This window comes from Myotis yumanensis, unplaced genomic scaffold (assembly GCF_028538775.1).
Source record: "Myotis yumanensis isolate MYYU_CA2020_CCGP unplaced genomic scaffold, mMyoYum1.0.hap1 SCAF_15, whole genome shotgun sequence".
Classification (NCBI taxonomy): domain Eukaryota; kingdom Metazoa; phylum Chordata; class Mammalia; order Chiroptera; family Vespertilionidae; genus Myotis; species Myotis yumanensis.
Window position 1 is genome coordinate 16,538,359 of NW_027223766.1, and position 121,896 is coordinate 16,660,254.

At 39.5% G+C, this 121,896-nt stretch overlaps 2 protein-coding genes and 3 pseudogenes across 4 annotated transcripts; 3 read left to right on the top strand and 2 right to left on the bottom strand.

Moving 5' to 3' along the window:
- Nucleotides 1-11,372: 11,372 nt before the first annotated feature.
- Nucleotides 11,373-12,003, bottom strand: LOC138993275 (SIN3-HDAC complex-associated factor pseudogene; annotated as a pseudogene).
- Nucleotides 12,004-21,813: 9,810 nt separating this feature from the next.
- XKR9 (XK related 9) lies at nucleotides 21,814-83,133 on the bottom strand. Of its 3 annotated transcripts, none has more exons than XM_070392057.1 (3): nucleotides 82,799-83,133; nucleotides 75,200-75,420; nucleotides 21,814-22,141 (listed from the first exon to the last, which is right to left on the bottom strand). In XM_070392057.1, exons 1-3 carry the CDS (start codon nucleotides 83,068-83,070, stop codon nucleotides 22,131-22,133), a joined length of 504 nt encoding a protein of 167 aa, XP_070248158.1. In that variant the 5' UTR covers nucleotides 83,071-83,133; the 3' UTR covers nucleotides 21,814-22,130. The 3 variants fall into 3 exon arrangements, with proteins under 3 accessions (XP_070248158.1, XP_070248156.1, XP_070248157.1); XM_070392055.1 differs by lacking the exon at nucleotides 21,814-22,141 and adding an exon at nucleotides 71,418-72,106; XM_070392056.1 differs by lacking the exons at nucleotides 21,814-22,141; nucleotides 82,799-83,133 and adding exons at nucleotides 71,418-72,106; nucleotides 80,541-80,570.
- Nucleotides 52,655-53,783, top strand: LOC138993094 (RNA-binding motif, single-stranded-interacting protein 2 pseudogene; annotated as a pseudogene).
- LOC138993566 (small nucleolar RNA SNORA48) lies at nucleotides 57,777-57,921 on the top strand (annotated as a pseudogene).
- A 5,170-nt stretch (nucleotides 83,134-88,303) lies between the features above and the next one.
- On the top strand, nucleotides 88,304-118,338 carry LACTB2 (lactamase beta 2). Its single transcript, XM_070391871.1, has 7 exons — nucleotides 88,304-88,488; nucleotides 97,088-97,251; nucleotides 104,106-104,232; nucleotides 109,543-109,721; nucleotides 112,445-112,593; nucleotides 116,665-116,746; nucleotides 117,404-118,338. The coding sequence occupies exons 1-7, from the start codon at nucleotides 88,367-88,369 to the stop codon at nucleotides 117,445-117,447; spliced, it is 867 nt and encodes a 288-aa protein (XP_070247972.1). The 5' UTR covers nucleotides 88,304-88,366; the 3' UTR covers nucleotides 117,448-118,338.
- The last annotated feature ends 3,558 nt before the right edge of the window (nucleotides 118,339-121,896 follow it).

Sequence of the window (121,896 nt, forward strand, 5' to 3'; positions counted from 1 at the left end):
AGCAAATGATGAAACTCTTCTATATTCCCAGTACCTAGCATTGTATCTGATGCAGTAGAGGTGCTCAGTAAAAATTTTCTCTATGAATGCACAAATTAATTAATTATTCTTCATTGAAACAATCTACATCCAAGGCACTGGGGATATAGTCTATATTCATTTCACCACAGAAAACTTTTGAAAAATGGACCTTAGCCACTTATACAAATTTATAAGTTTAACTTGACTAAGACCTCCAAAGATTTACTTAGTAATGTTCCAAAGAATTAATAGAAAATTATGCATAAGATTACAAAACAATCATTATTAAAGTCAATTTTCAGTTACTCAATTTTATGAAACAATAATGTCCTTTTAACTCTGGCACAAATTATTTTTATAACTATTCTTACTATTCAAACTAATTCAAATAGTCAAATCAGATCAGGTTATATCAGAATATTACTGTTTTTGGCCAATAGCCTTTGCACAACTTACAAAGCAAAGAATAAATATGATGTGATATTTTGAATAAGTGATAAAGATCAAAACATAATAAAGTTAGAGTATGAGTATAAGGAAAAATAACAACCTTTCAAAAATTATTATTGTGGTGTCTAAAGTAGGTCTAGGTATCAGTCATAGACAGTTAACCATTTCTATACTGTATAAGAATTTATAATAGTTTAATTATGTCCCCTTCCAACTCTGCTATGCTCATCAATATTTTCTACCTTTCCTCAGTGTACATATGCTGTTTTGGAGATAGGACGAGGGCGGGGGGAGGTGAGAGGGAGTGAGGAATTCTAAATATATGGTACATCAAGCTATAGAAAGTCCTTAGTTGTGGCAATGAGTATGGTTTCAGTCCGTACTGTCATAAAGGCATATCTGAATTTTGAAAAAGCAATCTACAATAGAAAGTCTATTATATTCTATCACTATTAACTGTTTTTAACTGCACAATCTTTTATACAAAACAGCATAATAACAATGTTTTTGAGCAAAGACCTAAGATTACTGACTCCTTGAGAAAATATTTATCAGTCCACAGGGATTGGTAGAGATGAAACCGCCCATGGAATTTCCAACAGAATCCTTCTAGGTCTCTAGCATGCAGAGCATAGTTATAAAACATGATTTTCATGGGAAATGGTGACTAAAATACATTAGCATTTTTCACATTTCCATTTTTAAATGTCGTATATGATTCTGGAAAAGGTAAAGCTATAAGACAGATCACAGATCCTTGGTTGCTGGGGTTGGAGATGGGAAAGGGTTCACTACCAAGGAACAGTCCAAGGAAAATCTGGTGGGTGATAGAACCATATTTTAATGGTGGTAGTAGTTTTGCATTTGTCAAAACTAATGTAACTGTGCACCAAAAAGAGTGTATTACCTTTATACTGTGTTATAATTATTTCTGTGTTAAATATTTTGGGTGTTTGTGTGTCTGATATGTTCTACTTCAGTCTTCCTGGGTTTTCCTTCCCCTACATTTATGGTTTACTGATATACTAAGAATCTAGCTCAGTTTCTACCACTCCCAGTAAGAGTTTTTAAGTTAAAATTAAATAATGGGTTTTTATCTTGACTATCTCATATTATGACAAGGGCTAGTTTAAAGAGTTTCAGTCAGACTCTAGAATGCAGAAACTCAAATAGAAATAAATTACAGAAGAGCAGTCAGCAATATAATTAAATTTCACTGAACTCCATATATATCCTTCAATGGAGTATACTGATCTTGCAGCCACTGTGGAAAGTTATATTTTTAACTAATTGTTATGATGTATAGATTTCCTTATGAGTCATCCTGTTGGCAGATGTTAACTATTTTTGAAGACTCAGAAATCCACTAGATTAAGAATAACTATCCAGCGGATATAAAGTTTAATTGTCAAATTAAAAATGATCTCTAATATAATTCATACGACTGCATGATGCTTTTTCTTTGAGGAGACATACAGTATTAAAAATTCTTTATATAAAAGGATACACAATACATATCCTGCTCTATAGAAGTTGATTTTATACCAATACCAAGGGATTTTGATGACATAAGAATACATCACACTAAAGCAGGCCATATGGTCAACTAGCACAGAGCAATTTTTTCTGCTATAAATGGAAACATTTCCCACTTAAGAATTTCACAGTCCTGAAAATCCCTGGTTGTAAGCATGGTCTCATAAACAGACTAATGAGCAAACCCAAATGTGTGAGATAGGGGGCAATCTGTGTACTGGGGTGAGAGAGAGGCAGCCAAATGGGAAAACTTCTGCTGTGATATAAGGCAGAGGACAAATAGAAACTCTCTAGACCAGGGGTGGGCAAACTTTTTGACTCGAGGGCCACAATGGGTTCTTAAACTGGACCGGAGGGCCGGAACAAAAGCATGGATGGAGTGTTTGTGTGAACTAATATAAATTCAAAGTAAACATCTACACTAATAAAAGAGAAACATGGTAATTAGCGTACGACCGCTACCCTTCCCATTGGCTAATCAGTGAGTATATGCAAATTAACTGTCAGCCAAGATGGCGGCCGGCAGCCAGGCAGCTGGAAGCAAACATGAGGCTCGCTTGCTTCAGTGACTACGGACTCCAACGTTCCCCGCCTCACTTTCCGGCCTCTCAGTTGCAACTCTAAGCAACTATATACTATGTTGCAAATAAGAAGCTAAACAAAAGCCCAGAAACCGGCTTTCAGTCAGCCGGGCTTTAGCAACATTGTATCGATGTTTTCAGCAGAGAGGCCTCAGAGCTAAAGCTGGCCCAGAATAAAAAAAAAAAAGAAAACAAGGAGCGGTTGGAAGCTTCAGTCACTCGCTTCCGGAAAACAGCCCTCAGCCCCTCAGCCAGCCTGGCCAGGCACCCCAGTGGGGACCCCCACCCTGATCCAGGACACCCTTCAGGGCAAACCAGCCGGCCCCCACACGTGCACCAGGCCTCTATCCTATATAGTAAAAGGGTAATATGCCTCCCAGCACGGGGATCAGCGGAGCAGCGAGGCTCCCAGCACCGGGATCAGCGTGACAGGGGGCAGCGCCCAAACCCCCTGATCGCCCTGCGGCTCTGTGTGTGACAGGGGGCGGGGCCACAACCTCCCTATCGGCCCTGCTCTGTTCATGACAGGGGAAGGCGCCCCAACCCCCTGACCAGCCCTGCTCTGTGCCTGATAGGGGGGAGCTCCCCAATCCCCTGATCACCCTGCAGCTCTGTGTTTGACAGGGGGGAGCACACCAACCCCCTGATCGGCCCTGCCCTGAATGTGACAGTGGCGGCGGCCCAAACCACCCCCCCCCCAGGCCCTGCTCTGTGGGTGATAGAGGGTGGCGCCCCAACCCCCCTCCACGGGCCTTGCTCTGTGTGTGACAGGGTAGAGCCATAACCTCCCCATTGGCCCTGCCCTGAGTGTGACGGTGCAGCGCCCCAACCCCCTGATCCGCCCTGCTCTGTGTGTGAGAGGGGGCGGTGCCCCAACTCCCCTATCAGCCCTACTCTGTGAATGACAGCGGGGAGCTCCTCAACCCCCTGATCAGCCCTGCTCTGTGCGTGACAGGGTACGGAGCCCCAACACCCCTGATGGGCCCTGCTCTGTGCATGACAGGGGACAGCACCCCAACCCCCTGATGGGCCCTGCTCTGTGCGTGACAGGGGGTGGCGCCGCAACCTCCCCATCGACCCTGCCTTGAGTGTGACATGGGGCAGTGCCCCAACCCCCCAATCGGCCCTACCCTGAGCGTGACTGAGGGTGGCATTGCAACCTCCCCATCGACCCTGCCTTGAGTGTGACATGGGGCAGTGCCCCAACCCCCCAATCGGCCCTACCCTGAGCGTGACTGAGGGTGGCATTGCAACCTCCCGATCCGCCCTGCTCTGTGCATGATGGGGCGGTGCCACAACTCCCCAATCGGCCCTGCTCTGAGCCTGACCAGGGGCTGCACTTAGGGATTGGGCCTGCCCTCTGCCACCCGGGAGCAGGCCTAAGCCAGCAGGTCGTTATCTCCCGAGGGGTCCCAGACTGTGAGAGGGCACAGGCCGGGCTTGGGGACCCCACCCCCCCGGCCCTGAGTGCACAAATTTTTGTGCACCGGGCCTCTAGTCATTACATAAAAGGCTACGGTCTTTTTTTTTTTTTTTTTTTTTTTTTTAGTTTTATTCATTTCAAACAGGCCGGATCTGGCCCGCGGGCCGTAGTTTGCCCACGGCTGCTCTAGACACTAAATATTACTAAAAGTAGCATAATAGACATTGATACTCATGTCCTCTCTAATAACAGAAGTCTGATTTTTGTCATTCTCAGTTTATTTGGTTTGGATGAGACTGACATTAACCCAGCTTGAAGGATAGAGAGGCATGTGACTCAGGACAGACCAACCAGACTCCATAAAACTCAATTCTTATATTTTCGTTGGAACTATTGGGGGGAAAAAAAAAAAGCATGCTCTTCCACCTGAATTGTTGGCAAAAGAAGACATAAACCTAGAACTACGGACAACCATTCTATCATTGTGAGGAAAGAGCCTGCTCAAAAATTGAGCCAATACAGATAAAACAAAGCCAAAAAAGAAACCTCTTACCTGCTGACATCATTTGAGTTCCTGGATCACACTTATGTCTGAAGCCATAGGCTTTTCAGATATGGAATCAAGCCTGGCTGGCATAGTTCAGTGGTTGAGAGTTGACCTATGAACCAGGAAGTCACAGTTGGATTCCCAATCAGGGCACACGCCTGGGTCGTGGGCTCAATCCCCAGTGTGGGGCGTGCAAGGGGCAGCCAATCGATTATTCCCTTTCATCATTGATGTTTCTATCTCTCTCTCTCCCTCTCCTTTCCTCTCTGAAATAAATAAAAATATATTTTGAAAAAAAGATATGGATTCAATACATCTTTGTTTTCCTTCAGCCAGTTATCAACTAAAAGAAAGTCCCTCCTAGGAAGAGATATCCTAAAGAATTAGACTAAGATGCACTCATGGTTCACACTTTTAAGTTTGTGAGAAGAGCCAGTTACTACAGTCACATAGCTCATGTTTCAATCTTAAAAGATCCCCTTCTGTTTGCAATATGGAGAGTCTCTAGCAAACATCATGATTCTGTGTTAGGATGTTATTGTTTATTTCTTAATTTGGGTATATTTTTATTTATTGTAAATACATTAGAGTATTCAAGATTTTCCCCATTCATAGGAATCTCTGGTAGAGAGTACATTTCTTTACTAATAAAGAGAAATATTCATATGAACAGAAATATCAGACTAGAATATTATAAACTTTCATAGGTTATTTACTGATGTATAGGTCATAAATATTAATAAGAAAGAAATTAAATTAAAAAGTCATGAATCCAGTTATCTTTTTATCCTCATCACCCAGCTCGGTATCTGGAACTTTATATATTTGTTGAATAAATAAGTGTATGAATTAATAAAGAAAGAAAGAGATGAATGAAAAAATTATGACCTAACATCTAACTCTTGGATTTTTCATATATAACATTATTACTTTGTTGATTCCACTTCTCTGCTAAAGTGTAAGGCAAAAATTGCAACTTGGAATCATTGTATGTTATCAGTATAAATCTGAAGAATACACTAACACTTTTACAAATAATCCACTCTTGCTTTCAGGAGATTTTGCAAATGACACATTTCTCATTGCCAGTAGAGAAACAAAAATGTCCCCCTTATTTTTTTTTCTTTTGTTAGTAAGGCTTTTAGCAAAGGAAAGTGAGTGATAAAATCACATGGCCTAGATTCCATTTGGAATATTTTAGTAAATATGAGTTTCTAATTTATTTTGATCTTTTTGCAGACTTGGAAAATATGCAATATCCACATAGTTGCCATAGAAAGGAAACTTACTCAGATTATTCTACTCATTCGTTATGAATCTCCACAATAAACTGGTGATGTAAACACTACCATCAACTTTTCAAAAATGAATCAATTGAGAATTGAGATGGATTATTGACCCTTATATAGCAAATTACTGGGCGTAGAGCACAAAGCACCTGGCTTCCATATTTACGAGACCACAAAATCATGGCTCTATTCCAAACTGCAAAGACAAGAAATAACACAAAAGCCCCACCAATATAACAGGCTCTTAGAGGACTCTTTTCCCTCTGGCAATGTCTGGGTTGATGTCCGTCTGACTCTTCCCTGACTCTTCTAGTGCTACAATATATGCAACCAGATTCTCTCAAACACGGACATGTGATCACTTTTAAACTCAGTCATTAATACTACTCCCATGAAATTGTATTCAGATTATGAACCTACTGGGAAGGTTCTGTTTTCTCTATAGTACCTGACACATTTGTAGCATTGGTCAGTGCAAAGTATTAATGAAAGTATCACAACTATCAGAAAGGAAAGAAAATATGCTCTTATCTTTTTCTGTAGGAACTCTGTATCTTGGAAAATATACTAGTTAATTCTTACAATAACTTTGCAAAAGATATTGACAGACTTGTCTTATTGAAAGAATAAAGAAACAAAAGTTACTATGCCTCCTGAGTCACAGAACTTAGAATTGAAAGAAATCCTAAAAATTAGCAATCTGAGGCTTATATCATGTATCATTTTTATTTCTACTATGTACCAAGCACTGCACTAGGAGTTGGGGATAAAACAAAGAGAAACATGAAAATTGGGGACTATGAGGTTACATGACTTGTCTAAGACTGCTCAGCTACATTGAGGCAGTCATGGTCCATCTCTCAGGCCAGTGCCTCTATTTCCAGATCACATTAGCCTAAGGTTCCAGAATAAGGTTGTGGATTTCTCATATCAAAGACCTACTCTATCCCACCTAACATGTTGTGTCTTTACTAATACCTCTCATCTGATATGCAAAACTGGTTACTCTTTTTTTTTTTTGGATTCAAATATTTGATCCATTTGAAATTTATTTTTATTTTTTTAATTAAATCTTTATTGTTCAGTTTATTACATTTGTTCCTCTTTTTCCCCCCATAACTCCCCTCCTCTCAGTTCCCGCCCCACCCTCCGTCCTCACTCCCCACCCACTGTCCTCATCCATAGGTGCACGATTTTTGTCCAGTCTCTTCCTGCATCTCCCACTCCCCTTTCCCCCCAAGAATAGTCAGTCCATTCCCTTTCTATGTCCCTGGTTCTATTATAATGACCAGTTCATTCTGTACATCATATTATTTATTCACTTGATTCTTAGATTCACTTCTTGGTAGATGCATGTTTGTTGTTCATAATTTGTATCTTTACCTTTTTCTTCTTCTTCCTCTTCTTAAAGGACACCTTTCAGCATTTCGTATAATACTGGTTTGGTGGTGATGAACTCCTTTAGCTTTTCCTTATCTGTGAAGCTCTTTATCTGACCTTCAATTCTGAATGATAGCTTTGCTGGATAAAGTAATCTTGGTTGTAGGTTCTTGCTATTCATCACTTTGAATATTTCTTGCCACTCCCTTCTAGCCTGCAAAGTTTCTGTTGAGAAATCAGTTGACAGTCGTATGGGTGTTCCCTTGTAGGTAATTGAGTCTCTTTCTCTTGCTGCTTTTAAGATTCTCTCTTTGTCTTTTGCTCTTGGCATTTTAATGATGATGTGTCTTGGTGTGGTCCTCTTTGGATTCCTTTTGTTTGGGGTTCTCTGAGCTTCCTGGACTTGGAAGTCTATTTCTTTCACCAGGTGGGGGAAGTTTTCTGTCATTATTTCTTCAAATAGGTTTTCAATATCTTGCTGTCTCTCATCTTCTGGCACCCCTATAATTCTGATATTGGTGTGCTTGAAGCTGTCCCAGAGGCTCCTTACACTATCTTCGTATTTTCGGATTCTTTTTTCATTTTGCTTTTCCGGTTGGGTGTTTTTTGCTTCTTAGAATTTCAAATCTTTGACTTGATTCTTGCGCTCCTCTGGTCTGCTGTTGGGTGTCTGTATAATATTCTTTATTTCAGTCAGTGTATGCTTAATTTCTAGTTGGTTCTTTATCACAACATCAAGGGCCTCATTAGTTTTCTTGAGGCTCTCATCAAGTTTATCGGCAGTTTCTAGCAAATTATTGAAAGCCCTTAAAAGTGCGTTTTTTAGCTCTATATCCTCCATTTCTGTCATGTTTTTTTGTCTCCACATTTTTTATGCTTTCTTGGTGCACCCCCTTGTGGTCTTTGTGCGCAGTCTTGTTGTAGTTAAGCCTTGATTGTTTTCGGCAATAGGGGGGTGAATTGACCTCCAGGCTAACTGGCTATGAGATTCAGCTGTGTCTGCAGTGGGAGCGCTACTGTGCTGGATCTCGAGGGCAGTGCTAATCTAGCCTTTGCCTGAGGCTCTCCGGCAAATGCCTCTGTGCAGGGCTTGGGTGGGGAGGGTCCCAGGGGATCTACAGGGCAGGCGGAGCGAGCAGTTATGGCTGCTCTCAGTTCTGTCTCCAGCGGCTCTGCAACCGCTGCAGACCTCGGAGAGAAAGCTGCCTTCCCGCTTCTCCCGTTTGAGTCTGGGTCCCTAGAGAGTCGCCCAGATCTGGAGCTTAGAGTCTGAAATTCCCTCCCTCTTGTAGGCAACAACCGCGCCCTCCGCCGACGACCCGCTCCACATGCACTCCGAACCTTAGTATTTCACTTCAGCACTGCACCTCCTCTGAGTCTCATATGGTTTCCTCTTTCCTCCTAGTTGTAGAACTCCCACTCAGCCAGCCTTCCTGTGGTTCTGGATGATGTCCGTTCCGTCTTTTAGTTGTATTTTTGAAGTGGTTGTTCGAGGCAGCAAGCTCCGGCGTTAACCTATGCCACCATCTTGGTTCTCCCTGTTTCTAGTTCAGAATCCATTTTCAAAACTGGTTACTCTTAAAATATAGTTTTTAAGGTTTTTATTAACTGATCATATATTAACCTGAAATAGGTAGGAAAGGGTTTCAAATATCTTTTTTGGAGACAGCAAGATATAGTGGAAAGAATGAAGACTTGGGATCAAGATAGACCTATTTATTAGCCTAGGGAAACTCATTTAACCTCTGTGACACTTGGTTTCTTTGTTTTTTTAAGTATACAACAGAAATGATAATGCCTACATTACAAGGGTGTTGTGAGGTTAAAAATAATGCTAGAAAATAAAAACATTTATTGGACTTACCCTAACTCATACTTAGGATAAGTCCAATAAATAGTAACTATTATTTTTTATTTCTTTAAATATCACACTCCAGTATTAGAAGAGATAGTTCTATTTTTGGTATGCAAGTTTTCTTTCCATTATTCCATTGGTCTGAGACAAGGAAATTCTGCAACAAGTCTTTAATCATTCTAATAAATTATGCTCCCAAGCTCAGTAGTCCATCCTCTAATTGCCTGCCCACAACTCCACACATCATAATATATGTAACTCTCTGGTCAAAATGCCACTGTACCCACATTCACTTCCTTTCCCCACTCCCATATTTTGGCTTTTCCCGTTAACCTCTCTGGTTTATTTTCAAGTAGATACAGCAGGAAGTGACTAAGCATTTTGTAGGCAATGCACATAACAGAAAGAGTATAGACTTCAGAGACAAATCAGGTTCCAATCTTAGCTCCTCCACTTTGGAATTTCAATCCAGATGGGTGAACTTAGACAAATGCCTTGGTCTCTTGAGTCTCAGTTTTCCTTCTCTGTAAAATGGAGATGATATACTTCATAACATTGTGTAGGTTAATGAGACCATATACATGCAAAGCATCTAGCACAAAGAAACTCTCAAGAAATAGAAACAATTATTATTTTGAAGAGTATTGTATCTGTTCCTTCTCAAGTGAAATTGTCAGATATTTTACTTTGACTATGTCACTCTCTCTTATAGAGTAGAATAGGACCTTTTTTTTTTTTTATCACAGGCAACCTGAATATTTGCCTGAAATCTGCATGCAAAGAAGCACCCTAACTAGCATCACTGACCTCAAAGGACTTTGACTGCAGCTAACATTTTATCATGCTTGATAATTCAAATGCCTAAATTCAGACTCTCATTTTTAGAAACAAACAAATGTGTATTATGTAAAGGTTCATAGACACCTTACTTTCAGAAGAACAGGCCAGATTTCAATATGAAGAAGGCAGTAACTTTTTCTTCTGTTATCTCTTTCATGAAGTACTTTAACCATAACATATGACATTGCTTTATCAGCAATCCCTGCTCTGCTCCACCAGTTTCAACTATTGAAATTGGATAAAGACTTTTCAGAAAAACTGCAGTGAATCACCTGGGCTCAACTTCTCATACCATTACAAGTGGTAACTTACTTTATTTTTCAATTTGTTTAGTGTTTTGTGTGAGGCTTTTTTGAGGGTTTTTTTGAGCTTTTATTAAAAAGTGCCATTAGGTATGTTTATGGAAAAGATTTTATAAAAAGATTACAAAGGGAGCTGTTAAAAAAAATCTTTGTCAATCTAAGTAGTATCTGATGAAATGCACAATTAAAGGCCACAAAATATTAAGTATCAGTTTATTTAAATTTCTAAAAGATGTAAAAATAGACAACTTTTCTTTGTAATAGAAAGAGCATTAAGATGTAGAGTCACACGACCTAGTCCAGTGTGAAATTTGGAAACTCCTGTAATCCCTCTGGACCTCCAGTTCCTCATGTGTAAAAGAGCCAGAATATTACTTGTTCTTCCTAACCTTCAGAAAGTATGATTGAGAAGCAAATGGTCTTGATTTAAAATATAAATTCTTTAAGTGTGGTCAACATTAAAATAGTAAATTCATTATGGTAACTAGAACACCATAGTTCAGGATAATAATTAGAAAGGAAGTGACAACATGCAGTAATTTGCCAAATATTAATATAAAGAAAAAAACAGAAGTAGGATTTCTTTAGTTGGAAAGGAGAAATAGGACTTCTATTCTTAACTAAAATGATGTCTCTATACTAGCTTTTGAATATTGTTAAAAATATCACCAGAGACCAAAATGCAAGATAAATTTCTATATTTCAGAAAACGTACTTGAATACACTTTGAAAAAAGAGTACAACAAAATAGAATATACTTCAAATGTTGAATATACAAACTATTATAGTTCAAATTTGAACAATGGTACTTTCCTCTTAAACTTCAACTAAAAAAATAAAAGGAAATAAAGAAAACTCCAGATATTAAGAATTACCTGACAAAAATTTATGCTGAGCCTTAACTTCCACTTAAATATTATGTACACATCTTTTTTTCCTTTTAGTAAGCTAGACACTGGCTTCAGAGTTGGTGGGACTTGTGGAAGAGGAAGGAGAAATAACCCATTCAGAACTACTCTAGAAATTATCTTTTGGCAGAATAGCAGGTATCCAAGTGAAAAACAGGAAGGTCATTTTGTTGCTGTGTTTTGGGTGTTTTTTTTCTAAAATTTCAATCATTTCCTATTCCCCTTCTACATACACCTCAGTCACCACTCCTGGGTGGAGATGGGCAGAGGCTCTGGGCCGGGCTCCTCCAGCTTCTCGGCAGCCAGCCGCCTTCTCGTTGCTGCAGCAAGGCTTTGAAGAGGTGCGTGTCAATGGGGACTTCCCCAAAGCGGCCTTTATAGATAATCCCACAACATATTTTCTGTCTTTTCCAGTACGTGAAATCTAAAAAGGCTGGAGCCCGAAGCCACCTCTGTATCTGAGCCATCATCTGACTGGTTACTGTAACAAGGAGACTGAGCTGGGGAGGCACTTGAGGTGGTACTGTGAGCATCAGAATTATGACGTTTAAATTCCTTCTGTAGTTTGCTGATCTGGTTGCTTTTTATCCTGTTTCCAGATAGAGTTTTCACTTTCTTTGGTTTCAGTGTAGTCTTCAGGCTGGGTCCTGCCCTTGCATTTACCACGTGATTCCAGTGTTGTTGTTTTTTATCCTGCTGGCAATTTCTTATTACAGATGTCTCCTGAACGTGTCTCATGCAACCCAAAACAGCTCTGGAAATCCTTCTCATAGCGTTTACTATCCGTGAATCGAGAACTGGAGGACTTAGCTCTGCAAATACAGCAGCCTTCTATACTTCGGTATATCTTTGGGTTGTGAAAACCAAACATCTTTTTTTCTAGGCAATAGCCTTCCCAAAACAGCCGTTCAAAGCGCAATAACGTCCCGAGGCTGCGCGGAGAGCACGCCAGTCCAGCCCCCATCCCCCGACCCCCACCCCCGACCCCGCCACTCGCTCCCTCCTCTTCAACTGCCTTGTCTAGCAATTTGTTTAGTTTTGAGACAGTGAAATTCATAGCTTTGCACTGGCACTTTAAGCTCTGACTTTATGATACTAATAAATTATTATTATTAACATAAACAATAGATTTTCGATTTTTTAAAAGCAGTCAATACAAATGAAAGATTCTTTCTGTTGCCAATCCAAAAAACAAATTCTTCCTTGGGGAAAATTCTTCACTCCTTTAAGCAAACTCTTTCTACCAGCAGAAAAAGTAACAAGCATTCCTCCTCCTGCCAAATTATCAATTTCAAAACCTGAACAAATATGAGAAGAGTGGCCCTTTGATACATAACAACTGTCTTGTGAAAAAGGAAACAGAAAATGTTAGGATGTCCCACTGTCTAATGAGAATTATTCACAGGAGATATTATGTTTTCTTGCCTGGACGATGGCCACTTCAAACCAAAAGGGTTGAAGTAAGCCTGGTTGGGTAATTTTCGATGAATTTCTTTTGAATGTTTTTTGATACAACATGGTGTCAGGGTAAAAACTTTAAGATATGGAAAGGTTACTCTGGAGATCATCCACCCTGGGTAATATAGTATCTAGAGACCTGATAAGGTTAATCCAAATTATCCGGAGATTACCCCTGAGACAGCAAATGGTTCCATAAACATCACCACTACTCTCCCAAGCAGAGAAATTATATGCTTCACTTTTGTTAGCATTTTCAAGGAGACTAAACCTGAAAATGTCAGTGAAATGAAGACCTGGGTTTATAGGCAGAGCTGTCACTGGACCACTGAATTATGAGGCTAGCCTTTCAGTAGCCGCCAAGTTATAAGTCAAGTGCTTCTAGGTCAACTTTCCCCTCTCACAAAACCCATGATGAAATTTCAAAGGTTTTTATGTGAAGTTTTCTTAACTTAGGTTGGCTTGAAAAAGGCAGGGCAAAATGTGAAATTTCATTATCTTTGTCCATTGTTTTCTGCCTTTTTTGCTGCAATGCTTGTACAATCTTAGATGGATAATCAATTATTTTGGGGACACAGGGGGGAAGCAGGGTGAAAAGGCTAACAGGATAAAACATTTAGGGCATTTGCCACACAGTATTCAAGAACTAAATAACTTAACTTCTTTTTCCTCTTACATTGTAATACTTTTAACTTATAAGCTATTTAAAACTAAGTTGAAATAGTTTACATTTTTTCAGAATTATCATACATGTTATATACGATTATATGCGGTATATGGAAAAAAGTACAAATTTACAGATCATTAACTAAAATCCTTTATTATCTGGCACACAGTAAATGCTTCAATAAATGTTCATTGGAAAATTCTGTTCAATTTCTGTGTAAAAACAAAGCCAAAGTATAAGTATTACCATGTGCAAATTGTATTATTTCCATACCTAAGTGACTACTTATACATAGCTGTTTGGAAAATGAAAAGATTAAATATGTCCAGATATGTGAACATGAAAAGACATTATTATTTTTAAAAATCACTATATTGGTATAATTTAGTGATTTTGTTTACCTTCCTGTCAAATTACCTAATTCTAGCACCAATATGGGGACATTATTCTATATAAAGGCCAAAATTATTATAGTTCTCTATTTCATCCTAAACAAACAAAGACTAAACAATCCATTTGTTTCTTTCCAGTTCCACTGCCATCACCCTGTACATCCTTCTAGCATTTTCTGTCAAGACTATTGCAATAGTTTCCTAACTGATCTTTCCAAATTCTCACTAGCCCATCTAACCTCTGAACAAATTACTTTGAGTGGCTTTATTCAATATGCATGTCTGACTACATCATTTTGCCTTACTCTTGACATTTCAGTAGTTCCTTATTCAGAGCCTATCACATTCATGAAAGGCCACAAATTTAAAGTTTTGCATACACTATTCCCCTGTCTGAAATTGTCTCCTTCCTTCACTCTCCAACACCTCTGCAGTGTTATCTCCTGGTCATTCTTCAGATGTCAGCTCAAGTGCCAGGAGGTCTTCCTTGGCCTCTCTTAAATAGATTTCTCCTAAGATACATTCTTTCCACACCATGATCTTACCCCAGTTATAATTATTTTTTTATTTATAGAATTTTTAGATTAATATATCTCCCCACCAGATGAAGTAATAAGAGAAGAAATATATTTTCATCTGTGGTGTGGAACGACTATGTGTGTGTGCGCGCATACTTTCTCTTCACCCAGCACAGTTGGCTGGCATGTATTGGAAGCTTAATAGATATCTGTTTAATGAATGAATGTTCTTTATACCATACCATGCTGCCTCTAAGAAAAATATGAACAGATGTTAATTATAATCTATGTTTTAAAGAACAATTATATCCAAATCCTAATCTGTATTGGCCCAAATTATCTAAAACTAACAAAATACTTTTGAAGAAATAGGTATTATGCCAAAATATTGTGACACCCATTTTTAAAAATCTGTTTTGCTAGTTTCTCCAAGTTTAAAACACAACACTCTAACCTCAGGTGCACTAATCAGCTAGGGGATAAAGCATCAGTGATTTAAGAGAGTATGTGAGATTTTATGCTACAAACAAAATGAACTGAGCCAAAATGTTTGATTGACTTAGTTTTCCATGGCTCTTTAAACATATGAGTCACATGGAGGAAAGGTGAGGCATCCATCACTGCTTCCCAGCCATCTAGACATCCTCCAGTGAATCACATTGGTAACGTGCTTTGGTTCAACCCGTCTCACTTGGTCATGTGGATAGCGGCTAAAGAGGAAAGGTCTCTCCCACACCACAATCAATCTTATCATATTGGAATGAATAAGCAAAAAAAAATTAGACAAATAATATAATTGTATTATCACAAATATTCAACTTCCTACATATAACGATAAAGAATATCTATATAAGAGGAAATAAAAACAATTTTTTTGTGGTCACAGAAAAACCTCTATGCTCAAGGAAAGGCCATTACTGACCAGTAGTTGAATAGCTAACATGTATACAGTACTTACTAAAGTACCACTCTGAGTACTTTAACATATTTTAACTTAAATAATCCTCACAACTGCCTTATGAAATAAGTATTTTATTATTATCCCCACTTTGCCAATGAGGAAACTGATGTACTGGGAGGTTAAGTAACTTGTCTAAAGTTCCACAACTAGTAAGTGGAAGAACTAGGATTCAAAGCCAAGCAGTCCAGCTCCAGATTCCATGCTCTTAAAAATATTATACAGACTCCCAGTAGTTGTTTTTCTTGGATTCCATAATCCTAAACTAATTATACCACTTTAAAACATCCAAAATTTTAATACACTCTAACATGTATGAAACAGCATGTATCTACTTTTCTCAGCATTACAGCAAATACTTAAGAAGCGGAAGAAAGACATCCAAGAGAGAAAAGAAAATTAAAGTAGAGAAGGCCCCCCAATTTGGTATCATAATGATAACATAAAAATAGCTAACTTTTTTTGAGCACCATGCTAAGTGCTTTATCAAATTATTCTCATTTAAACTATATAATAGCCCTATGAGATAACAGTACCTACTTCCATTTTATAGTTTAAGAAACCTGGGGCTCAGGTTAGTTGAGCAACTTTCTCACAAGGTCACACAGCAAAGTCCAGAGCCTGAAACAAATTGTTTGGGTTCAGAAATTCTACATTCTGAAAAGCCCCCAGAACTTGAGTAAGTCATTTAAGAACAACAGAATAAAAAGGGTGAAAACAGAGCAGAGTTATAGGGGAATGGGGAATAGCTTAAGTAACTAACTGCTAACAGAATGTCTGTACAGGAGACGGAGAAGGAGAACAATTTAATCACCAATTCATATAGAAAAAGAAATGTTGTAAATGAAGTTTAGAGCAGGTTTGTTAGGGCAACTTTTAAAGAAGTTAGAGATGTAACAGTAAAAACTTACATAAATGACAAATATTTATCAAAAAAAGAGACATACTGTTCTCCACAGTGGCTGCACCAGTCTGCATTCCCACCAGCAGTGTACGAGGGTTCCTTTTTCTCTGCAACCTCGCCAGCACTTGTCATTCGTTGATTTGTTGATGATAGCCATTCTGACAGGTGTGAGATGGTACCCCATTGTTGTTTTGATTTGCATCTCTCTGATAATTAGTGACTTTGAGCATGTTTTTATATGTCTCTTGGCCTTCCTTCTGTCTTCTTTCAAAAAGTATCTATTTAGGTCCATTGCCCATTTTTTTTTAAATAATTAAATCTTTATTGTTCAGATTATTACAGTTGTTTCCCCCCCCCCCCCCCCCATAGCTCCCCTCCACCCGGTCCCCCCCCCCAAACCTCTGCCCTCACCCTCCCCCACTGTCCTCATCCATAGGTGCACGATTTTTGTCCAGTCTCTTCCCACAACCCCCCCACCTTTCCCCCCCCCCCAAGAATAGTTAGTCCACTCCCTTACTATGCCCCTGATTCTATTATAATCACCAGTTTATTCTGTTCATCAGATTATTTATTCACTTGATTTTTAGATTCACTTGTTGATAGATGTGTATTTGTTGTTCATAATTTGTATCTTTACCTTTTTCTTCTTCTTCCTCTTCTTAAAGGATACCTTTCAGCATTTCATATAATACTGGTTTGGCGGTGATGAACTCCTTTAGCTTTTCCTTATCTGTGAAGCTCTTTATCTGACCTTCAATTCTGAATGATAGCTTTGCTGGATAAAGTAATCTTGGTTGTAGGTTCTTGGTATTCATCACTTTGAATATTTCTTGCCACTCCCTTCTGGCCTGCAAAGTTTCTGTTGAGAAATCAGCTGACAGTCGTATGGGTACTCCCTTGTAGGTAACTGACTGTCTTTCTCTTGCTGCTTTTAGGATGCTCTCTTTGTCTTTTGCTCTTGGCATTTTAATTATGATGTGTCTTGGTGTGGTCCTCTTTGGATTCCTTTTGTTTGGGGTTCTCTGAGCTTCCTGGACTTGGAAGTCTATTTCTTTCACCAGGTGGGGGAAGTTTTCTGTCATTATTTCTTCAAATAGGTTTTCAATATCTTGCTCTCTCTCTTCTTCGGGCACCCCTATAATTCGGATGTTGGTACGCTTGAAGCTGTCCCAGAGGCTCCTTACACTATCTTCATATTTTTGGATTCTTTTTTCGTTTTGCTTTTCCGGTTGGGTGTTTTTTGCTTCTTCATATTTCAAATCTTTGACTTGATTCTTGTGATCCTCTAGTCTGCTGTTGGAACTCTGCATAATGTCCTTTATTTCAGTCAGTGTATGCTTAATTTTTAGTTGGTCCTTTTTCATACCCTCGATAGTCTCACTAGATTTCTTGAGGATCTCACTACATTTATCGGCGGTCTCACCAGTCTTTTTGAGGGTCTTACTAAATTTTTCGGTGGTTTCTAGAAAGTTCTTGAAAAACCTTAAAAGTGTGGTTTTGAACTCTGTATCCAGTCGTTTGCTTTCCTCCATTTCTGTCATTTGTGACCTGTTTCTTGGTCTCCGCATTTTTTATGCTTCCCTGTGTTGATAGAGTGGCTTTCTGTGCTAGATGTCCTATAGGGCCCAGTGGCTCAGCCTCCCCAATTACCTGAGGTGGACACTCTTGGTGCACCCCCTTGTGGGCTTTGTGCACAGTCTTGTTGTAGTTAAGCCTTGATTGTTGTAGGTATCACTGGGAGGAATTGACCTCCAGGCCAATTGGCTGTGAGAATCAGCTGTCTGACTGTCTTTCTCTTGCTGCTCTTAGGATTCTCTCTTTGTCTTTTGCTCTTGGCATTTTAATTATGATGTGTCTTGGTGTGGTCCTCTTTGGATTCCTTTTGTTTGGGGTTCTCTGAGCTTCCTGGACTTGGAAGTCTATTTCTTTCACCAGGTGGGGGAAGTTTTCTGTCATTATTTCTTCAAATAGGTTTTCAATATCTTGCTCTCTCTCTTCTTCGGGCACCCCTATAATTCGGATGTTGGTGCGCTTGAAGCTGTCCCAGAGGCTCCTTACACTATCTTCATATTTTTGGATTCTTTTTTCGTTTTGCTTTTCCGGTTGGGTGTTTATCTGTGAAGCTCTTTATCTGACCTTCAATTCTGAATGATAGCTTTGCTGGATAAAGTAATCTTGGTTGTAGGTTCTTGCTATTCATCACTTTGAATATTTCTTGCCACTCCCTTCTGGCCTGCAAAGTTTCTGTTGAGAAATCAGCTGACAGTCGTATGGGTACTCCCTTGTAGGTAACTGACTGTCTTTCTTCTGGCTTGCAAAGTTTCTGTTGAGAAATCAGCTGACAGTCGTATGGGTACTCCCTTGTAGGTAACTGACTGTCTTTCTTGTTTTGATTTGCATCTCTCTGATAATTAGTGACTTTGAGCATGTTTTTATATGTCTCTTGGCCTTCCTTCTGTCTTCTTTCAAAAAGTATCTATTTAGGTCCATTGCCCATTTTTTTTTAAATAATTAAATCTTTATTGTTCAGATTGTTACAGTTGTTTTTCTCCCCCCCCCCCCCCCATAGCTCCCCTCCACCCGGTCCCCCCCCCCCCCAAACCTCTGCCCTCACCCTCCCCCACTGTCCTCATCCATAGGTGCACGATTTTTGTCCAGTCTCTTCCCACATCCCCCCCACCTTCCCCCCCCTCCAAGAATAGTTAGTCCACTCCCTTACTATGCCCCTGATTCTATTATAATCACCAGTTTATTCTGTTCATCAGATTATTTATTCACTTGATTTTTAGATTCACTTGTTGATAGATGTGAGAACTTCTGTGCTGAAGACACCCTTCTGAGGCAAGATTTGCTTCAGTGGGGCTTTGGTGCTCACTGAGTCTGCCCCCTGAGTGTGTCCCTTATGGATCTGAGGAGTTGTAATCTGGATGGTCCCACTCTGACCACTGGGTACACTGACTCTTGGATCTAAGGAGATGCTAATTTAGCCTCTGCCTGAGGCTACCCAGCAGGAGCTACGAAGAGATCTGCAGATTCCCCTTCCTTGTTTGGGGTTTGGAGGTGCCCAGATGAGGCCCAACTGTAAAGCAATGCAAGCTGCTGTGGGGCCTTGGGCCTTCTCTTGGAAGTTCTGGGTCTGTCTGGCCCAGCTGCAGTTTGTTAGGTAATTTTCAGGTTGCAAAGGGCCAGGGCATTCGTATACAAAAGCCTCTGCCGCAGCTTGGGTGGGGCAGGGTCTCAGGGAATCAACAGGGTGGAGCAAGCAGCTATGGCTGATCCTCAGCCCTGCCCTAAGGGGCCCCGCGTCTCAGTGTCCCGGTAATCACTGCAAGCACCTTTGAGAGAAAGCCGCCTCGAGTTCCGAGTTCTGCCCGCTGCCAGACAGTCCAGTTTCTCCCTGTATGAATCTGGGTCCCAAGAGACTCACCCAGAACTGGAGTTCAGAGCAGTCGGGGGCTTGTGACTCCCTCCTGATTCAAAAAGACAGCCGTGTCCTCAGTTGCCAGCCCTTGCCGAGTGCGCCTCCATACCTCTGCACTTCCGCACCTCCTCTGAGTCTCAGTGTGCTTTTCTCTTTCCTTCTAGTTGTAGAATTTCCACTCGGCCAGCCTTCCTGTGGTTCTAGATGATGTCCGTTTTGTCTTTTGGTTGTATTTTTGAAGTGGTTGTGCGAGGCAGCAATTTCTGGTGTTTACCTATGCCTCCATCTTAGTTTCTCCCCCATTGCCCATTTTTTGATTGGGTTGTTTATCTTCTTTTGTTAAGTTGTATGAGTTCCCTGTAAATGTTGAAGATTAAACCCTTATCAGTGATAACATTGGCAAATATATACTCCCATGCAATGGGCTTTCTTGTTGTTTTATTGATGGTTTCTTTTGCTGTGCAAAAGCTTTTTATTTTGATGTAGTTCCATTTGTTATTTTCTCTTTAGTTTCCATTGCCCTAGGAGTGGTATCAGTGAAGAAACTGCTTCGGCATATGTCTGAGATTTTGCTGCCTGTGGATTTCTCTAGTATTTTTAAGGTTTCCCGTCTTATGTTTAAGTCCTTTATCCATTTTGAGTTTATTTTTGTGTATGGTGTAAATTGGTGGTCTATTCTCATTTTTTTGCATGTATCTGTCCAATTTTCCCAACACCATTTATTGAAGAGACTGTCTTGACTCCATTGTATGTTCATGCCTTCTTTGTCCAATATTAATTGAGCATAGTGGTTTGGATCGATTTCTGGGTTCTCTATTCTATTCCATTGATCTATATATCTGTTCTTGTGCCAGTACGAAGCTATTTTGAGAACAGTGGCTTTGTAATACAGCTTGATATTTGGTGTTGAGATCCCACCTACTTTGTTCTTCTTTCTCAGGATTGCTGCAGCTATTCGGGGTCTTTTTTATTCCAGATGAATTTTTGGAAAGTTCGTTATAGGTCTGTGAAATATGCCGCTGGTATTTTAATGGGGAGTGCATTGAACCTATAGATTGCTTTGGGTAGTATGGACATTTTAATGATGTTGATTCTACCAATCCATGAGCATGGTATGTCCTTCCATCTGTTTATGTCTTCCTCTATCTCTTTTTTCAGTGTCCTGTAGTTTTCCACATATAGGTCTTTTACCTCCTTAGTTAAGTTTATTCCTAGGCATCTTAATTTTTTTGGTGCAATGGTAAATGGGATTGCTTTTTTAGTCTCTCTTTCTGTAAGTTCACTATTGGTGTATAGAAATGCCATAGATTTCTTGGCATTGTGGAGAACAGTATGGAGTTTCCTCAAAAAACTAAAAATGGAACCCAGTAATCCTACTTCTAGGAATATATCCCAAGAAACTAGAAACACCAATCAAAAAGGATTTATGCACCCGTATGTTCATAGCAGCACAATTCACCATAGCTAAGATTTGGAAACAGCCTAAGTGCCCATCAGCAGCTGAGTGGATTAAAAAACTGTGGTACATCTACACAATGGAATACTACACTGTGGTAAAAAAGAAGGAATTCTTACCATTTGCAACAGCATGGATGGAACTGGAGAGCATTATGCTAAGTGAAATAAGCCAGTCAGAGAAAGATAAATATCACAATATCTTACTCATTTATGGAATACAATGAACAACATAAACTGATGAACAAAAACAGATCCAGAGACAGAGAAGCATCAATCAGACCATCAAACATCAGAGGGGAGGTAGGGGAGGGAGGGGCTAAGGGGGAGAGATCAACCAAAGGACTTGTATGCATACATATAAGCCTAACCAATGGACACAGACAACAGGGGGGTAAGGGCATGCATGGAGGGGTGGGGGGAGGGGTAATGGGGGGATAAGGACACATATGTAATACCTTAATCAATAAAGAAACTTAAAAAAATATATAAAAAAAGAAAAAGAGATATGACAATAAAATAATAATAGCAATAATAAAGATACTGTTTACTAAGGATTGGTCATTATTCTAAGGACTTTGGGGAAACTTAGACACATAGAATTTAAATACCATAACATACAAGAAGCAATTCAGGCAATTTATTTATGCTATACTTACCTTTAAGATATTCATAGTGGAAGTCTGCATTTATCTGTTGTATTTAGGTGTACATATACTTGTATGTGTGACTTCATATGACAAATGCAGATTACCTGCAACCATTTTCATTATGCTTTTTAAATAATACTTTAAGTCTATATAATTCTATTTTAAATAAGGGATTGTGCTAATTTTCTGTTAAAGTAGATTTTAATACGAAACTTAAAAGAAACTAGTGAACAATAAATAGCAAACCATTCACATGAATCCTAACTTTAATGATATTTCAAATCCCTGCTATTTATTTTAATCCATAATTTTTCAAGTCTTCATTCTTCTTTCTTCCTTGCTTTTTTCTCTCCTTCTTCAATCCAAAAGTCATTGGGCAGACCCCATCCATAATGGTGGTTTTTCAGGAGGATGACATTGGAACTGGGCAGAAAAGGCAGCCTGGGCAACTCAGTAATGGAGCCCCATAAAGACAGTGTTGAAACCAGGTAGCAGGGGCAGCCTGGCTACAGCTGGTAGTAAGAGTCCAGTTGAAGATGATGTTGGAGTACAAAAGCAGGAACAGCATAACAAGGTCAGAAGCTGGCTACATACAAAGGATTAAACAATTATGTAAATACATTGATGATAATGGGAGCCAGGTTTCTCAATAATGAGAAGAAACTTGTGGCATTGAATTGAAATTGGAGTTATCAGTAAGGTATGAAACAAGAAATCAATCACAAGAAAAAAATGCAAAACACAAAGCTATGGAGGCTAAATAACATGTTATTAAACAATGAATGGGTTCACAATGAGATCAAGGAAAAAATCAAAAGATACCCAGAAACAAATGAAAACACAACAATCCAAAATCTATTGGGGACACCTAAAGCATTCCCAAAAGGAAACATCATAGCACTACAGGCCTATCTCAAAAAATAAGAAAAATCTCAAGTAAATGGTCTAAGTTTACACTTAAGAAACAAGAAATGAAACAATAAACAAAGCCCAAAGTGAGTAAAGAAAATAATAAAGATCAAAGCAGAAATAAACAAAAGAGGGTTAAAAAAAAAAACAATACAAAAGATCAATGAAACCAAGAGCTGGTTCTTTGAAGAGATACACAAGATTGACAAACCTTAAACAAGACTCATCAAGAAAAAAAAACAGAGGATCCAACTGGTAAAATCAGAAATGAAAGAGAAGTAACAACTGATACCAAAGAAACACAAAGGATTGTAAGAAAATATTACAAACAACTATATGTCAACAAATTGCACAATCTGAATGAAAGGATAAATTCATAGAAACATACAGTCTTCCAAACTGAATCAGGAAGAATCAGAAAATCTGAATAGACCCATTACAACTAATGAAATTGAAGCAGTAATTAAAAAAAAAACTCACAACAAACAAAAGCCCTGGGCTGGATGACTTCACAAGTGAATTTTACCAAACATTCCAAAAAATTCAAGAGGAGGCAAAATTTCCAATGCTCATTTTATGAGGCTAGTATTATCCTAATGCCAAAATCAGAAAAGACACTACAAAGAAAGAAGATTATAGGCCAAGATTCCTGATAAATGCTAAAATCCTCAACAAAATATTAGCAAACCAGATCCAGAAATATATTAAAAAGATCATACACCATGATCAAATGGGATTTATTCCAAGGAAGCAAGATTGGTATAATATCCACAAATCAATAAATTTGATACATCTATAAACAAAATTATAAAATCCAGCACACATTCATGATAAAATCTCTCAGCAAAGGGGAATAGAGGGAACATACCTCAACATAATAAAGGCCATATATGACAAACCCACAGCCATAGTTAACAAGCAAAAACTAAAAGTGTTTCCCTTAAGATCAGGAACAAGATGGATGTCTGCTTTCACCATTCTTATTCAACATAGTGAAAGTCCTAGCGACAATAATCAGACAAGAAGAAATAAAAGGCATCCAAATTGGAAAGAAAGAAGTAAACTGTAATTATTTGCAGATGACATGATACTGTATAGATAGAAACCTAAAGATTCTACCAAAAAACTACTAAAACTGATAAATGAATTCAGTAAAGTAGCAGATACAAAATAAATATCCATAAATCTGGTGCATTTTTATAATCTACTAGAGGCCCAGCACATGAAATTCGTGCACGGGTACGGTCCCTAGGTCCAGCCTGCAATCAGGCCCATCTTCCCCAGCTGCCCACAGCCGCCCCCCATCCCCTGCCACCCACCCCAGGTTCCCCATCCCGCATTGGGTGATCAGAGCCTGACGGCCAGGGGAAGGGACCAAGAGGTCGACCCTTCCCATCCGTTCGCCAGCCCTACCCCTGCCGCAGGTTGCCCTCTGTGTGGGGGGCAACTGGCAGGGTGGGGGCCTTGGCCTGGTGCCACCCGCATCCCCCACCACCCACCCCTGGTCCCCCATTCACCACTGGGTAATCGGAGCCTGCTGGCCAGGAAAGGAACCAAGAGGTGGTCAGTGTGCCTCATAGTGACTAGTCGAGCGGTCATTCTGGTCGTTCTGTCATTAGGATCAATTTGCATATTACCCTTTTATTATATAGGATATAATAAAAGCCTAAGTGACCCTTACGGCGGAACAACCAGAATGACCGGTTGCTATGATACGCACTGACCACCAGGGGGCAGATGCTCAACGCAGGAGCTGCCCCTGGTGGGCAGTGTGCTCCCACAGGGGAGTGTCACTCAGCCAGAACTCAGGCTCATGGCCAGCGAGCGCAGTGACAGTGGTGGGAGCCTCTCCCACCTCCGCAGCAGCACTAAGGAGCAGTGAGCCGAGTGTTAAGGAGCAGCGAGCATGCAGGCAGTAAGGAGCAAGGGGTCCTGGACTGCAAGAGGAATGTCCGACTGCTGGCTTACGAGGAGAGGGCCTAAGCCAGCAGGTGGACATCCCCCAAGGGGTCCCAGACTGCGAGAGGGCACAGGCCAGGCTGAGGGACACCCCCACCCCCAAGTACATGAATTTTGTGCACTGGGTCTCTAGTAAACTATAAGAAAGGGAAAATAAGAAAACAATCCTATCTATAATTGCATAAAAAAGTAATACCTATGAATAAATTTAACCAAGGATGTAAAAAATCTATACTTGGAAAATTACAAGACACTGAAGAAAGAAAAGAAAATAAGTGGCAGCATTTAGCATGTTCATGGATAGGAAGAATTAACACCATTAAAATGTCCATACTACCCAAAGCAATATATTGATTCAATGCAATCCTTATCAAGATCCCAATGGTGTGTTTCACAAAATTGTCACAAATTTCCAAAAATGTAAATGGAACCACAAAATACCCCAAATGCCTCAGCAATTGAGAAAGAATAGCAAAGTTGGAGGTATCATGCTACCTGATATCAAACTACAGTACAAGGCTATAGTTATCAAAACAGCATGTTACTGGCATTAACACAGACATATAGATCAATGGAACAGAATAGAGAGCCCAGAAATCAACCCACACCTTTATGGTTAATTAATATTGACAAAGGAGGCAAGAACATACAATCCAATTAAAAAATGATCAAAGGGCCTGAGTAGACACTTTTCCAGGAAGGACATACACATGGCCAATAGACATATGAAAAGATGCTCAACATCACTAATCATCAGAGAAATGCAAACTAAAACCAGGATGAGATATCACCTCACACCTGCCAGAATGACTACCATCAATAAATCAACAAACAAGTGCTGGAGAGAATGTGGTGAAAAAGAAACCCTAGTGCACTGTTGATGGGAATGCAGATTGGTGCAACCACTGTGGAAAACAGTATGGAGTTTCCTCAAAAAATTAAAAATGGAACTGCCTTATGACCCAGCAATTCCATTTCTGGGAATATATTTTTAAAAACCTGAAACACTTATTCGAAAGAATATATGCACCCCTATGTTCACTGCAGTGTTATTTACAATAGCCAAGATTTGGAAGCAGCCCAGGTGTCCATCAGTAGATGAGTGGATAAAAAAGCTGTGATACATTTACATAATGGAATACTACTTGGCCGTAAAACACAAGGTAGTCTTACCTTTTGCAAGAGCATGGATAAACCTGAAGAGTATTATGCTAAGTGAAATAAGTTAATCAGAGAAAGACAAATACCATATGACTTAACTTGTATGTAGAATCAAATGAACAAAATAAACAAACAGCCCAGCTGATGTGGCTCCGTGGTTGAGTGTCAACCTATGAACCAGGAGGTCATGGTTCAATTCCTGGTCAGGGCACATGCCCATGTTGCTTGATCCCCAGTGTGGGGTGTGCAGGAGGCAGATGATCAATGATTCGTTCTCATCATTGATGTTTCTATCTCTCTCTCTCCCTCTCCCTTCCTCTCTGAAATCAATAAAATGAATATATTTTAAAATAAACAAACAAGCCGAAACCGGTTTGGCTCAGTGGATAGAGCATTGGCCTGTGGACTGAAAGGTCCCAGGTTCGATTCCGGTCAAGGGCATGTACTTGGGTTGCGGGCACATCCCCAGTAGGAGATGTGCAGGAGGCAGCTGGTCGATGTTTCTCTCTCATCGATGTTTCTAACTCTCTATCTCCCTCCCTTCCTCTCTGTAAAAAATCAATAAAAAATATTAAAAAATAAATAAATAAAAAATAAACAAACAAAATAGAAACAGACTCAGAGATACAGAGAACAGACTAACAGATGTCAGAGGGGAAGGGAGTTGAGGAGCTGGGTGAAAAAGGGTGAAGGAATTAAGCAAAAAAAACAACAACTCATAGACAGAGACAACAAAATGGTGATTACCAGAGGGAAGGGGGGTGGGGAGAGGTAGAAGAGGTTAAAGGAGAGATAAATGGTGGCAGAAGGAGACTTTATTTCAGATGGTGAATACACAATACAATATACAGATGATGTCTTATAGAATTGTACACTTGAAACCTATATAATTTTATTAACCAATGTCACCCCAATATATTCAATAAAATTTTTTTAAAGGATATAAAAAAAGAAATAATTAATTCAAGTATGGTATATCAATGAATGCTGAAACTAGTGGGTGAAAGTGTGGTGAGGAACAGGTATTTAGTTCCAAAGTATTTCCACACAAAACACTTACATAATTACAAAGAAAAAAAGCAATTTTACAGTGGAGACTCCTGGAAGCCATTATGTTAATCAAGTGATCAAAATTACACCACCAGCAACGGGCCAAATCAATATCATCTGCCATCCAATTGGAATGCAATGGTAACATATCATCACTTCTGTAATATTTTTGCCCCAAACTGCATAACTTGATCATGAGGAAGCATTTGAAAAACTGAAATTGATGGACATTCTACAAAGTGACTGACCTGTGACCTTAAAATATCTCAAGGATATGAAACTCAAAGGAAGACTAAGGAAGTGCTCCAGATTGGAAAACTCTGGGAAGACATGACAATTGGCTACAGGGCGTGATTCCGGGTGCTCCTGCTAAAAGGATATCAATGAGGCAATTGGGGAAACATGAATAGGGTCGCTAGGTGAAAAATTTCTATAAGTTTGACATTTTTGCCAAATAAATTATTTCTAAAAATATCAAATAGATGATTAAATAAGTTTGAATTTGACACAGCATAAAACCAAATTTTGACATGTACATTAGACAGAAAGTTCATGAAAAGCTGATGAACCATTTCTTTACCAAGTAAATACCTAAATAGGCAGAAATATTTACTTTTAATTATATCCTTATTAAAATCTGAGAAATCACCCAGGCCTTCCTTTACACAGGTAGAAACTGAGGCCCAGAAAATAAAAAAAGATAGTGCTATGATTTCATCAGACTTACAGAATATTATTCATAATAAAAAAATTTTCTTTAGAAAATTTCAAGTTATTCTCTTATGTCTTAAAATTATTAAAATAAATGCCTGCTTTTCACGGTACAAATAATGCCTGAAGTAATTTTTGTAAAGGGTAATCAAAATGATACACATTTTTTAGTTACTGACCTGCCCCAAACCCTGTGACTTTATACCAAAAATTTTTTTACTCACGTAAAAGGAATTTCGCTGTTACTCTTATATTAGAAATGACTATTATTTTAGCATTTTTTTTCCCTTAAATATCCCAGAGACTAAAAGCATGTACAGATCAACATAAAAACAGAATTGAGGTACAGCCCTGGCTGGGAAGATTAATTGGTTTCAGCATCGAACTGATACACCAAGGTTGAAGTTTGATCCCAGGTCAGGGCACATAACCAATGAATTCATAAATACACGGAGCAACAAATCGATGTCTTTCTCTTCATCCCATCCTCCCTCCCTCCCTCCCTTTCTCTCTCTAAAATCAATAAATAAAAAGTTTAAAAAAAACAGATTTGAGGAACAAATGAATTTTACAGATACTGTAGTAAACACTGTGAATTTCTCCTTAATCTTAATTCCAGCCCAACTAAGTACACCTAGTCAAGCATTCTAACCCTTATCCCCTTGCCAATAGTTGGTTCAAGGATGCACAGGCCTCTCAGGGGGTTGTGGGTACAGAAGTGAGTCTTTTCTCCTAGATGATGCTGATCAAAAAAAGGAGACTAAGGATAGCGCCAAAGCTATGAATGACAAAGTGGACACACAGAACAATCTCAGTGACCAGTAACATTGTTTAACCACTGAATTCACCAACCCTCAAGATTGCTTTATCTCAGGATTGACTATTATAGCAAGTAACAAATATTCTTATTATTTAAACCAGAGATGGGTTTTCTGTTGTAGCCAAAATTATCTTGATATACTAGTATGTACTTCAATGAAAAAAGTGTAAGTTCAAAGAAACTTTCCTATAAGAGAATAAATCTTAAAATATGCATAAAAATAAAATAGATATAGGCCTCAAGAGTTTCCATAACTCAACCAGTTTCTAGAAGGTTAGTACTTTGCAGGTGGATTTTATAAGCAAAGAATCATAGAAGCTACCACCAGGCCTAGTCCACAGAGGACAAATGAGGGTACAAAGACAACTAAACCAACCAACCAAATTTAAAACTACAGGGGTGTTTTTGTCCTGGGGAAAGTTCCATGTTTCTTATTTAAATAAAACATCAGCAATATATTCTGCCTCGAGAAGCATCGATCAGACCGTCAAACCTCAGAGGGAAGGTAGGGAAGGGTGGGGGTAAGGGGGAGAGATCAAACAAAGGACTTGTATACATGTATATAAGCCTAACCAATGGACACAGACACCAGGGGTGTGAGGGCATGAGTGGCGGGGGAGGGGAGGATGGGGGGATAAGGACACATATGTAATAACTTAGTCAATAAAGAAAAAAATAAAATGAAAACAAAACAAAAACAAAACAAACAAGAAACATATATATTCTGCCTCAAGGTTTTCTCACAAGTTACTATAATTCAAGGTTTAGCATCCCAAAACATGGGCTAGCCAAGCACAGGAGATGACAGGTGAGTACAGCAAATAGCCCTATCAAGGACACAGAGGAGAGCAGTCAACATAAGTTGCTTGTTAAAAATGTCTGCTCCTAATACCAAACCCAGGGATCATGTCAAAGCACCTACCCTAGTAGCCATCCTTGACCTTTAGGATGGTTAGACAAAACGCTGAATTGGAGAATTGTCAGATGGAATGAAGAGATGAGATAATAGCTGAGAGATAATGTTAAATGGGTTCCTACCCAGCCAAAGCTATCAGGTTTCCCTGAACTGGCATGTGACTGCATTGAGGTATCAATTTACTTAGGTACTTGCCATTTGTCTGAAAGTAGGTTCCATGTAGGGAGATTTCCATCTGCTGGTGGTTCTCTTCTTAGGGACAGATACCCTTGAAATTTGGGGGCTATGTCTTACCCCAGAGCACACACATTCAGCAAATGGTAGTTTCTTTTTCATTGTTAAAATTAGATTGTCTTTTCTGTTGACTAAACAGATATAAAATTCTCTGCAAGCTGAGCAAGGTATCTCAAAAAAACAAATAAAAGAGAAAAAAAATGATGACAAAGCCATTTGCAAGAATAGCAGTTTTGTTTTGTTTTTTGTCCAAGTGGTACATTAAAATCATACAGATAAAATTGTCTTCATGTTTAAGCAACTATTAACAATTTTTATAAAATGAATAGTGACTCCTACACTTGGGGAAAATAGACAGAAATGTAATGCATTTGAGCACATATTTAAAGAATAAGTCTTAAAATCTCCTGAGTTCTAATCTCTTGGGGAATATGTTTTCCACATGGTATATAGAAAGAAATCCTAGCTTCCAAGCACAAAGCTGCGATTAAGTCTTCAAAACAGAGGTTAAAATTCCCTTTCTTAGTGAAATTCCTTGGAAACATACTTTTGTAGATACAGTTGTGCAGGCAAAGTTCAGTAATTAAGGACACAGAATACGGGTTTTAGACTATGAAATTTCCCTCACAATCGCCCAAGAACATCTTCAAGTCACATGAGTGAATGAACATGAAATGAGGTCATATTATTTCAGTCTCCAGAGCAAGCAACACTCTCCTCTTTGTGAACACTACAGGACCTCTATGTCAGGAAACAGATCCTCAAAACAGACTCGCTTGTGCTATTTTCTTTAATGTACAGTAACAGGCGGTACAAAAAATAAAAGGATATGAATCCTTAAAAAGGAAGGAAACCCTGCCACATGCTACAACATGGATACCAGTAAACCTTGAGGACATTATGCTAAGTGACATACGCCAGTCACAAAAAACAAATACTGTGTGATTCCACTTATATGAAGGGTTTAAAGTAGTCAAATTCATAGAAACAAAGTAAAAAGGTAGTTGCCAAGAGCTGGGAAGAGGAGGAATTAGTGTTTAATGTGTATAGAATTTCAGATTTGCAAAATGAAAAAGTTATGGAGATCTGTTTCACAATAATATCAGTATACTTAAACCTACTGAACTGTATACTTACAATGGTTATGATGATAAATTTAATGTTATATTTTGTCACAATAAAAAAGGATAAGCAAAAATATTAGAGGCTGAAACCATGATCTATAAGCGAAGGTTAAAGGATTTACTAGCACAGTATTTAGTCTAGCAACAAGGAGTATTCAAGGGTGCTTAATCACATGGATTTGAAAATGTCTCATAAAGTGCAAACACTTGACCTGTTTTCTCTACCTTTCCAGTGGACATAAGATGGAAATGAACTAAAACCACACAGCGGAGGCAGAATGTAATAAAAAGAACAACCAAAGTTGGAGTCAGAAGTCACCCTACTTCTAATGCTGAGACCTTGGACAGATTAAGGATGAGAGAGGATTTTGTATCTTTGAGGTAATACAGATTTCAGGTAAAGATGTAACTGCTTTTGACTCCCAGTACTGTGGTTTTGGTTTTGTTTTGTTTTTTGCTCACTGAATGTATAAATTTGGACCAATTGCTTAATGTCCCTGACCTGTTTTCTCATTTGGGATGTAGGCATAATGGTACCTATCTGACAGGCTTATGATGAAGCTATCTAATTGAACTAACAATGACAAAAATGCACTTAACAGAATGCCTGACACATAGTAGGTTTCAGGAAGTTCTCATTGTTTGAGTCTTTTGCAGTCTGTTTCCTTGTCTGCAGAAAAATGGAAGGTAGTAATACCTAGCTAATAAAATCCATATAAATAAAAGCCCAGCAACCAGAATGGCAGAACGACCAGAACAACTGGTGGCTATGACACGCACTGCAGCAGCCAACCAGCCTAATCCAGACCCGATGGGGTCGGGGCTGGCCAGTCAACCGCCCGCAGCCCCTCCCCACTGCTGGCCCAGTCCAATTGGAGCGGGCCGGCTGGACCCCACCCGTGCATGAATTCATGCACCAGGCCTCTAGTCTATACATATAAAGGCCTAAGCAACTGTTACGACCAACAATCGAAATGACCAGAACAATCAGTCGACCTGTTGCTATCGTATGCACTGACCACCAGGGGACAGACGCTTAATTCAGGAGCTGCCCCCTGGTGGTCAGTACGCTCCAACAGCCAACTTCCCACAGCCCCTCCCCTTGGCTGGCTAACCTCCTGCGGCCCCTCCCCACCCTCCTCCAGCCAGTGGCCAACCTCCCGCAGCTTACCCTCCCCAGCCAGCCAGCCCCCTGATAGGCTTTGATTGCCAGCCAGGCTGAGGAACCCCACCCATGCACGAATTCGTGCACTGGGCCTCTAATAATATCATAAAATACCCGACACATGCTCTTTCTTTGCCTTCTCGAGCCTCAACTTCACCATCTGTAAAATGGGCGCAATAATACATAGGGAAATTTCTAGGGTGATGGTATGGTAAATAACTGAGAGAAGTTTAAGTTAAACAGGTGCAATCATTTGCCAAAATTTAGCAAATGTTCACATAAGATTTCTGCATTCTCATATGAAAATTTTACCTAAAAAAAAAATTATATTGAGCTCTACTTATATATTATACATGCTGGAGTGGTTAAAAGGAAGCATACTGATGTCTACAATTCACTTTGACATGAACCAAAAGAAGATGGATAGAGAGATGGGTAGATATGTGATAGGACAAATATACCAAAATGTTAACGATAGAATCTATGTAGTGGATATGTGGATATTCACTGTAAAATTCTTTCAACTTTTCTGTATCTTTAAAAATCTCCACACAAAAAATTTCTTTAAATGAACTGGAATAGAATAGAATGAAACAAAATGAACCAAAATATTAGAGTTGAAAAGAATCTTTGAGGTTATCTAGTCTAAAGTTCCATCTAACATAGGAATCTTCTCTACAACTTCCCAAAACAAGTGGGTTGTACCAGCCTCAGTTTACATATGTGGTTAAAGCTCACAACCCCAGATAGAATACTGCATCTTTGAGCATAGCTACAAACAGTTACCTTACATTTAGACTATATTTAAGCAGGGAATATAGAAGAGACGGGATGATTTTGTAAAAGAACTGTAGTCCAAGGAACTAGAAACCTGAGATTTGGTGTGCTTATCTTTTGCCTTCCCAAATTCTTAGCCTCTTGGCTGGCTACCTGTTGTCAACTTAACTTACCTGACATGCAGGTTTTTATAGTCATTAATTTATTAATTCACTAAATAATTATTGAGCTTGTAGTATTTATTTTAAAACCTTAAAACCTAAATGCCTGAAGGCAAACAGGTAAACAGAATGATCCTGAGATCTCTGTACACTCTAATGTCTATGATTCTAGGTGAAGAATTAAAGAATTAGTTAGTCTGTTCCAAATATATAATCATTTTTTTTAAAGAAAGAAACCTTTTTTTTTTTTAGTGGAGGGGGTTTTATTGAAATTATATATAATTGTTTATTTCTTTTCCCTTTGAAAATAAAGACTAGCTTTCACATTTAAAATTTTTATATAAATGTCATTTTTTAAAAAAGATCATTTTCCTAGTTATGGCCTCGCTTCTAAAAGATTATCTTTGAACTGCTACTCCCAATCAGAAGCAAGCCTCTTCCTTATTATACCATAGCTCCTCCTCGTGGTTGACAGATGTTAAGACCCTTAAATTTTAATCACAAAAAGTTACCAAAAAATTGATGTGATCATATTAAAGTTAATTCTAATATGAAAAACACCAGCATGATTTTGTCTTTATTCCAATTCAGCTCAGTCATAGTACTTTTAAGAGAATCCAAATACAATTTTCAATCTCAAGATCTTTCTTGGATCTGTGGGGTTTTAAGGTAGTATATATTTTAGCTATTCAAATCTAGCTCTAAACAAAAAATTCACTGTTTTCACTTTGATCCATGGTAAATCCAAACTATAGCATGCTAAATTATAGACTCTGCCCTACCTTACCTCAACATAGTTCTTATCGATGGCTAAAATGAACATATAAAAGGATCTCTTACCAAATTTATGAATAACAATAAGATGAAAGGATAAAGTACCAGGTGACCAAATTACAACCCAAAAATACTTTGACAAGCTGAAAAATTAGATGAAGTTAACAAGATGGGATTTTAAGTGAAAAATCTACCTCAAAAATTTAAACATAAAATGTAATTGAAACAAAATAGAAGGTTTTGCATTAAAATTTTCAGAAAATGAACGTCAACCGGATAAGAAAATCATAATTAGCAGCAGCACATGTGAAAATTAATTAACAGTGAGAGGGAAAGGCTCTGTGAAGACATTCAAGCCAATGTCATAGTAAAAAACAGTTTTTCTTTCTTGGTGTGTGTTTTTTAAATCCATTGCATTTTTAAAAACATAGATGCAAAGATCCAGTCCCAGGTATTCTGATGCAAATGGTCTGAGGTAGATCGTGGACATCAGTATTTTTTTAAACTCCCCCAATGTTTCTAATGCACATTCAGAGTTGAGAACACTGGGGCTATACCTTCCACAGACACTTCACATTTCTTACAATTTTTTTACTCTCTAACAAGTCTCAAATCTCAGAGAGTAACATCTACATATATTTCACCTTTCATTTATACTACTTAAATGGAAATAGTGTACCCTGCATAATATTAAATTCAAAAGTTAATGTGGTCTGACATAAATCTCAAAACTAGTCGACTGTAAGTTCCATGGGGGCAAGGACTATATCGGTCTCATTCATTCCTTACTATGACCCTTTGTTACTTGTTCATACACCTGAATTCCACAAAAGTTATAAAGGACAACTCCCATAACTTATAATTCTGAGAACTACAATTGACTCAAATTGGTTAAATTCTAGATGTTCTCTCCATTTCCAGATGGAGATAAGCTCATTACTCTGGAGGAAGGGGGCAGGGAATCCTCTATTGATTAGCTAACCCTCTACCCTGATTCTATAAAAGCTTCAGCGAAGTTGTACATAGGTACTTGAAGGAAGACATGACTAACCAATGAGAAATTTTTGACACATTAATGCAAAAGGATTAATAGTATGGCCCTGGGATTAGAATGGATTTTATTCACTCACTGCTTCCTTTGATAAAGTTCTGTGACCTTGGGCAGGTTATTAAGCTCTCTAAATCTCATTTATAAAACAGATAAAAGTATACCTTACTCTTACAGTCATTTCAAGGACCAAATGAGTTAACTGTCTAGCACACCTTAACAACAGAGGTTAGTTAGTAATATTTGTCTATTGAGCAAACTCTAAGTGCCAGGCCCTTAGTCAAGTACTGGGAACATAGCAGTGAAAAGACAGACCCCTCCTGGTGCTTACATCCTGGTGAAGGGGATGGACAGTAAACAAGTAAATAATTACAGAGCATAAAAGTGCTGTTGAGGGCTTGTGCAGTAGTTCCACTATTTACCAGTTCTGTGACTTTGGGCAGGTTATTAAGCTCTCTGAATCTCATTTATAAAACAGATAAAAGTGTACCTTACTCTTACAATTGTTTTGAGGACCAAATGAGGTAACTGTCTAGCACACCTTAACAATATGGGATGGGAACCAAGAAGTGCATTTACAATAGGGGTTAGCTAGTAATATTAATACAAATAAATACTCTAGTGATTACACAACATTCCAAATATATATAGATAGAGATAGAGATATATACATATAGATGTAGATATATTACATTAAACATATATATGTTACATTAAAAACTCTGCTACTTCTAAATCTCCCTTCAGTTCATTCTCTCCTCAGCAAAATTCTTTTTAATATCAATCCTGTAAGTACTTTCCCCCTTGATCATCTTTTCTCTTGTTGTAGGAATTCAGCTCCCTTCATTTTATTCTACAAATCTCTGTTTTCATTCCAAGAGCTATTTGTATCTATCTTTGCCGAGTAATCTGTTTCTCTTTTCTTTTACTTTTCTCCAAAAGAAGGGGGAAAGTCAATGTCCAGGTCCCGTGAATACCCTAGACCCAGTTGTTTGTGGAAATCTGAAGACCTAGAGAGTTTGAGAACTGTAGGTCAGTATGCCCTCAGCTAGTTGGGAACAATAATGTAAATGTGATACTCTATAAGAATGAAGTCACAGGAGAGTGGGGCAATGTATTCATTTATAGAAAGGAAATTACACTCAGGATACGTGCTTTCTAGATCAGTGAATAGATGACTATCAAGCTAAAGTAAACCTCTTAAAAGTTAATTTTTATGTGTAAGTCAAGCTGTGCAGAATGACCCTGAGACGGAATTAGGTTTATGGGATGGGAACCAAGAAATGCATTTACAGCTGCTCAGACGCATAAGAAAAACTGCTTCTAGGATCATAACAGGTGAAAAGAATTTCAGTCATCCCTGCCAGGGAGGCAGCAGGGGGCAGCAGGAAAATACCAGGGTTTCTATCATGGCACCAATGTTCACCATCCATGAGGTCTTGGGCAAGTTAGGTACCTGTCTAATTTTGTTCATTACCAGTAAAATGGGAAGATAACAATAATCTCTACCTCATATACTATTTTGTAATTAAAGGAGATAATGATTATGTAAAGGATCCTGAGTTAAAATGTTTATGAGAACCAACATGGGTTTTATCTTTGGAAACAAAGGGAAAGAAATGTGACTGATTTGGAAAAAATCAGCATAAATTGCTATAGGAGTAAAAATGCAAAGCCTTACCAAAAAATGGTTAAAACAAAAGAGAGAACATTTATAACATGGAAATAAAATACATTAATGAACAGACTTTACTAATGGGATAATATGTCATTTCTGCTAAATGGAAAATAAAAAAGGAATTAAATGATACTTTAATTGAGGTCAAGAATCAAAAGTAAATATTTTTAATATAAATATTAGCTCAACAAATTTTTCTTTTTATCTTCTCTAGAAAGACATCTGGGAAGAGCAAGAACTTGAAAATTTAAAACTCAAAGAAGTTAGTTCTTAAAACATTACCTGGTACAGATGTAGTTTTTGAAAAACATTAAGACAAGTGAGAAAAGCATGAATTTGGAATTGGAGGGTCTGAGACAAGTCCAAACTCTGCCATTAGTTGTATGACCATAAGAAAGCCACATCCTTTCTGAGAGTTGGATATGTAATCCTATATAATAAAAGACTAATATGCAAATCGACCAAACAGCGGAATGACAAGGGGCAGACACTCAACGCAGTAGCTGCCCCCTGGTGGTCAGTGCCTCTCCTGCCTCTGCTGCGAGCAGTAAGGAGTGAGGGGTCCCTGACTGCGAAAGCCCCAGACCACAAGAGGGATGTCTGACTGCCAGCTTAGGCCTAATCCCAACTGGGAAGGGGGGGGGGGGGGGGGGGGGGCGTGGACCAGGTCTAAGCCAGCAGGAGCAGGCGGACATCCCCCAAGGGATCCCAGACTGCAAGAGGGCACAGACTGGGCTGAGGGATAAGAGACCCACCCCCCCGAATGTCATGCACCAGGCCTCTAGTAATAATACCCATCTTATTCTATTTCATAAGATAGTTGTGAGGAGTGAAATAAAATTGCAGAATGCATGTTAGAAGTGTTTTATAAACTGTAATGTACTATATTAACAGACATTGGGTACCTAACTGGTTCATATAAATATAAATTCACATTTAGTTGCTAAATATTGAACATAAGTTTTAATGTACTAAGAGCAAGTGACTTCTTAAGCTCACACAAATGAATGACTCCAAATCCTTGAAACTGATGAGTAAATAATTCTCTTTACTGCACTAGTCAGGACCTATTTCACAGAACTAGGACAAATATTCCAAAAATTTATATGAAACCACAAAAGACCCCAAATAGCCACAGCAATCTTGAGAAAGAGGAACAAAGTTGGAGGCATCATGCTACCAAATATTAAACTATAGTACAAGGCCATAGTAATCAAAACAGCATGGTACTGGCATAAAAACAGACATATAGAACAATAGAACAGAATAGAGAGCCCAGAAATAAACCTACATATTTATGGTCAATTAATATTTGACAACAGAGGCAAGAATATACAATGGGGTAAAGACCATCTATTTAATAAATGTTGTTGGGAAAATTGGACAGATACATGCAAGACCACCTTCTTACACCATACACAAGAAAAAAAAACTACTCGAAATGGATTAAAGACTTAAATGTTAGACTTGGCACCATAAAAATACTAGAAAAAAACAAGGCAGTAGTTTAATTGGTGATAAGTGAAAATCATTGGGGGAGTAACAAGTAGAGATGGGAAAATTAATACATGTATATATCTTAGAATAGGAACTTGGAATTTATTCTCAAGACTCTTAATGACCCAAAGATACTATAAGTAGGGATAACTTAATCTTTGTGCTCATCTATATACTCTACTAGAGGCCCAATGCATGAAATTCATGAAAGAGTAGGCCTTCCTTCCCTTGGCTGCCGCACCGGCTTCCCTCTGGCACCCAGGACCTGGGCTTCCCTCTCAGAAGGATGTCCGGTCTAATTAACATATTATGCTTTTATTATTATAGATTCTCCTAAGCACTATTTTCCCCCTTACCAGTCATTCTTATATATTAAACCCAATGGTTAGGTATTCAACCCATAGCCCCAAAACTTGGAAGCCCTTATATCACTCTCCATATAAGACCCCCCACTACTGGCTTCCTCCTTATATGTTCGTAAACTAGAGAAGGGAGACAAATCACATATTATTACTGTGAACTAAAGGATGTATGAATTGTTGATTTTAGTTAAATCATGTATCTAAATCCAAATTTACTTGGAATTTACATTATAATCATTGAAAACGTTTTATTAACCTTCATCTTCTCTGAAGTTGGAAGACTCCCCCATAAAACAAACAGTGTGCTGTTTGAATCCTTAAAAGGGTACCAATCTTGGTTAATTCTTTCAAAAATTGCCATTGGAACTAAGAAAAATGCCAAGCAGCCAAGTTGAAACAAAACCCTAAGTTTGTTCAGCCAATTGCTCTCATCTCATATAGTATAAAGTATCTTACATGATGTCTGCACTCATGTTTTATGACATTGTGAATAATGAAATTCTTGTGCAAAAAGCATTATAAAAGATAAAGTAATTTTATTTATAAATAAGATGTTCACTGGATTTATTAACAAAAATACATTAAAGTGGCATCACAGAATTTGACATTTAAACAGATACCTACTGTGATAAAAATGGAAAGTTCAGTTAAATTCGATTAACTATGAATTAAGCATGTTTTATTTTATTTGCTTAAAATCTTTCCTTTTTTGGCATATTTTCATACATGTTAACAATTTGAAAATGACCTTTTTTCAATAAATACATTAATAAGGAGTGCTGACATTTCTCTGGACTTTGCTTAAACTGCTAGAGATTTTTGGCACTTTGCAAAATGTCTAATTGCAGTGTATGTGGATGCCAAGGAATGAACTTCTTAGCTTTAAAAGAAGTATCTGTGACTGCTAAAGTGACATGTAAAAATATGCTATAGCCTAGCTAGGAGGCCTGAGAAATATTTCCAAGGTCTCACAATGTAGCCAACAGATTTTCTTCAGTATCATGAGCTTTCCAAATTCCCCCTTACTCTTCTAATTATATGAAGTACCACATGTAAAATGCCTACACACAATAGTCTTTCATATATTAGTTCCCTTCTCCCTGCATATGTCTGGAGGCAGGCAGAAGGGCAGAGTGGAAGTCAAAAATAGTGTTGGATAACCATGGGTCTTAATTTTTAGTAACCACATTCACATCCAAACTTGATTGACATTTGTTTGTATCATACTATTTTTCTTTCCTGCCTATCAGTTTTCCCAGAACAAATTTTATAACTATTCATGAAAATAAACAACACAAATCACACACACACACACACTTATGTATATATAGTTTTTAATCATGGAATAAATATTCCATCAAAGAGACTTTTATGTTCCACAGCGACAGTTCTCGAATGACTTTCATGGTATCATGTTAAAAACCAGAACACAGTCCATTTTTACAGTAGATTTATTCAATCACAGTTACTAATCAGATTAGCACCGCTTTTATGTCCAACAAATTTTAAAAGTTGGGGGATCATTAGAGAAGCTACATATTATGAGCCTGTAACCTGCATTGTATTTTACTTCTTATCCTTTTTTTTAATGGCCTTCAAAAAATAGTTTAAAGGAATTCTTTTTCCTTTTAAACTACACTTAGACTAGGATGCAAATATATGACTACAAATTTATCCATTTTAATGTTATGATATGAGCATTTTTATTTCAAAAGAAGTTAATCCTTTACCATATCAACAGCTAAGCTCCACTTCTACATACACAATATTTGAGACTAGTACAGCAATATTACCTAAAGAGTATCTCAGGTTAGCTCTAACAGAAAAAGATCTTCTATATATGGACAGTAGAAAGCCTGCAAAATCAACTAGCTAGAGCTATTACAATTCGTAAAGGAAGCAACATAAATCAATATAAAAGACTTTATGTGGGTAGAAGAAAGCAAGCTTTCATGCCTCAAATTTTCTCATAATCCTATATAAGAGCCTAATGTGCTAAGTGTCCAACTGTTCAACCATTGGACCAGTCGCTATGACACGCACTGACCACCAGGGAGTAGATGCTCCAACTGGTAGGTAAGCTTGCTGCTGGGGTCTGGCCGATCGGGACTGGGCAAGATGGGCCAGACACGCCCTGGAGCTGTCCCAAGGTCCCTCCCCAGCCCAGATCGTGCACCAGTGAGGTCCCTCAGCCTGGCCTGTGTCCTCTTGCAATCCAGAGCCCCTCAGGTGATGTTGGAGAGCTAGTTTTGGCCCAATCCCCAGCCAGGCCGAGGGACCCCACCGGTGCATGAATCCGTGCACCAGGCCTCTAGTTTAAATATAAGACCTGTTTAGTCCATTTTGTCTCACTTAAATTGGACTAAACTGATGACTTCTATTTTAAAAAGGCAAAATTTACATTATCTAATTATGTAATTGGGTGAAGGACATTCAACAACAACAAAAAGTAGAAAAAACCAAAGAAGTTAGTATTTGATTTTGCTAGTAATAGAAGACAGTCTAATAGACTTTTTACAAAGTTTCTGACACATTACAAAACTGACTAGTTCAAATTTCATCTAATTTCTGCAGTTCATACTTTGGAAGATATACTGAGACCTACTCAAAAGTTGGGAAGTCAGAGTAAAAATTTAACATTTGAGAATTTACTATACAAATGCCTTGGCCCAACACACAGCTAATATAGTTGTTCCTTAGAAAACAGATTCAAAATAAGCTGTAATAGCACTTCACTTTTATCGGTATACATTTATCTACTATTCTGAGATCTCTGACTCTAATTTTTCCTGATGAATTATTTATCCTGCTACATCCCTTAATTATATAATTTTGTTAAAAAGAACAAATTGTACCTCCTGAAGGAAATATAATTCATTTTTAAATCTCCTTGCAGCAAATTCTACTTTCCAGCATGGTCATTGCAGGGGTAGAGGAAAGAGGAAGGAAGTTGGATACTTAATAGACCGTGTCCATAGGTCCCACAAATGAATGATCAATTTTCAAAGGATCCTTAAGTTTCCAGGTGTCTAGTAGATTTCCCCATGGTTTATCTATTAAAATTCTAGATGACAACAATGACATCCACAGACATGGTTGTGCAATTTGGGAGACATAGAAGTGACTGGATCCTTGTCAAAAGCAGCTCTTTCAGGGTGGTCCCAGGAAAGAAATACAGGAACTTGGAGCTACTTAAGTAAATATTCAAGAAAATATCCTTTTTGCTGAAACATGAAGATAATTTTTTTTCAAGATAAGATATCTTAGGATTCTGTAAGAGAACTAAGTTTAAAACATTCTATTATATCCAGAAAAACTTTGAGGGAAGGCATAAAAGAAAAAACTAGACCTCTCAGGCAATGGGATTCAGAAAAGAATTCAGGCTAACAAATTTCCAAGATATCTATGCAGACCACTCAATGAAGTAAGTGAAAATCCAACTGAGAACTCCAGTGGGAAAAAGAACTAGCCTGAGGATCTGGTCCATATGAGAGAGGGGCAGGGTTGGGGTGAGGAGAACTACAGATTACAAGTTATCGTTCATCAAATAACTTAAACAGAGAAAAGGACTTCTAGAAAAACTTCAAAGATCAGACCTCCATGTTCCAAGAGTCCACACAAAGAAGAAACCAGAGAATCATGATGAATGGGGAACTTGACTCTGCTCAAAATAAAATACTCTTGCCACTAAACTATATTGAACATTCTTTTTTGTTGTTAATCCTCACCTGAGGATATTTTTCATTGGTTTTTAGAGAGAGTGGAAGGGAAGGGGAAAGACAAAGAGAGAGAGAAACATTGATGTGAGAGAGACACATCAATGAGTTGTTTCCCGCACACCCCAGGGTGCAGGATCGAGCCCGCAACCAAGGTATGTGCCTTTGACCAGAATCAAACCCAGGACCCTTCAATCTGAGGGCTAATGATCTATCTACTGAGCCAAACTGGCTACGGCTATGCAGAACATTGTAAAAATCTTACTTTGAGAATTGAGGAAGCATCAAAATCTTACAGGACTCTCTGATATTATTAACATCTTTATTAATACTAGTTAGTACCTGTTGCCCTAATGAGTCCTTGTATCTGAGTTAGATCTCTCAAGAAGTGCTTCCATTAAAATTAAGCCTTCCAAAATCTAAGATCATATACCACAATTCGAGAAACTATAAAATAGCTTTCTACATGTAATCTATACTAATAAAAGGGTAATATGCTAATTAGACTGGGAGACCTTCCAGGAGACATTCTGGACATTCTTCTGAACAAAGCCATGGTGGTGGGGCTGAGGTAGAGGTGGTTAGGGGCCAAGAGGGGAGGGAAGTTGTGGGTGATCAGGCCAGGATGGGACGGCAGTTGTGGGTGATCAGGCCGGCGGGCGGGGAGGGGGGGGGCAGTTGGGGGCGAGCAGGCCAGCAGGGAGGGTAAGTGGGGGTGAGCAGGCCAACAGGGGGGAAGTTGGGGGTGAGATATATGAAAACATGCTCAAAGTCACTAATCATACGAGAGATGCAAATCAAAATGACAATGAGGTACCATCTCACACCTGTCAGAATGGCTATCATCAACAAATTAACAAATGACAAGTGCTGGCAAGGATGCAGAGAAAAAGGAACCCTGATGCACTGCTGGTGGGAATGCAAACTGGTGCAGCCACTGTGGAGAACAGTATGGAGTTTCCTCAAAAAACTAAAAATGGAACTCTCATTTTACCCAGTGATCCCACTTCTAGGAATATATCCCAAGAAACTAGAAACACCAATCAAAAAGGATATATGCACCCCTATGTTCATAGCAGCACAATTTATAATAGCTAAGATTTGGAAACAGCCTAAGTGCCCATCAGCAGATGAGTGGATTAAAAAACTGTGGTACATCTACACAATGGAATACTACGCTGCTGTAAAAAGGAAGGAACTCCTACCATTTGCAACACCATGGATGGACCTGGAGAACATTATGCTCAGGGAAAGATAACTATCACTGATCTCACTCATTTGTGGAATATAATGAACAACATAAACTGATGAACAAAAACAGATCCAGAGACAAAGAAGCATCGATCAGTTGGCCAAACCTTAGAGAGAAGGTAGGGGAGGGTGGGGGTAAGGGGGAGAGATCAATCAAAGGACTTGTATGCATGCATATAAGCATAACCAATGGACACAGACACCAGGAGGGTGAAGGCATGAGCGAGGGGCGCGGGGCGGACAAGAGGGGGGACAAGGACACATACGTAATACCTTAATCAATAAAGAAAATAAAATAATAAAAAATTAAATTAAATTAAAAATAAAACCTAATGAAAAGAAAAGCATACATAGGCCTTAACTTATACTACAGAAAAAATATAGATTGAAACAATAATCTTGTGCTTATAACTATACTAAAAACAATGTATAAGTGTTGTATACTTAGTAATTGCCAAACAATATGCTAACATTCAAAATATATACAATAGAAGATAAAGTTAATCTTAAGTATTCAAATATTCCTTTTCTAAAAGACACAATGGCTGAAAATGAACTTTTTTCCCTAAATAAAATGGTCTGTTTGTATTTTCTTATTCACCATTACAGAGTCATAGTGTATATAGCTCATTTTTTCTAGTACTCTTTGCACAGTATTATATTATGCCTATCCAGCCTTAAAAGTATTGTGATCTATTTTTTCATTAAAAATGCTCAAAAGAGCCTGGCAGGTGTGGCTTAGTGGTTGAGCATCAACCCATGCACCAGGAAGTCACCAGGTCAATCCCTTGTCAGGGCACATGCCTGGGTTGTGGGCTCCATCCACAACCAGGGACATGCAGGAGGCAGCCAATCAGTGTTGATGTTTCTCTCTAATCGATGTTTCTATCTCTCTCTCCTTCTCCCTTCCTCTCTCTCTAAAATCAATTGTTAAAATGCTCAAAAGACTACTAATTATTTTGATAATATTTTCCAGTGATTCACAATTCCATAGCAAGAAATTCTTGCTACTAAAATTAGATTTCAATTTCTTTAAGAATGAAGACTATATTTTTACTTTAGGCAAAATAGAGAAATAGACAAAGTTTTATCTTCAGCATTCCTAGTGTCCTTCTTTCAGCATCACCCCCAATTCCTTTGATTAAATCCCTGTCTACCTGATCAAGGATTCGGGAGCTCTTATTCTCCTTTTTTCCCAACCCTCACCTTCACCCCATACACATTCAAAACCTCTCAGGGGGACAATCTCCTAAATCCACTTGATAGAGATATGAAAATGTTTTAAAACACTAAATAAAAATACCTTAATCTTTTTCCAACAGTATTTCTCTCTTACCAGAAATTTTAGTTTCCTTTATACCTTTTTAACAACCATAAGAATTTAAGTTCCTGAATACAGAAATTATAAGTCATTTTGATTAGAGATAAGTAGAAAAAAGAAGGGACTAGTGATGGGGAAAAGAAAAGATAGAGTGGATGGCAGAGCAGCAATAGAAATTTTTGCATTGGCCACTCTCCTGAAATAAAGGAAGCTAAGGAAAAGTAACCTTGGGCCTTGGAATTACACTTCTACCTCTTGGAACTACATTTCTACTTCTGTAACGAGGGAGGGAGTTGAGTTACACATAAGAACTGGTGGGATGTTTTTATGCAAATTGCAGTGATCAGAGCTAAGGATATAGAATCTTGGGTTGAGGACATAATTTAGGCAATATCTACTTAGTTATATCAAATATGTAAAATAAAGTCTAACCAAAGCTTGATAAATTTCAGGGTCTAGTTATGCTGTATTTCTGGAACCACAGTGAAACCTGGACATTATAGTCAACAATTCTGGATCATAAAGTCCAAAAGTCATTCAGACAAGGTATATCAGACAAAAGAAATAGTGACTTCATATGTGTTTTATCTCCCATAAGGCAAACATTTTTTTACATTATTGAAACTGTAGAGACAGAGATCCTGAATTTTTTCTAAGAAGCAAGCAGTTATTGATGGAAAATAATTGTAAAGTAGCCATTATTATTAATACAGTGGTTGAAATGTTACTGACTGTTCTCTTTATTTCATGTCCTATGTTCGTTTTCTTATTTACTTGACTTTATAGATTATTTATAAGAACTTTTATAGGATCCCTAAAACTTGAATCTCTCTAACTCTATTTTTCTGATAATCCTATATAATAAAAGGGTAATATGCAAATTGAACCTAATAGCAGAACAACCAGAATGACTGCTCGATCAGTCACTATGAGGCACACTGACCACCTCTTGGACCCTTTCCCCAACCGACAGGCTCCCATCGCCCGATGGCAAACGGGGACCTGGGGGTGGGTGGCAGGGGATGCAGGTGGCACCAGGTCAAGGTCCCTGCCCCTCCGGTCACCCCACACACAGAGGGCAACACACAGCGGGGATGGGGACGGTGAGCAGGCGGGAATAGACGACCTCTTGGTCCCTCCCCCGGCTGGCAGGCTCTGATTGCCTGATGGTGAACAGGGAACCAGGGGTGGGTGGCAGCGGGGGGCGGGGCCAGCTGCAGGCAGGCGGGGAAGATGGCCCTGAACACAGGCCAGGCCTAGGGACCGAACCCATGCACAAATTTTGTGCGCCGGGCCTCTAGTGTTTTATAAACTTTAACATGACTTTTCCTACCGAAGAGTTTTTCAGGAACTTGGCCCTCTCAGGAAGAGAGAGTGTTGGTGGTAAAGGGTTCTCTCCTGTTTGCATTTTAGGAGTGGGTAAAGTCTAAATCTGGGGTGGAGAGCAGGGGTGGAAGGAAACAAATCACATTTGCTACTAAAGCACCTTACTACTCAGAACCAACTTTTGCTGAACACTGAAGTGTTCATTTCATCACCGTAGGCAATCATTAAATTAAATTGATGATCTAAACTACTGTCAGAAAATTAACCTATTCCCCTTTTCTTTTCTTAAATTATGTTATTTATTATTATGAAATAAATTATTAAAAATTTAATCAGTAAATTACATTTATATGTTTTGAGGCAAATACAAGTAGTATAATAGTTTAGGGGGAAATTATCAGATTGAAATATAAAGAAGAGTCCTTCATGTCTACCTGTATAACTCATGGCCACAAATATTCCTGTTCTTCCCAAATGATCTGAAATAATTTTGACAAGATCTTCTTCTATGACAATTATGATAAATGAACAAAATCTGTAATTATACCAATAATATCTGTCCTGATGAAATTTATAGAAGAAAAATAAGATTGCCTTTATTTTTTTTAATCCTCACCTGAGGATATTTTTTCCATTGATTTTTTTAGAGAGTAGAAGGGAGGCAGGAGGGGGAGAGAGAGAAACATCAATGTGAGAGAGACACATCGATTTGCCTCCCGCATGCCCCGAACCGGGCTGGAGATCAATCCTGCAACTGCGGTATGTGCCCTGACCTGGAATCAAATTTGTAACCCTTCAGTCTTCAGGACAGCACTCTAACCACTGAGCAAAACTGGCCAGGACAAGATTGCTTTTCATCAAAATACTGTTGCTTAGAAAAAAAAACATTTTAAAATGTTATGCAAGACAATGAATTAAAATGACTTTTAATCAGGTCAATATACATGTCGAAGTGGTTCTGATTTTCTTTACAATGTGTTAAATCTTTAAATTAAGGCATCTATTAGCCCCCCTTAATAAATACATACTAACAATATTCATCCAGACATTCAAAGAAGGCATATCAGACAAAAGAAATAGTGACTTCGTATATGTTTTCTCTCCCATAAGGCCTTGGAATGTCTCCAGTGACATTTCCCTATAGCAATTTAGTGAAAACAAAAGTCCCAAACCATCCAACTACATGCTATCAGAAGCTTGTACTTCCAAAGGGGCCTTGTTACAAAGAGATATGACAAGGAAAAGAGTTTTATATGAGCCAGCCTCTCTTTGAAGGTTAGCAGGCTGGAAGGTCACTTAAAAGACTCTAGGGTTTCTTTTCCACTTTCCTCCAAATCTCATCACACAGCCTGACACCTGTTCTGTCCACAAAATAAAACTGGGCCCTAGAGAAATGATTAACTAATGGTTGGAGAATGCCAACATTTTCTTTAAAGAAAGCGGAGAAAAAAACTTGGCAAGAACAATAGTACTTTACATTTGCAAAGAGCTTCATGGGATACAAAGCACCTTCACATCCAGTATTTTACTTGTTTCTTCAGCCCTATAAGCTAGGTAGAGCAGCTGTTATTTCTATTTTACATAAGGAAATTGAGGCTCAGAAATATTAAGTGATTTTCCTAAAGTCCTCAAGTTGTTAAGCAACAGAGTCATAATTTGAACCCTTCTTTAAATTCCAGGAACAATACTCTTAATCACCATTCAGGAAACACTGAATACCATAACCAGTGGACAACTTTCTATAAATATAGTCCAGTCTCTCAAAAAGAAAAGAATGGCAACTCTTTATATGTTAATGTCATACTGAACACTTCTAAGAGGTATGATTCTTTTTCTCAATTTTCCTAAGATTTCACTAAATATTTTCTTTCAAGGAAGCAACGGAGAAACAGAATTATCTGAACTTTGAATCTCAAAGTGGAAAACTCTGAGGCATCTATAGGCATCTTATCAATAAGTCAGACACAGAGAGAAAGCTGGAGGTCTAAGAGACAAACCAGGAAATCTGTTTCCATGAAGAGCCGAACAAACAGCTCAAGGGGGTAAGAGAACAGATCCAGGCTGCTGTTCCCGGGCAGCCAGCTCTCTTTCTTCACAGCTTCCTGGTGAATGTCTCTGCCTGTAAGCAGTATTATGAAATAGTGTGATTTTAATCAGCTTTGACTGTACCTTGCTCTAAAGGTTTATTCAGTGCAGTCCTTAGAGGCACATTACCATTCGGCCCTATTCCAGGGAAGAAGTCTGTTCTTCATCAGCTGTAGAAAGACAGGAGTGCTTTTGTCTCACCATTCCAGAGCAAGAGAAGGACCTAGGACACAGGCCTTGCCAAACTACAACCACACTGTAAATAGGCCAGTGTGTAACCCAATTCTCCAGTAATGACTTAGCAAAAGTATGTCAAAATGACAAAGTCTCTAAGACCACTCAATCCCCAGTGACATTTCCCTATAGCAATTTAGTGAAAACAAAAGTCCCAAATTATTAAATATATTCTGCACAACCCAGCACAAATGTTGTCTAATGCTACCAATTCGTATGGCCACTTGCTCCCAGATTTTATAGATTTCTCCAGAATATCTGAGGACCTTCAGATATATTCATTCACTCATTCAACAAATAGTGCTAGACACTAGTTATATGGTAAGAAACACTCATAGTTTGTTGGTTATATTATAATAAATAAAAGTCATATCTCTACACCCGTGAAGATTATAGTCTAGGTAAGAGATAGTCAATAAACAGGTAAATTAGTAAATAAACAGATTGTAATTGCAAAGTAAGAAAAGTGATATAAAAAATTTAAATAAGTAAGACACTGTAATAGGAAGTGACAGTGCCTGGATGGGGAATGATTTTTAGAAAGGATGACTAGGGAAAGATGTTCTGAGGACTTAAGCTGAATTTTGAAGGATAAAAAAGAGCTAATTACATGGGGGGGACATCATATTAAAAAGCACTCCAAACAAATGACCTGAACAAAAATGCTAAAGCATAAAAGAGCATGGTGTCTAAACACGTGAGAGGAAATCATGGTGGATAAAGTATAATAAGCAAAGATAAGAACATTGAGATTAGAAGGGAAGTATCATAGGGTAAAATATGTGAAACCTTGTAGTCCATGACACAAAGTTTTAATTTTATTTATAAATACAGTGGGAAATCAGTCAAGTATTTAAAGCTGAGAATTAACATAAACCTACCTATATTTTTGAAAGACCATTCACTCTCACTGGTATTTGGAAATGGATTGGAAGAAGATAAGACAAGAAGAAAAACACCAGTTTGATGCCACTGTTGCAGTTAATGCAAAAAAAAGGTGATGGTAGATTGATTAAGAAAATGTCAGCAAAGAGAGAAATGCAAACAAATTCAAAATATATTTTGGAAATAAACTTTGAAAGTCTTATTGATGGACTAAAGGAATGGAGTGAAAGTTGAGGGAGAGGAAAAAAACACAGATGACTCCTACGTTTCTGGCTTGAATGATGTAAATTACTTAGAATTACTTAGAAGAAGATTAAAGGTAGAACAGGTATCAGCAAAAATGGTCAAATGGGAATGTGGATTAAAATTTATGTTTGGTCAAGGGGAGAAAAAAAGGAGACAAATGTACTACTCTTTGTAATATTTTAAGCAATAAAAAAAAGTTTAAAAAATGTATGTTTGGGGCATATTAACTTGGCAATAACTGTGAAACATTCAAGAAGAGATATCAAGTAGGCAGCTATTTGTGTAGGAGAAGAAATCATGCTAAAGACATAAATCTGAGAATCATCAACATATAGCATATATAACGTTATGGGACTAGATGATATCACCCAGGAAGAAAATATCTAGACACAGAATTGAACCTATGACCAAAACCTAAGGAACCCAAACACTTAGAATATATATATATGCCTAAGCGACCAGCAGACTGGCCAACTGGGCTGACCTGCTGGTAGCTATGATGCACACTGACCACCAGGGGGCAGACGCTCAACACAGGAGCCGAAACCACAGGCATGGAAACATGGAACAGACTGATGAATCTCAGAGGGAAGGGGAGAGGGGGGAGGTCAGGAAGAGATTAACCAAAGATCTTATATGCATACTAGAGGCCAGGTGCAAGGATTCGTGCACTGGTGGGGTCCCTCGGTCTGGCCTGCGGGGATCAGGCCGAAACCGGTTCTCCAACATCCCCTGAGGGGTTCCGGATTGCAAGAGGGCACAGGCCAAGCCGAGGGACCCCACTGGCGCACGAATCCATGCACCGGGCCTCTAGTTCAAGAATAAAAAAACTGTCAAGGGATAGCTTTGCAGAACATTTGATCCTATCTAAAATGTCCCTGGAGACATTTGGTCCATGCCAAAAAGTCCTTAAGATTTGGTCCTATACCAGTGATGGCGAACCTTTTGAGCTCGGCGTGTCAGCATTTTGAAAAACCCTAACTTAACTCTGGTGCCGTGTCACATATAGAAATTTTTTGATATTTGCAACCATAGTAAAACAAAGATTTATATTTTTGATATTTATTTTATATATTTAAATGCCATTTAACAAAGAAAAATCAACCAAAAAATGAGTTCACATGTCACCCCTGACACGCGTGTCATAGGTTCGCCATCACTGTCCTATACCAAAACATTCATGGAGAGATTTGGTCCATGTTAAAGCTTCTACCTCACTCTATGTGCCATTACCAGCTAGGTTACAGAGGCAAGAAGGGTTATTATTGGCAATACAGCCACAGCTCAATTATTTAAAACTAAAAACCCAATGCATGAAACTCATGCAAGGGTAGGCCTTCCTTCCCCTGGCTGCCGGCACCTGCTTCCCTCTGGCACCTGTGACCCGGGCTTCCCTCGCAGCCCTGGCTTCATCCGGAAGGTCGTCCAGAAAGATGTCTGGAAGGACATCTGGTCTAATTAGCACACTACGCTTTTATTATTTAGATGAGGATATTTCTTTTCTTTTTTTTAATATATTTTATTGATTTTTTTACAGAGAGGAAGAGAGAGGGATAGAGAGTTAGAAACATCGATGAGAGAGAAACATCCATCAGCTGCCTCCTGCACACTCCCCACTGGGGATGTGCCCGCAACCAAGGTTCATGCCCTTGACCGGAATTGAACCTGAGACCCTTGAGTCCGCAGGCTGATGCTCTATCTTCTGAGCCAAACTGGTTAGGGCGATGAGGATATTTCTTATGTAGACATTCTATAAGCCAAAAGTACAAATAAACATTATGGGCTCTTTGAATCCAGAGGTATTTTCTAAGCATGGATGTTTTGGACAGGACCAAATTTTAAAGACCTTTAGCATAGGTCAAATGTCTTCATGGACATTTTGAAAAGAAGCAAATGTCCACTTATCAGGTATAAAGAGAACAGAAGTCCAAGTAGAGGTTAAGTCATTTGGTCAATCTCAGAAAGTCCCTTTGTAATAGCTGAGTTATATCTTATTAATATTGAACATTATTATTCTCTTAGAAACTCTTCGTATTTTTAAGACCAACTGATTTCTAGAGATTTCTAGAGTAGATATCTACCAGCCACCCCACCCCCTTCTATCACAAACACCTCTCCACTACCCAAATACCTGGCCTGGGATTTAAGCATACAGAATAGATGCTTGCATAGAGCCAGACTTGCATACACCTTCAAAAGAAACTAAGACTTCTGAATCTAATGATATCTTGAGCAAGATTTGTCTCATCCAATTCCTCCTTTCTTTCACTTCTCAACACCCAGCCTCCTTCAGCATTGTCACAGTCACCTTTCCAATTCCTTATCAAGGGTGCCCCAACAGACCGAGCTCCTGCACTTTTCCTTCACCAAACATTTTATTTATATTTCTTTTTTCATGTTTTCATGGGGGGGGGGGGTAAGAGGGAGGAGGTTTGTTCTTATTTTGTTTGATCTTTTTGTTTGTTTTTTCACCAAACATTTCACGGATTCATTAGTTGCTCAAATTAAAATCAGAAAAAACAATTCATATGATTTGATGAGCCAATTAGTTTAGCTTCTATACCAGCATAGTTTGCTAGGCAATCACATATATTAGATGTAGCTACTATATAAAAACTCTTACTATAAAACATTTTTTAGAGAAAATCTGTATACCTTAGTACAAAACTCTTAGTGTAATTTCTTGGCCTCATTTGTTACCCATGGAAAATGTATCTACCACTTGCCTTTACAATATCCTATATTTCCAAATTGTTTCCCAATTGTTATCTAACAACATCAGCAGTATGCCAGGTGTATGTTATACCATGTGTATGCTAAGACCTTTACATGCACAATATCATTTAATTTCACTTAATGATAGTCCCATTTTCCAGATGAAACCTTTCATAGCAAACATTTTTAAACTCCTTTCAGTGTCATAAATGTTATAGAATTCCTGACTTGTTAGGAATTCAAAATTATTTCAGGGTCAGCACAAGGTGAAATTCAAATCATTAGATTATTTTGTCACGGAGTATCGTCCCAAGCATACAACACTAAAAAGAAATGTCCATCATTTCTTTTGTGTTCTGTTTCACATGTCTTTTGTTCAGAGATAAGCAAAGATCTACACAGACAGCAAACAGGTTAGCATTTACAACACTCCAATTATCACAGTGAAGTCTGGGATTACATAAAGTGAGTAAGACATAGTCTTGGTCTCAGTTGCTTATAGTCTAGTAAAGAAAACATACTTTAATTATGCAAAAATAGAGACATTCTCATTGTGTTATGGTATTAACTTTCCATTGTATAATATAAGTTTGGTACTTGGCTGGATCATCTTAAATAAAGTCTAACTATAAAAGTGTTCAACAATACATTATACACAGCATACAAAACATTTTTGTTTTCTATGTTCTGTTTATCTAAAACCCATTTAGAAATTTTTCTTGGTGGTTTTTTTCATAAACCAACCAATGATTTCTACTTTTAAAAAGTGATTATTGAGCTCTCCCCTTCTCTCCTTTCTCTCTCTCTCTCTCTCCCGCCATCCCTCCCTCCCTCCCTCCCTCCCTCTTTCTTTCCTCCCTGTCCCTCTCCTCTCTTAGCTCCCTAATATTAAAGAGAAAATATTGCTATCAGTAACTTCCAGACCTGGAATTTCGACTTTTGGCTATAACAAGAACAACAAAAACCCATATGTTTCATTGTCTCAGCAGATGGCACCACCTAGTCCAAGCAACAGCAGCAGTGGGAGCAATGGAAATGACCAGCTAAGCAAAACCAACCTCTACATCCGGGGTTTGCAACCAGGCACTACTGACCAGGATCTTGTCAAGTTGTCTCAGTCATATGCAAGATTGTCTCCACTAAGGCCATATTGGACAAGACCACAAACAAATGCAAAGGCTATGGCTTTGTGGACTTTGACAGTCCTTCAGCTGCACAGAAGGCTGTAACAGCGCTGAAGACCAGTGGTGTCCAGGCACAGATGGCAAGCAACAGGAGCAGGACCCCACAAATTTATTCATATCAAACCTCCCACTGTCAATGGATGAGCAAGAACTGGAGGGAATGCTGAAGCCCTTTGGCCAAGTTATCTCCACTCGAATCCTTCGAGACACCAGTGGGACCAGCAGAGGGGTTGGCTTTGCAAGGATGGAGTCCACAGAGAAGTGTAAAGCCATCATCACCCACTTTAATGGAAAATATATTAAGACACCCCCTTGAGTTCCAGCCCCATCAGATCTGTTGCTTTGCAAATTTGGTGACGGTAGTCCAAAGAAATGACGGAACCAAGGAAAATTTGTGCAAAATGGACAGGCCTGGCCAAGGAATGGAGACATGGATGGTGTGGCCTTGATCCCTCCACAGCTCTTCAGAATGGGTTCTACCCAGCAACTTATAACATCACTCCCAACAGGATGCTTGCTCAGTCTGCACTCTCCCCATATCTTCCATCTCCCGTGTCTTTGTATCACAAGAGTAACTCAGACATCTCCTCCACAAGTACCTACCCCATCATGGATGTACCATCAGTCATACCTCATTCAGCCTTCAGGTTCAGTTCTGACACCAGGTATGGATCACCCCCTTTCTCCCCAGCCTCTGTCCATGATGGTACCTCTTACACAACAACTGGGCCACCTCTCCCTCAGCACCACGGGAGCTTATATGCCAACAGCTGCCGCTATGCAAGGAGCTTACATCTCCCAGTACACCCCTGTGCCTTCCTCCAACATTTCAGTTGAGGAGAACAGCAGCCAGCAAAATCAGGTGACTATGGATGCTGCCTCAGACCATGGGGTCTATTCTTTCCAGTTCAACAAGTAACAGTGGAATCTCCTCCCCATCTTTGTTGAATACAAATGAATTCTTGGAGATGCTGATGCTCCCAGACTCCATAGGGCTAACCAGGAATACAGATCATCTGTGGGCCCTGATAAGACCTAACACTTGGCCATCGTTTTGCACAGGCCTAGGCCTGAGAAAGAAATCTCTGCACTCCTGTTCTCTGCTATTCCTCCATTCCTGATGGAGCCTCGGGGAACCAGGGAACCAGCACTTTTTGTGTGTGCTACATTCAAAGAAATTTTTAAAAAAACTTTTTTTTCTTTCTTTTGCAAATAAAGTTTTATGTGTTGTTGTGTGTGTTTTTTTTAAAAAAGGTGATTCTTGAAAAGATCTGTCCAAAATTATCTTTTTATAGCCAAAATTATCTTTTTGCCAGGTCTTAAAAGATTCATGTTACAGTCGAATTGGACCATCTATCTGCTTTACCCAAATCTCAGGAAACCAGAAATGGGGCTTGGCAAGTGGGAATGGGTTCTTTGAAGGTCAATCCACAAGATATCATTAGTGAACACAGTCAAGGAACATTACAGTTACTATCACCTTACATATAAATGGATATAGACCATATTTTATCTGAGTCAATCTAACCCTATCTTCACTTATATGCTAAAGTCATATGGAAACCAAATTAACTAAAACGGTCACTTGATCCATAGAAATCAAGCAAAGTATTTTTGAAATATTTTGTTTTCCTCTTTTTTATACCATATAGACATCCATCTTCCTTGGGCAATGGGGTGAGATTAGAACTGTTGCATAAAGGGAAATACAAGCTAGTGGCCACTTGTTAAATTTTCAAGTAAATAGCACAGGAAATAGTCTTGAAAGTCAGGCTTTACATGAGAGAAAATGATTTTCTACATTTCTTTATCTCTCTGTTTAACAAATGAAGAGTCAGATCTGGCTGACTTAATCATAGATTTTTACATAAAGGGGGCCCTGATAAGGTAGCAAGAAATGTGAAAACCTATTCTTTCCTTTGCAGATGAATTTGGGGACGAGGAAAAAAGACGGGGGTGGGGGGTAGCAAAAGAAACAAGTGTTTTCACACTTACCTTCTATAGGCTGAAGTCTCCGAGTGAAGAAACTTTTAGATAAGAGAAAAGAAATGTTGAGGGCCAATGGGGCTCTTTGCCCTTTGGGACTCAAGAATGAAACTGCTATGCAAGGCAACCCTATGCTAATACAGTACATCCCAGCAGAGTAAAGAAGGCAGAAAAGGATAGTCAAGCAGAAAGAGGGCCTGATTATCATTCCTAATTTGTCACTTGGTGGAGTAAGCCCAAAGGTTTCCACATATCCATGAGGAAAGAATGGAGAAGGTAACAGGATAGCAGTCATGATGTTGGGCCTTCTATAGTGAGGATCAAAGAGCCCCAAAGAAGAAGCAGCCAGTGTTATTTGCAGTACCTGGCAGAAACTTGAGACAAAGGCAACATCAGTGAGAGCCAAGGTAAAGCCATGCCAGACAGAATGGACCACCATGTTGTGACAAAGCTGAGTATAAAGTTTCATCTGGAGTGATATCAGTTGCAGATTTCAGGAGCAGATGCCAATATAATACCTAGGAATGGAGGCCACTATATCTAGTTCACCAGTTATCAGCCAGTGTATACTAAAGGACCAGCAGAAGGCCAGAGATTAAGTCCCCATCCCCCATACACTTGATAATTTGAAGAGGAGCAACACCATTGTTTGCATTTGTACTTCAAATAGGAGGCAGAGAGAGCTCACTGGCCTTATATCTACTATGACAAAGAAAAAATAATAATTTTTTCCTCAAAAATGAGTGCTAGGTCTGATTTTTAATCTGAATATTTCATTTAGTCTAAAGAGTTCAACACCTATAAACTGAATATATACATTATAAAATATATACTTATGAAAATTATGTATGTTATATGTAGAAGGAAAATATTATTGAGATCTCCCAAGAGCCAGAGAAGCCAGTCATGAATTCTCAAATTCTATTTCAAGTGAAGCCTATAGGGGGATTCTGACTTTATACCCAACTCTGTAGAGATGCTCTACCTTGCAAAAAGCTTCAGAAGATCCCATGAACAAGTGGACTAAGTAAGAAAGACCACTGCCTCTCAAACTTTTTCAAAATTAATTACCATTTTTCTAAAGTAATGGTGAACCTTGTTCCACCCCTGCATTTATTATGCTTTCACTAAAATTCTAGGCAGAGAATATACAGTAGGAATCCCTCAGTCCACTTTAGAGTGACCATAATTATCCCTCTCATAGACCCCAGGCTGAGATTCTTTTATTCGATCATGAAAATAGTAGGAATTACTATACAATTACAATCCCCTTTTAGATCTTAAATCACAAAATTATTCAGATTCAACCTTTATCAAAAATCTACCACACATACTTCATAATTTCAATAGTGATTTCTATATTTTTTGTTTAAAGGCTAAAAAAACTACAAAAAAAAACTTATTTCTGCTTCTTAACTCAAATAAATAAAGCTCACCAAGTTTTACAGCAGACTTGAGTCTATTACGAGTGACCAAATTTTCCTAAGACTTGGAGACTGTAAGGGTCCTTTATTTTTTAAGGTTGTTTATTTATTTTTTAAAATATATTTTTATTAATTTCAGAGAGGAAGAGAGAGATAGAAACATTAATGGTGAGAGAGTATCACTGATAAGCTACCTCCTGCACACCCCCAACTAGGGATCGAGCAGACAACACGGACATGTGCCCTTGACTGGAATTGAACCTGGGACCCTTCAGTCCGCAGGCCAATGCTCTATCCACTGAGCCAAACTGACTAGGGCAAGAAACCTTAACTTTTACAAACTAGTTTGAGATCAGTGTACATTTTGCTCTTACTTAGAAGTAAACGAAATAAGAATGGATGAAGAATATGTTGTCATGAGAATCTAAAATAGCTCCAGAATGACAGCTACTCGTTATGCTACTTTCATAATTAAAATTGTTTAAAGTCACTAGAGTCATTTTGTAACAAGTACCTTAACAAGTTAATATTAAAATACACATCATTTGAATGTAAAATATAAATGAATAAGGTGAAAACAACCAAATTAGAACACTATGTACTCCAAAGAGTTAAAACAAGCTGTAGCCTTTGAGTGGTCGCTCTCTAGAACTGTGTCTTCATAAATTTGATTCATTTATAGAGTGTTTTTGATGATAGGCAATTCTTTGTTGAAAGTTAAGTGCTCTTTTATATGAATAAATAAAAACGACTTTGGTTTGAACTAATATATTATTTTGACAAATGTTTATTGGAAACCCAATTATGGGTTCATAAATCAGGGTTCTTTGTGGTCCATCAGGTGAGCTCACCAGTGTCATCAGATGTCACGGTGCATACCGATAGGGTAATTAAAACAACTCCATGGAATGCTGTCCCTCTCCTATACAGTGACAGTAGACAAAACAGAGGAAAAAAATGGCTTATCTTTAACTCACTGAAAATGCTATTGTAAGGTGTGCTGACCATTCCTTCAAGAAAAAGATAGTTTTCTAATTAGTTGAATTAGAATGGCAATGTCAAGAATGATGCATGATATGTCAGACAGATGATCTTCAAACATTCCTCACAATAAAAAAGGGGGGTGAGGGAGGGAATGCATATTCATATATCCCATGATTGAATTATGTCCTTAGAAGAATTATTCCTTTTTCTTTTTTTCCTTCCTTCCATTCCCTTCCTTTTCCTCCACTCTGTTTTTTAAATAGCTGCTATTTCCTGAAGAAGCAAGTCCTACTAATAATGGCTAGTGTACCTGGGCCAGTACACATTCAGCTGCATATTGCATGGACTGAGTTGTATGAAAAATTCCATCATAAAAACTTACATTCTTCACTACCAAAAAGAAAACAATTGGCAAGACATTTCTTAAACTTAACATTGGAAACACTTTTTTACTCTTAAGACCTTTGGAAGAACCTATTTAACCCAAATGTACTGACCATGAAAAGGAAGGGGAATGAACCCCCTGGCAATGGGCAAGGAGATAACTGATTGGTGGTATTGCTCTTATATCAATCAGGGGCAAAACAGATGTACAGTCCTTAGTTCATCCTAGCTTGATGCCTGTGTCAGTGGCCAGAGCTATTTCATGCCTGAGGCACATAAAAAAAAAAAGGAGGGGAATGAGGTATTAAATGAAAGTAGGTATTTGCATATTATAGCCAAAAGTGGGAAATTTTCTTGACATTTGATTGTCTAAACCACAGTGGAAGATGTAAAAATAAAATCAGATCTGAGTGATTAGCATGATATATAAAATAAAATCTTAAGAATTCTGTCTCATTGATATTGCCAAATTTGTTATAACTATCTCTAACTATTTTCAATTTTTCCTTATTGTAAGTCCTTAACTGACTGATTCAGTTTCACCCCTATGTAGGCAAAGTATCTCTTCCTTTATGGAGAGAATGATATGTATGATTTAAGATATTTAAGTATATTCTGTGGGAAATAGAAATTTTATGCTTTCTTGTACAATATAGCAAAAAGTGGCTTCTTACCCTTTTTGTTTATGCATCACTGTTTAGCAGTGGAAACTGAAAGATCTCTGTCTGTCACAAATTGCTCGACAGGCTTCTGCATAATTCATCCCAAACAATTGCAAGTAACACAGGCCAGAACATAAGAGATTTACCTCCAGACCAGCCAGGCAGCTCCACATGAAGTGCCAGTGGTGTAAGGCCACACATGCAGAGCTCTGCTATTGCTCTATAACTGCACTGCCCAAGCCTTGTGGCTTGGCTATTGGTGATAATGTAAACAAGAGGGTGAGTGGCAACTTAAAATGCTAGCTGTTGATCTACTTTAATCTTAAACCCATGAAATCATGTCACCAAGACTGACTTAAAAAGGATAGTGTCTAAATACAGCTGTTATTTGTGAAAGACAAAAAATGTTAGCATTGTATCAGAGAAAAGTGTTTAGAAAGAACTGAACTGGGAACTGAGTCTCCTAGCGCGTCTTTGATTTGGGATTATCTGGGCAGCCTCATATATAGAAGATTTCTGTTTAAATGTGTACTTGAAGAGCCATTTCTATTTAATGAATCAAGAGACTCTCTTACTTGACTGAGTTGTATGAATCTGCATAATGTCAGCTTAGTGGACAGTTGTCAAGAACAACAGACTGCTATGAATATTGGCATAGCAGCAGGAAGAGTTCCACAGACTCACTCCCTAGTGAAACTGGTGAGAATTGTTAAAAAGCAAGCAATTAAAGCCTTTGGAAATGGTCCTAAGTGTAAACAGCAAATGAAAAAACATCTAGTCAAGGAAACCTAAGAATTTTCTATAATGTGAAAGTCTGTGGTGTTTGAATCAAGACCACTCCCCCACCCCACACCCAGCACAGTGAGGCTGACACTCCACTGGAGACTGCTGCAGCCAGGAACACAGGGCTCTCTATTCCCAGTTCCTAGAGGGAGGGCTTTCTTCCTGGGAGTCAATGGGATTTCAGTGTTTCTCATCTAGCCTCCAGCTGCTTGTTTCTGGGAAGAAGTCCCAGGCAAGTGCAATCAAGAAGTGGGGGCTCCCTTCTCTCTCCCAACTCTTACTGAGGCTCCTACTGTGGAGTGTCACCCAGAGAGAAGCTTGCCAGTGTCCCTACCCCCAGCTCCAGAGATTTTTGCCTGGGGGAGAAGGAGTCATAAAACAGATAGCTCCTAACCTCTTCCAAAAAAAACTGATTTCATTTGCAAAGGAGCTTGGAAAAGTTTAACCTAAGAGCACTCTCAAGTGGTTGGAGGTTGTGGTCAAAGGCAATTGGGAGGCGATTTGTGTACCTAATAAAGAAAAAGCCTAGACTGTGGCTGGCTAGTTTACATGAGCGAGCTGGGAATAAGACAGCTGGGAGGAGCCTTCCTGGGGTCAAAACAAATATCAAACACTGATCTCAGAAAGTTTGGATTCATATGTAGAAGAATTTATACCCCAGGGCTTTTTTGTAAAAATAGAAAAATAAACCAATCGTCCAGCAATTAGTAAAATTTTAACAGTTGAGTGAGGTCAGAGTGAAAGAGCCCTACCAAGTGCTTCTGTCATCTCAAAGTGACTGTGGGCACACCTAAAGCTGTGCCTCCCTGAAGAGCAACATCAGAGGCTTAACACTGGTGGGAGCGGATAAGGGGTTGGGAGAATAGAGACTTCACTAAAATAATTCAGACAATCACTAAACAAACAAGGAAATAGGGGACCAGTGCCCAGAATTGCTACAATATATTACCTAAAATGTCCAATTACCAAAAAAAATTATAAAGTGTGCAAAGAAACAGGGGACCATGACCCATACTTCAGAAAACAAATAAAAGCAGGCAACAGAAATTTCCTGTGAGAGTAACCAGATGTCTAATTTAACAGAAAAAAGATTATTCGAGAGAGGAACCAAGATGGTGGTGTAGGTAAATGCTGGTGCTCACTGCCTCCCAAAACCATATCTAAATTACAACTAAAATATAGAACAACCATCATTCAGAAAGTTGGCTGAATGGATGTCCTACAGCTAGAGAAGTAAAAAAAAAAAGCACACCAAGACTGGTAGGAGGGACAGAGGTGCTGAATGGGCTGGTCTGACACACATGTGCAGCATATTTTTAATCAGGAGAGATATCTAGGCTGCAGAGGCCTCCCGTGAGGAGAAAGGGGTCCCAGCCCCACACCAGACCCCTCTGCCCAGGGTTCCAGTGCTGGGAAGAAAGGTCCCTGTAACTTCAGGCTGTAAAAACCAGTAAGAATTGTGGTTACATGTCACAGAGGCTGCTGGAGACCCAGGCAGTCCCTCTTAAAGAGACAGAGTACAGGGGCTCCAGTGGCGCAATCGGTTAGCGCGCGGTACTTATAAGAGACAGAGTACAAACTTACTCAGACTCACTCCCTCTGAGCTCCAGCACTGAGGCAACAGTGTTGGAGGATGCAGGGACAAATGGAAGGAACCAGATTGTCTGGCATTGAAGCAAGAACTCAGGGGCAGCTTTCTCCCAGACAGGGATGCTCACAGGGGTCATTGTTCCTATGCCAAGACCTCCCCTGACACAGAGCTGACATGCAGCCATATCTGAATTTCCATAAGCCTGGCTCCCACTGTTTGCTCCACTCTGGTGATTCCCTGAGACCCTACCCCACCCAATTTTCAGTTCCACCCAAGCTATTTGCAGCAGCTTTTCCATATAAATGGCCTGTACTGGCTCAGGCTTCAGAGATTTCCTAAAATCTCTCAACCAAGCAGCAGATGGCATCAGCATGCCCCCTATCTATCAATAAGAGGTTCAAGACAGCTAGGCATTTCCAAGCTCAACACAAGTAGCAGCCATCTGCAGATCACTCGATAGCTCCGGCCGGGTGGCCCCAGGCAGTGGCTGACATTGCATCTCCCAGGAGGCTCCAGAGCCAGTGCACCCTATGGACAGCTTTAGACCATACCAGCTTACAACTCTACATATCCATGATCAATACACTCAAGGGGCAGACTCAGTGAGCACCAAAGCCCCGCCGAAGCAAGTCCTGCTCCATTGGGGTGTCTCCTGCACAGCAGCTCTTCCACAGTTGGTCCTCACAGCCAATTGACCTGAAGGTCAACTCCTCCCAGTGATGCCAACAGCAATCAAGGCTCAACTACAACAAGACTAGAGCGCACCTAGAGTGCCAAGCTCAGGTGACTGGGGAGGCTGAGCTCTACCTAATACATAGAAACAAACATAGGGAAGTAGCCAAAATGCAGAGACATGTCACAAAAGAAAGAACAGAAGAAATCTCCAGAAAAAGACCTAAAAGAAATGGAAGCAAGCAAACTAATAGATACAGAGTTCAAAACAATGGTTATGCCCTAACCAGTTTGGCTCAGTGGATAGAGCATTGGCCTGTAGACTGAAAGGTCCCAGGTTCAATTCCGGTCAAGGGCATGTACCTTGGTTGTGGGCACATCCCCAGTAAGGTGTGTGCAGGAGGCAGCTGATCAATGTTTCTCTCTCATCGATGTTTCTAACTCTCAATGCCTCTCCCTTCCTCTCTGTAAAAAATCAATAAAATATATTTTTTTAAAAAATGGTTATAAGGTTGTTCCAGGATCTTAATGAGAGCTTCAAGGGACTTAGTGAGAATGTCAAGGTTCTTAGTGAAAATTTCAAGAATCTTAGGGAGAACATCAAAGACATGAAAAAGCATACACTAACTAAAATAAAGAATAATTTACAGGGACTCAAAAGTAGAGTAGAGGATTCTGAGGATCAAATCCACAATTTGGAATATGAGGAAGCAAAAGCACCCAGAAAGAAAAGCAGAAAGAAAAAAGATTCCAAAAATATGAAGATAGTGTAAGGAGCCTCTGGGACAACTTCAAGGGTACCAACATTCACATTATGGGGGTGCCAGAAGGAGAAGAGAGAGAGCAAAATATTAAAAACCTATTTGAAAAAAAAATGACAGAAAACTTCCCCTATCTGGTGAAAGAAATAGACTTACAAGTGCATGAAGCACAGAGAGTCCAAAACAAGAGGAATCCAAAGGGGCCCACATCAGGACACATCATAATGAAAATGCCAAAGGTTAAAGACAAAGAGAGAATCTTAAAAGTAGCAAGAGAAAAGCAGTTAGTTACCAACAAGGCAGTGCCATATGACTGTCAGCTGATTTCTCAACAGAAACTTTGCAGGCCAACAGAAAAAGAAAAAGAAACTTTGCAGGGCAGAAGGGAGTGGCAAGAAATATTCAAAATATTGAATAGCAAGGACCTACAACCAAGATTACTCTACCCAGCAAAGCTATCAAGAAAAACCTAAAGGAGTGCTCACTGAGTCTGCCCCTTGAATGTAATACCAAAGCAGTATTATATGAAATGTTGAATGGTATTCTTTAAGAAGAGGAAGAAGAAGAGAGAAGAGGGGGAGGAGAAAGAGGAGGAGGAGGAGGAGAAAGAGGAGGAGGAGGAGAATATGAACAATAAAATGGCAATGAATACATATCTATCAAAAATTGAACCTAAAAATCAAAATAAACGAACAAGGAATTTCATGAACAAAATAATTTAATGAATAAAATAGAACCAGAGGCTGGAAACATGGAACAGTCTGACAAATCTCAGAGGGAAGGGGGTAGAGCGGATGGGAAAAGCTCAACCAAAGAACTTAAATGCATTTATGCATTACCTATGGACACAAACAATAGGGTGGTGAAGACCTGAGGCAGGGCAGGAACTGGGTAAATGGGGACATTGGGGGGGGAGGGAGGAGGGGGGAGGGGGGAGGGGAGGTCATCTGTAATACTCTCAACAATAAAGATTTTTTTAAAGCACCTTACAAGTCAGTAATAAAAGGACAAGTAAACCCAATTAAAAAATGAGCAGAGGATCTGAATAGACATTTCCTCAAAGAAGATATACAAATGGCCATTAGTGAGTATATAAACTGATGCCTGACATCATTAATCATCAGCTAAATACAAATCAAAATTACAACAAGAAACAATTTCTTACCCACTAGGGTGGATAGAATAAAAAAGTCAGATAACAACAGTATTGGTGAAGATGTGGATCAATTGGAACCCTCATACACTACGGATAGGAATGTAAAATGATGCAGATGTTTTGGAAAACAGTCTGGCAGTTCTTCAAATGATTAAATGCAAAGTTACCATATGGCCCAGCAATTCTACTCCTGGCTATTTATTTACCCAAGTGAAATGAAAACATAAGTCTGTAGAGGACCCCTGGGAAGGCACATGGGCATTTATCTAATATTGTCAGCTGAATCCAAGGCGACAGGCAGAGCCATGTCCTGGATACACATCTTACCAAAAAGGCAGAAGTGTTCTCAGCTTGACTTTCATCTTTGCCCAGGTGTCAGAGAGTGGGTTTTATTATTGTAAATCCAGCCAAGCACCAGGAATAAATAGGACTCACCTCCCTCTGACAGGCAAATCAGTTTTGACCCCAATCCATGGCCTAGTGGCCAAGGGACACCAAGCACCCCGCCCTGTGGGAGGGGCCCTGAGGTGGAGCCACGCCCTTGGGTTCCTGCCTGACTCGTTGGACTGCTCATCACACCCGGCCCACCCAGAACTGACGTAACTTCCTGGTATTTGGGAGTATAAATTAAATACGTGGTCCGGTGCTAGGTCTCTGCCTCTCCATCAGAAGAGGACGGCAGTCCCACCCAGTCCCAGCTTTTTCCTTTCATCTTTGTGTCTTGTCTCATTCTTTCATATTTCTCGAATCCCCAGCCACCTCTACTCTAAGAACTGGACCACTCTCTCCATGCTGGACACGGTAAAAAGAGACCCACCATATAAGTCTATACAGAAACTTGCATCAAATGTTTATTTTATATCAGCATTATTCATAGTAGCCAAATAGGGGAAACACCCAAATGTCTATTAACAAACAACTAGTGGTTTATTCATATAATGGAATATTATTCTGCATAAATAGAATGAGTACCAAAACATGCTACAACATAAATGAACCTTGAAAACATTATCTTAAGTAAAAGAAGCCAGTAACAAAAGATGACATCCTATATAACTCCATTCATATGAAAGTCCAAATAGGGAAATCTATACGCTTACATAGATAGAAAGAGTATTAGTGATTGCTTAGGGCTGAGAGTAGTGGAAGGGAAGATTGGGGATTGTATTAGTGTTTTCCAGAGAACTAGAACCAATAAGATGTGTATATAGTTTTTTTAAAAAAAAAAAAAAAGACTTAACGAATTGATACACAATTATGGAGGCTGGTAAGTAAAAAATCTGCAGTGTGGGCAGGCAGATTAAAGACCCATGATAACCTGATGTTTCAGATCAAGTCCAAGGGCCAAAATTCCCTCTTTCTCAGGAGACATAAGTCTTTTGTTCTATTCAAGTCTTTAACTGTTTGGGTGAGGCCCACCCATGTTATGGAGGACAATCTGTTTTCCTCAAAGTCCACCTATCTAAATGCTAATCTCACCTAAAAACACCTTCATAGAAACACTCAGATAGTGTTTGACCCCATATCTGGGCACTGTGGCCCAGCCAAGTTGACACACAAGTTAACCATAATGGAAATAATAGATAAAGGTACATGGTTTCTTTTTCTTTTTTTCTTTTTTTTAATATTAGAGGCCCGCTGCACAAAATTCATGCAGTTGGGGGTCCCTCAGCCCAGCCTGTACCCTCTCACAGTCCAGGAGCCCTCGGGGGATGTCTGACTGCCAGCTTAGGCCTGCTTCCCACAGGCCTAAGCTGGCAGTCAGATATCCTTAGCACTGCCATGGAGGCGGGAGAGGCTCCTGCCACCACCACTGTGCTCGCCAGCTGTGGGCCCAGCTCAGAGCTTCTGGCTGAGTGGCGCTCCCCCTGTGGGAGCACACTGACCACCAGGGGGCAGCTCCTGTGTTAAGCATCTGTCCCCTGATGGTCAGTGTGTGTCATAGCAACCAGTCGTTCTGCCATTTGGTCAATTTGCATATTAGCCTTTTATTATATAGGATATTTTCATTGATTTCAGAGAGGAAGGGAGAGGGAGAAAGATAGAAACATCAGTGATGAGAGAGAATTATTGATCAGCTGACTCCTGCATGCCCCCCACTGGGGATCAAGCCCGCAACCCCGGCATGCACCCTGACCAGGAATCGAACCATGATCTTCTGGTTCATAGGTTGACGCTCAACCTCTGAGCCACCGCGGCTGGCCAGGGTTTCTTTTTAAGATGATAAAAATGCTCTAATATTGTCTGTGGTAATGGTTAAACATGCCTGTGAATATACTAAAAAAACATTGAAATGTACACTTGAAATAGGTGAGTTGTATGCCAATTATATCTCACTAAATCTGTTTGTTTGTTTTTAAAGAACACACTACCACAGTAATCTTTATAAATTTTTTTAAAGCTCTTTCATCCACAGACCACCAGGAAAACACAAATTACTCTCTGGAGTGGTGATCAATTAATTAAGCAATAGTTATTTACAAAGCCTTGTCATAGCAAAGCAGTGAACACACAGATAGCCCTCAGAAGCACACATTGATGGATTGAGTCTTTGCCCAAAGATGAATCAGATGATTTTCTAAGTGGTCTCTGGAATAAAATACTCTTTTCACTTTCCAGGGGTTCAGAAAAAGAATAGTACTCAGCTGCTGTAAGAAATCCCTGGAAACTCTATGCGAAGTTCTCTGAGGGACACAGAAATACAATTCCTGGTCTATGTAAGCTTATAGTCTAGTTAGCAAGATATACTACTGGACACAAAATGAAAACAATAAGCAAAAGCATTGTTTAACCTTAAAAGCAACCATAGCTAAGGGGTTCTGTGGCCCAGAAAAAAATAAGAAAAATAATACTTAGCAATAAATATTTAATGAAATCCTACCATTCATAAATGTGCATGCACATTTATACACAGAGATTCATGCATACTTCCAATGGTCAGAAAATTATTTGCAATATAAGCCTTTATATTATTTGCAATATAAGCCTTTATTTCTGCTAGTTGTATTTAGCAGAAAATATGATTATATTTTCTACACATGAGGAACAATACATAACACACAAGAGTCTAATGAAAAACTAAGATGTTATATGCAAAAGGATTAAACTTCTTTGTCAAATAATTCTAAATTTTTATGTGTATTGCTATTTTATACATATGTAAACAATTTTACAAAAATAATGACATCAAAACCAAGTCAAAATATACCACATACTGGAGAAAGAATGTAAAAAATAAAAAATTTCAGGAATAGTTATAATCTATAAAACACTATCACATATAATGTCTTACTGATTTTTCACAACAGCCCAGGAGATAGTTGCTGTTATTATGTAATGCTCACTCTACATATAGAGAAACTGAGATTTAGAGAGATTAAATGACTCATTAAGGTCTTCCAGGTAATAGTATCAAGGCAATGAAGCTCAGATCTTTGAGTTTTCATATCAAAATTTCTACAGTACAATATGTTAGGACACAAAACTAGTCACAATAATATTAAGAAGACTGAACTCATATCAAGTATCTTCTCTGAATATAATGCTATGAAACGTGAAATCAATCACAAGAAGAAAACATGGAGGCTAAATAACATGTTACTAAACAACAAAATGAAAAGATAATCTACTGAATGGGAGAACATATTCACCAATACATCTGATAAGGGGTTAATACTCAAAATTTATAAAGAACTTATAAAACTCAACACTAAAAAAAAATCAATCCAATGAAAAAATGGGCAAAATACCCAAAAAGACACTTCTCCAAAGAGGACATACAGATGGCCAATAGACATATGAAAAGATGCTCAATGTCACTAATGCAAATTAAAACCACACCTGTCAGAATAGCTATCCTATATAATAAAAGCCTAGTATGCAAATTGTTCGACCAGGAGTACAACCAAAAGTTCAACTGCTATGACATGTGCTGACCACCAGGGGGTGGCACGGAACATGGTGGGCATTGGCAACACAGCACTGGCAGCGGGTGGCAGTGGAGGTGATGCCAGCCCCAATGGGCCCTGATGAGAGCGGGACTGTGGTGGGATGGTGGAACAGGTGAGCAGGCGGCACCAGGCCAAGGCGGGCGCGACCTGGGGCCCAATCGCCCTGCTAATCCCCCACTGAAAGCGACCAGCGGCAGTGGCAGGGGGAGGGGCCACCGCCCAGCTCCCAGGCACTGAGGGAGCTGGGTGGGGGGCCTGACCTCAATCGATCACCCCGCAGGTGGGATGGTAGAGCACATGATGGGGTGGCACCAGGCCACGGCAGGGTGCCAGGTGGGGCTATAGGGCTGAGAGGCTGGGGGTGCGAGCTGGGGCCCTATCTCCACAGGCCACCCCAAGGGACCCCACCCATGCACGAATTCGTGCACCAGGCCTCTAGTCATCAATAAACCAACAAACAACAAGTGTTGGAGAGGATGCGGAGAAAAGGGAACCCTTGTGCACTGTTGGTGGGAATACAGATTGGTGCACCACTGTGGAAAGCAGTATGGAGTTACCTCAAAAGATTAAAAATGAAACTGCCTTATGACCCAGTCATTCCACATCTGGGAATTTATCCAGAGAAACCTGAAACACTAATTTGAAAGAATGTGTGCACCCCTATTTCATTGCAGCATTATTGACAATAGCCAAGATTTGGAAGCAGCCCAAGTGCCCATCAGTAGATGAGTGGATAAAAAAGCTATGGTACATTTACATAATGGAATACCTCTCAGCCATAAAAGGGAAGAAAATTTTACCCTTTGTGACAGCATGGGTGGACCTGGGGAACGTTATGCTAAGTGAAATAAGCCATTCAGAAAAAAAGACAAGTACCATATAATTTTACTCATATGTGAAATTTAATGAACAAACTGGACTAATAATAAGCAAAATAGAGACAGACTCAGATAGATAGCAGGCAGGCAGCTCTAGTAGGGAGATATTGGGGGTGGGATTGAGAAGAAAAGAAAAAAGAAAGAACTCATGGACACGACAACAGTGTGATGATTGCAGGAGTCTGGGTTGTGGGTGGAGGTGGAAAGGGTTGGGGGGATAAATGGTGATGAAAAATAATAAAATAAAATAAAGAGAAAAATAATTTTCTACAATACCATGAAAAGAAATTGCTGATTCCAGCCAAGAACTAGGACTACTCAGAAAGGTGTATATGTCTATACACTAGGTATCAAAAGAAAATTTTTAAAGAGCAATTATTGTAGCAGTAAAGCTTTCAAGTTTCAGGTTAGGCAAAACGGAAATATAACAACATCCCTAAAAACTATATATTTTTATTTTTTCTCTAGTCATTTTCTACCATCACAGCAATATTTCTAGTAGAAAGAAATTATAAATTCCCTATACTCTGTTGATCTTTATGTTCTAAGAATTGAGGTTTAATACATACTTAGTTTAATATTTTTTAAAAGTACTTTGGTCTCACTTTCACAAAGTAAGACGTGCATGTCTTAAAACTAATAAATACAGCTTAAATGCAGAATTTTCTCCATAACAAACTGAACCAATTAGCAAAATGTAGTCTCTTCCCACTTAGAAAAACCCAACTTTTAATATGTTGTGATCATGAAATGGGCATCGGCCAGAGTTAGAGTTCATTATACATCTCTGATTCCCACAACCATAAGGACAAGCTTTGATTTCTATTACAATTGAGAATGAGCCTGAAGATACTCTACAGGAAATTAACGTTTGGCTTTGGTATTCTCCTGGTTTGTAGCGACAGTAGCATAAACCAGGGAACCTATTAAGCAGCACATCCAACTTGTCTGTGCCTTCATTGCCCTCTAGTGGCTATTTTGAAACTAGTTATTAAAAGTGGTATTAGCCTTCAAGTCAGTAGTGGTCCTCAAAGTAGAAGGGCAGACCAGCAGCATCAACAACATCCAGGAACATCTTAGACATACAAATTTCATGCTCCACCTAAGATCTACTAAAAAAAATTGTGAATAGAAATCTAATAGATCCTCCAGATTATTCTCATGTACACTAATGTTTAAGAACCACTAGTGTAAGGGAAGCCTTCTATTCATATTTCAAGTAGATATGAAAGTATATGGGTGTATGGGAATGTGAATTTTATGTGTTAAGTTGATTGGGCTAAGGGATGCTCAAATAGCTGGTAAAACATTATTTCTGTGTGTATCTGTGAGGGTGTTTTTTCCTCAAATTAGCATTTGAATTGGTGAAGTGAGTGAAACGAATGCTGTCCTCAGTGTGGGTGGTATCATCAATCTGTTGAGGGTCTAATAGAACCAAAAAAGCACTGGAAGAGCAAAATCACTCTGTCTGAGCTAAGATATCCATCTTCTCCTTCCCTCCGACATGGGTGCTCCTGGTTCTCAGGCTTTCGGACTCAGATGAGGGCATACACCATTAGCCCCAAGATTCCTAGGCCTTCAGACTTGGACTCAATTACACCATGGGTTTTCATGGTTCTCCAACTTGCAGACAGAAATCGTGGCCTTCACAACCACCTGAGTTCCTATAATAACTATCCTCATTATCTATCTATCTATCTATCTATCCATCCATCCTATTGGTTCTGTTTCTCTGGAGAACCCTGAGTAGTACAATGCATATGACTGTTCTTTTATGAGAGTATTGCTCATAATTATTCCCATGCTTTTCCTACATTTGCAAATGCCTTTGATATGTGCAGAATAATCTAGAAAAGTGCATAATTAGTTGGGAAGATTGAAAAGTGCTGTATATCTATGACTGAATGATATAGAAAAAAGTAGAATAAAATAAATAAAAGTAAATCCATTAGATATTAAATGTTCACTTTAAGAACTTGCTAAGTAGCCAAAACATCTGATCAAGATCTATCCATTTGTTTCTTGGCTATAAAATCAATGGGAAATGTTTGTTGATGAAATGACCATTCAATCCATGTTTGTGTGGGGCATTTAATATTCAAGTTCATTAGTAGATATATATTGTTTCATAACCATTTTTTCCATTACATAAATTGCTACTTCCAATATTCATTATAGCATTATTCATGATAGCCAAGAGGTAAAAGCAACCCAGTGATGGATAAGTAGAGAAAATGTGGCATATACATAGGATATAGTATTATTCAGCCTTAAAGAACAAATTCCTGCCCAGAAGTGTAGCTCAGTGGACCTATGAACCAGGAGGTCATGGTTCAATTCCTGGTCAGGGCACATGCCCAGGTTGCAGGCTCAATCCCCAGTAGGGGGTGTGCAAGAGGCAGCTGATCCATGATTCTCTCATCATTGATGTTTCTATCTTTCTCTCCCTCTCTCTTCCTCTCTGAAAGAAAGAAAGAAAGAAAGAAAGAAAGAAAGAAAGAAAGAAAGAAAGAAAGAAAGAAAAGATAGAAAGAAAGAAAGAAAAAGAAATATGTATGTGTGTGTGTGTGTGTATATATATATAATGTTGTCACACATGCTACAATATAAATGAATCTGAGGACATTATGCTAAGTGAAATAAACCAGTCACAAAAATACAAAGAATGTATAATTCCACTTACATGTGGTATCTAAAGTAATTAAATTAATCAAAACAAAATAGAATTGCAATTGCCAGGGGCTGAAAAGAGAGGGAAATGGGAAGTAGTTGTTCAGTAGGAACAGAGTCTATTTTGCAAGATAAAAAAGTTACAGAGATGTACAAGGTAAATATAATTAACACTACTGAACTATACACTTAAAAAATGGTTAAGATGGTAAATTTTATGTCTTGTTTTCTTCCGCTTCCCTTCCTTTTCCTTTTTCTCAACTCAATCCATCCCCAACTCAATATGCACTGAATCAAGAAAATGCAAGTGAGAAGAACAGGTGTTCTGCTCTCTCCTTCCTTTTGCAGTTCTCCACAACAGGTGCATCAGTTTTAGTTCAGGAAAAATGAGGAGAAAGTTGGAGAGAAGCTCAATTCCAGCCTTCAAATTATGGGAACCAGACCATTTCTTCCAATTCAAGCTCAAAATGGCTACTCTGCCTGACAACAGGCAAATATATCTAAGTTCTTAAGGTCTTCAAAACCAAATGAAAAATTAATTTAAATAATAAAAATATTAATATACTCACTCTCACATTCATAAATAATGTACCAGAACTGATCTCAAATTAAAGAAAGCAAAACTAAGAAATAACACACACATAGACACACAACATTTTCTTTACTAACCAATGAAACAAAAAATAAGAAAATACATCTCATAAAGGATAGCTTATTCCATTAGGAAATACTTCATTCTACATTCTATTTGCACTGGTTTCCCATCAATTTCATCAGGTTTTCTTTCTTTACTTTTGTTTGGGTGCAAAGTCCCATAATAAACAATAAGAAAAATAATTCCAAGGATAAGAGCAAGAACTATAATAATACTAATAGGTATAAAATAGTCTGAATTAAAAATAGAAAGTGGGCAAAACCACAACACAATCAATATCCCCAGTGTGGCCAGTACCCTTACAATATAATAACAAGACATTGGACATTTGGTATTCTGCCCCTGAATATTAAAAAATGTAAAAATAAGAACAAATCCAACAACAATCCTGTATAAGAACTCCATACTTATGGAAGCACAAAACTTAGTTTGGTTTTTAAATGCCCACAATATACCTAAAAACCAAAGAAATGACAACAGACATAAAGCAATCTTAACATTTAAGAATAAAAGAAGTACAACACTCATCATCCAAGATAATAATGTAAAAAACTTGTAAAAGAGATATGTGAGTTTGGGACAGGGCCCAGTAAGGACATTTTTATCAGGTAAGGATTTTCTTAAAGATATTTGATAATCAACAGTCGACCAAGAAATAGCACAGCAAGAGACCATGAGGGCTGCATCTATAAAACAAAACAAATTTTAAAAGGTATATTGTTACAGGAATAAAAATTACAATATTAAATTACCATATGCCATACATGCTTTATCTGTATTTACACATACCCACAGACATGCCAGGTACTTTATATACTCATCTCATCTAATCCTTCAAGATAGATATTACTATTCCCATATTACATATGAAGGATTAATGATTACAGAATATATATTATTTGACCCAAGTCATACAGCTAGCAAGTTGCAGTTAAGATTTGACTCTAAAGCTACCCAATTCCAAAGATGGTGTACTTAACCACTGCATTAGACTGCTTTACAAGATTCTGAATTGTACAACCAGTATAGTGAAAACTAGTATAGTACAACATACTATACTCTGGAAATTCTCTAAGACATTACTGTTATAAACCTAGCTATTCCAGTCTTTGGCTTTGACCCTGGGCATATATCTAATTCACTAAGAGACAGCATCATGCGAGAGAGGAAAGTGGGAAGGAAGGAAGGAAAAAAGAAAGGATGGGAGGAAAGGAAGGAGGAAGGAGGGAGGAGGGCGGGAGGAAGGAAAGAAAATTTAACATAAGTATGAGTTGGATGTCAACAAGCTCAATTTCCCATCCTATATAATAAAAGTCTAATATGCTAAGTGTCCAACCATTCTCCTGACCATTCGCCCAGTCACTATGATGCACACTGACTACCAGGGGGCAGACGCTTCAACCAATAGGTTAGCTTGCTGCTGGGGTCTGGCCAATCAGGACTGGGCGAGATGGCCGGACACACCCTGGAGCCCTCCTGTGGTCCCTCCCCGGCTCCGATCGTGCATCTGTGGGGTCCCTCGGCCTAGCCTGAGCCCTCTCGCAATCCGGGACCCTTCGGGGGATGTCGGAGAGCCAGTATTGGCCTGATCCCCACAGGCCAGGCCAAGGGACCCCACCAGTGCATGAATCTGTGCACCGGGCCTCTAGTCTGTATATATTTTTATTTATTTCAGAGAGAGACAAAGCTAGAAACATCAATGGTGACAGAGAAGCAGTGATCAGCTGCCTCCTACCTGCCCCACACTGGGGATTGAGCCCACAACCTGGGCATGTGCCCTAACCAGAAATCGAACTGTGACCTCCTGGTTCATAGGTCTATGTTCAACCACTGAGCCACCAGCCAGGCTATCCAGTAGTCTTAGATATTTTCAGAGGGAGAGTAGATTCAAATAATTTAGCCTTTAGTGGTAGAGCTGATTTACATAACCTGAGTTTTTTATCTGCTTTCCATCTTCTAAACACTTGTTGATATTTCTAATCTGCTATTCCACTCTGCATTCTATTTGTTCTTGTGGGTTTATATTATTTTTAATCCTTTACTCTCCTTATTAGTGTGGTTCAGGAAGGAGCAAAAATAAAAGAATATGTTCAGCCTTCTGAAATACTTCTATAAGTAACCTGATTTTTTTTTAACATTCTGAGTTATTCTTCCTGATTCTCAAAACAATACATGGTTACTGTAGAATTTTGGAAATTCAGAGAAAAGTGTAAAGAAGATTAAATAAATTCATTCATAATCTCACTACCCATAAGCAGCCACATTAACGTTTTTCATATTTTCTTCCAGACACTGTTCAATATAATAATTTCTTTGTATCCGTAAAAGTATGCTCATAGGAAATTTTATAAACTGTTTTTGTCTAAATTTTATTTTAGAATTACTTTCCTGTCATTAAAAGTTATCACTATTTTCTGTGGCTAATAGTTTTTATAGTAACATTGTACAGTAACTTATTTACCAATTATTCTATTGTTAGACAATTAGCTTTTATTTATGTCTTTATTTATTTTGCTATTTTTAGCTAATACCTCAATTTCTTACTTCAAGGAGAAACTAAAGAATGAGGATAAAACCTCATAATATGAGGATAGAACCTCATAATATGAAGATCATCACTGGATCCCATTGTGATCCAGATGCTATGTACTACTTGGAATCATCAGCAGATCTACCATATGATAGGCTATAAACTCTAAATGTTCAACTTCTAGTTTCAGTAACTATGTGGCACAGAACACATAAGTCCCAACCCACAAATTATTTGCATCACAAGAAAAAAGAGGCCTTATACACAATAGGTTCATTTCAGTGTCTTATTAACAAGCAAGGTAAAAATAATAATATTAGAAGGGACTACAACATTGAAGTTTATGGGAAATTGGAAACAGAAAGACTACTTAGGGAAAGAAACTGATCTCACAGGTGAGTCTAGCATAGAGGGAACTCCAGGAAAGATGACAATCTGGTACTCTGAGATTAATCCAAGTCTGCATAAAACCTTAGTCATTACTTTTTTTTAACATCTCAAATTAAACTACTATTAAATGGGGGTTTTTTTATGGAAATGTCAAACTGTCCTTTAAAATTGAATATTTTACCCTAACAATGAAATATGCTATAATAAAACAACATATTGGTCAACTTTCATGAGTTTTGTAGCATTTGCACTTTCATCTAATGATTCCAATTCTGGAAATTTACCCTATGGATATACTTTACACATGCATAAGATTATTTACAGCAGCATTTTTTGCAACAGTAAAATATTAGAAACAACCTAACAACATAAACCGGGCTTGTTAAATAAATCATGGTATATCTATAATTTGTAATACTATTCAGATAATAAAAATGAATGAGGGAGCTCTTTCTGTACTGATATGAATAGATCTCCAAGACATACTGTTAAATACTGCAAAAAAACTGTTTTTATTTTAAGTTACTATTTATATAAAAGAGGGGGAAGGAAGAGAGAAAGGGAGAGACACAGACAAAGAGATAATTAATATAGGCTTTTTAAATTATTTTCTAAAAGAATCATCGAAAAACTGCCAAGTTTCCTTTCTGGGCAAACAAAAGAAGGAATGGGGAAAAAAAGGAGGGAGGCAACATATCTTTATAGACTTTTAAATATTTAAATCATGTCCTTCTTTTTAAAACTTAAACAATTCTATAAAGAAAAACAATAAAAAATTCTAAAACCTGCCCTAAAGTTATGTAGTTAACATAAGATCTCAGAGGCCTCCATCTAACAAAGGGTGTTAAGAAAGACTTACACTGACTGATATTTGCTTGACCGTGTTCCAAACAGGTATAGAGCTGAAGAACAAGTTGTGGGCAGCCTTCCAGGTAGGTCTCAAATAGCCTGAGCATGCTCAAATCAGTCACTCCATCTATAACTTCTTTATGTGGATCAATTTGTTTTTCTATGAAGTTACCAGTTTTGCTGCTATATTTGAAAGCCACATGATAACCCTTTTTCAAGGCAAACCAATACCTGTAAAGTAAACATGATCATTTGTCTTGTGTAATATATACTTTATAACATGTATATTAATATACACAATAATTTGAAAAAAGTAGCATATGTTTAAGTACAGATTTTTCCCACAAACTTTCTCTACTACAAATTTCTTATGGTGGCTTTATTGAGATTCAAACCCTATAACTTTTTATTTCATGTTTGATGTGCCATTTTGTGCTAGCACTGTTAAATATACATTACTCATTTCATCCTTACAATAATTGAGATGAGTAGGTATTATTCCCATTTTACAGATGGGGAAATTAAGGCTGAAAAACAGTAAGGTGATTCACTGACAGTTACATAGAGAATAAGGGGCAGACCTAGAGTCCAAACTGAGATCTTATGATTCCTAGTCTTAACCACTACTTTCTGAAAGACAAACTGCAATTTTCAATTCATACAATTTATCTTTTTTTAAAAATTTATTTTAGAGAGAGGAAGGGAGGGAGGGAGAAAGAGAGAGAGAGAGAGAGAGAGAACATTGATGTGAGAAACATCGATCAGTTGCCTCCTTACAGGCCCAGAACCAGATATCAAACCCACAACCTGGGTATGTGCCCTGACTGGGAATCTAACCCACCAACTTTTGGTGTATAAGACGACGATTCTACCAACTGAGCCACAGCACATGTGCACTAGGCTGCCCAACCCAGGCCCTGCTCCAGTCACAGACAACCAAATTAACAGGGAGCTTCCACACACATGTGCACACTGGGCCACCCCACACCCAACATAGGAGCCCCTAAACATATAAAGCAAAAATTAACAGACAATATTACAACAATAGTAAGGTACTTTAATACCTAACTTGGATCAATGGATATATCATGAGACAAAAAATCAATAAGGAAACAAAGACCTTAAATGTCATATTAGGCCAAACTGACTCAATAGATTATGTATAGAATATTTCATCCAAAAACTGCAGGATACACATTTTTTTCAAGTGCACATAGAACATTCTCTAAGACTGATCACATATTAGACCACAAAAGAAGTCTCAATAAATTCAAGAAGACTGAAATCATATCAAGCATTTTTTCAACCATATTATCAAAATAGAAATCAACTAAGAGAAGAAAACTGGAAAAATCAGAAACATGTGGAGATAAACAACATGCTATTAAACAACCAATTGATCAAACAGGAAATCAAAAAATACCTGGAGACAAATTAAAATGAAAATACAACTTTCCAAAATCTATGAGATGCAGCAAAAGCAATTTTAAGAGGGAATTTCATAGCTATACAGGCCTATCTGGGTTGCAAGTTTCCTGCCCCAGTTGTGGCTTGTTTGGGAGGCAACCAATTAATGTGGCTCTCTTGCCTAGATATTTCTCTCTCTTTCTTTCTTTCTTTCTTTCTTTCTCTCTCTCTCTCTCTCTCTCTCTCTCTCTCTCTCCTCCCCCCCCCTCCCTTCCACTGTCTCTAAAATCAATGGGAAAAATATCCTCCAGTGAGGATTAACCAAAAAAAATTAAAAATTTAAAAATAAAGTGAAGGAGAAGTTACAACTGATAACATCCTATATAATAAAAGCCTAGGTGGTGTCATGCACGACATCATCACAAGATGGCCACCACTAGATGACCAGCAGGGGAGGGCAGTTGAGGGTGAACAGGCCAGCAGGGGAGGGCAGTTGTGGCAATCAGGCCAGCAGGGGAGAGCAGCTGGGGCCATCAAACCGGCAGGGGAGGGCAGTTGGGGGCAGCCAGGCCAGCAGGGGAAGGCAGTTGGGAGCCATCAGGCCAGCAGGGGAGGGCAGTTGGGGGTGATCAGGCCAGCAGGGGAGCAATTAGGTGTCAATCAGGCCAGCAGAGGAGTGGTTAGGGGGCGATCAGGCTGGCAGGCAGAAGCGGTTAGGGGCAATCAGGAAGGCAGGCAGGCGAGTGGTTAGGAGCCAGAGGTCCTGGATTGTGAGAAGGATGTCCGACTGCCAGTCTAGGCCCACAGGGATCGGGACTAAACCGGCAGTTGGACATCCCCCAAGGGGTCCCAGATTGGAGAGGGTGCAGGCCGGGCTGAGGGACAACCCTCCCCTGTGACAAATTTCATGCACCAGGCCTCTAGTAGAAATATAAAGAATCATTATATGCCAACAAATTGAACAGCCTAGAAGAAATGCACAAATTTCTAGAATGATACAACCTTTCAAGACTGAATCAGGCTCACTGGTTGAGCATGGACCTATGAACCAGAAGGTCATGGTTTGATTCCCAGTGCATATGCCCGGATTGCAGGCTCAATTCCAACTGTGGGGCGTGCAGGAGGCAGCTGATCAATGATTCTCTCTCATCATTGATATTTCTATCTCTCTCTCCTTTTCCCTTTCTCTCTGAAATCAATAAAAAATATATATTTTTTTTAAAAAGACTGAATCAGGAGGCACCACAAGACATGAATTTAGAATAAGAAAAAGGCTTGATTGATGCAGGAGGAACCAAGATGGCGGCATAGGTTAACGCTGGAGTTTGTTGCCTCGAACAACCACTTCAAAAATACAACTAAAAGACGGAACGGACATCATCCAGAACCACAGGAAGGCTGGCTGAGTGGAAGTTCTACAACTAGGAGGAAAGAGGAAACCATACGAGACTCAGAGGAGGCGCAGTGCTGAAGTGAAATACTAAGGTGCGGAGTGCATGTGGAGCCGGTCAACGGCGGAGGGCGCAGTTGTTGTTTTCAATCAGGAGGGAGTTTCAGACTCTGAGCTCCAGATCCGGGCAACTCTCTAGGGACCCAGACTCAAACGGGAGAAGCGGGAAGGCAGCTTTCTCTCAGAGGTTTGCAGCGGTTGCAGAGCCGCTGGGGACGGAACTGAGAGAAGCCATAACTGCTCGCTCCGCCCGCCCTGTAGATCCACGGGGACCCGCCCCGCCCAAGCCCTGCACAGAGGCATTTGCCGGATAGCCTTAGGCAAACGCTAGACTAGCACCGCCCTAGAGATCCAGCACAGAAGCTCTCCCACTGCAGACATAGCTGACTCTCATAGCCAGTTAGCCTGGAGGTCAATTCACCCCCAATATTGCCGACAACAATCAAGGCTTAACTACAACAAGACTGTGCACAAAGACCACAAGGGGGTGCACCAAGAAAGCATAAAAAATGCGGAGACAAAGAAACATGACAGAAATGGAGGATATAAAGCTAAAAAACGCACTTTTAAGGTCTTTCAATAATCTTCTAGAAACTGCCGATAAACTTGATGAGAGCCTCAAGAAAACTAATGAGACCCTCGATGTGATAAAGAACCAACTAGAAATTAAGCATACACTGACTGAAATAAAGAATATTATACAGGCACCCAACAGCAGACCAGAGGAGCGCAAGAATCAAGTCAAAGATTTGAAATGCGAAGAAGCAAAAAACACCCAACTGGAAAAGCAAAATGAAAAAAGAATCCGGAAGTGTGAAGATAGTGTAAGGAGCCTCTGGGACAACTTCAAGCGTACAAACATCAGAATTATAGGGGTGCCAGAAGATGAGAGACAGCAAGATATTGAAAACCTATTTGAAGAAATAATGGCAGAAAACTTCCCCCACCTGGTGAAAGAAATGGACTTACAAGTCCAAGAAGCACAGAGAACCCCAAACAAAAGGGATCCAAAGAGGACCACACCAAGACACATCATAATTAAAATGCCAAGAGCAAAAGACAAAGAGAGAATCTTAAAAGCAGCAAGAGAAAGAGACTCAATTACCTACAGGGGAATACCCATACGACTGTCAGCTGATTTCTCAACAGAAACTTTGCAGGCCAGAAGGGAGTGGCAAGAAATATTCAAAGTGATGAATACCAAGAACCTACAACCAAGATTACTTTATTCAGCAAAGCTATCATTCAGAATTGAAGGTCAGATAAAGAACTTCACAGATAAGGAAAAGCTAAAGGAGTTCATCACCACCAAACCAGTATTATATGAAATGCTGAAAGGTATCCTTTAAGAAGAGGAAGAAGAAGAAAAAGGTAAAGATACAAATTATGAACAACAAACATGCATCTATCAACAAGTGAATCTAAGAATCAAGTGAATAAATAATATGATGTACAGAATGAACTGGTGATTATAATAGAATCAGGGACATAGAAAGGGAATGGACTGACTATTCTTGGGGAGGAAAGGGGTGTGGGAGATGCGGGAAGAGACTGGACAAAAATCGTGCACCTATGGATGAGGACAGTGGGTGGGGAGTGAGGGTGGAGGGTGGGGCGGGAACTGAGAGGAGGGGAGTTATGGGGGGGAAAAAGAGGAACAAATGTAATAATCTTAACAATAAAGATTTAATTTAAAAAAAAAAGACATGAATTTAAGTGTAGACCACATTTCACAGAAACTATAGATATCTCCTAAGAATAAAATCAAAGTCTCTAGAGAGGACTTGGTGAAGGCCTCACAATTTTTTCAGGGGCAATGACCAGAACATAATCATGGATACTAGCCTAGGCATGCAAGAAACAAACCAATATGAGTACCCAGTAGTAGAAGCAGAGCCAGTAGTAACAAACTTGTAAAAGCTTCAGATATTGAAATTGTAAATGAAACAGCTATGCTATGTTTAAAGATATAAATGGCAAGTCTGAAATATCTACAGTGAACAGGAAACTACAAAAGGTGACATAGCAGACTTGTGAAAAGAACCAAATACAGCTTCTGTTATGAGTCTGTTAGATATAGTGAGAATATCTAACTTACATTTGCTTGCAGTCCCAGAAGGCAAAGGGACAGAAAATGTTAGAAAGTAATGACTAAGAATTGTGCAGAAGTGAAAGAAGTTTCAAAGAATCATGAGAACTAGCAAATGTCAAGCAAGAGAAATAAATCTATACTTAGATATATCATAATTAAACTGTAGAAAACCAAAGGGAAAGAGAAAAATCATAAGAGCAACCAGAGGGAAAAAAGACTGTCACCTAACACTTCAAGAGAAACAATAAACACCAAAAGACAAGAGAATGTAATACGAAGAGATAAAATAACTAACTACTCATCTCAAATTCTATAGCCACTAAATATCTCTCAAGAAAGCTAATGAAATACTGACATTTCTAGACAACCGAAAACTGAAAATGATGTCACCAACAGACTCACAATAGATGCAATTCTGGACCTCAGGCAGGCAGAAGAAAAGTGATCCATAGTGGAAAGTCTGAGATTCAAGAAGGAATTAAAAATAAAGAGAATAGTAAATATATAAGTAAGTATAACAAAATTTAGCTATATAAAACAGAAATAATAACACAATAATATGGTCTAGTGAGATTAAACACAAGAATTAAAATGCCAGCAATATTAATGTACAGTATATGTTGGGAATATGGTACATGGAATTTAAGTGTTTTGAGGTCTTTATATTATTTTTGAGAACAATAAAGGTTCTGTTCAACTTTGGACCTGGGATAATTTAAGACAGCACATTATGAGATAACTCAAGATTGCACTTTACGGACTATGCTTCTATATAGGATGTAATATGTTGGAGGAACCAATCCTCCTGCCAAAACAACTATAAAAACTGGAAACTGAGCTGATGTTTCTGCAGATATTTGTTGCCTGGAGGTACAAGGACAAGATGTTGAAAATATGGATTTTTCTCAGGTAGAGGGTTATTGTTAGAACAGAAAAAAATAGCAGAGGTTTTAAAGATTTTGTAGGTCTAAAGACAGGGACCTCAAAAGCTCAGTCAGTTCCCCACCCCCCCCGCTCCCAGGACATTTAACAAATTTTGGAACTATAAGATAAAGGCTAACTCTAAGCAGAAAGTCTTGAAAAAGCAAAGCAGAATTTTTCTGACAGTCTTGTGATGCCAAGGAGATAAGGACCCATGACTACATCAGGCTCTCAGTGCCCTAGAAGGCTGCACCCTAGGAGCAAACCAAGAGTAGACTGAACCTCACTCTAAGTGTCCAGGAGAGAAAAGGAAAATAGTGTTATCTGAGCCTCTATCATCTTTACATATAATGGTTAACATTCAATAAAAATTATTAGGTATGTCAAAAGACAATGAAAATCAAGGCAATTTTGCCTTTTATAATACAATTTATAATTTATAACACAATATCCTGCAGTATCTTCAAGCCATTATTTGAAACATCAAAGAAAATAGTTCTGTAGATATGAAAATTTTACATTTATAGAATGGCTAATAAAGAATTTACCATATTTCTAAACTCTCAGCAAGGTAAATGTTATCCTTCTCTAGATATTATAACCTCATAATTCCCATTATTGCTCATGCAGAATATTCATTAAATCTTATTTATTACACATTAAAAACTTATCAGCACTTTTACTCCATCCCTTTAAACATTTTCATCTTATTGAAAACATAGTTTCAAAACTACCCTCCAATATCTATACCTAAAGTACTTTCCAGCTTCCCTAAAACCTGTACTTTTTTCTCATTGCATATTTTGTTTCTCTTACATGTTATAATCTTACTAACTCTAGCTTTAAAAAGACAAAGTATGTGAAAATACTTTGAAAATTATAAATCTTCACACAAATTTAATGGCATTTATTATTATCATCATCAATTAACATATAAAAAGCCTGAAAATTCTTAATACTTTCAACTAGTTGACATGAATATGTTGCTTTTTAACAGGACAGAATCAGAAATTAACCTTTATGTAAGCTATTAAAATGGTCCAAATTCCAAAATTAAATGTAATAAAACAATATGTTATCCTCTTAATGTGCTTTTAATTTTTCTCTTTTAAGATATACAGATATCTTAAAAGTAAAGAGAAAAATTGCTTTTAACAAAATTAAATCCCTTAAGGTAATATTGAAAAGGTCATATGAAATTAGATATACAGATAATCATGGAATTCTCAAGGCCTATTTAGATATTAGTTTCTTTAACTATTAAAGTTTTTGAGCATGATTCTTAAAGCTGTTTCTAATTCTGTGCATGATTCTGTACCAGCTTACCACATGGCTACTATATTATTGCAGTAAATTTTTCATTTGGTTATATCAATGGTACAAGTAACTTAAAAATTAAGTGCTCTAGCAGAGTTGCAAGTGATAAACATATTTGCACTATTGGGGTTTGAATATAAAACAGAAGATCACAAAACATAGAAATTAGTCTTTTTCCTTCTCATAAAAAGTGAGCACATGTCAGAAAAAGTAACTTAATTAGGTAAACTAAAACATTAATAAACCTGGAAAATTCTGACAGTACAGCAATTACTCATACAAACAGCAATAATAAGGAGCCAGTAACCTTTGTGCTACATGCAAATAGGGGACCTTTGTACATTTGACAACCTAGATACAGAAAGGCAGTTTCTGTTCGAATAAAAGTAAAATAGTGTTAATGATCAAAAGTGTACGCTCACCTTGTAAAAATTCCTCCTTGCAAGCAGTGAAGTAGAAGAAAACGATACTGACTTTCTTGGCCTGCTTTCTTTAAATCGGACTTATACCAAGAATAACTAAAACACTGGACCACAAGTGTTCCAACAAGCATAAAACTTACTGTTAAAACACCAAAAACATATTGTCCTTCATGGAAAAACCTAACAGATACCCAGATGTCCACAATTAAATCAGTTATATAGATTATAATGCCAACAACTGACATCATAAAATTCGATTTAGTATATTTCATTATGAATCACTATAGCTCTTAGTTGTCTACTTTCTTCTCTGATACAAAAAGAAAAAAAAACAGCTTTTGTATAGCACTGAATTTTATTTTCTACTCTCTAAATCTATTTAGAAGAACAAATATTATGAAATTGGAACACTAAAATCAAAGTGACTAATTTTAACTTTCTTTTCTAAATCTCTAATTTAGGTTTAATGTTACAAGGTTTTATTCAATCTTCTGTTTCACAATGATCTTCATTACTGATGACAATACCTAAAATAAAACATATTTATATTTATATATAAGATTCTTAAACTCTTGAGTATAGTATTAAAAACCCTAGGTCATGAGTTTATCAAAGCTCTATTTAAATATATATTTATATATAACCACTAAATATAGTTCTTATAATAGCTTTGGGAACGTAAAGTCTCAACAATATACTAACAAACTGAAAACTTCCTCTCAAACTATTTACCTTTTTTTCCAGACTATCTTTTAAAAAGCTTAACCTAGGTCTCTCTGCTCTTCATATGAGAAGATAAGCCGTCTGCAAACCAGGAAGTGAGCCTTTACCAGACACTGGGTCTGTTTTTCACCTTGATCTTGGACTTCCTTTCTTCTCAGATATGCTTCTACTGGAAAAGGCTTCTCTACCCTAATTCTCATCTATTTGCCAACCAGAGAGCCTGAAACTCTCCACTAGAGATGGAATCCTCCAGGTTAAACATTCTCCTCTATTAAAATAAATATTGCACATAGGGTGGAAGAGTAGATAGTAATAAAAGTAGCTACCATTTCTGAGTGTTTACTTCATGTGAAATGTTTTACATATATTATCTCATTTAATCCTTACAAATCCTTATGAGAAGGATATTATGGGCCCCATTTTATAGGTCAGAAAACTGAGTTTAGAGAGATATTGGGTGTTTAGGTGAGTTATCTCTAAAGAGCAAACGGGTTTTTTTTTTAATAGTAGATGATTCCTTTAAAATTACAAACTATAATACCTAACCACTCCATACGTGCATTTCTTAATCACTCACCCCACACAGATAGCTTCCTTTACCTGGAACGGATATGGAAAACACTAGCAGTTTTGAATCAAGTTTAATAAGATGGGAAAAATAACTTCTAAGAAACTTATTAATTGCATTATTGGTAGAATATCAGATTCAATAAACTAATCCAATATGACATCTTCTATATTCCTAATTTAGTGAGGCAGGGACATACCGCAACTGTAGAGAAACCTACACAGCAAGGTAGTAAATACAGCAGCTCTCATAAAGAAATCCCCAGCTCTTTCAGTAACCACATAGTTGTACAACTTTCATGAAGGACAGTTCACCTCTATCCCTACAGTCGATCACTATTCCAATACCACCTTATGAGAAAAAATGCCACCTATAAAATTTGACTTCCTAGGAAACTCGTGACACTAACTTAATACCACAGTTCCAATCCAATTTTATTCAGAAGTCAGCCCAGCTGTGTGGCTTCCTGGCTGTCAGCCCAAATATATAACCTTTGTCCACTGTACATGATCTCTTGGCAATAAACCAGATATTTACAAAGTAAAAACTAGCAACCTTTCACTTGTCGACCAAATTTAACACACGTAAAATATAGACTAGACTTACTTGTCAAATATAAAAAGCCTTCTTTAACTCAGTCTCTTCCAGAAAATCTTCATTTATTTCTTCTTCACTGAAAACAAGTGTCATTAAAGAGTTTGTAACCCTTTAAGATCGAAGGCTAAAATGAAACTGAAATCACCTGTTAGTCATATGTGGGATTTTTCTAATCTAGTGATAAAAGAGTGATTCATGTGACTACGATATAACCTTTTATAACCATCACTTTGGGAACAGGAATAACATGCCTCCTTTTATAGGTTGCCTAGGTTACAAGCTTTCATTGTATTTATCAATGAAGTTTTAAGAAAATACAATTTGCCTCACAGCATATCCAAGTGAACAGATATATTTGAAAAAGAGATTCTTGAATTTGAAATACTGAGAATTTATAATGCATCATTAAGTTAGCCCTATCTACTTTTTTAAACCGTATACCTTCTCAAACCCTATCATATGATTATTGGTTTCTGTTCCCAAAAACATCCACTAAATGTCTTCTATTTCCAAGCCTGTCTATAATGCCCTTCTACCTTCACCTACCTGATGAAAATCTATCAATCCTTTAAGAATCAGCTCAAAACCCATAACCTTTAAGCTTTCCTAGATCTTCCCAGTCAATCTGATGCTCCCCTTCCTCCTTGCAATCCCATCACTTTAGCTTCTCCTCTAGGATTTACCCAAGTATATGTTAAAATAAGACCATGTGTTGCCCTAACCGGTTTGGCTCAGTGGATAAAGCATCGGCCTGTGGACTGAAGGGTCCCAGGTTTGATTCCGGTCAAGGGCATGTACCTTGGTTGTGGGCACATCCCCAGTGGGGGGTGTGCAGGAGGCAGCTGATCGATGTTTCTCTCTCACCGATGTTTCTAGCTCTCTGTCCCTCTCTCTTCCTCTCTGTGAAAAATCAATAAAATATATTTTTTTTAAAAAATAAGACCATGTGTAGCTGCTTTCTGGTTGTGAGTGTCTGGAAAGGGCTTCCTATCTTTCATTTTTAATACCCTCCACAATATGTCTACAAGACATACTTTGCATGTTGTGGGCAGATGATAAATGACTACAAATGTGACTAGATAGAATGGAAAAACCTTTGGTCTTATTTCTTGGAGAGGAGGTCAACCTTCAAGTCACATTGCTAAACACATCAACAAAGACTCAATTTTGTATCTGTAGCTTAGATCCCTCTTCTGAACTCAACTCACCTATCCAAACTATCTATAGGTATTATCAAGATATCCCACAATCATCTCATTTCAACTTCTCTAAACCAAGTTTACTATCTTCCCTCTGTTCCTGCTCTTCTGCTAGTGTCTCCTTGTATGACCCTACTTGTCATTTAACTTTTTTTTTAATCCTCACCTGAGGATATGCTTTCACTGATTTGAGAAAGAGAGAGGGGGGCGGGGAGGCAGAGAGAGAGAAACATTGGTCAGTTGTCTGCCCTACACGCCTGTTATGGGATCCAACCTGAAACCTAGGTATGTGCCCTGACCGGGAATTGAACCTGCAGCCTTTTCCTGTAGAGGACAACTTTCCAATGAAGTGAGCCACCCAGCCAGGGCAAGTCACTTAACTTTTAAATTATTTGTTGGGTCCATTTCTTCATCTGTCAAATGAAGAGCTTGGTAGTAAACAAATGAAATCAAGATGGTAGGCACAAAGAAAATTCTAAAAAAAGAAAAAAAAGCTAAGGGATAAAAGCTAAGGAAGCTGCCCCCGAGTCTCAGGAAGAGCCCTGTGGTGCAGAAATGACTGTCCCACCCTCTTCTCAAAGGTTCTGCTGACTTTCCAGCAGAGTTCTGAATAGCCATTAATTCATGGCCACAAATACATAAATATCGATGCGTTGATATTCCTGACCTAGGGAATTTTGATGGTTAGTCCAAGCATTTTTTTAAAAGGCACATTGCTTGGCTCTGGCCAGTTGCTCAGTGGTTAGAGCGCTGGCCCTGTGAGCCCGATTCCCAGTCAAAGGCATTGCCTCGGTTGCACAGGTGCCGGCTGCATGCTCAAACCCCAGCCCCGTCAGCCCTGCAGGGACAGCCAATGGATGTGTCTCTCTCACATCCATGTTTCTCCCCCCACCCCTTTCAACCTTATCTAAAAGCAATGGAAAACATCCTCAGGTGGGGATTATAAACCAATACTAAAAATAAAAGGCGTATTGCCTGCCTTCCCTTTGCAAAGGGGAGCGTTTATATCAGCGGTTCTCAACCTGTGGGTCGCGACCCCTTTGGCGGTCGAAGGACCCTTTCACTGGGGCCGCCTAAGACCATCCTGCACATCAGATATTTACATTACGATTCATAACAGTAGCAACATGACAGTTATGAAGTAGCAACGAAAACATTTTTATGGTTGGGTCACAACATGAGGAACTGTATTTAAAGGGCCAGAAAGTTGAGAACCACTGGTTTACATGATTATTTCCGTGAAGGTTTTCGAAGCGCTGCTATTAAAGGGGCATCTTCCCGACACAAGGCAAAGAAATGTGTCACACACAATAAAGGTGTGTCTTTCAAGAAATCTGGAATATTCGACTGCTGGTTTGTAAAAGAAACACCTTGTAAATTAATAGGAAATTGTCTTTTTCTTCAGAAGTACCTGCACAAGCAACATTAAAATGCTGGTACTGAATCTTAGAATTGCAAGCATCTCATGTGCCCGTTTTTTGGAGAAGAGCTGGGCTGGGCTGGTGGGCGTGTTCCACAGAGAGAGAGAGAGAGAGAGAGAGACAGAGAGACAGAGAGACAGAGAGACAGACACACTTCGTGCAATTGTCCAACCTCGATGAAACCGACCATAGGATCTTGCCGTTTTGTTCAGTAAACTGTGACTCAACCTTTTAAAAAGGGGGCGGCAGGGAACACGGGGGCGGCTCACCTGCTGGACCCCATCCCCGTCCGTCAAGGCCCACCTCGCGCTCCGGGCACAGGGAGGAACGTTGCTGCGAGGGTTCAATGAGATCGTGTTTATAAAGAGCGCTTAGCAGATGCAAGCGCTTGGTACACGTCACTTACAACTGTTCATTGTGAGAGATAAACAGGTTGCTCCTCACACACACACACACACTCACACTCCGGTGCCCACAAGCCTGACGGGCCCTGCTCCGGGATTCAGAACACAGTCACCACCCCTAACCTGCCTGCTGCCCTCTGCTCCAGCCCAAGATTTCCCAGGTTACAACGCCTCTTGTCCACTAGGATGAGCTCGCCCACCAGAACATAAACTCTGGGGAAGGCGCCCGGTTCCGGGACAAGACGCAGCTCTCAAAACCAGCCTCGCCTCAGGCGCCTCACGCCTCCCTCGCGCCGCCATACTCGAGGCCCAGGCAGCGTCACGTGGCCTCTAGCCCCGCCCCCAGCTCTGAGGCTGATTCCTCCCCGCTCGGCAGGCGCGGCGACACGTGGCCTCTGGCCCCGCCCCCAGCTTGGAGGCTGATCCCTCCCCACTCGGCTCGCACGGCGGACACGTGGCCTCTGGCCCCGCCCCCAGCTCCAAGGCTGATCCCACCCCGCTCGGCTCGCGCGGCGACACGTGACCTCTGGCCCCGCCCCCAGCATAGAGGCGGGTCCCGCTCCGCCCCGGTCAGGTGACTGCTGGCTCCGGCCTGTTTGCAGGTTCCGTGCTCCGGTCGCACCGTAAGCTGCGGCCCACGGGTAGCTTAAGCGGAGATGGCAGCCACTCTGCAGCGCATGGAGCGGCTGTCCAGTAGGGTGGTGCGCGTCCTGGGCTGTAACCCGGGCCCCATGACCCTGCAGGGCACCAACACCTACCTGGTAGGGACCGGCCCCAGGTAAACGCCCCCCGCCTCCCTCCTGCCCCCCTCACGCCCGCCGCTTCACCACTGGCCCGCGGAACTTGTGGGCAGGATGGCGGCGTCCTGCCCGGGCCCGGCGGGCCCACCAGAACCGTCCTCAGCTGCCCTGATCCTGGACCTCCCCTAAATCACGACCACCCGGGGTGGTAACCTCTCTAATTGAAAAGTGGCTGGGAGGGAAAGAATGGTTTTTAAAACTTCCCGTTTTTGAAACCCAGTTTACTTGGCGTGATGTTGAATGCCAGAGTGAGTGTGTTTAAGTGGCTGAGAAGTTACTGTCGCCGGAGTTTTTAAGAATCCAGGAAAATGCTGACTTGGTTCACCTTCTGACTCGCACTCAAGATGTTTTGCCCAGAGTGTGACGTCCCCGCCACAAAAGCGGGTAATTGTGCTGAAACCTTTTTCTTAACTCAGCGGCAGGGGGCAGGGCTGTCCTGCTTGCCAATTGCTGGAGTCCGGAATCCAAAAAAGCGCGCCCCCTCCCCCCGCCAGCCCTCGGGAGGGAATTGCTGACCACTTTTGTTTTTGTTTGCTATTATTGTGTGAGCTTATTTAGGTTAAGTTGTGAATGGAATAACCTATTTCTAAGAAAATGTTTTAAAATATATTTTATTGATTTTTTACAGAGAGGAGGAGAGAGGGATAGAGAGTTAGAAAAGTCGATCAGCTGCCTCCTGCACACTCCCCACTGGGGATGTGCCCGCAACCAAGGTACATGCCCTTGACTGGAATCGAACCTGGGACCCTTGAGTCCGCAGGCCAATGCTCTATCCACTGAGCCAAACCGGTTAGGGCTATTTCTAAAAAAATTTTTTCTCTTCAGCTCCATTCTGTTTTATGCAGAAAGGAAGAAGAGATGTGGTTTATTGCACCATACCTACTACATTGGACAACTTTTGTGTACTTAGTATAACCTAGATAATTCAAAATAGAAATAAGATGTAGTTCTCCTTGAGCCTGGAATTTAATTGCATAGTCAAAACGTTGCAATGAACACAATACACTTGAATACTAAATACAGCTTAATAAGTATAGTTAATTGAAGTATTTGCCTTTTTCCAGCAAATGAGAATTTTGGAAGCAGCAGGATGGAGGAACTGAAGTATTGCAAGTGTAGCAGGCAAAAGGTGAAGTCCAGAGCAAACAAGGCAGGGTCGGTTAGGTAAAGCGGCTTTAGGCTGCCTCCCAAACCTAGGAGGATAGAGAATTAGGCAGGAAAAAATACCTGATAGCTAGGGTAGCGTCTCTCTTAGCTGGTACTCACTCACCCCGGGAAGCCCATAGGCATTTTCTTCTCTCTTCCGTGTGTCGTCATAAACTAGTTCTAAAGTCAGTTCCTAACATGAAAATTGCAAATAGTCCAAATTACCCTAGAACAGGGGTGGGCAAACTTTTTGACTCGAGGGCCACAATGGGTTCTTAAACTGGACCGGAGGGCCGGAACAAAAGCATGGATGGAGTGTTTGTGTGAACTAATATAAATTCAAAGTAAACATCATTGCATAAAAGGGTACGGCCTTTTTTTTTTTTTTAGTTTTATTCATTTCAAACGGGCCGGATCCGGCCCACGGGCCGTAGTTTGCCCACTGCTGCCCTAGAAAGTCTCTGTGTCGGAGATCAATATACTGTTTCTCAATAAGGTCATTGTGGCCTACTTTTCTCTCAGCAATGAAACAGATGGCTGGTTCCATTTGGAAATCAAATAAAGAAGTTGGCTTAAATGTTTAGGGGCCATGTTGTATGAAAAATACATACTGTTATCTTTTTTTAAAATACATTTTTATTGATTTCAGAGAGGAAGGGAGAGAGAGAGAGAGAGAAACATCAATGATGAGAGAGGATCATTGATTGGCTGTCTCCTGCACGCCCCCGACTTGGGTATGAAGCTCAGGCCCAGGCATGTGCCTTTGACTGGAATCAAACCCAGAACCCAATGCTCTATCCACTGTGCCAAACTGGCTAGGGCTACATAGGGCATCTTTTAAAACACCAGAATCACAGTCAGTGTAGCAAAGGGCATGTGCTAAAAGAGACATACCCTGAAACTGAATGAGGGAAGACCAGATTCATAGTCTCCCATCTTAACTGCTTACACTGTTACTCAGGTAAACTCATGGAGTGGAATGGCCAGTGGAATCACTCATATATGAGAGAGATGATGAGTCCATATATTGAGCTAGGATAAGGCAATGGACAGCTGATGCTGCTCTGTAAAGTAGAAGTTAGGTGGCTAGAAATGATTATTAATTGAGTCCAAGTAGGAGGTTCTGATCTTGGTAGCCACCTGTTCCACTGCACAAAACAGTTCTAAGATCACAGATGGCCTCTATATCACTAAACCCAAAGGATTTTTCCATTCCCATCTTATTTGAATTTCAGTATCTTTTGATACTGTTGACCACTCCTTGATCTACTAACACCAATTTCTCCTGGCTTCCTCTTACTTCTCTAGCTGCTCTTTCACAGTCTCCTGTATAGAGTCATCCTCTTTACCAGGTCTTTTAAGGGTTTGAGTCCCTCAAGGTGCAATCCTAGTCTTATGTTCTCCTGCTATATTCTCTACCTAGGACCTAGGTGATCTTGTCTACTTCCTTGGTTTGAACTGTTATCTGTTCATTAATAATTCCCAAGTTTATTAGCACTCCAATTCACACAATATCCAAACTTGATCTTCAGACCAAGGCAGCCAACTGTTTTCTTAAATCTACTTGGATGACTCACAGCCACTCGAAACTCATTGTTTCCCAGACTGAACTTACGGGCTTTCCCACTAAACTTGATCCTCTTCCAGCCACTTGTCCGTATCTTGGTAAACAGAACCATCCTCACATTTGATCAGGCCAAGTACTTAAGTACGCTCCTCGACATTTTTTCTTTGCTTCTTGCACACATATCCAAGCCATTAGGAAGATCTCCCCAATTTCCACTGCTATCACCCAGTCCAAGCCAATACAACTCTTGCTTAGGCTTCTAAAATTGCCTCTGACTCCTCTCCATCTACTTTTGTTCCACTTCAATCCATCCTCCATCCTCCTTCATGTAGCCAAAGTAGTATTTGTTTTTTAATGAAAATTAGAAAGCCGTGCATATTCCAGCCCCACCCATCTCATCAACCTGATCTGAAACCTCTTTCCCATCCCAGCCAGGAGAGTTGTATCCATTCTGGCTCAGGACATTCATGCATGCTTTCCTCTCTGTCTCCCACGTATACCTCTCCTCTTTACCCAGCTAGCCTCACTCATCTTTTAGAGTCCAGTTAAAATGTCATTTTTCTCAAGGAAGCTTCCCTTGACCCCTTAGACTATATTAGTTTAATGTAATACATTGCCTTACCATGCCATACTTTTCATGGCCCTTGATAATAAAATGATTTTTGTATGTGTGTAAGACGAAGCTTTGCACACCTCTACTCCCCACTAAAATATAAGTTCAATGAAGGCTTATTCATTACTGTATCCCCACCACTAGCACAGAGCCTTGTACACAGTACAAGTAGTACAGGAAATGTTTGCTGAATGAGTGAGTGTTCTCTACATTTTTTCTACATTTTCTCTATTATGATTTCAGGACTGCTGGATAACTACAATTTTAGCTAATCTTCCAGCCTCATTCTTATCAGCCCATGGATGCCAAATGAATTTCCCTAAAGCACTACTAGACCTACTGCGATGTCTAATACATAGGTCTCAATAAACATTTGAATGGACAAATAATAATCAGACTTTCCAGAGTATGTTCTGGAAAAGTAAATTTTCCTAAGAACCTCTAGAAAGCTGCAATTTTAACCTTTACTATCAAAATTGTAAATATCTTTAGAGCAAATATACTATTTCCTATTAATAGGAAAAGGCAGTCTAATGAAGTAGAGTTAAGACTCTGGACTCTAATTACCTAGATCCCAGTCCTGGCTTAAGATTTTGGAAAAGGCAGTTGATTCTCTAAGCTTCAGATTCCTTATCTATACAATGAAGTTTGTATAGTACCTGTCTCATAGGATGTTATGAGGGTTCAGTGAAATTTAAATGGAAAATCACATCAAAAGCACTTAAATTCTAGCATGTGGGAAGCATACAATGTTAGCTATTACTTTTATCACTTCTGCTTCCAGATAATTCAGGGTTCATAGTAGGTGCTCAGAAAATTCCTAATGATTTTGTAAGAGTGACAGCAAATTGACAGAGAGACCACTTAATAGCTATCTTAAAATTAATATAAAATACCTAAAAGAGGAAGTTGATTTTACTTTCATCAGTTGAATTTTTCTGTATTCACATAGCAGATTGTTACTATATGCCAAGCATTGTACTCTAGTGAGTAAATGGTAACAGACCTGTACAGATTTTCCTGCACTCTTGTTCCCTTCATTAGTAAACTTGTATTTGTAAAGTGACCTCCTATGTATTGCCTGTGGCCATGAAGAACAAAGTCAACCAGCTCACATAGAGATAACTCTAATCCTCTGCAATATTCACAGACATCATTGAAAGAATTGCTATTTGAGAACATTGTTTTTCTAATTTACAGCTGAAGTTTCATTTATGCCACATGAAGAATGATTCTAGGTGCTTGCTAAGTAGTACCCTCCCACTAGAGAGGCAGTATGTCTTTTTTTTATTTGTTCGTTTGTTTTTTAACACTAAATTAAAAGACATAACTGCTTTTAATAACTCAGATATACCCCAGTCTATAGTGTCCAGAAATTACTGCAGGGTTACTGGGATGTTTATTAAAAATACTAGGATATCTGATGTCTTCTGAGTAGCTGAGACAGTATGTCTTCAATGGAGAACTCATTGGACTTCATATCTGAGTGTCTAGTGCTTCCCAGCACCACCTATTGCTAGGGCCTGGAGCAAATCACTTAGCCTTTCTGAAGTCTAGTTTCCTCTGCTGTAAATAAAATAATAACAAATAATAGTACCTTCCTAGAGTTGATCTGAGATAATAAATATGTGAAAACGCCAAGTGTTAGTTTAATTTGCTATGTTGGCCGATGTAAGATGTTACATTGTTCCCCCATTCAGTAGGTTTCCTTTTCATTTTGTTGATGGTTTCATTTTGTTGTTGGTTTCCTTTGTTGTGCAAAACTTTTTGGTTTTATATAGTCCCATTTCTTTATTTTCACTTTTGTTGTCATTGCCTGAGCAGACAGTTCCAAAAAATATTGCTGAGACTGATGTCAAAAGAGTTTATGCCTATGTTTTCTATGAATTTTATGGTTTGGCGGGTCTTACATTTAAGTGTAATCCATTTTGAGTTTATTTTGGTGTAGGTATAAAAAAGTCCCAATTTCATTCTTCTACATATAGATGTTCAGTTTTCCCAATACTACTTATTGAAGAGACTGTCTTTTCCTATTGTATATGCTTGCCTCCTTTATTTGTACATTACTTGAATATATATATATTTATATGTGTGTGTGTGTATATATATACACACACACACAAATTATACATATATATATGGTTTATTTCTGGGATCTCTATTCTGTTCCATTGACCTGTTTGTCAGTTATTGATGAATTAGTAAATGAATGAATGATTCAGTCTTTTCATAAAGACTAATCTTCTCTCCGGAAGCCTGAACTAGGGAGGTGCTACTATGAAACGACATGAATTACAAAGTTAATTCATTGGTTCTTGAGGAGGAAATGTCACCCTTATTTCTTTAGTTCAGGAAAACTTCTTAGAGAAAGACCATCATTCCATAAAATAGTGATGAAGGGCAAAGTATATGAAGGTTCAGAACCAAAAGCAGGAATATAATAATAGGGTTGTCTAAATAAAGAAGCAAAGCAACTCAGACATTTCTCCCACGCTTTTTCACTGATTTCATTTTCATGTGTAAGGGAGCTATTGTAAAGCTTCAGGGATAAGTTTTGTATGTAGTGCAAAAGAATAGGTTTCTTCAGCCTAAGTGCCCATCAGTAGATGAATGGATTAGAAAACTGTGGTACATCTACACGATGGAATACTATGCTGCTGTTAAAAAGAAGGAACTCCTACCATTTGCAACATCATGGATGGAACTGGAGAGCATTATGCTAAGTGAAACAAGCCAGTCAATGAAGGAAAAATACCACATGATCTCACCCATTCATGGATAATAAAGACCATTACAAACTTTTGAACAATAATAGATACAGAGGCAGAGCTGCCTCAAACTGATTGTCAAACTGCAGTGGGAAGGCCAGAGAGAGTTGGGGGGCAGGAGGGAGGGGAGTAAGAGATCAACCGAAGGACTTGTATGCATGCATATAAGCATAACTAATGGACATAAGACACTGGGGGGTAAGGGAGGGTAGTGGTTTGTCAAGGGCGGGGGGGGGGGGGGGAAAGGATACTTATGTAATACCCTTTGTAATACTTTAAGAGGAAAATAAAAAAAAAAAAAAAAAAAAAAAAAAAAAAAAAAAAAAGAATAGGTTTCTTTAGGGGTGCCATTGAGTCAGATTCTTTCATGTCTCTGAGACATTTGAGGATATTGTTAAAAGAACTCAAAGACAGCCCAGCCGATGTGGCTAAGTGGTTGAGCATCAGCGTATGAACCGGGAGGTCACGGTGCACCAGTGGGGTCCCTCAGCCTGGCCTGCACCCTCTCTCAATCCAGCTCCCCTCAGGGGATGCCAGAGACCCGGTGCACAGATTCGGCCTGATCCCCACAGGCCAGGCCGAGGAACTCCACCAATGCACGAATCCATGCACCGGGCCTCTAGTATGCATATAAGATCTTTGGTTCATCTTTTCCCGCCCTCCCCCCTCTGCCCTTCCCTCTGAGATTCATCATTCTGTTCCATGTTTCCATGCCTGTGCATTGAGCGTCTGCCCCCAGGTGGTCAGTGTGCATCATAGCTACCAGTCAAATGGTTGCATAGGCTTTTATATATATACTAGAGGCCTGGTGCACAAAAATTTGTGCACTCAGGGGCGGAAGGGGGATCCCCCAGCCCGGCCTGTGCCCTCTCTCAGTCTGGGACCCCTCGGGAGATAACGACCTGCTGGCTTAGGCCTGATCCCGGGTGGCAGAGGGCATGCCCAATGCCTAGGTGCAACCCTGGTCAGGCTCAGAGCAGGGCCGATTGGGGAGTTGGGGCGCCGCCCCTGTCATGCACAGAGCAGGGTGGATCGGGAGGTTGCGAAGCCACCCTCAGTCACGCTCAGGGTAGGGTCGATTGGGGGGTTGGGGCACCGCCCCCTGTCACACTCAAGGCAGGGTCGATGGGGAGGTTGCAGCACCACCCCCTGTCACGCGCAGAGCAGGGCGGATCAGGGGGTTGGGGTGCTGCCCCCTGTCACTCACAGAGCAGGGCCCATCAGCGGGGTGGGGCTCGGTACCCTGTCACACACAGAGCAGGGTCAATCAGGGGGTTGGGGAGCTCCCCCCTGTCACGCACAGAGCAGAACCCATCTGGGGGTTGAGGAGCTCCCCCATGTCATGCACAGAGCAGGGCCGATCAGGGGGTTGAGGAGCTCCCCCCTGTCACTCACAGAGTAGGGCCAATAGGGGAGTTGGGGCACTGCCCCCTGTCACACACAGAGCAGGGCAGATCAGGAGGTTGGGGCGCTGCACCCTTTCACACTCAGGGCAGGGCCAATGGGGAGGTTATGGCTCTCCCCCATGGAGGGGGGTTGGGGCGCCGCCCTCTATCACCCACAGAGCAGGGCTGATCAGGGGGTTGGGGCGCTGCACCCTGTCACACACAGAGCAGGGCCCGTCGGGGGGGGCGGTTGGGGCGCTGCACCCTGTCACACACAGAGCTGCAGGGCGATCAGGGGGTTTGGGTGCTGCCCCCTGTGACGCTGATCCCAGTGCTGGGAAGCATATTACCCTTTTACTATATAGAATAGAGGCCTGGTGCACGGGTGGGGGCCGACTGGTTTGCCCTGAAGGGTGTCCTGGATCAGGGTGGGTGTCCCCACTGGGGTGCCTGACCAGGCTGGCTGAGGGGCTGAGGGCTGTTTTCCAGCTGGCGGGTGACTAAAAGCTCCCAACCGCTCCTTTTTTTCTTTTCTTTTTTTTTTTTTTTTTTTATTCTGGGCCAGCTTTAGCTCTGAGGCCTTGTTGCTGAAAACATTGATACAATGTTGCTGTCCAGCTGGCTGAAGCCCGGCTGACTGAAAGCCAGTTTCTGGGGTTTTGTTTAGCTTCTATATTTGCAACATAGTTGCTTAGAGTTGCAGCTGAGAGGCTGGCAAGTGCGGGGAACGTTGGAGTTCGCCGTCACTGGAGCAAGCAAGCCTCCCTGTTCGCTTCAGTGCATGGCTGCCGGCCGCCATCTTGGCTGACAGTTAATTTGCATAAGGATATGCTGATTAGCCAATGGGAAGGGTAGCTGTCGTACGCTAATTACCATGTTTCTCTTTTATTAGTGTAGATAAGTTACTCCTTATTCAGACTTACATTTAGCCATAAGGACTTTCTTAAAGTGAGATTTCTCTAGTTAAGCTCAAGTAACATACAGCTGGTTTTGAAAGCAAAGCAATTTATGCAGTTTCTTAAATGTAAATTACCTGTGTGAGAAATATGCTAATATTAACTGTTCCAATGGTGTGATCATCTTCTATTTAACTTTCAGGAGAATCCTCATTGACACTGGAGAACCAGCAATTCCAGAATATATCATCTGTTTAAAGCAAGCTCTGAAAGAATTTAACACAGCAATCCAGGAAATCATTGTGACTCACTGGCATCGTGATCATACTGGAGGCATAGGAGATATTTGTAAAAACATTGATAATGGTAAGCAGAATATACTCATTAAGCTCATGAGAAAACCTATGTTTTCAGAATAATTTGTTTCCATTACAGAGCTAAGTAAGCTAATAAACAATTTACTGAATACCTTATATTTAAATGGTACTTTTATACATTAATATAACTTGAATACTGTGACTATTTTTAACAAAGGAAAAAAGTAGAAATTCTATTTTCTATTTCAAATCTCCTCTCCCTTATTTTTCCCCTTTGCCCAGTGATCATCAGTTTTAATTTAGTCTGTGTGACAGTTGCTACTTCAGATTTCATACTGTTGTTGACTATTTACTGTGTGCCAGGCACTGTTGAGGTAGTTGCTGTTATTGTCCACATTCTAAACATGATCTCAGGTCTTCCATAACTTTCAGTTATCTGTATACTGTATAATACTGATGAAAGATCTTTGTTCTTGAAATTTATTCAGTATTAACACTTTACTATCTCTCTCCTTATTCCCTCATCCCACCATCATAAACATAGATTCATTCATTCATTTCTTTAACAAATATTCAAGTTGCTGCTATGTCCAAGCACTGTTCTTGGCACAAAGGATGTAGCAGTGATTAAAACAATGACTCCACTTTCATTGGGCTTCATTCTAGTAGGGAAGGTAAATGGTAAGTAAGTAATAGATCAGATGGTGATAGGTGCTATGAAGAAAACTAAACTAAGTGAAGAAAAGAGGGAGAGAGAATAAAGTGGAAGAGAGCAGTGGCTGTTATATTAGGGTGGACAGGGAGAGAGAGTAAGCTATATATGTATCAGAGCAGGGCATACCAGGCAAAGGGCATTGCAGGAGCAGATACTAGAATGGGGGTGTGCTGGCCATGTTCAAGGCAGATAAAGGACAAGGACGTAATGAATGTTTATTCACAACTAAATATTTTTAAGCATCTTCTTTTTAGGCCTTAAGACTGCAATTGGGATGGAAAGATATTCTCAGCTACACCAGCCAATATCACCAGGCTGCTCATTATAAGAAACTGTCTAACCTAACTTTCTTACCCTCTTCCCTCCTTTATTCCAATCCAGGGGAACTGTATGCCACAGGAAACCATTCTCTCCCACTCTGACTTTTCCTCACCCTTCTTTCTCTTGTCTATCTACCCATAAAATTTTGTCAATTAAAAAACTATGCTGAGGATCCTTAATTAGCTTTGGTCAACTCTTAGCATGAGGGTCAATTTAAAAATTAAAATGTTTATGGCCTGCTTTTTTTCCTTCACAAGTCAATTTTACTGAGCTTGAATTTACATACATAAAATGTACCTGTTTTTTAAGTGTGTAGTTTATCAAAAGCTATGTGACCAATCCCATCAACGTAAAGAGCACTTACCCAGAAAGAGGTCCCTTTCTTACCCTACAGAGGCGCCCTGCAATGATTCCCCTCCACCTCCAGCACCCACTCATCTGCTTTATTTCACTGTGGCTTAGTTTTGCCTGTCTGCAGTGTCACATAATGGACGCATGCAGGATCACTCTCTGGCTTCTTTGACGCAGCATCACATCTCTGAGATTCACCCATGTTTCACATATCAGTAGTTTGTTCCTTTTTATTGCCAAATAGTAATCGATGGTAGGAATACACTACAATTTATTTATCCATTCACCTGTTAATGGACATTTGACTTAACTTTCTCTAAGTTAAAAATTGAAATAGTTTTGGGTTCCTTTAAAATAATGAATATTTACATAAAAGATTACCTATGAAATTAAAGAAAATCAAGGAGAAATTTGATACTGCTTTATAGCCACTAAACTTTTAATGCTTTATTTGAAAAGTGGCTTGATGTCTTTCATTCTGAACTTTATTGAAGCTAGACCAGCTGCAATGTAGACTTTGAGTTACTCAGCCCTGAAAATGTACAGAGGTACCTTTCAGAATCTTCCCCCAAAAATCCTTTGTATTTCTTCATTCCCTAAATCCTTAACCATTACCATTCTTGTTCATTTTGTTTTATTATCATTTCCTTCGTTCTACATTGTTTTACTGTTGTTGTTTTTTAATTATTAGTATGGCTCCTTTACATTGCTAATAATCTATATTTTTTTACAGGCCACACCAAAATTATGAATGCCGTTTATAATATTTCTGTAGGAAGATAGAGTAATTCTGAAGCAACCTGCTTACAAATTTTTTAAATAAAATCAGTGTTTCATTTTGGAACTCGTGGCTTACAGGGAGCCAGAAGTTTACTAGATGTGAGAACTATATAGACCCAAGCTGCTTGAGTGTTTTGTTTTGGGTTTGTTTTTGAGTAAATCTTATAAAATATATTTTGTTATCAATTTTGCAGCTGAAGTTGGGTCATTGCCATTTATTTCACATTCAAGTCCTAGAGTCAGATGTTTGCTTCTATGCTATTCAATTAGAATGTGTTTCTATAGAAAGTATTACACGTAAATAATATCACATGTTTGTATCTGCTTAAATATTTAGCCTTAGCGATGATGTTATAATTCATTATTCAGACCTTAGCAAATGACTGTTAAAATAATTATGTAAGTAGTTGCCAGGGGCTGGAAAGAGAGACTAGAGAGTGACTACCATTACGTATGAGGTGGCTATGAGGGGTTTTGAAAATGTCCTAAAACTAGATGGTGGTGGTTGAACAATTCTTTGAATAGACTAAAAAAAAAAACACTGAATTTTATGCTTTAAAAGGGGGAATTTTATTGTATGTGAATTATATCTCAATAAGCTTTGACTAAAAATAATAATTCTTACTAAACTAGAGGCCCAGTGCACAAAATTCTTGCACTCTGGGGGAGTCTCTCAGCCTGGCCTGTGCCCTCATGCAGTCTGGCAGCCCTCGGGGGATTTCCAGCTGCCGGCTTAGGCACTGTCCCTGGACCTAAGCCAGCAGTCGGATATCCTTAGCGCTGCCGCAGAGGCGGGAGAGGCTCCCGCCATCGCCACTGCTCTCGCCAGCTGTGAGCCCAGCTTCTGGCTGAGGGGGAGCACACTGACCACCAGGGGGAAGCTCCTGCATTGAGCTTTTGCCCTCTGGTGGTCAGTGCACATCATAGCAACCAGTCATTCTGCATCAGGCTGAAACCAGCTCTCCAACATATCCTGAGGGGTCCCGGATTGCAAGAAGGTGCAGGCCAGGCCGAGGGACCCCAGCGGTGCATGATCGGGGCCAGGGAAGGATGCAGAAGGTAGGCCAGCCAGGGAGGGAATGTGGTAGGGATCCAGGATGTGTCTGGCCCGTCTTGCTCAGTCCCGATCAGGCAGACCCCAGTAGCAAGCTAACCTACTGGTTGAGCGTCTGCCCCTGGTGGTCAGTGTACATCATAGCGACGAGTCAACTGTCTGCCCCCTGGTGGTCAGTGCACGTCATAGCAAGCAGTTGAGCAACCTTAGGATATCATCAGACACTTAGCATATTAGGCTTTTATTATATAGGATGATTGCTTTCAGCATACCCTTCTACATCCTGTCTGTATAGATTGCTATTGAGAATAGGATGTATGCTTTTATATTTACATATAATTTTTAAAGCTGACACAGCATTATTTTATAGTATGGCATGTGTTTTGTAATTTTGAGTTTTTTTGGAAATATTGTCTGTCAGAGGTCTCATAACTAGAAATATACTTCCACTTCTTTACTACAAAACAAAATTATATAGATTAAAAATAAAAACAAACCAAAAAAACCTCACCATATGGCTCTATAATGGAGACAGTTCCCAGAATAGCATATTATTTCTTGCTTCAGCCTCAAAGATACAAAATAATGGAGTCTGAGGCTAGAGAGAGAAAATCCAGTTGCTATTGGGTTATTTTATTTTTATTATATTGCGGTTTTCTATCTTCTTTATCCTTCATACTTACCCAGATTTCTATGTGTTGTCAGTTTTTCTCTGGATGTCTTTTCTCCCTCTGCATTTCCATTGGTAACACCCTGGCGCTAATATTACCTTCCAGCTGGGTTATTACAGTCATCCCCTCCTGGTCTTTTGATTTCTCCCCCTCCGGGCTCCCCACCTGCAGCTGCCATATTGATCACTACAGCTGCCATATTGATCGACCTGTTAACACTAAAGTGCATACATGGGCCACATACAGCAAAGTATAAATTCCTCTATTCTGTGAAAGGCAATTTAGGGCCCTCCAGGATCTGAGCTCACCTTACTAATCCTACTTATCTTTACTCTTCCCAGCCAGTATTTTGTGTTAGACAAATTGGTAGTGTTCTGCTGTTGCCCGTATGCCATGTTCATTCTCATTTCTATGGCTTTACTAATGCTGTTCCCTTTACCTGTCTGAACCTTTTTCTCATCCTGCTCATCCTGTAAGCCACACCTCAAGTTTTATGATATTTATGAATTCTTTCCTAATTGTTTCTCCTTTCTCCAACCTCATTTTGCTTTAATTAGCTGAATTGTCCATTTAGTATTCATTAAATGGTACTGAGTATAGTTGTTTAATTCTTTCCTGTTTGTAAGTTTTAGTGCCCCAACTATGAGAGCTTTTAAGCACTTTGATGTCATGGCGCTTACATTCACTATACTGGTTAAATAACGCAATCAGCTATTGATTGGCTAATTAATTAATTTATTTTCTTTGCATTGATGACAGGTAGTATGGGTTGAATTTGTTTTAATGTTTTAATATCTTAGCCCTGAGTTTGGGGCTTCCTCTAAGCATTCCTAGAAAGAGCTTTATATTATCACTAGAGGCCCGGTGCACAAAAATTTGTGCACTGGGTGAGGGGGGTCCCTCTGCCCATCCTGTGCCCTCTCACAGTCTGAGACCCCTCAGGAGATAATGACCTGCTGGTTTAGGCCCGCTCCCGAGTGGCAGAGGACAGGCCCAATCCCTAGGTGCAGCTCCTGGTTGGATTCAGAGCAGGGCCGATTGGAGAGTTGGGGCGCTGCCCCCTGTCATGCACAGAGCAGGGCGGATCAGAAGGTCGCAATGCCACCCCTAGTCACACACAGAGCAGAGCCGATAAGGGGGTTGGGGTGTTGCCCCCTGTAATGCACAGAGCAGGGCCCATCAGGGCAGTTGGGGCTCCGTACCCTGTCACACACAGAGCAGGGCCGATCAGGGGGTTGAGGAGCTCCCCCCTGTCACGCACAGAGTGGGGCCAATAGGGGAGTTGGGGCACCGCCCCCTGTCACACACAGAGCAGGGCGGATCAGAGGGTTGGGGCGCTGCCCCCTGTCATGCACAGAGCAGGGCCGAGCAGGGGGTTGAGGAGCTCCCCCCTGTCACGCACAGAGCAGGGCCTATCAGGGGGTTGCGGAGCTCCCCCCGTCACTCACAGAGCAGGGCCGATAGGGGGGTTGGGGCGCCGCCCTCTATCACCCACAGAGCAGGGCTGATCAGGAGGTTGGGGTGCCGCCACTGTCACACTCAGGGCAGGGCCGATCAGGGGGTTAGGGTGCTGCACCCTGACACACACAGAGCCGCAGGGCGATCAGGGGGTTGGGGAGCTCCCCCCTATCAGGCACAGAGCAGGGCTGATCAGGGGGTTGGGGCACCTTCCCCTGTCACGAACAGAGCAGGGCGGATAGGGAGGTTGTGGCCCCCGCCTTCTGTCACACACAGAGCCACAGGGCGATCAGGGGGTTTGGGCGCTGCCCCCTGTCATGCTGATCCCGGTGCCGGGAGGCATATTACCCTTTTACTATATAGAATAGAGGCCTGGTGCACGGGTGGGGGCTGGCTGGTTTGCCCTGAAGGGTGTCCTGGATCAGGGTCGGGGTCCCCACTGGGGTGCCTGGCCAGCCTGGATGAGGGGATGATGGCTGTTTTCAGGCTGGTGGGTGACTGAAGCTCCCAACCGCTCCTTTTTTTCTTTTTTTTTTTATTCTGGGCCAAGGCCTTGGCTGATGAAAGCAGGTATCTGGTTTGTTTCGGTTCTATAATCAAAACACTGTATCATCTCCAGCTCTGAGATTCCGGCCGGCTGAAAGCTGGTTTCTGGGGTTTTGTTTAGCTTCTATATTTGTTACAATGTTTCACACTGCCAGCTCAGAGGCTGGCAAGGCAGGCGGGGAACATTGGAGTCCTCCTTCACTGAAGCAAGCAAGCCTCATGTTTGCTTCCAGCTGCCTGGCTGCCGGCCACAATCTTGGCTGGCAGTTAATTTGCATATCGCCCTGATTAGCCAATGGGAAGGGTAGCGGTCGTACGCTAATGACCGTGTTTCTCTTTTATTAGATAGGATTCTTTTATTATTTTTTTTTTTTTAATATATTCTATTGACTTTCCACAGAGGAAGGGAGAGAGATAGAGAGTTAGAAACATCAATGAGAGAGAAACATCGATCAGCTGCCTCCTGCACATCTCCTACTGGGGATGTGCACGCAACCCAGGTACATGCCCTTGACCGGAATCGAACCCGGGACCTTTCAGTCCGCAGGCCGACGCTCCATCCACTGAGCCAAACCGGTTTCGGCAGGATTCTTTTATTATTAACTAATGCCATGATGCCAGGACTTCTTTTACTATATGTTAGGCACCTAGACAGAGAAAAGTTCCTACGTTTTATATTACTCCCTCTTCAATACCCATCTTGATTTCAAAGCTAGCTGAGATTATGAAGAACTTTCAAACTATTGTATAAAATAGGAGTGACTAGAAAAACACAAAGACTTTTATGTAGAGCTAGGAGGGCATTAGAGAGTGAAAGATCTTTTGTTGAGATAGAAGAAACAGTTACCATCCCAGAGATAAGCAGCTATAATTCACCTCATTTTCTATTGTCTCTAATGTTAATATTTTTTGCAGCTACTCACAGGTATTCTATGAAAACTGGCCTCTTAAAAGGCTGAATTGTCATTTAAAGTGTGACTTAAATATTTTACATGTTTTGTCACTAGACACTCCATATTGCATTAAAAAACTCCCACGGAATCCTCAGAGAGAAGAAATTATAGGAGATGGAGAGCAACAATATATTTATCTGAAAGATGGAGATTTGGTTAAGACTGAGGGTGCCACTCTAAGGTATGTAAATGACCATTGGCCAGGGAAGGTGGTGCGGGGAGGGGGTAGTTTATGTATATCTATAATAATAAAAGCGTAATATGCTAATTAGACTGGACATCCTTCCAGAAGAAGCAGCACTGTGAGGGAAGCCCAGGTCCCAGGTGCCAGAGGAAAGCTGGTGCCGGCAGCCGGGGGAAGAAAAGCCTACTCTTGTCTGAATTTCGTGCATTGGGCCTCTAGTGTGTTATAAAAGAGGAGGGGGAAAGGAAGATTTCCACATATTTGCTTGTCTGACTGAAGACTGTCTCAGGAAGAAGAATATAAGATATCTGATAACATTGGTTATTCTGGGAAGAGAAAATGGGTTGCTTGAGAAACAGAGAAAAAGAAAGACTTCTCCCTCTATCTACTCTTTTATAATTACTTGTTTAAATTATATGATTACCACTTCTTAATGAATAAAATTTAAATTACAAAATAGATTAGAATTTCCTGCTGGAAAATTAAGGGTTTTCTCCTATTCTCACTTCCAAAAAATGACCCATACCTGAAGTAAATACATTTTAGGCCAGACCCATAATCCCCCATGACCTGTTCAAGGGATTCAAAAAGGTGTTTTCAACTCAGTAATTTTAAAACTCAAGTAATTATGATGATTCTCCTCTCTCTCCACCATCTGTCCTGACTTCCTGATTTCAGAACACCCACTTCTCTCAGTACTTAAGATTTTTTTTCTTCTATGATACAACTTAACTCCTCTTCACCTTTATCCCCTCCCCCTGCCCAAGACATCTAATCACGTTAGTTTATTTATTGATTTTTTTTTAGAGGGAGAGAGTAACATCAATGTGAGAGCAAAACATTAATCAACTGCCTCCTACTTGCCCCCAACCAGGGATCAAGCCCACAACCCAGGCATGTGCCTGGACCAGGAATCAAATTGGCAACCTTTCAGTGTGCAGGATGACACCCAACCGAGCCACACTGACCAGGGCTATTCACATTAGTTCTTACCTCAAAAGTATTTGTCACTGCTGTCTCTTTTTCTTTGTGTTCACTGCCACTACTTCTAAGCCAGGAATCTCCAGGCTCTTCCCTTTCCAGTTTACTCTTAGTATGCTCTGTCACTTGAAACCTTGAATAATTCTCACTGCATACAAGATCATGTTTATTCTCCTTACCACAGCCTGGCCCCAAACCACTTTTCTAGTCTTAGTTCCTACCACTCCCCTCACAAACACAATTAGCCATATCCAAATACTCCTGAGCACATTCTGTCTGTCCATGCCTTTGCTCATACCCTCCCCTTTACGAGGCCTCAGCCCTTCCCCTCCACCTTGTCCCCCTGATAAATTACCCATTTAGTCTTCAAACCTCGGTTTACATGTTACTTCAAGAACCCCTCCCGGAAAGAAACTTCCTCCTCCAACTTTTATGTAATTTTTATTATTTTATTATAGCACTTATTAAATTATAATTTTGGTGTGTAAGTAGGTATCTCCTTAAAAGTTAATCAGTTCCTTAGGTTCACAATCCTATATAATAAAAGGATAGTATGCAAATTGTCCCCTCAACTGGAGTTCTTCCAGTAGTTCAACCAGGGGGCGGGCCGGCCAGAGGAAGGGAGGGAGGCCCTAGCCCTGGCAGGCAGCCAGGAGAAGGAAGGGAGGCCCAGACTGGCAGCCGGCAGCTGCTAGGACTCTACCAGTGCACAAATTTCATGCACTGGGCCTCTAGTATTAGTTAATGTCAGTTGCTATAGCAAACCAACCCAGAAATGTATAATAGCTCAAACATGAAATAAGTTTAATTTTCAGTCACATAAAGTCCAAAAACGGTTCCTGATTAGCAAATGGCCCTCCTGCATTAATGTTCCAGGATTCTTGTGGAGTCCTCCATCCTCAATACTAGTCCTTCAAGATTGCCGTGCTCATCACCATCAGTCCAGTGAGTGGAGGAGAGTGAAAGGGATGTTGCATAGGAGGTTTTCATGGACCAGGCCTTCTGTTGCATTGCCTGTCAATTCAGTCATGTGTCACTCCTGACTGTAGAGAGGCTGGGAAATACAGTATCATATATTGATGATACCACAGAAAATCAAACACTGCATTATTACTTCAAAGAGTATTCTTGACAATGCTGGATGCCCCCCTCACACACCAGCCCTGGGCCAAGTTAAAGAAGGGAGTAGAGACAGGAGGAGGTAGCTCATCAAGTCTTCTGTCTCAGGTGTGGGAACCACAGTACTGGTTTATCAGTTATCACAGAAGCATGGATATTAGATCTGTACCTAATATGCAGATTAAGACTATTGAACTCTTGGCGGTTAACTACCACCCATCTGCTGTGAACAGACCGTGTATTTTAAGCTTTTAAAGTATACAAACAGAAAAGTGTATATCATCAGTGTGCACGGCGGTGAATTGTTAAAAACTGAACAAACCATATGAGCAGTTTGCAGATCTAGAAAGGAGATCAGTGCCTGAGAGCCACCCACGTACTTGCTTCCTGTCATGACCCCACCCCCTCAGTTGAATACTATCTTGTTTCATGGATGAATTGATGCCCAGGATCTCAATATTATGTGAATTCCATTTAATTTTTGTTGTACTGCATTCTGATTAAGCTAATATGGGTATCTATTTTAAGATTTGAGGGGAAAACTAACACAGAATCAAAAAAAGACACTTTTTTTATGATCTAGTAAATAATCTTTTCTCAAAATGTAAATTCCAATGATGCTAAAATCTGAATAGAACACTTAATATACTATAGATGTGGTTTCCAGTTTCCATGTTTATAGTCAGTAAAATCTAATAGTTTTAAATATTAACACAAAGAATTGATCTTACAAAAGTTCCATAAACAGAAGGTTAAAATTTACTTAAGTCCCAAATATTTGACATCCAGGTGATCTTGTCTACCTGCCAATTCTGAAAAGGAAAAAAATACAATAGAGAGATAGTACCCACCAAGAACCCATTAGTAAAAAAATAGGAAGTTATCAAGGTTTTCAGTAAGGATTCTAGATGTAACGCTCAGGACTTTTCTAGTGAACTTGAATTTAAGTTCTCAAGTTAATCTGACAGCTTTTGTTGACTGCTCTAAATTTTCTAAGAGAGCCGTTCTAATAAAGTCTACTGTGTCACAGAACTAGATGAATGCTCTACCTGATGAATAGGAGGCACAGCTGCAGTTCTTCTGATCTTTAACAAAGCACCTCTGATGTCATTTCCTTTTCTCCTCCGCCTACGTGAAGTAAATTTTAACACAGTTTTTATGCAAATTAAAGCATTAGCCACCCAGGTGACTGGAGGGTTGGAAGTTCTGATCCACTAATTTAAGAAATATTATTGCCGTCAGCCTAGAAATTATCAAAGAAAACCATTACTGAGTTCTGGCATGGGAAGTAGGAGGGGAATAATTAAGGAGGCATTGCAAGCACATTGATGGGTAAGGCAGTTTGCAGTCCCTAAAAGAATGGTTCTCCAAATGAGTATATGTAGATGAAAAAAAAAAAAGGTTGAGGTTCCATTTGTAAACACCTTCTATGTGTGACTATTCATAAGATTCTCCATAAGATAAGACAGATACCCACACCACATAGTTTTATAGTTGCTGGAAATGTATCTCCTGCAATTATTTTCATATAACATGGAATACTTTCATTAACTGGTTGCAGCAGGTTTAATCAGACAAAAGAGATGATTTTAACATCTCTTCAATACCTCACCATTACTAAATATAGTAATCAATTTGCCATATGTACAGCACATACTTGCAAACCATAAAAGCATAATAGTTCCTAAAATCAGTTCTTAATGCCTCTCAAAAATAATTGCTCCCATTACACGAGTACCTCATGTTCTTATACTTCATATCTCTTACATTGTTAGCAGACTCTTTTAAAGAGCTTTACAGTTGCAATATTTAACGTTAAGGATTTGATTGGATTTTTTGGCAAACGAGAAACTCTTCTAAGTTACAGTCGCTTCAGTTTTCTTAAGAGTTGAATTTTGCCAGATGTCTTTGCAGTGTCTAGGAGATGACCTTACTTCTTTTCTCCATAGCTTTATTATGATTTGCAGGGATCTCCTAAAATTGAAACATCTGAATTTTTTTTAATAAATTGTACTTGATCATGATATTATTTTTAAATATGTTCTAGGATTCTATTTGTTAATATTTTAGTTAAGATTTTTATAACTATTCATTAGTGAGATCAGGCAATAGTTTTCTTTTTGTGCAACCTTTGTCAGGTTTGGGATTCATAACTTTTCCTTCTTTTTCTATGCTCTGGGATAGGTTAAGTAGTAGTGCAGTTATCTGACTTTAAGTGTTTGGCAGAGTATCCACTGAAAATACTGAGCCTTTAGTTGCTAATGAGGAGGAAGGAGAGAAGCATGATATGAGAGAAACACATAGATTGGTTGTCTCCTACACGTGCCTCAATGAGGCTGGGGAGTGAACCTGCAACCCAAGTATGTGGCCTTGACTGGGAATTGAACCCGCATACCTTCAGTGTGCAGGCCAGCATTCTAACCACTGAGCAGCAACGGCCAAGGCAAAAAATATATATGTTCTTAAAAAATAAAAGCACTATCTCTAAGTAGTAGAAAGATTGGTGATTTTTATCTACTGTAAGTACTTTCCTTTTTCCCCCACCCCAAACTTGTTGTAAGCCATATTCATTACTTATAAAATAAGAAAAAATGTGGGGAAAGTATTAAATTTGCACTTCAGAGTGAGAAATTTGATTTTATTAAAGGGAAAAAATAGCATTATGCTAAGTGAAACAAGCCAGTCAATGAAGGAAAAATACCACATGATCTCACTCATTCATGGATAATAAAGACCATTACAAACTTTTGAACAATAATAGATACAGAGGCAGAGCTGCCTCAAACTGATTGTCAAACTGCAGTGGGAAGGCCAGAGAGAGTTGGGGGGCAGGAGGGAGGGGAGTAAGAGATCAACCGAAGGACTTGTATGCATGCATATAAGCATAACTAATGGACATAAGACACTGGGGGGTAAGGGAGGGTAGGGGTTTGTGAAGGGGGGGGGGGGAAAGGACACTTATGTAATACCCTTTGTAATACTTTAAGCGAAAAATAAAAAAAATAAAAAATAAATAAATAAAAATAAAAAATAAAGGGAAAAAATATCTGGTGATAATTTTAAGTGAGTGACAAGAGAAAAAGCTTTTTAACTTACTGACATTATTTATTAGTGTCTTGTTCAGAGGAAAGCATAGAATAATTTGCTTCTCAAAATTTCTTCTAAGCTTAAGAGTTCATGATTATTTCTATTTCTTCTTTTAACCAGAGTTATATACACACCTGGCCACACTGATGATCATATGGCTCTACTTTTAGAGGAGGAAAATGCTCTCTTTTCTGGAGATTGCATCCTAGGGGAAGGAACAACTGTATTTGAAGACCTCTATGATTATATGAACTCCCTAAAAAAGTTACTGAAAATCAAAGCTGGTATTATATATCCAGGTGGGTAATTTTTAAATCTGGTAAACCATTTGTGTCAGATGATAAGAAAGATTCATTTTGATGTGTGTGTGTGTGTGTGTGTGTGGCGGGGGGGGGTTCTTTGTGTTTTTGGCCTTGAAGTCAGACATGTAAACTGCTTCTTTAAATTATAGCCCTAGCTCCTGTCTAGCCATGCAATATTTTTTAAAAGGCCACAATTTATATTAATGACTTTTTATAAACATATGAGGGTTATTTTTTAATATCTGAACAACTATTAATGGAACTATTAAACAAGGAAAATAACTTACAGAGGAACAAGAAAATTTTTTCATTCCATAAGTGATCTTCAATTTTGTTAATCTGATTTCTGTCATGGACCACATTTTAGCCATGTAACCATGGGTAACATTTGACCTCTGAGCTTTTAGTTGTTTTAACTCACACTATTGCAGTAGTATCTTCCATATGAGCTGTAAAATCGTATATTTATCTAGATTATCCAGGAAAAGAAATCTGTCATTAGTATCTCAGTTGTCACTGCACTGCTCTGCAATATGAATCTCCACTCCATCCTGAAAGCTAAGAAACACACAGGGACCCAACAATAGGGCCCAGAAGGGAAAAAAGACTAGATTACTTAATTTTTTAAGTCCTTCTAACTTATTCCTAACCAAAGAGCCATGGAAAGATCTGAAAATACAGTATCTTTACTACCCTCCTATTCTCTCATGAGTTTCTACTGCTGAGGAGGTAGAAAACGTATCCTGGGCATTTGGATTAATCTATAATAATAAAAGCATAATACAAAAATCGACCAAACGGCCAAACAGCAGAACAACCATCTGGAGTTCGATGACCACACTATGGCATGCACTGGCGCCAGGCCAGCCAAGGCAGGTGCAATGCAATTGGTCGGGAGGCCCCGCCATCGCCCCACGATCGCCCCACAGAGGGAGGCCCAGGCGATCGATTGGGGATAGGGGGGAAGGAGGCTCCGCAGTCGATCACCCCAAGGAGGCAGGGCCAGGCCACCGACCAGTGGGCGGGGCCTCCCTCTGCAGGGCAGTCGATTGCGGGGCTCCCAGGCTGTGAGAGGGCACAGGCCAGGCTGAGGGACCCACCCCCCCGCACGAATTTCATGCACTGGGCCTCTAGTATTATGACATAAAAGGAATGGAAGCTGACAGCTATTTTTAAAGCAAAGAGAATTGGTGCACTCACATTCAAGCAAAGCTAATGAGAGGCTGCCTAGGAAAGGCCCGTAGAGTGTTCGTTTTAGTGAATCCAGTGAACTGGCTTATTAGCACAGCAGGAGCTTATATGTAAATTATGTTCCGTAGCCATAGCTACCATTTATTAAAGCCTGCTCCCCATAGGTACCTGCAGGGACCTTTCCAGCGAGCTGTGGTCCTCACAAAAACCCAGTGAAGTAGGTAGTGGCATCCTCATTGCACAGCTAAAGAAACAGTTCAGAGACTTTCGCGGCCTGGCAGCTAGTAAATGAGGGTCAGTATTCTAACAGCACCCTGGTGCTCGTGCTTATTACACGATAATAGGTTAGCCTGCTTCTGCATTTCTTTTCCTCACATATTTTAAACATCCCTCTGGCAGACTTGTGTAATATATTAATTTACACTGTGTTAAAAGAGCATGTAAATTTCAATATAACTTTATCCGGGTTGTCAACATTTCTGAATTACAAGCCTATACAAAAGATTCTTAAATTTTTACTGTGATTCCTGTGAATTTTTAATAGCGTCACTTCCCTGAAGCTACTTTTACATTCCCCTTTTCAATCTTCTATAGCAGCGGTTCTCAAACCTATGGGTTGTGACCCCTTTGGTGGTCGAACAACCCTTTCACAGGGGTCGCCTAAGACCATCCTGCATATCAGATATTTGCATTACGATTCATAACAGTAGCAACATTACAGTTATGAAGTAGCAATGAAAATAATTTTATGGTTGGGTCACAACATGAGGAACTGTATTTAAAGGGCCAGAAGGTTGAGAACCACTGTTCTATAGGTAAGTGTAGCACAGTGGTAAGAGACGAGGGGGTGAAAGCTCCTGGGTCAGAATCCCAGCTCCACTCCTTAGCTGTGTGACCGTGGGCAGGTTAGATACTCTCCTTAGACCTCAGTTTCTGCTACCAAAAAGGGATAATAATAGTACCTACCTCTTGGGATTCTTGTAAAAAATAATATATAGCATTTAGAGCAGGCCTGGCAAATAATAAGAACTCTATAGGTGGGTGGGAAGAGATCAGCCAATGAACTTGTATGCATATATGCATAACCTGTGGACACACAATGGGGTGGTGTGGCCTGGGGAGTAAAAGGAGGACAGGATGAGGGTTGAGAGGTTAATGGGGGGGGAAAGGAGGACCTATGTAATACTTTGAACAATAAAGATTAAAAGGAAAAAAAATAAGTACTACATAAATATTACCTATCATTACTGTTGTTCCTGTTACTATTGCTATATTTTTATTTTATACTTTTTAATGTACACAGTAGCATTTTATATAGTTTTGATGTAATTGTCTAATGTGTTTTGGCATTGTAGGTAATTTTTAAGTCTTATATCTATATAGTTTTCCAAATAATTCTTACTTGTTGTGTATTTAGTGTGCTATTTCAATACATCATGTGAATTCTTTTTAAATAAAATGAATGAATTCCAGTTGTACTTAATATTTTTTATCTGGTTGAAATAAATTTTATAATTATTCTAATTCAGGACATGGCCCTGTAATCCATAATGCTGAAGCTAAAATTCAACAATACATTTCTCACAGAAATACTCGAGAACAGCAGATTCTTCAAGTATTTCATGAAAATTCTGATAAATCATTTACAGTAATGGAGCTTGTAAAAATGATTTACAAGGTAATTTTTTAATCTTATTTGTACATAACCACAATTTTATTAGAATAATCTATTTAATAAACTATAGGTATAAAAAAACTTATCACCTCCCAGGACAGAATAAGTCTGTTAATTTTATAAGTGATGCCACTTATATAGTTTTGAAACCTCAACTTTCTAGAACCCAGAAGTTAAACAAAACCTGGAGAACAAAAATAACCATTCTGAGCCACCATTAAACCATATACTTCATTCTGTAGCAGATGGTTCCCAACAGCATGATGATGAAGTTTTGGAATGACTTGCATGTTGGTCTAGCCATCTTGATTACCTGTTGTAAGTGAGAAGAGGCAATCTGCTCGAGAAAGACACTGGGATACAGCAGTGAGGACTAGCAGCGATGCCTAACAATGGAAAAGTACATGTAAAGAACATGAGTAGAGAAATTTAGTGCATAGAGAGAACCCCTCACTGCGATGGCATCTGAGCACATCACTATATGGCAGCACTACTAGTATGTGGCATTCGATTAATGTAATTCAGTTTTTCAACAAATGTTTATTAGACACCAGCTGAATAGACAGTATAGCTTAGAGCTTAAGAATGTAGACTTTGGTGTTCGATTACCTGGGTTTAAAAACTCCCACTACCACAATCTACAGCCAGAAGATACATGAAGATGAGCTGGGGCCAATTACATTTAGGCAGGGGCCTTAATATCCTAAAGGCCCAAATTATCAAAAAAAGATCATCACTCAGTGTGCTTTGTTTTAAAAAGGGAGGGATGATAAGGAAGGAAGGGAGAGGAGAGGGGAGGGGAGGGGTTAAGGAAGGAAGGAAAGAGAGAGAGAGAGAGAGAGAAGAAAAAGAAAGAAAAGAAAAAGAAAGAAAGAAAAGAAAGAAAGAAAAGAAAAGAAAGAAAGAAAGAAAGAAAGAAAGAAAGAAAGAAAGAAAGAAAGAAAGAAAGAAAGAAAGAAGAAAAAGAGAAGGGAGGGAGGGAGGGAGGGAGGGAGGGAGGGAGGGAGGGAGGAAGGGAGGAAGGAAGGAAGGAAGGAGAAGAAAAAAAACAGATTAAGGGTTATAAAATGGCCAAGGATAAAAGACTGCCATTGGCAAAAGGATAATGTAAATATTTAAATTCTGTGAAAGAGTTCATTCCCTCATAATACTAGACTAGAGTCACTTGAGACTATTCATTAGTACATCGGTTTTTTTTTTTCTTTTTTCATATATACATATTTTTTTATTGATTTCAGACAGGAAAGGAGAGAGAGAGAGAAACATCAGTGATGAGAGAGAATCATTGATCGGCTGCTTCCTGCATGCCCTCTACTGGGGATCGAGCCCACAACCCGGGCATGTGCCCTTGATCAGAATCGAACCTTGGACCTTCAGTCTGCAGGCCGATGCTCTATCCACTGAACCAAACCAGCTAGGGCTTTTGGGCTTTTTTTCTATTGTAAATACAGACAGAACTCTGATAACTCTCACAGATGAGTCATCATCAAGTACCTGCGCATGCCTAAATACTGGTTTAGCATTCAGAATTGTATTCAGTTGTGTATTCACTGTGTTTATGTGTAAAATACCTGTTGCATATAGAATAGCATTAAGTATTGCAAAGGATTTATTCATTCAGCAAACATTTATTGACTGCCTTGGTTTGATTCCCAGTCAGGGCATACGCCCGGGCTGTGGGCTAAATCCCTGGTGTGGGGCTTGCAGGAGGCAGCTGATCAATGATTCTCTTTCATCATTGATGGTTCTATCTCTCTTCCTCTCCCTTCCTCTCTGAAATCAATAAAATATATCATTAAAATATATTTAAAACAACACATACTTGTAATACTATCATAATAGCTCCCATTTCTTAGCACATTTTTATGTGGTAGACACTATTTAAATGCTTTACCTTAACAAATGTGATTTGAGGCACCTAATTCAAATACCTCAAATTTTTACTGCATAAAGATACAATTATTCCAGTTTAAAAGAATAAAAAACCAACATAGGTCTCACCAGTGTTGCTTAGTGGTTGAGAGTCAACCTATGAACCAGGAGGTCACGGTTCGACTCCCAGCCAGGGCACATGCCAAGGTTTCGAGCTCTATTCCCAGTGGAAGGTATGCAGGAGGCAGTCGATCAATGATTCTCTCTCATCATTGATGTTTCTCTCTTCCTCTTCTCAAGTCAATAAAAATATTTTTTAAACTGACTCAGAAAGTGTAAGTTAAGTAACTTTTTCAAGGGCACAAAACTAGCAGATGTCACATACTCAAGTGTCAGATGTCAGATATTCAAATCTTGTTTCTATCACAACAGGCTTCCTCCAAGACCTATGTACAATATGTCAGGGCACAAGGAAAGAGGGATAAATTCTGCCGATGAAGGTGTAAGATAATGAGGCTTCTCAGAAAAGCTTCAGAAACTTAAATCATTTCATTGGATCTAAACAAGGAAAGATGTGTTTAAACACGGAGTAATAAAAGAGCATTGTGTGTGTTTGAAATCCCATGAAGAAACCACATATGAATGCATAGATGGTCAGGAAGGGAGGCCCAGGAAATGAGTCGGGAAAGACAAGCATAATCAGGTCATGAGAAGCCTTGATTGCCATGCTAACAAATTTGAGCTTTAGCCAGAAACCTGGGAATGACCAATCACTCAAAGATCTTGGGCAAGGGAGTCACATAATGCATTCTAGAACAGCCTGTTTGAAATGAATAAAAAAAAAAAAAAAAAGACCGTACCCTTTTATGTAATGATGTTTACTTTGAATTTATATTAGTTCACACAAACACTCCATCCATGCTTTTGTTCCAGCCCTCTGGGCCAGTTTAAGAACCCATTGTGGCCCTCGAGTCAAAAAGTTTGCCCACCCCTGTTCTAGAAGATCACACTGGTGGAGATAGGATATGGTACTGGAGCTTAAAGGGGAGTTTAGGGTTAGAGGTTTATATTTGGGAATCAATGCGTGATAGTGCTGTAGCAAGTTGGGTTAGTAAAAAAGAAGAGAGCCCTGGCCACTGTGGCTTCATGGTTAGAGCATCAGCCCCTGCACTGAAGGGTCTTGGGTTTGATTCCTGGACATGGGCATGAAACTGGTTGCAGGTTCAATCTCCAGCCCTGGTTGGGGCGCATGCGGGAGGCAACCAATTAATGTGTCTCTTTCACATTGGTGTTTCTCTCTCTCTCTACCCCTTCCTCCCTCCTTCTCACTCTCTAATATCAATGGAGAAAATATCCTCAGGTGAGTATTAACAAAAAGAGAGAAGAGAGTCAATGATACAATGCACTGTAAACATTAATGTTTAAGAGAAGTCCCAAAAAAGTATCCAGGATGAAAACTAAATGTGAAAAGTTATCATCATATAACCTAATAAATAAACCATAGGGCCAATGTATGTAGCATCATCAAAGTTATCTAGGATAATTTTTACATTTATTCATTCATAAAATATTTAGCTCCTACTGTGTGCCATTATGCTAAGCTCTGGTGTTCAGTAGTAAACAAACCATACTGTCATCTTTATGGAACTTACAGTCTCTTCTATCTATAGCAGTGGTTCTCAACCTTCCTAATGCCGCGACCCTTTAATACAGTTCCTCATGTTGTGGTGACCCCCAACCATAAAATTATTTTCGTTACTGCTTCATAACTATAATTGTGCTACTGTTATGAATCGTAATATAAATACCTAATATGCAGGATGTATTTTCATTGTTACAAATTGAACATAATTAAAGCATAGTGATTAATCACAAAAACAATGTGTAATTATATATGTGTTTTCCGATGGTCTTTGGCAACCCCTGTGAAAGGGTCGTTTGACCCCCCCAAAGGGGTCGCGACCCACAGGTTGAGAACCCCTGATCTATAGAAATATAAATAAGAATACAGTGCCTGAAGCAAGCTGAAATAGTTTTGGCTATTACTATATAAAAGTGAATTTAACAGGAGACATTTGTAATAGTGTCAACAATCAAATGAAAATTTTTAAATGAATTTAAGTTAAAATTTTCTCCTTTTGTTGCATTTCTTTAACTCTGTCCCTTTTTAAAAAAAAAAATGTTTTCTTTCTCTTTTTTAAGAATACTCCTGAGAATTTACATATCGTGGCTGAACGTAATCTCTTGCTTCATTTGAAAAAATTAGAAAAAGATGGAATGATATGTAAGTATACTTCTAAATTTTCTTTTACTGCCAGCATTTAAATTTTTTTTTTTTTTTTACAAATGAACTAGTTCCTTTCAGGAAAAATAACAGCCATTAGAGTCCTCCCTTGAATATCACTATAAGTTAAAGAGACAGGCACTAGAAAGGGTCAATAATGAAAGGCCAGTGGGCCACACGTGGGAACCAAACACTTGCACAGGAATTAGAATCTTGCTTAGAGGTTCCAGACCTCACCCACCAGAATGACAGTCAAAGGCATGTAGTGGAAAATAGCTTCTCTTCTCCTAGACCACAAGATCTACGAAGAATTTTACATGTAGAAGATTTGGGAACAGCTAAAGGTTTTAGCAGTCCTAAAGGTAGTAAACTCAAAGATATTAAAGCAGTAATTCTACAATTGTTTATTAGTGTTACGTTAATTTGTCAAATTAAGAATCTTTATAAAAGTTTTATCCTTAAAATCAACTGGTTCAAAGATTGAATTTTGTGTAGAAGCTTCATCATTGTTCTTAAATATACAAAAAAAAAAAATACCAACTTTATATTGAGCAACAAAATTATTTTAGGAATGAATGCTTTTTTTAGCCAGAAAATAATTTAAAATCCAGTGAATTTGCTTATCCACTGTTAAAATTTTACTCTTTCTTTCCACAGTTAGCAACATGGATCCTGACAAGAAATGGAAAGCCCATCTTTAGTTTCATATTAGTGAAAGTTCTGTTGTTTTGTTTTTAGAGAATGGTATGTTTTCTTAACTATTAATTATTTATGGAGATTATAGAGTATATAACATTTAAAATAACTCTGGACATACTTTAAAATAATGTCGTTTTCAAATATATAAATTATACTTTACATCTATGATATAAAATATTTATCTAACCTAGATCATGTAACATTTTACCAAATATTCAGGAACCAATAGTTTATCCACTTAAATTGATTAAGTAAAATGATTACTTTAAAAATAATAAAACTTATATAATTTAAACTGGATATTATTCTTGGAGATTGGTTACCTATTACTAGTGGCCAGTGGTACTGTGTTCTCTAGCTGCTTTAGTAATTTCTATGTAACCCTTCCTTTTCTGCAAACCTTGTTTATATCTTCAGATGATAGGTTTGTTTTCATGTTTCTGTCGATTATATCATGATTATGTATTCTGTAGCCCTTTATCGTGTTTACTTTCTTATAATGATACTAGAGGCCCAATGCACGAAAGCTGTGCAAGGGGCTCGGCCCTCGCAGCCGAAGCAGCTTGCCTTGGCCCTCGCAGCCCCTGCTTCGTCTGGAAGGTTGTCCGGCTGTCCAGTCTAATTAGCATATTATGCTTTTATTATTATAGATTCCACAAGTGATTTATGTATATCAACTTCGGGTAATTAAAAAATATTATATTCCCAGCTAAAACCATTATATAATAATTATTTTTGTAATCCATGAGTATAACCAACTTACTTTCCTCGTTTAGGTTTTAGTATAGAAATAGTCATAAACATATACAGTATATGAATTATATACCAATTCTTTTATTTTTTTTTTTTATTAAATTTTTATTGTTCAGATTACATTTGTTCCTCTTCCCCCCCCCCCCATAACTCCCCTCCTTCCAGTTCCCGCCCCACCCTCCGCCCTCACTCCCCACCCACTGTCCTCATCCATAGGTGCACGATTTTTGTCCAGTCTCTTCCCGAATCTCCCATTCCCCTTACCCCCCCCAAGAATAGTCAGTCCATTCCCTTTCTATGTCCCTGATTCATTATAATCACCAGTTCATTCTGTACATCAGATTATTTATTCACTTCATTCTTAGATTCACTTGTTGATAGATGCATGTTTGTTGTTCACAATTTGTATCTTTACCTTTTTCTTCTTCCTCTTCTTAAAGGATACCTTTCAGTATTTCGTATAATACTGGTTTAGTGGTGATGAACTCCTTTAGCTTTTCCTTGTCTGTGAAGCTCTTTATCTGACCTTCAGTTCTGAATGATAGCTTTGCTGGATAAAGTAATCTTGGTTGTAGGTTCTTGGTATTCAGCACTTTGAATATTTCTTGCCATTCCCTTCTGGCCTGCAAAGTTTCTGTTGAGAAATCAGCTGACAGTCATATGGGTATTCCCTTGTAGGTAATTGAGTCTCTTTCTCTTGCTGCTTTTAAGATTCTCTCTTTGTCTTTTGCTCTTGGCATTTTAATGATGATGTGTCTTGGTGTGGTCCTCTTTGGATTCCTTTTGTTTGGGGTTCTCTGCGCTTCTTGGACCTGTAAGTCCATTTCTTTCACCAGGTGGGGGAAGTTTTCTGCCATTATTTCTTGAAATAGGTTTTCAATATCTTGCTGTCTTTCATCTTCTGGCACCCCTATTATTCTGATGTTGGTACGCTTGAAACTGTCCCAGAGGCTCCTTACACTATCTTCACACTTTCGGATTCTGTTTTCATTTTGCTTTTCCAGTTGGGTGTTTTTTGTCAAATCTTTGGTTTGATTCTTGTGCTCCTCTGGTCTGCTATTGGGTATAATATTCTTTATTTCAGTCCGTGTATGCTTACTTTCTAATTTCTTTATCGTAGCATCCAGGGTCTCATTAGTTTTCGTGAGGCTCTGCACAAGTTTATAGCAAGCCCTCAAAATTGCGATTCTTAGCTCCATATCCTCCATTTCTGTCATGTTTTTTTGTCTCCGCATCTTTTATGCTTTCTTGGTGCACCCCCTTGTGGTCTTTGTGCGCAGTCTTGTTCTAGCCAAGCCTTAATTGTTGTAGTTAACACTAGAGGGATTTGACCACCAGGCCGACTGGCTGTTGGAATCAGCTGTGTGAAAAACTTCAGTCCTCTGGGGAGGCGCTAGTCCAGCCTTTGCCTGAGGCGATCGACAAATGGCTCTGCGCAGGGCCTGGCCGGGGCGGGCTCAACAGGGCGGGGGGAGGGAGCAGCTATGGCTGCTCTCAGTCCGTCTCCAGGGGCTCTGCCTCTCTGTCCCCACAACCGCTGCAAACCTCGGAGGGACCGTAGCCAGACAGTCCCGCTTCTCCCGTTTGAGTCTGGGTCCCTAGAGACTCGCCCGGATCTGTAGCCCAGAGTCTGAGTCTCACTCCTGATTGAAAACGACAACCGCGCCCTCAGCCACCAGCCCGCTTTGCACGCGCACCGCCGCACCACCGTACCTTTAAATTTTCCACACTGCGCCTCCTCTGGGCCTCGTAATGCTGTTGTTTTTCCTTCTAGTTGAAGAGTCTCTCCTCAGCCAGCCTTCCTGTGGTTCTGGGTGATGTCCGTTCAGTTTTTTAGTTGTATTTTTAAAGTGGTTGTTCGAGGCAGCAAACTCCGGTGTTTACCTATGCCGCCATCTTGGTTTCTCCCCAATTCTTTTATTGATTAAGGTATTACATGTGTGTCCTTATACCCCCTTGCCTCCCCCCCACCTCCCATTCATCACCTCACCCCCCTGGTGTCTGTTCCTTTTTATAGCAGCGTAGTATTCCACTTATACCAATTCTTTTAATTAGAGGATTATAAGACAGTGCATTTTTATATAAGTAATGTTCTTAAGTAGTGGTTAGGTTCTCAGTGTGGCCACCAATGCTTATTTAACCCACAAGGTTATCAAATCACATTACTAAAATGAGCTCAAAATCCTGAGAATGTATTTCTGTACTCTTTCCTAAGATAAGACTTTTAATACTTTTTAACTCCCTCTTTCTGCCCTTTTCCCCAAGACCCTTGCATTTTCATACTATTCTGAACACCTACTCTCATGCCCTCAAGCAGTGATGGCGAACCTTTTGAGCCCGGCGTGTCAGCATTTTGAAAAACCCTAACTTAACTCTGGTTCTGTGTCACATATAGAAATTTTTTGGTATTTGCAACCATAGTAAAACAAAGACTTATTTTTTTGATATTTATTTTACATATTTAAATGCCATTTAACAAAGAAAAATCAACCAAAAAAATAAGTTCGCGTGTCACCTTTGACACGCGTGTCATAGGTTCGCCATCACTGCCCTAGAGACCTGTTGTGTTCCTGAAACCTTTCCATATTACAAAGTAATTGTGAACTCAACAACAAAAAACAAGCTACCCAATTCAAAATTGGGCAAAGGACTTGAATAGAAACTTCTCCAAAGAAGGTATACAAATGGCCAATATACACATGCAAAGTTGCTCAGCATTACTAATGATTAGGGAAATGCAAATTAAAACCACAATGAGGTGCCACTTCATGCCCATTAGGATGGCTATTCTTTTTTTTTTTTTTTTTTTAAAGAAAATAGGTGTTAGGAAGGATATGGAGAAATTGGAACTCTTGTGCATTTCTGGTGGGATTGTAAAATGGTGTGGCGTCCATGGAAACAATATAGTGGTTCCTCAAAAACTTAAACATAGAACTGCCATATGATCCAGAAATTCCATTTCTGGGTATATACCCAAAAGAATTGAAAACAGGGACTGGAGCAGATATTTGTACACCCAGGTTCCTGGCAGCATCATTAATAATAGCCAAATAGCCCTAACAGGTTTGGCTCAGTGGATAGAGCGTCGGCCTTCAGACTCAAGGGTCCCAGGTTCGATTCCCGTCAAGGGCATGTACCTTGGTTGCGGGCACATACCCAGTAGGGAGCGTGCAGGAGGCACCTGATCGATGTTTCTCTCTCATCAATGTTTCTAACTCTATCCCTCTCCCTTCCTCTCTGTAAAAAAATCAATAAAATATATTTTAAAAAAATAAAATAATAGCCAAATAGTGGAAGCAACCCAAGTGTCCATTGAAAGATGAGTGAATAAATGAAAATGTTGTGTATATATACACTGGAATAGTATTGAGCCTTAAAAAGGAAGGAAATTCTGACATATGCTACAACATGGATGAAACTTGAGACATTACACTAAGTCAGTGGTTCTCAACCTGTGGGTCGCGACCCCTTTGGCGGTCTTAACGACCCTTTCACAGGGGTCGCCTAAGACCATCCTGCATATCAGATATTTACATTACGATTCATAACAGCAACATTACAGTTATGAAGTAGCAATGAAAATAATTTTATGGTTGGGTCACAACATGAGGAACTGTATTTAAAGGGCCAGAAGGTTGAGAACCACTGCACTAAGTGATATGAGCCGATCACAAACGGACAGATATTATATGATTCCA

Bases quoted from the DNA above. Each gene is read 5' to 3' on its own strand.
- XKR9 (XM_070392055.1), bottom strand. From the start codon at position 83,070: ATGAAATATACTAAATCGAATTTTATGATGTCAGTTGTTGGCATTATA. The intron at 75,421-82,798 runs GTGAGCGTACAC...TTTACTTTACAG, and splicing joins CAAGGAGGAATTTTTACAAG to GTATTGGTTTGCCTTGAAAA. The intron at 72,107-75,199 runs GTAAGTCTTTCT...TTTGTTTTATAG, and splicing joins TCAAGCAAATATCAGTCAGT to ATGCAGCCCTCATGGTCTCT.
- LACTB2 (XM_070391871.1), top strand. From the start codon at position 88,367: ATGGCAGCCACTCTGCAGCGCATGGAGCGGCTGTCCAGTAGGGTGGTG. The intron at 97,252-104,105 runs GTAAGCAGAATA...TTTTGTCACTAG, and splicing joins TTGTAAAAACATTGATAATG to ACACTCCATATTGCATTAAA. The intron at 116,747-117,403 runs GTAAGTATACTT...TTCTTTCCACAG, and splicing joins AGAAAAAGATGGAATGATAT to TTAGCAACATGGATCCTGAC.